This window comes from Gobio gobio (assembly GCF_949357685.1).
Source record: "Gobio gobio genome assembly, chromosome: 19".
Classification (NCBI taxonomy): Eukaryota; Metazoa; Chordata; class Actinopteri; order Cypriniformes; family Gobionidae; genus Gobio; species Gobio gobio.
Window position 1 is genome coordinate 43,665,224 of NC_137112.1, and position 144,179 is coordinate 43,809,402.

Consider the following 144,179-nt stretch of genomic DNA (forward strand, 5'->3'; position numbering starts at 1 on the left):
GAAGACTGGAAAAATGTTGCCTGGTCTGATGAGTCTCGATTTCTGTTGAAACATTCAGATGGTAAAGTCAGAATTTGGCCTAAACAGAATGAGAACATGGATCCATCATGCCTTGTTACCACTGTGCAGGCTGGTGGTGGTGGTGTAATGGTGTGGGGGATGTTTTCTTGGCACACTTTAGGCCCCTTAGTGCCAATTGGGCATCGTTTAAATGCCACGGCCTACCTGAGCATTGTTTCTGACCATGTCCATCCCTTTATGACCACCATGTACCCATCCTCTGATGGCTACTTCCAGCAGGATAATGCACCATGTCACAAAGCTTGGTTCATTTCAAATTGGTTTCTTGAACATGACAATGAGTTCACTGTACTAAAATGGCCCCTACAGTCACCAGATCTCAACCCAATAGAGCATCTTTGGGATGTGGTGGAACGGGAGCTTCGTGCCCTGGATGTGCATCCCACAAATCTCCATCAACTGCAAGATGCTATCCTATCAATATGGGCCAACATTTCTAAAGAATGCTTTCAGCACCTTGTTGAATCAATACCACGTAGAATTAAGGCAGTTCTGAAGGCGAAAGGGGGTCAAACACAGTATTAGTATGGTGTTCCTAATAATCCTTTAGGTGAGTGTATATTGACACCCTGTTTTGATATATTGATACCAAACTTTGCATGTGTCATTGTTCCCTTGTTCGGACCACACCATATCAATTTCGTGACTTTGCCACCTATTGGTTGAAAGTAATGAATCATTAAATCATTATTATTGACTGTATTTATCATTTTACAGCTATTTTGCCTAAAATCACCTTAAAGGGGTGGTAAACCACGATTTCACTATTCTAACTTTAGCTAGCGTGTAATGTTGCTGCTTTAGCATAAACAACATCTGCAAAGTTACAACGTTCAAAGTTTAAAGCATAGGGAGATATTTGCTTTCAAATAAATCCATTTCTAAGAACTACAGCAAACGGCCAGTAGGCGACTACACACATTCCTCCAGGGTTGGTGACATCACCAGGCTCAATATTTACATAAACCCCTCCTCCGAGAATATTAAATAAGGGGGGGCGGGGGCGCCATTTTGTATCGCGGCGCTGTTGTGGTATAGTTAGGCTGGAGTGTTGTTGCTGCGATGCCGAGGAAACGCTGTTATATTCATCCGGATTGCAGGTCTGGGGTACTTGCTTTGTTCAGCCTTCATAGGGACAGGGGTACGTTGCAGAGCGTTTAACATACAGCATGTTATATGCATGTGTGTATGAGACAGAAGGAAACAGGCGCGTGCGGGGCTCCCGCAGCACATCTCACGGAGGGAAACTTTCACAATGTTCGCGAGTTCAACACCGGATTTGCACAACGTCAGCTGTGTGAGACAAACGCGGCCAGTGTGTGAATGCACGACGGGCGCGGGGCTTCCTCCCGCAGCACATTTCACGGAGGAAAACTTCCACAATGTTCGCAAGTTCAATACAGGATATGCACAACGGCTTGACCTGAAAGCTGGATTTACAAACAGAAGCTGTTTACGGGCCACAACCTGTAAGTCTGATTTATTTTTCATCGATGTGTTTTCCTGTAATAGGTTGTAGCAAGGTAGTAAACAGATGACAACACTGTTCTGCAAACCTGTTATCATCCTGGGTTTTCCTTTCTCTGTCTCCCTCTTGTGGTCATTCACGTACGCACTCACTCATCACGCTCATCCCTACTCATTATCTCTCACAGCTGTTTCCCTTCCCGATCTATTTCCTCACCTGTTATCTCTTTTGTCTTGATTGTCTCAGCCTCTTAAGTCCCTCTCCGTCTTGGTCTAGTTGTCGGATTATTACTTCTGCAAATGAGAGACGTTGGTTTGTTACCCGTTCTTGTCATGTCCTGTCCAGTGTTTGTGCTCATATTGTAACTGTGTGCAGAGTACCTGTGTGGCGCCTGGCTGTTTCGTCCCGTGGCCTCCTACAAGGAATCTTCACTCTGTCCTCGTGGGATCCTGAGTTGTTTCAGCCTTGTGGCAGTTTCTGTTTAGGCTCTGTTGCCTGACGTTTTGTTCAGTTTTGCTATTTGAGGACTTTTTCCTTTTGTTCCATTAAAGACTGTGAACTGCATCCTCCCTGGTTTCTTCATCCTCCTTTCACATAACAGAATAATCCGACCAAAAGGATGGACCAGACGAGTAGCAGTCCTTTTCATACGGCCGTCGAGTTCCAGGGTGCTCTGCTGGGTAAGCACGAGGAGGACCTAGCCGCCACGAGACGTGTTGTGGACTCTCTGACCGCCCAGCTTTCTGACCTGACCCAGCAGCTCCACTATTATCGCCAGGAGGCCACGAGTTCCGCTGGAGGGCGTGATCCGCCTGAACCGCGCATCAACAATCCGCCGTGCTATTTGGGTGAGCCAACACAGTGCCGATCTTTCCTCACACAATGCTAGGTTGTGTTCTCTCTCCAGCCCTTGACTTATGCCAAGGAACGGTCGAAAGTGGCTTACGTGATTTCTCTCCTTGACGGACGGGCTCGAGAGTGGGCTGCGGCTAACTGGGATGCTGAGGCAGACTGTGTCCAGAGGTTTTCTCTTTTCAAGGAGGAGATGATCCGAGTTTTTGATCACTCTGCGTCAGGGGAAGAGGTCAGTCACTGATTACTCGATTGAGTTTCGTACTCTGGCTACCACCAGCGGATGGAACGGTCCTGCTCTGCAAGCCCGTTTTCTCGAGGGTCTGTGTTCAGAGGTCAAGGACGAGGTCCTTGCCCGGGAGGTCCCGGAGAACCTTGATTCTCTGATCGAGCTGGCCCTGCGTGTGGAGAGACGGTTCGAGGTGCGACGGAGGGCCCGCAGACTGGAGTCTTCTTTGTTCTCCTCTTCCATACCGAGAGAGTCGTCACATCCTTCGCCCGCGGATCCCGAGCCGATGCAGCTTGGGGGTCTTCGTATTTCCACACGGGAACGTCAGCGCAGGATAATGAATCGCCTGTGCATGTACTGTGCTGCCGCTGATCACTTTGTCTCCAGGTGTCCGGTAAAAGCCAACGCTCGTCAGTAGGCGGAGGGTTACTGACGAGCGCCACTTCATGGGTCTCTCCTTCTAAGTCCTGCACTTCTCTTCCCATTCATCTTCGCTGGCCGGGGTCGTCAGTTTCATGTTCAGCGTTGATTGACTCTGGAGCGGAGGGGAACTTCGTTGATGAGTCATGGGCTCTAGAGCAAGGTATTCCTCTTTCTGACTTACAAGACTCCACCCCCCTGTACGCTCTTGACGGTAGCGCCCTTCCTAGGGTACAGAGGAGAACTGTTCCATTGACGCTTACTGTTTCTGGTAATCATAGAGAGACTATTTCTTTTTTTGTTTTTAGTTCTCCCTATTGCCCAGTTGTTTTAGGCCATCCTTGGCTTGTACTCCACAATCCCCAGTTTAACTGGGCGGAGGGATCTATTTTGTCTTGGAAATTGTCATGTCATGTTGATTGTTTGTCTTCTGCTGTTCCTCCTGTCTCGTCTATTTCTGTTTTTCAGGAGGAGCCAGGAGATTTGTCTGGAGTCCCGGAGGAGTATCACGATTTGCGGGAGGTATTCAGTCGTTCTCGGGCCACTTCTCTTCCTCCTCATCGCCCGTATGATTGCGGTATAGATCTTCTCCCGGGGACCACGCCTCCTCGGGGAAGACTATATTCGTTGTCTACTCCCGAACGTAAGGCTCTTGAGAGTTACCTGTCCGATTCGCTTAACGCCGGTACCATCGTTCCCTCTTCTTCTCCTGCGGGAGCTGGTTTCTTCTTCGTTAAGAAGAAAGACGGCTCTCTGCGTCCCTGTATAGACTATCGAGGTCTGAATGACATCACTGTCAAGAACCGTTACCCCTTGCCACTGATGTCATCGGCCTTCGAACTCTTGCAGGGAGCTAAGGTTTTTACTAAGCTCGATTTACGCAACGCCTATCACTTGGTGCGAATCAGGGAGGGGGACGAATGGAAGACCGCGTTTAACACGCCCCTCGGGCACTTTGAATATCGAGTCCTTCCGTTCGGGTTAGTAAACGCTCCCGCTGTCTTTCAAGCCTTAGTCAATGACGTCCTACGGGACATGCTTAACATATTCGTTTTTGTTTACTTGGACGACATTTTAATTTTTTCACCGTCACTCCAAGTACACATCCAACATGTTCGTCGTGTTCTTCAGCGGCTATTGGAGAATCGTCTTTACGTTAAGGCTGAGAAGTGTTCTTTCCACGCTCCCTCTGTTACGTTTCTGGGCTCGGTCATCTCGGCAGAAGGAGTTAGTATGGACCCGGCTAAGGTTCAGGCAGTCACTGACTGGCCCGTACCCGAGTCTCGCCTAGCGCTACAGCGTTTTCTTGGTTTTGCTCATTTTTACCGTCGTTTTATTTCTGGGTTTAGTCAGGTGGCCGCTCCTCTTACCGCTCTTACCTCTACCAAGTCACAATTTAGGTGGTCAGAGTCGGCACAGGCTGCGTTTGACGTACTAAAATCCCGATTCACCACCGCGCCGATCCTTTTGACCCCCGACTTTTCTAAACAGTTTATCGTCGAGGTCGACGCTTCCGAGGTGGGGGTCGGGGCTGTTCTGTCCCAGCGTTCCGCCGCCGACGGAGAGATACATCCCTGCGCTTTCTTTTTCCATCGGCTCTCTCCCGCTAAGCGTAATTATGACGTTGGAAACCGGGAGCTGCTCGCCATTCGTCTAGCGCTAGGCGAGTGGCGACAGTGGTTGGAGGGATCTCCCGTTCCGTTTTTGGTCTGGACCGATCACCGTAACCTCGAATATATTCGTAAGGCTAAGAGACTCAGCGCCCGTCAAGCCCGTTGGTCTCTGTTCTGTACTCGTTTCGATTTTACCATCTCGTTTCGCCCGGGTACCAAGAACGTCAAGCCGGATGCGTTATCTCGTCTCTTTGATTTATCCTCTTCCTCTGAACCAGAGGAGATTATCCCTTCGGGTAGTTGGTACGTCCATTTGGGGAATAGAGAGGCTGGTTAAGCGCTCTCTCGCTCGTGTCACTGTTCCGCGTAATGTTCCTAGGGGACTTCTTTTTGTCCCCGTATCCACGCGACGTGCTGTCCTTCAATGGGGACACACATCTAAATTGACTGCCCATCCAGGCGTTCGGGGCACCCTCTCGTTTATCCGCCAGCGCTTCTGGTGGTCCTCATTGGAGCGTGATGTACGTAGTTTTGTGTCCTCGTGCGTTACGTGCGCGCAGACTAAGGCTGGTAATTCTCCTCCAGCCGGTCTGCTTCGGCCGCTACCGGTGCCTTCACGTCCTTGGTCTCACTTGGCCCTTGACTTTATCACCGGGCTTCCCCCGTCGGCAGGTAATACCGTTATTCTCATGGTGGTAGACCGCTTCTCGAAATCAGCCCATTTTATTCCACTCGCTAAGCTTCCTTCTGCCAAAGAGACCGCCCAGATCCTGGTTGATCAGGTTTTCAGGCTACATGGTCTTCCCTCTGACATAGTGTCGGATAGGGGGCCTCAATTTTCGCCTCAATTTTGGAAAGAGTTTTGTCGTCTGATTGGGGCATCCGTTAGTCTCTCGTCCGGTTATCATCCCCAGACTAACGGTCAAGCTGAACGAACCAATCAGATCATCGCCCGCATGCTGCGCAGTTTCACTCACCAGAGTCCCGCGTCCTGGTCCCAGCATCTTTCCTGGGCCGAGTACGCCCATAATTCGCTTCCATCCTCCGTCACCGGACTGTCCCCTTTCCATTGTTGCCTCGGTTACCAGCCGCCGCTGTTTGCTTCCCAGGACTCTGAATCGAACGTTCCTTCCGTACAGTCCTTTATTAGTCGTTGTAAGCGTACCTGGAGAAGAGTGCGATCCGCCCTTTGTCGAGCTAGAAAGCGCATGACCATTGCTGCTAATAAACGCAGGATTAAAAGCCCTCGCTACGTTTGCGGTCAGAGAGTGTGGTTATCCACTACTAATTTACCTCTCCAGTCCGATTCACGCAAGTTGTCGCCCCGTTTTATCGGACCTTTTCGCATTTCTAAGGTGATTAATCCTGTCGTTGTTAAGCTTCACCTTCCGCCTAAATTACGTCGGATTCATCCTGTGTTTCACGTTTCTTGCGTTAAGCCTGCCATTCGCCCTCCCTCCCGCCCTGTTCAGGGTCCTAGTATTAAGGATATCCCCGTTTTTAGGGTTCGCCGTATTCTGGACATGCGCCGTCGGGGACGCGGTCATCAGTATCTGGTTGACTGGGAGGGATACGGTCCTGAGGAGAGAAGCTGGGTTCCCTCCCGGGACGTCCTGGATCCTTCCCTCATCTCTGATTTCCTCCGGTCTCGGCAGGTGCCCCTAGGAGCGCCGGGTGGCTGTTTCCCTTCCCGATCTATTTCCTCACCTGTTATCTCTTTTGTCTTGATTGTCTCAGCCTCTTAAGTCCCTCTCCGTCTTGGTCTAGTTGTCGGATTATTACTTCTGCAAATGAGAGACGTTGGTTTGTTACCCGTTCTTGTCATGTCCTGTCCAGTGTTTGTGCTCATATTGTAACTGTGTGCAGAGTACCTGTGTGGCGCCTGGCTGTTTCGTCCCGTGGCCTCCTACAAGGAATCTTCACTCTGTCCTCGTGGGATCCTGAGTTGTTTCAGCCTTGTGGCAGTTTCTGTTTAGGCTCTGTTGCCTGACGTTTTGTTCAGTTTTGCTATTTGAGGACTTTTTCCTTTTGTTCCATTAAAGACTGTGAACTGCATCCTCCCTGGTTTCTTCATCCTCCTTTCACATAACAAAACCAGTCTGTTAAATGCTTATTCATACTTTCCGACGTTCCGACGAACACCTATCGTTACAAACACTAACGTTAAAATCTCAACAGCGAACTTGGCATTAGTGTAAATGATTCTTTGATTAGAGCTTTTATGTATTGTTTATCTACAGGCATGCTAAACATGATTCTGTGTGTGATTTGGCTAACTTACTAGTAAAGCCAGTGTTTAGTGTTTTGGGTTAATAGTTCTTGCGACAGATATTTGGCTATAATCGTTCTAAAAATACAAAAGTAACAGTGCCATTCAGTAGCGATCACTATAGATCCGCAGTCTTTACTCTTGAGGACTGAACAGGTTCTGCTCGATCATCTTCACTAAAATGTTCTGGGTCTGATTCGGGCTCAGATTGGTGTGGTTTTATTGACGCCATCGTTTCTAATACTGACCAAAGCACAGTCTACCGGTAAAGGTAAGGGGCGTGACGTTTCCGACAAACGTACACTGCGGTTAGCGAATCACAACACACTGGGCCAGCTAACCAATCTGAGCCCATTGCGTATTTTTGAGGGACTGGCTTCATACAACCCGGAAACCATCAGACCGTTTTACAAGGAGGGACAGAGCAGTGTAGAATAAAGGTAAAATATATGAAAAATAATGATTTTTTTTTAAAACGAAGCATGAACACATGTTACAGTGCACCCCACAAACACAATCAAGCCTTCAAAACAATGTGTTTTACCACCCCTTTAATAGGTTTTTAATTGCTCATTGCTGCAGTTGATCTGACACTGCCAGCCATTTTGTCATGTCTTGTCTTCTTCTTTGCGCTTGGCCCCGATAATGGCTGCTTGCAGCTATATTTTTCTCACCTGTTTTTGTTTTTAATACATTTGCAAAGATTTCAAATAAATTCTTTCACGTTGTCTTTATGGGGTATTGTTTGTCGAATTTTGAGGAAAATAATGAATTTAATCAATTTTGGAATAAGGCTGTAACATAACAAAATGTGGGAAAAGTGAAGTGCTGTGAATACTTTCCGGATGCACTGTATATAGGCTGTATGTTTAAAGGGTTTATTTGTGCTTTTACATTAGAATTGAGTGAGAGTCAAAACCCTAAATTCTGTTGGATCATAAACAGTCTTCTGTCCTGTAACCAGACACCTGGTTCTGCCTGTGTGTTAGTTGCAGTTAACTCTAGCCCATGGTTTGCTTGTTGGGTGAGGGATATTATGGATTATTTAGAAATAGAGGGGAGGTTTCTTCATCCGCTCAATAATAGCCAATGGCATGATGTGGACAGGAGTTTAAAGGCAGTGTGTGTTTCGAGGTCTGTTTTCTGAGCAGGTCATGATGGATCGAGCAGCTCTCAGACTGATTTTCTTGGGCGTCTTTCTCATCTCAGCCAGTTCACAACAACCTGTGAAGGTGAGGATCAACACGCAGTTTAAGAAGTTTTAAGAAGATGCGTCAAAATTCGATGAATTATTTGTATTTGATATGAACATCCAGGCAAATTAGATTTACTTCATGAATATATGTTCAAAGGTTTGTGGTCAGTAAATGTAAAAAAAATAAAAAAATTTTTTTTAAAGAAATTCATGTTTTTTATCATTAAATTGATCAAATGTGACTTCTAGACATTTATAATGTTACAAAAGATTTCTATTTCAAATCAAAGCTGATGTTTTCTCATTTATTCTTCAAAAACCCTAGAAAAGTATCACGGTTCACACTAAAATAATTTAGCAACACAATTGTTTTAACACTAATTAAAAACAAAAAAAACAAAAAGTTTCTTAAGAAGAAAATCTGAATATTATAATGATTTCTGAAGGATCATGTGACACTGACGACCAGAGTAATGATGCTGAAAATTCAGCTTTGCATTACGGGAATAAATTATATTTTGAGAAAACAAAATATTTGACTTTTGGTTTGATTTAATATCCAAAAATATTTCACAAAATTGCTGATTTTAGTGTATTTTAGATCAAATAAATGCAGCCTTGGTGAGCATAAGAGACTTCATTCTGAAATGTTTAAAAATCTTACTGACTTTTTAACAGCAGTGTTTAATTTCAAATGCAGTTTGAGTAAAGAGAACCATCGATTGCTCAATAGTTTACACTGAGATGTAGTCATCAAAATGTATTTGTTTTTTAGTCCAAAGGCCTTTTCTCTACGCCATTTTGAAGCATTAAATATTTGAACAATCCCACACAACAAGGAGTAAATGTGCATCCAATATGACTGTACTGCTTGATTTCTCAACAGAAACAAAATGTGGATATATACAGCTTCTACATTAACTCCACAGTCACCAGTCGCTACGCCACAAACGTCATCACAAGCCGTGTGGCGAACACAGTGAATGAGTCTCAAGAGATCCAGTTTGAGGTCAAGATACCCAAGAATGCCTTCATCAGCAAATTCAGAATGTAGGGAAACATGAGTATTGTTATATAAGGAGAGATAAAGTGGTAAAGAAGCCATTTATAACATGTTGGTCTCAGGTCAGGTCCATCTGTTAATGCAGCTAAACAACAACAAAATATGTCTGAGATAAACATATATTAAGAGGATGTTATTGTCATTTTCTCCATAGGACCATAGAGGGGAAGACATATGATGCCGTTGTGAAGGAAAAAGAGGAAGCTCAGCAGCAGTACAGTCGAGCAGTATCTCGAGGAGAAAGTGCTGGACTGATCAAGTACTGGACTTTTTTTTTTTTTTAATTAGGTCCATAAAATGTGTTTTTATAGCAGGTTTAGTAATATGCTGTGATTTATTTCTATTTCAGATCTGTTGGAAGGACTTTAGAGGACTTTAAAACTTCAGTGACGGTGGCTGCTTTTAGTAAAGTGACTTTTGAGTTGACCTACGAAGAACTGCTAAAGCGCCGCCTTGGCAAATATGAGCTGCTCATCAATGCTCAACCGATGCAGCCGGTGGCAGACTTCAAGGTAGAAGAAACAAAGATGAAATAGATAATCAATTTAGATGGATAAAACAATTATGCTTCTTTTACTCACTTTAGATGGATGTACACATACAAGAGAAACCAGGAATTTCCTTCTTGGAGGTGAAAGGAGATTTGAGCACCGGTGATCTGGCCAATGTCATCAAAACCACCAGAGCAGACAAAGACGTAAGAGAGGTGTAAAACACTTAGCTTAGGTGTTCTCATTATGCTACTACACCAGATGACCAAACTGATCATTTCAGGCATGGGTGACCTTCTACCCCACTCGAGGTCAACAGGCCAAGTGTAAAAGCTGTGGAGAAAATGGACTGAATGGTGACCTGCTCATAACATACGATGTTGAGAGACCAAATCCTAAAGGAGAAGTCATGGTACATTTTCAATAACATGATTTACAAGAGTAAAATAAATTTGCCAAAGGATTTTGAAAGACTGGCTATGTAAAAAGACATGAATTGTATTTCCTCTCAGGTATCAAATGGCTATTTTGTCCACTACTTTGCACCCTCTGATGTTCCACGTGTTCCCAAAAATGTGGTGTTTATCATTGACCGAAGTGGTTCTATGCACGGCACAAAAATTCATCAGGTAAATGTCAATGTTTCAGCCAAAGCAACCAAAAGGATAACAAGCTATGAAATTTGTGATGGTAAAACCACTGAAGGACATTTTTTGAAGGATCTTGCAGCATTATGTATTTGTATTATTGGTAAAAGAACAGGGTTTACTGTATTGAAATCACTGGATTTGCTTATTTTAATCTACTAACAAATTCTGCCCGCATTTGGTAAATGAGTATCCAGTCGTGATAGAGAAAGAATAACCTCCAGGTGTTCTGACAGAAGTGTTTGTCTTTAGACTCGTTTGGCTCTGCTAAAGATTTTAAGTGATCTTGATGAGGATGACCACTTTGGATTGATCACCTTCGACAGGGAAGTTAACACATGGAAGCGTGAACTCCTGAAAGCTACCAAGGAAAACCTGGAGAATGCAAAATCTTTTGTGAATGAGATCAGAGATAGCGGAGGTGAGTTCCTAAAGCTAAAATGGGGAGTAAGAAAGTTGTACCTCAAAGTGACAAAACTATGTTTGTTCTTCCTTTAGCCACAGACATAAACGCTGCAGTTCTAGCAGGAGTGGACATGATCAGTCGACATCCACGAGAGGGAACCGCCTCCATCCTGATCCTGCTGACTGATGGAGATCCCACTTCAGGCACAGATTCACACTCACAAACACAAGCTAATGTTTTTTTCAAGGTTGCCAACTCTCACGTATTTAATAATAATAATTTGTAACATTTATATAGCGCTTTTCTAGGCACACAAAGCGCTTTACATATACTGTAGAAGGGGGAATCTCCTCAACCACCACCAATGTGCAGCATCCACCTGGATGATGCGACGGCAGCCATATTGCGCCAGAACGCCCACCACACACCAGCTGATTGGTGGAGATGAGACAGAGTGATGAAGTCAATCCAGTATATATGGGGATGATTAGGAGGCCATGATGGAGAGGGGCCAATGGGCAAATTTGGCCAGGATGCAAATTTGTTGTGAGACACACATTTTCAGGCTCTGTCTCACGGTCTCACTCTGCCCAACTTAATCTCATGCCAAATTGCCAAACCTGCTTTTGATATTAAACAAAGTCTAAGCTTTTAATAAAAAAAAAAAGTTTTAATACGAAATTCAAACAATAAATATCGTTTTGGCGCACTTAATGAGGCACAACAAAAGCCAGAGCCGTTTTGACATCTCGCAGCGGTGTGTGCGGTCACGCGGTTCATGGAGCTCTCAATACTTCTAGCGCTGTGTCAATACATTTGAATAGCTTTAGCGGATATACAACAGCTTCACTATACTGATATTTGCAGCAAGTTTTGGTAAACAGTACAGCATAGTGTGCATTGATTATTACATCAACCATATTTACAGGATCATTTTATTATGGAGAGTGATGGAGATGCAACATTGTTAACATTAATATTTTTCTTGTATTTAGCCCTCAGGTGTTTATTATTAATTGCTCACACTCATACTCATTGATGGTCAAATGTGACCATACACCGTAACTATTTTTCAATTAAATAAATGTTCTATATTATAGTTCAGTAATAATGATTGAATATTTTGAGGAGATGTTTTGGTCCTAATAATATTTGTGCAATAATGATTGTCAATTAATGACCACTTAAAATATTTTTCTTCTAATATTTTTATTATTTATATTACAATTAAGTAATTAAGGTAATTAAGGTTAAAATAGAGAATTCCAATTCAAAGAGTCGTTGTGGCTAGAAAAATAATAATTTCATTTGTAATGCCATTATCCACCAGGTGCCTGTACGGCTCTTTAATAAATATACATGTATCTAATCTAGATGCTCAAAAAAGTATTGCAGATCATAACTGCTTACTTATTTTTAGGTTTTGCATTTTAATAAATATTTAGATATGATCAAACACTAGATTTCTTTAAATGTGAAATTTTAAAACGTTAATAACTTACATCCTAATCTTTTTAATGATACTTACAGTATATAAGCAAACACAAGTGAAAATTAATGAATGCGAGCACATATAATTTTAAAAAAGTTCTACAAAAGTGCTACGGCAAACTTATTTTTCGTTATGTACAGTAGGCTATATATATGATTTGATACTGAATCAAGATCGAAATCGATATTTGGGGGGGCCAAAAGTGGATTATTATCATGACAGATTTGGTTCTTGTCTTTGTCAATGAGAGAAAAGAATAAGAAATAATTGCCCAATGTGTTCCATTGCTTTCTGATCACTTAAAAATGTCATAAATATGATTTTTCAAGCATGTACTGTAGGTAGACTGACTTATTTTTCCTCTCTAACAGGTGAAACTAACATAGAGAGAATAATGGCGAATGTGAAAGAGGCAATTGGGCCAAAGTTTCCCCTCTATTGTCTTGGTTTTGGATATGATGTTAACTTTGACTTCCTGACAAAGATGTCACTGGAAAATGGTGGAGTTGCTCGTAGGATTTATGAAGATTCGGACGCTGATCTACAGCTGCAGGTGAACTACAGATAATCAGCTGTGAACTCATCCTCAGTGCTTGTCTGTTCTGTGTTTGAACCCTTTATTTTGGTTTGTATTGTAGGGCTTCTATGATGAAGTCGCCGTCCCTCTCCTCACTGATATTCAACTTAAATACACAGGAGGGACAAACCTTACCAAGACCAGCTTTAACCTGTACTTCAACGGCTCTGAGATTGTGGTATCAGGACAAATCACAGACAACAGTGTGGAGAGTTTCACCACTGAAGTCATTGCAGTATCAGTAAGATCATCATGCTTTACAAATTGCATTAAATTGGTAGGAATTTTTCTGCACAGTCTCAACCGAGCTCATTATATTGGATATTAGGATCATTGATGGTCAATTATTTAAGTTTGGAATAATGGATACTTTGTTAGGTTATTGCTGAAAGTAGTAATGACAACATTTATGATGAAAATTGTTATTTCTGAGCAGAAAGGCAATAATGTGACGTATCAGGAAACTGTAATGACAAAAGACCCCAGTGACGTCCCACCTGAGAATGAAGATGTCATGCAGAGACTGTGGGCCTACCTTACAGTGAAGCAACTTCTGGAAAGACAGTAAGTTTATGAGTGATACGACATTCTGCATTTTAAGTTGGACATTGAGGACATCTTTCTGTCTCAGGGTGCTTCTTAAAGGACAAGAGAAAGAGGAGGAAATGAAAGAAGCTCTCAGACTGTCCTTGAAATACCAGTTTGTCACCTCCCTCACTTCTATGGTCGTCACGAAGCCACAGGAAGGTGAAGTGGAAGTTGCCGATAAACCCAAAGAGGGAGGAAAGGATCCCAGACCTCCAGGTGAGAACTGAGAAGTTTTAGTATCTTACAAACCTTGTAAATGAAAGAGCAAGGTCCATTTTATGCAGCAAAATAAATAAAGTGACAGTGATAGCAGCAATATTAAAAGTTATGTACAAATGTATTAATCAAGCTTTGCATCAACTGCATTTTTGCATTTTTGATAATATGTATCTGATTCTGTATCTGAACTGGAATAGATTCAGCTGTATTTATACACAAGGGGGTTCAAAAGCCATAGATCACTAGTGACATAGTTTTAATCAATTACTGTACAGTTTATATTACAAGTCATTACACAATGTATTATCTGCATTATCTTGAAAAGTCTTACCGTTAGCTACTTGTGGCCTGATGGATGGATTCACTCCCGCGTTAATGCAATTTTTAAAAGTCTTTTTTATAGAATTTTGCATTGCTGCTGTTTATCTTTCACACAACTGCAAATTATAGGCTAAGTGAATAGGTAAACACACTTCAGGAACTCACAGGTGCGAGCCGCGCGACATGCATGAGACAGCCTGACACCTAATTGCCTAACACAGCTGTCAATCAAACTCATCAAGCATTATGCAAAAACCATAGACTGTGAAAAAACACATTTTATTTATTTCAGTATTTGAGATGTTATAATAATTTTGTAATTACGTTAAAATTATTTAAACAACTGTTATTTAACAAATATTATTATATTTGTATAATAAACTGGGGGTGGGGGCCTAGTCATCATAGTGGGCGGGCCTGTGCCCGTCAGGCCTCCCCGCTGGCTACGCCCCTGATCCACATGGATGGCAGGACCCAAAGTTTCCCAGCAGAACATTGCCCAAAGCATCACACTGCCTCCGCCGGCTTGCCTTTTTCCCATAGTGCATCCTGGTGCCATGTTTTCCGCAACGCACACGCACCCGGCCATCCACGTGATGTAAAAGAAAATGTGATTCATCAGACCGGGCCACCTTCTTCCATTGCTCTGTGGTCCAGTTCTGATGCTCACATGCCCACTGTTGGTGCTTTTGGCAGTGGACAGGGTTCAGCATGGGCACCCTGACTGGTCTGCGTCTATAATAATATGTTTATTTTATATAGCGCCTTTCAAGAACCCAAGGTCGCTTCACAATGGAGTACAATTAATTACAATCAGAAAAGCAGCCTGTTCATTATAGCAAATAAAACAAGCAGGTGTACAACAAATAACTCCAACAACAACAAAGAAGTTATAGAACCAAAGAACAATTAACAGTAGCTAGTCATGTAGCATAACATGACGAGGTGTGAGATCACTTGAAGGCAGAGACGGTGAGAGAAAAAGAATTATTTACTGCATGGAGAAAAAAGATGAGTTTTAAGTTTGGATTTAAAAATCTGGAGAGTAGGTGCGTTACGGATAGTCGGGGGCAGCTTATTCCATAATTTAGGGCCAATAACACTAAAAGCCCTTCCTCCCATAGTAGAGCGTTTAAACTTGGGGATGACAAGCAGGTTTTCATTGCTGGATCTGAGGGTCCGGGCAGGAACATAAGGTTGGACTAACTCAGCAAGATATTGTGGTGCAGGGCCGTGACTGGCTTTATAGACTAAAACTAACAGTTTAAATTCGATGCGACTGGCCACAGGAAGCCAGTGAAGTTGGTTGAGGATGGGAGTGATGTGTACGGATTTTTGATTAAATGTTAGCGCTCGAGCAGCAGAGTTTTGCACCATTTGGAGGCGATGTATAGCCTTAGTTGGTAAGCCGCTGTATAAGGCATTACAGTTGTCTAATCTGGAGGTTATAAAAGTGTGAATAACAGTTTCAGCATCGTTAAAGTTGAGGGATCGACGGATATGAACAATATTTCGCAGGTGGAAAAAGCATGACTTTACTGTATGACCAATATGTGAGTCGAAAGATAACGTGGAGTCAAGCAATACTCCCAGATTTCGTACAGTTTTTGAAGGTGTAATCTGGACGCCATCAATGTCAATAAAAACATCATCACGTTGCAAATTTTGTGATTTAGGGCCAATCAACAGGCATCTATGCAGCCCCATATGTAACAAAATGAGATGCACTGTGTATAAGAGCAGTTTTTATCTTGATTTTCCAGAACGCCGTTATGATGATAATCCTGAAATGTCTCAAGAAGACAGACAGTTCATGATGTCTGTGACTGTAACAAGGTATCCACTGGAGGCAAGTTGTTGGACCCAAGTGCAGCTTTTTATTCACAAAATCCAAACATAAAACAAAGACGTTGCAAACTAAACTAACTTGACAAAGAAACAAAGACTTGCCTGACAACGGGTTACAATGACAATAACAGACAGACACATGGCAAACATGAGGGCTAAATACACACCGACTAATGACAAGACAAGTGACACCTGTGAACAGTGATTAAACAATGAACCAATGACAGGACAAGACACAAGATCACATATGAGGGCATGGGAATCACATGACAATGAAACATGACAAAACCAGGAAGTGCATGACAAGACTGTGAACATGATACTCAAACATAACAAACATGATAAACTAAAAACATAACCAAGAACAATGAACATGAACCAACACCAAAACACCCTGTGACAGATCCCCCCCTCTATGGGCAGCCCCTGACGCCCAAACAACACCAAAACATCAATAGCCTAACAACAAAGAGTCTAAACAAAAAAGTCTTGGGGGGCGGTCTTGGGGGAGGGATGGTGGGCCAGGCCCGTGCAGGGGCACCTGGGAGCGTGGGCGGACCTGGACCCTGTGTCGTGGGCGGACCTGGACCCTGTGGCGTGGGCGGACCTGGACCCTGTGGCGTGGGCGGACCTGGACCCTGTGGCGTGGGAGGACCTGGACCCTGTGGCGTGGGCGGACCTGGACCCTGTGGCGTGGGCGGACCTGGACCCTGTGGCGTGGGCGGACCTGGACCCTGTGGCGTGGGAGGACCTGGGGCCTCATTTATAAAACTTTGCGTAGGATTTGCGTCAGAAGTGGCGTGCGGATGAAACATAGGACGTGCGTACGCACAGAAATATTCGGATTTATAAAACCGTGCGCACGCACATCCTACGCAGTTTTCCCTTAATAAATCTCAATCAATTCTAAATGTAGCGCAGCTTTTGCGGCTTCATGTCACGCCCATAGTTGCCCATAAATAGTCCGTGAAGCGCCCACAAGTTAATATTCATAATTTGCGAAATCATGGCAAATACAGAGAGGAAATTAAAAAAACGTAACTTCACTCAATGTGAAGTAGAAGTTATCGTTGACGAGGTGGAAAAGAGGAGAAAAATATTGTTTGGAGGGCACAGTGTGGGCATTACTAATGCCAAAAAGGCACTTGAGGTGCAAAAGGTTGCAGATGCCGTAAATGCTGTAGCCACACAACCTCGGACCGTGGCCGAAAAAAAGAAGAAATGGTCGGACATCAAAGTCGAGGCAAAAAAGCGTCTAGCGCTCCATCGCCAGAGTGTGTCTGCCACGGGTGGGGGAGACGGGACACCGGTGCTGACCCCTCTTGATGAAAGACTGGCGGCAATTATTGGGGAATCCCTATTAATCCCTATCACTATTATCTAAGTGGAAATGGGAAATAGTTCAGTGCAAATATGATTTCTTGCAGCTTTCTGAATGGTTGAGACATACGTCATACGTTATTTTATCGAAAATAAAACAAACTAAAGGCATTTGCATGAATACCATGATTCCGTAGCTGATGAAGAAATTTTTACTATGAAAACAACTTTCCCCAGTGGACAATTAATACATCTATCTATCTATTTATTTAAATATCTCCCTAATTATCTATCTATCTTTCTATCTAATTGCATCTATATCTGCTCCGCCAGACGGACACATTGACGAGAATATCAGTTTTGTACATTATTTCGTTCTGTTTACCATATTATTTATGAGGATGAATTGCATAACATGGCAAAATTTTTGCAGAACATATTTCACTTTTTTTTTTTTTTTGCATTTCTGTTGTAATTTTCGTTTGATTTTGTTTGTTTTACACTGCAGATCGATCAAACGGGTGTTCGTGTAGGCTGTTAATTGTAAGACTTGCTTTGTGAAGTCTTCATGTTATTTATGAGAGGCAGTATAGCCATTTCTTTTACACAACGTTCTACAGTTTCACACAGTTTCACGTGTTTCTTCCATCTGCCGACGGTGTCGCCATTTCTCATTTCACCTGTTTTTGTGCGTACGCCTGGGTCAGAACTTGCGTGGAGGACCGCACATTTTCCCGTCAAGTTTGCTTTTTATAAATACCAATTATTGCGTAGAGAGCGGCGTACGCCTTCTTTTGTGCGTACGCAACGTTTATAAATGAGGCCCCTGGACCCTGGGGCGTGGGAGGACCTGGACCCTGGGGCGTGGGAGGACCTGGACCCTGTGGCGTGGGAGGACCTGGACCCTGGGGCGTGGGAGGACCTGGACCCTGGGGCGTGGGAGGACCTGGACCCTGTGGCGTGGGAGGACCTGGACCCTGTGGCGTGGGAGGACCTGGACCCTGTGGCGTGGGCGGACCTGGACCCTGTGGCGTGGGCGGACCTGGACCCTGTGGCGTGGGAGGACCTGGACCCTGTGGCGTGGGAGGACCTGGACCCTGTGGCGTGGGCGGACCTGGACCCTGTGGCGTGGGAGGACCTGGACCCTGTGGCGTGGGAGGACCTGGACCCTCAGGCGTTGGAGGACCTGGACCCTCAGGAGCCGTGGACGGCCACGGCAGTTCAACAGGCCATGGCGGCAACGGCAGTTCAACAGGCCATGGCGGCAACGGCAGTTCAACAGGCCATGGCGGCAACGGCAGTTCAGGGGCCACAGAGGCGTGGCCTTCGTGGCCTCCATGTACGCCTTGACAGGACAAGACACAAGATCACATGAGGGCATGGGAATCACATGACAATGAAACATGACAAAACCAGGAAGTGCATGACAAGACTGTGAACATGATACTCAAACATAACAAACATGATAAACTAAAAACATAACCAAGAACAATGAACATGAACCAACACCAAAACACCCTGTGACAGTGACCAAGTCTACTAAGCTTCTGGATGGTCACTACTGCATGAGATTGCCTTTGAAAGATGACAAGATCAAGATGCCGAACAACCGGGATGTAGCGGAACAGCGTCTCAAGAGCCTTCAGAAAAGACTCAAAAGGCCTAACCTCACCAACACTCTTATCGGGGTGTTGTCCAGATTCCGTGAAGAGCCAATCGCAATCATGGCTGACATTGAATCAATGTTTTATCAGGTTCATGTACCTATTGAGGATGCAGACTTCCTGAGGTTCCTCTGGTGGCCGGATGGCAACCTAGATCAAGAAGAAGAAGAGTACAGGATGCGTGTACACCTGTTTGGTGCTACCTCTTCACCGAGTTGTTCTTGTTACGCACTTCAAAGAACAGCAGAAGATGGAATCAACGACACTACTCCAGAAGCAGCTCAGACACTTTTGAAGAATTTTACGTTGATGATTGCCTTAAATCAGTGGCAAATGCATAAAGAACAGTCATTCTTGCAAGAGACGTCAGAATGCTTTGTAATCGAGGTGGGTTCCATTTGACAAAATGGACTAGTAAAAGCAGAACTGTACTTTCGTCCATTCCTGAAGAGGAAAGAGCCACTGACGTGAAAGATTTAGATCTGGACAGCAGGTTGCTTCCCATGGAAAGAGCACTGGGAATTCTGTGGTGCACAGAGAATGACACTAGGGGCCCTATTTTAACGATCTGAAACGCAAGTGTCAAAGCACGAAGCGCAAGTAACTTTGTGGGCGGGTCTCGGCGCTGTTGCTATTTTCCCGGCGGGATAAATGGCTCTTGCGCCCGGCGCAAATCTAAAATGGGTTGGTCTGAAGTAGCTTCATTATTCATAGGTGTGGTTTGGGCGTAACGTGAATAAACCAATCCGAGCGTCATCCAACATTCCCTTTAAAAGCAGGTGCGCAAGTTCCATTATGGATTGCTATTATTATGGCGTATTTACCAGGCGCACGCCAGGAGCGGTTCACAGCCGAGGAGACTGATGTGCTTGTAAGAGCAGTGAAAGACAGAGAAGTGAAGTTGTAATGTTGTACATTATGGTAAAGGTGATTTCACAGTCTTTTTTTTTTTGTCTTTCAGTTTTTTCAGTTTTTCAGTCGATTTTTTTTCCTGGTTCTTGACGGACAAACCAATTTGTCAGATGTCCTTATATACATATATGTCTTGCCACTATTGGGCAAACAGGTCTTATCCTTAATTATTACAATTAGCCTGAATCATTTGTAAGCTAGATTTATGCCTATTTTTGCACATCTTCGTGGCACACCACAATGATTTCCGTCATCTCATGTGTTAATATTTTTTTAGTGTAACAATTTATGATTTGCAAAAATAACTGTTGCATCTGTGCAGATTACATGAGCAAAGTGTATGCGCGTTGTGCACGCTATACATTATGGTCAAGCATGCGCCCTTAAAATAGCATAATGAACAACGCGCAACGCGCCACTGACTTTAGACTAGGTTTTTTCTAGTCAGTGGCGCAATTGTTTAATGGAACAGCAAAATAGCACCAGGGATTGTTTGCGCCGGGACACGCCTCCTTTTTTGCGCTGAACCGCCCAGGTAGCGCAAGTTCATTCACTAGTTTAGCGACGTGCTTCAGTGGAGGGAAAAGCGCGCTTTGCGCGGGTGCAAAATAGGAATGACACATGCGTCGGTGTACAAAGTCAATTGCGCTGGGTGCAAGATAGGGCCCTAGGGCTGCAGCTATCGATTCTTTTTGTAATCGATTAATCTAACACTTAATAAATCGATTAATCGGATAAAACATTTGTGTGTGTTTTTAAACAACCAAAACAAATAATGCATAACGAAAATGAAGAGGAAAAGCTATTTAATTTATTAATATGCACAACAGGTTTCATGCTGTAATCTAGCCCTGACATCAAAGTAAATATCTGTTTTATGTAGATTTCTACACCTGCAGCATTTACCATTAGGCTACTAACAAATAATATATAATTTCTGGGGTGAGCCTATTTGATATGGGGAGCTAAGGAGCTGTGTGTTTATGATGGGAAAGTCCAGAGTGGCACCACTGAAGCACGTTACTATTCCAAGAATGGAATTGACAGCAGCCACTTTGCAGTCAAAATGGATAGGATGCTGAGACAGGAGCTTCAAATCGATCTTGAGAAGTCCAACTTTTGGACTGATAGCACCACAGTGCTGAGATATATCGAGAACGACTCTACAAGATTCAAGATGTTTGTTGCAAACCGAGTCTCATTAATTAGAGAAGCTTCAAAACCTTCTCAGTGGAGATATGTGAGCTCTGCAGATAATCTTGCGGACCAAGCTTTGAGAGGCTTAAATGCAGACAACTTGATCAGAAGCAAAAACTGGATCAAAGGACCTAGTTTCCTGCTAAACCCACAATGTGAGTGGCCAGTTCGACCTGAACATTCAATGCCATTTGCAGATGATGACAGCGAGTTCAAAAAGGCTTCCACTGTTAACGCAATATCCACTCAGAACAGGAAGGAGGGTCTAGAGCGTCTTGTCTGTTATTATTCAAGCTGGCATCGCCTAAAGAAGGCCGTAGTACGGCTAACACATCTCAAGGAAATCCTGCTGAATTTAAGTTGCAAGAGGAAGGAGATACAGATGAGGATCAGTCACACAGAAAGAGATCCCAATATACAAAACATTTTAGTACAGAAAGAAATGGATACCTACAAAAGATGTTTGAAGGAATGAATACCTACCATGAAGGATATGGTGAATGCTGAGCTGGATCTAATTCGTTACAGCCAGAAACAGAAGTTTCAGGAAGAAATAAAGATGCTGAAACAAGGAAAGATGCATGTCAAGAAAGACAGTTGCATATACCTTGGATCCTTACCTTGAGGATGGCGTGTTAAGAGTGGGAGGTAGATTGAGCAGATCGGCGATGCCTGAAGAATCAAAGCATCCCATTATCTTGCATAAAGACCTCCGTATATGCTCGCTAATTCTTGAACATATCCACCGAGACATTGGTCACTTGGGACGAAACCATGTCCTGGCAAAGCTAAGACAGAAATACTGGCTTCCTCAAGCAATTACATGCAAAGACTGGTGTGCACAAGATGGCAGATTTGCCAGAAGATAGGCTGCTACCAGACAAACCACCGTTCACTAATACTGGGGTCGATTACTTCGGACCCTTTGAGGTAAGGAGAGGACGTTCTACGGTCAAGAGATATGGTGTGCTCTTTACCTGCCTCACCATTAGAGCCATTTATTTAGAAGTCGCACCTTCTCTAGACATGGATTCATGTGTCAATGCTATATGCCAATTAATTTGTAGAAGAGGTCATGTCTCAGTAATCCGTTCCGATAATGGAACAAACTTCACAGGGGCTGAAAGGGAGTTGCGTGAAGCATTGCAGAATTTGAATCAGACAACGATTCAAGAAGATATGCTAAAGAGGGAAATTCAGTGGATATTTAACACACCTGGAGCGTCTCACCATGGCGGAGTCTGGGAACGTCAGATTCGCACAGTGAGAAAGGTTTTGAATTCCACACTGAGACAGCAGGTATTGGACGATGATGGCCTACATACACTATTGTGTGGTGGAATCAATTATCAATGAAAGACCAATTACCAAAATGCCTGACGACCCTAATGACCTCGAAGCCTTGACCCCTAACCATCTGTTGCTGATGAGGAAACAAGTAAGTTTACCTCCAGGTGTGTTCAAGAAAGATGATGTCTACACAAGGCGTAGATGGAAACAAATCCAATACCTGGCAGATCTTTTCTGGCATCGGTGGACGCTGGAATACCTCTCCTGCAGGAACGTCAGCGATAGTCCAGGCTGAAAAGGAATTTTGAGATTGGAGACATTGTCATGATTGTGGATTCCAATGCACCTCGGAATTCCTGGATGATGGGCTGCATCATCTAGACAATGCCTGACTCTAAGGGATGTGTTCGAAGTGTGTGTGCGAAGAGCAGCGCGTTGAATCGACCCATCTCCAAAATATGTCTTCAACAGGAAGCTGTCTGACTTTAGTTTGAATGGAAGTTCAAGTTGTGACTCCAAAGATTCTTTCTCTGAAAGTTTATGGCTCTAGATAATTTTGAGTGGTAATTGATATAGTTTGTCTCCCTATACAATTAGGGGCTGGGCATATAAGAGCCATTATTTGAATAATTCAATTTAATATTAAAGGAGCTGTATGTAGGACTGTGGCCAAAACTGGTACTGCAATCACTTTCAAATTACTGTTGAGCGGTGTATCCCCTCTCCCCCTCCCCTGACTCGAGGTTGCCAGAAAGGCTGCAGGATCCAGCAGGAACGTAGGCTGTTACAAGGCAAGTGACGAGTCGTACACAGTAAGTTTTATTTTCTTTCTGTTAATTATGTTTATGCGTCAAGAGCGATGTTTTGTGAAGTAATTATGAATCGCAAAAATTTACTAATGGCGATTAGCCAAATATAATCGTATGATGAACGCTCGTATGTGACGGTACATTCCCACATGAAAAAACACTATAGTATATTATAGTAAAATTACAGCAAAGCTAAATAACATTAGCAATGGTCATACAGGTCAACTTGCAGCATGTTTTGTCCACTATATATGCGAAGAACGAATGAGGAATAATTTTTACCGAGGTAACGTTAGGCTACTGTCTCAAATACGTTTTCACATTGCAATAATAAGCGTGCTAATGTTGTTTTCCTCAGCGTCCCAGCACAATGACAGAGAAACGGGCTCTGATAATGCATTACTAATGTTAGCAATGACGACTCGCCGTTTTTATTTACCAAACAATTCCTTAACGTTACCTTTTCAATCCAGTGACCCACCTCCTCCATCTGCGCTAACCTAACGTTACTTTGCACGAACATGCATAACTTTGTTCGCCTGTCATGAATATTTGAAATGTCCATTTACATACAAGTTAGCCAAACATAGATGAACCTTACCTGTCCAGGAGAAAATTAGCAACGTTGGCATCAGTCTTCAAATTATTCTCCGTTTTCAGCCGTCTCCATCTTTCAAAGGCATCTCCTATACAAATCCTTGTTTTATTTCGGACACTGTCACGACGTTTTTCTGATTCATAACGAGGTCGTTTAGGTTTCGTAAAGTTAGACATTGTTTATCCAAAAAGTTTGTAGCTGCAGCTGTGGTAACTAGAGCAGAGCTGGCAACCCGAATGCAGAAACACTACTGACTTCGTGATTGGTAGATAGGTGGAGGGTGGCGCTTCAGGCCAAAACACAACATGTCAACATCAACATCAGTTGAGGGCTGCAACTTCACTTTTAAAATGACAATATCTTGGCCGGACAACCATTGTCAGTGATATAAGTATTTGAAATTAACATGATTTCTTAATGTCTAGTGACATATCAGGGCCATTTTATGATTAATTGAAATACATTTCTTACATACAGTTCCTTTAAAGTTAGAAATGCAACGAATAAGATATCATTTTAATGTGTTTGGATTTATGTATATTCGTTAAACACCCCCATGTTTATTCTGTAATGGTTTGCTCCATTTTATTATTGGACGGCCTTGGCACGTTTTGTTTCAGTGCCCCAGCGCTCGTTCAGAAAGAAAGAAAGAAAGAAAGACGGAGCTACACAGTTTTTTGACCGGAGTTTATTTTATTTCTGTTTATTGTACAAGAACATTTCAGTAAACCATTGAAATTTAAACGAAGACCCGAGTCAATTCTTTGCCCGAGAACAACATGGATTATTGCTACTATACTTTGTATTCTGACACCTTTCTATCAGAACCAGCATTAACTTCTTGAGCAATTTCAGCTACAGTAGCTCGTCTGTTTGATCGGACCACACAGGCCAGCCTTCGCTCCCCACGTGCATCAATGAGCCTTGACCGCCCATGACCCTGGCACCGGTTCACCACTGTTCCTTCCTTGAAGCACTTTTGATAGACACTGACCCCTGCAGACCGGGAACACCCCACAAGAGCTGCAGTTTTGGAGATGCTCCGATCCAGTCGTCCAACATCACAATTTGGTCCTTGTCAAACTCGCTCAAATCCTTACGCTTGTACATTTTTCCTGCTTCTAACACATCAACTTTGAGGACAAAATGTTCACTTGCTGCCTAATATATCCCACCCACTAACAGGTGCTGTGATGAAGAGATAATTAGTTATTCGCCTGTCATTATGTTATGCCTGATCAGTGTACATAAATATATCATTTACAATAAGATGAACACATTTAAAAAATAGATTATCATCTAAATAGATTAGATAATAGAGCATTTTATGCAGAATTTAATATACTGCATCTGCCTTATATATGTATATATATATATATATATATATATATATATATATATATATATATATATATATATATATATATATATATTTTTTTTTTTATTTTATTTTTTTTTTTATTATTTTTTATTTTTATTTTTTTTATTTAACCTTTATTTAACCAGGAAAAGTCCCATTGAGTTACAGTAACTCTTCTCCCAGGGAGTCCTGGCCAAGACTGGCGGCCAAAAGTTTCAATACATAAAAGACAGAACATAAATTACATAATACACCACAAATCTCTATACATACACTATACATACTAGAAAACAAACAAATCATTTTACTTGACGTTAGCAGATACAAACATACAATTGTAAAAGGCACCTAGTTAAAAACAACTGCACAGTTCAGTCAGAGTTGACTTTAAAAGGTTTTTAAAAGTATTGATAGATGGAAGTGACACTAGGTTTAAGGTGTTTTGGAGTTCATTCCAGACATTTGGTGCATATGATGAGAACGCTTTTTTACCAAGGGCTGTTCTTGTTGATGGAATAATTAGTAGTATTTTCTTTGACAACCTTGTCCTATAAACACTATTTTGGTAAATAAGCAAATTTGAAATATAGAATATATAGAATATATATATATATATGTGTGTGTGTGTGTGTGTGTGTGTGTGTTCCCTCTTGTTTTATATCCCAGCTCCAGGACTTAGTGTGCACCATTTGAGTACTGGTCGGTTCAGTCTCCACAGGTCCAGTCACCACGGTCGGGTCAGCCACCCGAAAAGTAAATCTGCTCCACCTGCTGTTCGTCCCAGGTTCCAAGGTATGCTGTTTTTTTTATTCTTCTTCTTCTAAAAGTTTGCAAAGCCTCCTATACTTTCTCGAGAATGTGTTTATCATTGGCTGCTTTGTTTTTGTTTTTACAAATAATTACTGCAAATATGCTTTGTTAAAAATAAAATCAAAAGTAAATAAAAGCAACACAGTGTAGAGAATGAAATGAAAATAAATGTAATAAGGCATTAGGTGCAATTCAGTAATAAAGCCTCTTAAAGGGATAGTTCACCCTAAAATGAAAATTAAATCATAATTTTCTCACCCTGGTGTTGTTCTAATGCCGTACGGTACACCCTTCTTTCTTTTTCTGACCACAAAAGGTGAGTTTGTAAAAATGTTCCACTCGTGCTTGTCCATATAATGGCAGTGTATGTGATCAGATTCAAGCTTTTAAAAAAAGACACAAAAGTATCACAGAATGATCCCATGCGACATGTGTCATATATTCCAAGTGTTCTGGGGGTATACAATAGGGTTTGGTGAAAAACAAACCAAAATTGTATAATTTAACAGAAGTCCTGACTTTGGTTGTTGGTCTTCTGTGCTCGACTGCACGTTTGTGAGACTCTATTAGCTCCACAGTTCACTTTGAAAAAATACAACATTTGTGAGAAATCAAGAACAATAAAAACACAACCATGTGTACTTTCTTCTCAAGGTTAATGTATCCATTGTGTTCATCGCAACAAGAAGTTATCACGTTCACATCCGGTCAAGAGATATTCAACTCAGTGAAGAAAGTGCACACCGCACAGATGCTTTTTGGGATATCTAGGCTTATAGGCTTAATAATAATAATAATAATAATAATAATAATTCCAGCTGAAAGAAATAGCTGTTCCCTTTCAGTCGGTCACGTTCGACGTACATCGGACGTACCGACAAATTGGGATCACTTCAGAGAGTTATCAGCTTCGAGATATAGAGAACAGGCCAATGGGCCATTGGCGTGTGAGATTTGCGTCTCGTGCTCCGCCCCACGGGTATAAACAGGAAGCGAGAGCGAATGCACGCTGTCATTCACTTCGGAGCCGAACGGCGTTGATTAAGCAAGACTGCTTTTCTAAAAGAGAGCCTATCTGCAAGAGAGATGCTCCAGAGAACGAGAAGGACGCTCTGTGTTGGCGAAAAGGCACAATCAGCGCGACCGCGTGCTCACCGCTGCATCAGCATAACAAACTGCTGTTCTCACAGCAACTGTCGGTTTGGTGAGGGCGTTTGTTTCAGTGAATGCAAACACAGGACTGCACTTACCGCCTGTGTGTTGCCGCGGTCTTCCCCTGGGTGCTTCAGCACTGTTGAAAGAGGGTTTCCTCATAAAAGAGCAACACGGGTGTGACTGCGTCTTTTTCAAGACGTCATTCCACTCGTGCGTTTCTGGATGCGGTTGTTTCCTGTCCTGACAGCCACGATCCCTCTCGCATAAACATGTTGAGACTGTGCTCGTGGGTGATCCGTGTTCTCTCAGGGGAACGGGATCACGCCGTGTGCCATCTAGCTGCCGGGTGACAGCGCGGGTTGCCACGGCAACTCAGCGCGCGTCACTCTGAGCCTCCGATGCGCGGTCGAGACTATGATACCTCAAACGGGGTTGAGTCCCTTCGCTTATACCCCGATCTAGTCTCTTTTCTGGTGCACCAGAGGGGGGGCTATTTTGGCTGATAAGCCTGGGTGACCTGAGGATTACAGTGAGGCTTCCCCGCCGCGTACACCTCTGTGGGCCCCTCACTCCTCCATCGCATCGCAAGCATGTTGAGACTGTGTTTGTGGGTGATCTATGCTCTCTCATGAGAGCATAGCCACGTCAGCGCGTTGTTCATCTTGCCTTTTTCATAAGGGCTTAAGTGTTCAGTGTGCCGTGTGCCGTCTCACAGCCATGCTCACTTTCTCACATGTCTGCTGGTAGCTTACAGATGGGATTGCTGGTCCTTAAAAGGGGACCTAACGTTTCATTTGGGGCTCTAGCAGAGGACAGATGTCAATCACTGCATCGGAGAGAGGGCTGTTATGTGTTGAAAATGAAGATGATGCTGAGATTCCCACCGTAATAGTGGGCACTCGTGCTGAATCAGATTCATACTTGACAGCCATGCTTTACCGGGTGGCTGAGGCATAGTGCAACGCATAAATCGCCTTGCCTGCCCCTTGCCTTTTCTCGGATGTGCATTGGAAGGCTTTGGCATTGTGGAACTTTTGGTGTCAAAATATGGAACACAAATAGGGCCATAATCTGTATAAAGTTTTCCTCTCTCTCACTACCCTCATCGGTGGGGTGGCAGTGCCACTGGCAGGCCACCTCCGCCCTGCTTAGTGCACAAGGGTAGTTCTGAGCCGAGGTTGAGCTGCGCACAGCGCTGGCCCTTGGCTAGACGATGTCCACCCTGGTCCAGAAACACCATTGACCCGGATTCGGTCTGGAACTGTTCTTCCCCGGAGGAGGGCCGGGTGGAAAACCATTAGTAATTCTGTTCCGCCATTGGTGTTAAAAACAGCCAGTGGTACCCAAATTAAATAAAAAAAATAAAAAAAGAGCAGTTCCAATACCTCTGGGTCTCAGGAGTTCAGGAATGGCAGCGTGACGCTACAAAGCCTCGCCGCTTTCATTCTCATTCCCCTCTTCTCAGCGGTGCGTGGACAACAGTGCGCAACGCTATGCCTCGCCACTCTTGTTCCCCGCTGAGGAAGGAGGTGAGGCAGACCGTGCGCAACGCCACAAAGCCTTGCCACGCTCAGCCCCTCCTTCATTTGGAGAGCGCGCTTGGCGGTGGTCGATGCTCCCATGCCTCGCCACCCTCAGACGCCTCTCCCTTCGCCAGCAGGGAGCGCCGGCTGTGGGTTCGCACTCAAGCGGCCTCCCCACACTCGCACGCCCCCTCCGCGGACGCAGGTAAGTGTTGCACAGCACACTCAGATCCCACTTCGGGCCGCTCCCATGCCGTCCGAGTCGGATCCCTGCATTTCGCGTTGCTGCCCCGCTGTGGGTACGTCTGTGGTTAATCCCCTTGCTCGTGTCTGGGAGCCTGGCTAGCGCTTCCCAGCCCGTCTCGGTGCCGTACCATCAGGCTCGGCTATGCGATTCAGTTCGCCCGGCGTCCCCCTAAGTTCGGGGGCGTTCACTTCACGACAGTAGAGAAGGAGAGCGCCCCCGTGCTAATGGCGGACATCGCAGTCCTACTGGCGAAGGACGCGATAGAGCCGGTCCCTCCAGCCGATATGAGGTCTGGGTTCTACAGCCCGTACTTCATTGTACCCAAGAAAGGCGCGGGTTACGGCCGATCTTAGACCTGCGATTCCTGAACCGGTCCCTTCACAGGCTGCCGTTCAGAATGCTAATGCAGAAGCACATCTTCAGGTGCGTCCGTCCCCAAGATTGGTTTGCAGCGATCGACCTGAAGGACGTGTACTTTCATGTCTCGATTCCCCCTCGACACCGGCCCTTTCTGCGCTTCGCGTTCGAGGGACGGGCATATCAGTGCCCTTCAGCCTGTCCCTGTCGCCCGCGTCTTTACGAAGGTTACGGAGGCGGCCATTGCTCCCATGAGAGAGCATGGTGTTCGCATTCTCAACTACCTCGACGACTGGCTGATCCTTGCCCAGTCGTGAGAGCAGTTGTGCGAACACAGGGACAAGGTGCTCAGTCACCTCAGCCAGTTGGGACTTCGGGTCAACTGGGAGAAGAGCAAACTCTGTCCCACACAGAGGATCTCTTTTCTCGGTATGGAGATAGACTCGGTCAACATGACAGCGCGCCTCACCGAGGAGTGCGTCCAGTCAGTGTTGAACTGCCTGAATTCGTTCAGAGGCAGGAAAGCGGCACCACTGAAACACTTTCAGAGGCTCCTGGGGCATATGGCATCCGCAGCCGCAGTAACGCTGTTGGAATTGCTCCATATGAGACCGCTTCAACGCTGGCTGCACGACCGAGTCCTGAGATGGGCGTGGCGCAGCGGTTCCCTCCTCGTCCAAGTGAGTCCGAGGTGCCGCCAAACCTTCAGCCCGTGGTCGGACCCTTCGTTTCTACGGGCGGGAATTCCCCTAGAACAAGTGTCCAGGCATTCTGTTGTCTCCACGGATGCCTCATCCACCGGCTGGGGTGCCATGTACAACAGGCTTGCAGTTTCAGGTCTGTGGACGGGGCCTCAACTTCAATGGCATATCAATTGCCTCGAGTTGTTAGCAGTTCGTCTTGCACTCAGCCACTTCAAAGTTCCGCTCTGAGGCAAGCACGTTCTGGTCCGTACGGACAACACTGCGGCCGTTGCGTATGTCAACAAACAGGGTGGTCTACGCTCCCGTCGCATGTCACTACTCGCCCGCCATCTCCTCTTATGGAGTCAGAAGCATCTGAGGTCGCTTCGTGCCATTCACATTCCGGGCCTGCTCAATCGTGCAGCCGACGAGCTCTCACGACAGCCAGTGCTCCCGGGAGAGTGGAGACTCCATCCCCAGGTGGTCCAGCTGATATGGAGTCGCTTCGGGTCCGCACAGGTAGACCTGTTTGCCGCCCCGGGCACTACCCATTGCCAGTGGTTTTACTTCCTGACCGAGGGGACCTTCGGCTCGGATGCTCTGGCACACAGCTGGCCCCGGGACCTACGCAAATATGCGTCCCCCCAGTGAGCCTTCTTGCACAGACACTGTGCAAGGTCAGAGAGGACGAGGAGCAAGTCCTGTTGGTCAGTCTATATTGGCCCAACCGGACATTCCCGGAACTAGTGCTCCTCGCGACAGCACCTCCTTGGCCCATTCCTCTGAGGAAGGACCTCCTGACTCAGAGACGGGGCACCCTATGGCACCCACGTCCGGACCTCTGGAATCTCCATGTCTGGTCCCTGACAGGACGCGGAGGTTCTAGGTGACTTACCGTAAGCGGTAGTTGACACCATCACTTCCGCTAGAGCCCCCTCTACAAGGTGCCTCTATGCATTGAAGTGGAACCTGTTCCTCGATTGGTGCTCTTCTCGCCGAGAAGACCCCCGAAGATGTTCGATCAGGTCTGTGCTTTCCTTTCTACAAGATGGGTTGGTGCGAAGGCTGTCTCCCTCCACCCTTAAAGTCTATGTTGCCGCTATCGCCGCTAATCATGAGCTAGTAGATGGAAAATCTCTAGGTGAGCACGATCTGATCGTCAGGTTCCTGAGGGGTGCGAGGAGACTAAATCCGCCTCGCCCTCCCTCTACACCCTCTTGGGACTTAACTCTGGTGCTAACTGCACTACAGAGAGCGCCCTTTGAGCCTTTGCAGTCAGCTGAGTTGAAAATCTTGTCGTTAAAGACAATACTCCTGACTGCGTTGGCCTCCATCAAGAGGGTAGGGGACCTGCAGGCATTTTCGGTCGACGAATCGTGCCTGGAATTCGGGCCTGGTAACTCTCATGTGATCATGAGACCCCGGCCTGGATATGTGCCCAAGGTTCCCACTACTCCCTTCCGGGACCAGGTGGTGAGCCTGCAAGCGCTGCCTTCGGAGGAGGTAGACCCAGCCCTAGCTTTTCTCTGTCCAGTCCGTGCTCTCCGGACTTACATGGACAGAAACGCAAAGCTTCAGGACCTCAGAGCAGCTCTTCGTCTGTTATGGAGGACAGCAGAAGGGAAAGGCTGTCTCCAAGCATAGGATGGCCCACTGGATAGTGGATGCCATCGTCTTGGCTTATGAGTCCCAAGACGTGCCCTGCCCGCTTGGGTTAAGAGCCCACTCCACTTGGGGTGTTGCTTCTTCCTGGGCGCTGGCTCGTGGCGCCTCGCTGACAGATATCTGTAGAGCTGCGGGCTGGGCGACACCTAACACATTCGCTAGATTCTATAGCCTCCGTGTAGAGCCGGTATCTTCCTGTGTGCTCACTTCCCATAGTCAGTAACACCGAAGTGCCCGTTCTAGTGTCGGCTTGCTGCGCCATTCCCTCCCTCATGGTACGGATACGTGCGCTTATCTGCTCCAGTCGAGTTCCCCAGAACGGCGAACCCTGTCGAGTCCTCCGCAACCCGCGGCAGTCGGACGTGGCGGAGCGTTTGACGCCAGGTCTAACACTCGTATGCATTGGTGGAATTTGTGTTAGGCTGGGTTCCATATGTTGTGACCCCCATGGCGGTCCCATATGTGTATTCTTCCACAGTACGGCTCCCTACGGCGAGCCCGTGTCTTCCATTGGCAGAGAACTCTCTGCCGTCTCAGTAAGGTGTTGTTCCCCCGCCTCTGGGACTTCCGTATGTTGTGCTGCCCACGGCCAGCCCATACGTGTATTCTCCATATGGTAACTCCCTCCAGGCATGATGTGGCTTCCGCAGCGGCCTTCACAGGCACGCTTTCCCAGCGTTATCCAATACAGTCAGCTGAGTGGGTCTTGCGGAACAGCAGCTTTGACTCTCCCTGCATGAATTTCCCCGCCCGTATCAGATCGGGGTCTGAGGGGCTCATCGCTGGGCGCTGGAAGTGGTAGTAACTGTGGCGTTTTCCAAAGGGATCCCAATTCGTCGGTACGTCCGATGTACGTCGAACGTAACCGACTGAAAGGGAACGTCTCGGTTGCGTATGGTAACCCTCGTTCCCTGAAGGAGGGAACGGAGACGTACGTCCCGTCGCCACAGTTGCTGTACCATCACTGCAGGGCCGAGTCACTAAGTTCGGCTCGTCAGTGAAAAACAGCGTGCATTCGCTCTCGCTTTTACTGTTTATACCCGCGGCGCGGGGCGGAGCGCGAGATGCAAATCTCGCACGCCAATGGCCCAATGGCCTGTTCTCTATATCTCGAAGCTGATAGGGGCTCCCTGAAGTGATCCCAAATCGTCGGTATGTCCGACGTATGTCTCCGTTCCCTCCTTCAGGGAACGAGGGTTACCATACGTAACCGAGACGTTCTTTGACTTTTAGTGACAAAGACTCCTATACTAGCTTCCTCGAGAACACGTTTATAATTGGTTCGTTTTTTTGTTATTATTGAATATTTGCTTTATTAAAATCAAAATCAAATGTAAATTCTGATTTTTTTTAAAAGTATAGAGAATTAAATGAAGATAAATGAAATAAGGCATTAGGTGTGATTCAGAAACGAAGCTTCTTAACATGTATAGATACATTTTAGTCATGGAAAGAAAATTATTTGATTGTAGCACATGTTTTGTGAAAAGAATTATAATGAAAGATTTTTTTGAGAAATATTACAAAATAATTTGGTACAATTTACTGATTCATTGAATTATTTCTCTAAAGGTTTTAAGATGCACTGGTACATTTTTTATTATTATTTATTGATTTCATTGAGTGCTGTTCCTTCGGCATGTTACTTCGGTTAGTAACATTGATCAACTTACTTGGTATTTAATACACCCCCCCCCCCCCCCTTTTTTTAGACTCTGACTCTGACTCTGATGATTACATCGCTTCTGGTATGTATTCAAATGGTGAAGCTTTGATTCTTCCTTGTGTAAAATACATCTAATCAGTTGCACCTTCTATTAGATTATTTCTTTATGTTAACTGAAAAGCCCATAGCTCCACCGTACTGGAGTAATACTGTTCTCCCTACTATGTCAGGTACATAAAGATCTCTCAAACATACTTATAATTGTATATATTTATTATGATACAGCATTTGGTTATGTTTTTCTCAGTTCCAACCGTTAGTAGCAATCGGTTCCTGCTGCCCGCTGCTGGTCAGTCTAAGCCACTTTGTTTTGACGTTCCTGTTCTTCACAAACTCAAACTGCTACAGGATTCTGCTTCAGGTAACTATTACACACTTACTCTACGTGCACATCCTTTTGAAAGTCATCTTTTTTGTTGAATGTTTTGTAGACTGTGTGGCTTTCTGTGTGTCTTAGAGTTCTCTATGAATGGAGAATTCACGACTAGACGAAAAGGATTCAGGAAAATTGCTTTTCATTTCAAAACAAACCATCACCTGACAATAAACACAAAGTCTATCAAATTCCAAGATGGCCAGAATCATGTTGAGTTTTTGTGGGACCAGGCACCATCTCAACACAATACAGAGGGGTATAAACTACTCAAACTATACGTGTTTTACTACATGTGTGTGTTAAAGTGAATTAGAATTAATTCATCAGTTTCTCTGTTTCAACAGTGTGTCTCTGATTCTACGGAGTAATGAAGTGGATGTTACCATGGGAAATATAAGCGTTGTTATTCTTCTTCACAAGAAAAATGGTGAAGCGTTTCTGTGGCCTGCTGTTCGCCAACAGCCAAAAGATGTCAGTTTGATGGGCATTTTAGGTAAGAGTGCTCACGGAAAAAACATTTTAACATGTCAAACACTTTACACAATTGACCCAGATAACAGGGAGCGTTCTCAGAACTTTAACTAATGTTTTGGCAAGGTTCTCTCAAAGTTATGAACAAATGTTTTTTCAGTAACATTAAAAGAGTGTTTGTTTAAAGTTATCTGGTCTTTTGAAATGTTCTCAAAACATTAGCACAAAATTTTTATTTGTATGTGTAGTTCAGTCATGAAACTCTAGATGGTGCCGCTTTACATGCAATCTGCAAGCAATCACATCATTACCACATGGCTCAAGCTGATTGGCCTCTGCTGATCCTGCAGCCAATGAGATTGCTTGCTCAACATTTAAATAGTCTGGTTCGTTGTTTGCAGTTAATCAGAATTACCTCCTACCTCCCCCAGCTCCACCTGCCTAGATCTGCTACAGGACTTATGTATGTCTATTCATGCAGCAGCAGAATATCTTACATGCTCACGGCAGTGTGTCTGTGTATCTATTAGCAATAGGAAGTCCATACTTGCTCTGCAGAAGCAATAATCAAAAGCAGAAGCAGCAGTGTAGCAGATCTAGTCTGCCAAGAACAAATACATCAACATTATCATATTCAATAACATGCTAAAACTATTCAAAGAGTTGTCATGATTGAAATATCGTTCATGGAATGTTTTGTTTTGTTTTCTCTGAAAAAGTTTATTTGGACATTCCTCTAGTGTTTTTACTGCTCGATTCAGAATGTTTGGAGAATTCAAAAGTAACGTTCACATAATGTAAGGATGTCGCCCTTGGCTGGACTTGAACCCGGGTCTCTGGTGTTCTAAGTGTGGTGTGTTCTCCACTGAGCTAACTCCCAGACAATGGAACCCAAGAGCAGAAGAGTAAAGAGTCAAGAGACTTGAGTCTTCCAAAAAATAAAAATAGTCTTTACTTGAGAAACCAAAGCACAAAGTACAAATGAACTAGGAGAGCAGAGCTTCCATAAAACAGAGAAACAAAAATAGACACAAGGGTCAAAAAATGTACAATAAAGGCACAAAACTTATCTTGAGATCTGGAGACAGGAGAACATAGGTTCAAGACTGAACATAATGGCAAGGAACAAGCACACTTATAAAGGGCAAGACACAGGTGAAGGGAATCAGGGCTAATGAGGAGAGTTCTGAGTAACCATTAAACACACTGGCACCATCTGCAGGAGTGGAGAGCACTGAGCATGGGGTTAAAGTGCCATCTGGAGACCTGGAGGGAGCATAACATGGACGCTTAAGGAGGGCACCCCCTGCAGGCTAGGAGTGGAACGGCATCCTAGAGATTGGATCATTACAGGAGCCCCTTCCCTAGGAACGGCACCTGACGTTCTTCTAACGTTTCCCTTTGGCTTGGCGAAACTCTGAGATGAGAGTCGGGTCTAAAATATCTCGAGCAGGAATCCAGGACCGCTCCTCTGGGCCAAAGCCCTCCCAATCCACCAGATATTGAACTTTCCCACGAACCATGCGAGAATCCATCAGCCTGCGGACCGTATAAGCTGGCTGGCCATCAATGATGCGAGGTGCTGGGGCGGGTTTCTTAGCTGGAGACAGAGTAGAACAAACAACGGGTTTTAAACGGGAAACATGAAAAGTGGGATGAATCTTCATGGACCTGGGCAGAAGAAGTCGATAGGAAACTGGGTTAATCTTCTTAAGGATTTTGAAAGGGCCAATGTATCGTGGGGCTAGCTTGCGGGACTCCACCCGCAATGGAAGGTCTCTGGTTGAGAGCCATACCCTTTGTCCCAGGCGAAGCGAGGGTCCTACCCTTCGGTGTCGGTTTGCCTGCCTCCGCTGTTGTCGGGCAGTCCTCAATAAGGCAACGCGTGCTCTTTGCCAGGAACGCCGGCACCGGCGGAAAAGCTGTGTGGCAGCTGGAACATCATCCTCTGGCTCCTGTCCGGGAAATAGAGGGGGAGGGAAACCATACTGACACTCAAAAGGGGACATACCTAGTGAGGAATGGTAAAGGGTATTATGTGCAAATTCAGCCCATATTAAATGGGAGCTCCATGTGGATTGGTTGTCTGCAACCAGGCACCTCAGTGTCTTTTCAATTTCTTGATTTACCCTCTCAGTTTGGCCATTTGACTGGGGGTGGAAGCCAGAGGACAGGCTGATGGAAGATCCGATGAGTCGGCCAAACGCCTTCCAGAACCGGGAAGTAAACTGCGGTCCCCGATCAGAAACCATATCCTGGGGAAAGCCGTGGATTCTGAACACATGCTTCATCAATAGTTCCGCAGTTTGGCTAGCTGTGGGGAGCTTGGACAAAGGTAGGAGGTGACAAGTCTTAGAAAATCTGTCTACCACTACAAGGATTACCGTGTTTCCTTGAGACTGTGGCAAGCCTGTAATGAAGTCCAAGGAAATGTGGGACCATGGGCGTCTTGGAATGGGCAGAGGGCATTATCTAAAATTTGGCAGTCAGATCCCCAGGTCCTAACGACCCCTTGGGACCAGTCAATGTGTGGGTTGTGTAAAGTCAGCCAAGGGAAGCCGAGGATTAGAGGAAGTTTAGGAGAATGAATCAGGAAGAACTGTATCCATTCCTGATGTTGGCCCACCTGTAGCTGGAGAGGTGGAGTACATTGATTAACTTCTCCTGAACCCAGAGGACTGCCATCCACTGCTGTGATGTTAAGGGGTTTCTGGAGAGTCGCTGGCTGGATAGTGAGTCTCTTAGCCATCTCATAGTCCATAAAACTCCCAGCAGCCCCAGAGTCAACAAAGGCACATACTTGGTGATGTTGGTTACCATGGGTGACAGTAGCTTGGATTGTCAGACCTGAGGTTGCTGAGCAGGGGAATGTTTCTATTCTCGCCCTGGCCCCCCTCCTCCTGGGCGAGAGTTGGCTTTTCCCGACAACTCAGGACAGGCAAAGCGAAAGTGACCTGGCTTGCCACAGTAGAGACAGCATTTCTCCCTTATCCGTCGGTTGCGCTCGGTTTGGGAAATTCTGGTTCCGCCCAGCTGCATGGGCTCCTCGGGGGCACTAGGAGATGAAGGCAGCTTAACAGCGCTGGCTGACTCGAAAAATCTAGTCTCCTGTTGTCGCTCCTGCTGGCGTTCCCTGAGCCGATGATCTACCCGGATAGCCACGTCAATGAGGGACTCGAGGTCAGGCGCAGTGTCTCGGAAGGCTAACTCATCCTTGATATCAGGAGACAAAGCATGGTGAAAGGTAGCCCTCAAGGCCCGTTGATCCCACCCACTCTCTGTGGCAAGAGTGCGAAACTCTATAGCGAACTCTGCTGCACTTCGAGTACCTTGAGAGAGGTGTAGCAGGCGGTGATCAACATCCCCCCTGCTGGCTGGATGGTGAAAAACTCTTTTCATCTCAGAAATGAATGTATGGCAGTTAGTTGTTACTGGAGAACTCTGGTCCCACAAAGCAGAGGCCCAGTCCAAAGCTTTACCCGTTAGGAGTGTAATAATGTAGGCCACCTTACTATTCTCTGTAGGAAAGCTGCTGGGTTGAAGCTGGAAGGCCAGGGTACACTGGGTAATAAACCCTCTGCATCTCTCGGGACTGCCATCGAACCTCTCTGGTGCTGGTAACTTGGGCTCTGATGGGAGTGGGAACATGGATCTGTCTGGAGGACCAGGGGGTGACTGAAGTTCTTGGGATGAAGCGGCTTGAGACTGGAGACTCAAAATCTGGAGAATCTCTGACAGCGCCTGGTCATGTCGCTGTATGGTTGTTGCTTGATCTGAGAGGGCTGCCAAAATACGGTCCACATTAGAGGGTGGTGAAGGTCCTTCTGCTGGGCTCCCTTCCATGGTTCAGTCTTGCTGTAAGGATGTCGCCCTTGGCTGGACTTGAACCCGGGTCTCTGGTGTTCTAAGTGTGGTGTGTTCTCCACTGAGCTAACTCCCAGACAATGGAACCCAAGAGCAGAAGAGTAAAGAGTCAAGAGACTTGAGTCTTCCAAAAAATAAAAATAGTCTTTACTTGAGAAACCAAAGCACAAAGTACAAATGAACTAGGAGAGCAGAGCTTCCATAAAACAGAGAAACAAAAATAGACACAAGGGTCAAAAAATGTACAATAAAGGCACAAAACTTATCTTGAGATCTGGAGACAGGAGAACATAGGTTCAAGACTGAACATAATGGCAAGGAACAAGCACACTTATAAAGGGCAAGACACAGGTGAAGGGAATCAGGGCTAATGAGGAGAGTTCTGAGTAACCATTAAACACACTGGCACCATCTGCAGGAGTGGAGAGCACTGAGCATGGGGTTAAAGTGCCATCTGGAGACCTGGAGGGAGCATAACATGGACGCTTAAGGAGGGCACCCCCTGCAGGCTAGGAGTGGAACGGCATCCTAGAGATTGGATCATTACACATAATGTTTGAAGAAAGATCAAATGGAATGTTCCCCTAACATTCACATAACTGAGAAAAAAAGAGAACATTCAGAAATAATGATTTATTTAACGGGAATGTTAGGAAAACTATCTTAGAACATATTTTTGTTTTGTTAGCTGGGTGAGCAATTAATGGTACATTTTGATTTGTAACTTTTGTTAAACCAACACGGGATAAAATCTCAATAACTCTGGATTATATTGAAGGAAAAGCTGAGGCTTCATATGAGGAGGTTCAAGGATCACAAACACCAACTCTAAAGATAATGGACCAGGAAGTGAAGGCGAGTGTGTAAGTGATCAAAAGATATACACACAGCTGATTTTTCCCTTTATTATATATCTGTTTTAATCTATGAATGTATCTTTAGGGAGGATGTCACAGACTACACACTTCCTTCAACTCCAGTTATCAGATGTTGGCTTGTCCCGTTCCAGGCTGTGATGCAGAAAGACATTTCTGATTTCACTGTCACTAAACTGTAGAGATCTACCTATCTATCTATCTATCTATCTATCTATCTATCTATCTATCTATCTATCTATCTATCTATCTATCTATCTATCTATCTATCTATCTATCTATCTATCTATCTATCTATCTATCTATCTATCTATCTATCTATCTATCTATCTATTAAATAGCAATCAAAATTGTATGCATAGCAACCCTTTGATTGATGCCTTTCTAATTATTATTTCTAAGTATGTATTTTTTGAGGTCATGTCTGATGATAAAATAAAAACAGCAACAGAATTCTACAGAATGTAATGCATTTTCAAGTTAGATAATATATTTTCTAAAAAGCAATTTCGAGGGATTCAAGAGTCTCTGATGTAGCAAATTAGCTGAAGGGAAATATAAATAAATATAGCTGCAAGCAGCAATACCGGTGCCAAGCGCAAAGAAGAAGACAAGCATGCCAAAATATGCTGGCAATGTCAGATCAACTGGAGCAATGATCAATTAAAGACCTATTAAGGTGATTTTAGGCAAAATAGCTGTAAAATGATAAATACAGTCAATAATAATGATTTAATGATTTATCACTTTCAACCAATAGGTGGCACGGTTACGAAATTGATGTGGTGTGGTCAAAATAAGGGAACAATGACACATGCAAAGATTGGTGTCAATATATCAAAGCAGGGTGTCAATATAGTGTCAATATGTCATTGCAGAGATATAGCCACAAGAGGCCATTTCATTATAAGTATGGACCACATGGCGGTGTTGTTTTGAAACCTTTTAAGTAGCTTAAAGGCATGGTGCTGATGGCACATACCAAGTTTCGTAATAAAACACCAATTCATTTGTAAAGCATAGCCTTTTATATCATAATACTGCATTGTAGTTAATGGTAATTTCATGTTTTGTTATATTATAGCGCCACGAAGTGGCACAATCTTACAATTTTTTTTATGTGTCCTCGGAGTGAGCCCATACATGTCTGTGTCAATTTTGGTGAAAATATCTTGTTTAGTTTTGGAGTTATAGACATTTATATGAAAAAACACATGAAAAATGACTGACACCTGATTTTGATTGGATTGTACACCCCCTTACTATCAATATTTTGACATTTGGGCATTGGCGTACAGCTATCGACCTATGTTTTCGAACTTCTGACGCTGGTTTCGTCTCGATCGGACTAGCGGTTTCGAAGATATCAGCTAATGTTTTTAAAGCGCTAAATTACAACGCTGCACAAACCATCGAACCACCGAAACCTAGCAAGTCTGGTATCGTTGGACTCGGCAAGGATTCAGGAGACAAAAAAAGTTACTCCCATGAAAATAAGTTAAGTTCACCCAAAGTTATAAGCATTTGAAAAAAAAAATTATCCACTAGGTGGCGCTGTTTCGAAACTTCTTGGGCTCATTCAGGGCATCGTGTTGATGACCAAAACCGAGTTTCGTAACAATCCGTTCATGTGTTCATAAAATACAGCATTTTAGCACATAATTCAAAATGGCCGACAGCCAAAATGGCCGATATGGTAAAATTTAATATCAGACGACTCGGCATGACGTCCTGAATCTAACAAGACCACTTTTATGATTTTTGGACAAACGGTTCAAAAGTTATAAGCAAAAACAGCCATTTTTTGTATCTCCCGACCAGTAGGTGGCGCTGCGCCGAAACGCTGCATGTTGCCTCAAGTCATGCTTGTGATGACATGTACTAAGTTTGGTTTGAATACGATAAAGCGTTGCGGAGATATTGCCTTATGTGTGTTTTTGCAAGCAATACGTAAAATTTGTTTGCGTGTTTATCGAAAACGATTTGATGAATCAACTTGATTTGCAAGATTTTTTGTCAACATGGTCTAAAGATGATCTGGTTTAATTTTTGTACAAATCGGATGAATCGTCTAGGACGAGTTTGCAAAAGTAGGTTTTTCGGAAAATTAAAAATGGCGGGAAAATTATTATGACGGAAAATGACGTCGTAGAGTGCAATCGAATCGTCTTGGGCCAAGGAATCAGAGGAAAAAAAGTTTAGTCCAAGAATTTTGTTTCTAGCCCTTATGGTTCAAAAGTTATTAGCATAAACATGAGTCAAATTTTGGACTGATGGTGGAGCTAGAGGGATTGAGTTAGAGACTCCAAATTTGCTATGGTGACTTTTCAGACTGTCCTCTAATAGTGTGCCAAATTTCACAACTTTTTACCATACGGTTCTATGGGCTGCCATAGACTTTGTGGCGGAAGAAGATGAATAATAATAATAATAGGAACGGGAACGGTTTCAATAGGTGCCTTCGCACCTTCGGTGCTTGGCCCCTAATTAATCATAACTCGTTATAATTAATTATAAATATTTGGATCAGTTCATAAAATTAACATGGTGTAGCAGAATTAATACCACAATCAATTAACCTGTTCGTCCAACGAACGCTCAGTATTAATGATTTATTAATTCTAAGAAATGTTAATTTCCGAGGTAAGAGAAATATCATTCTTACTGTACTACTTAGAGCATGTAGCCAAAATCTACATCTCCAGTAGATGAGCATGAACCACAAACAAGACATGAACAAGACTTTATTAAACACTTAAACTAATATAACACACACAAACACACACACATGTTTGTTTTTGTGAAATGTGAGGACATTCCATAGGCGTAATGTTTTTTATACCGTACAAACCGTATTTTCTATCCCCTTACACTGCCCCTGCCCCTAAACCTAACCCTCACAGGAGACTGTGCAGTTCACTTTCTGTGAAAAAAAACTTGTTCTGTGTGATTTATAAGCATTTTGAAAAGTGAGGACATGGGGAACGTCCTCATATTTCACCCTCTTTTTGTAATACCTATGTCATACCCATGTCATTATACACATTTGTGTCCTGATATTTCACAAAAACATGCCCACACATACACACACACACACACACACACACACACACACACACACACACACACACACACACACACACACACACACACACACACACACACACACACACACACACACACACACACACACACACACACACATAGAGTTTACAAGGGGAAAGAGAGTTGAAGCAGAATACAGGAAAGCAAGAAGTTATGTTTGAAATTCAGCAGATCAACAGCCTTGAGCAAACCATCAGTTTCTTAAATCGAACACACCCTTCTTTAAATGGGGTACTTAATGTATCAAATGATGAGACTAAGGGCCCTATTTTAACTATCTGACCACATAGTCTGAAGCATTTTGCGAGTTTCACGACAGAAAAAAACAGTCAACGCTCCAGGCTCCAAAAGGGTTGTACCTAGTCTCTTACTGAGTCATGGGTGTGTTTTGGGTGTAGTGTGCAATAAACCAATCAGTCTCATCTCTCATTCCTTTTAAAAGCCAGGATTCGCTATTTATAATGTCTCGCCCATTTGAATAAAACTGTCCTGATGTCATTTGTGGAGGTTCAGCCAGAGAGCAGACTTGAACCTGACTATACATCTCTGGAGAGATCTGAAAATGGCTGTGCACCGACACTCCCCATCCAACCTGATGGAGCTTGAGAGGTCATGCAAAGAAGAATTGGAGAAACTGCCCAAAAATAGTTGTGCCAAGCTTGTAGCATCATACTCAAAAAGACTTGAGGCTGTAATTGGTGCCAGAGGTGCTTCAGCAAAGTATTGAGCAAAGGCTGTGAATACTTATGTACATGTGATTTTTTTTTTCTCCTGTTTTAGTTTTTAATACATTTGCAAAGATTTCAAATAAATTATTTCACGTTGTCTTTATGGGGTATTGTTTGTAGAATTTTGAGGAAAATAATTAATTTAATCCATTTTGGAATAAGGCTGTAACATAACAAAATGTTCTCTTGGGCGTCTTTCTCATCTCAGCCAGTTCACAACAACCTGTGAAGGTGAGGATCAACACGCAGTTTAAGAAGTTTTTAGAAGATGTGACAAAATTCTAAAAACAGATGAATTATTTGTATTTGAGATGAACATCCAGGCAAATTAGATTTACTTCATGAATATATGTTCAAAAGTTTGTGGTCAGTAAATGTAAAAAAAAAGTAAATTTTTAAAGAAATTCATGTTTTTAATCATTAAATTGATCAAATGTGACTTCTAGAAATGTATAATGTTACAAAAGATTTCTATTTCAAATCAAAGTTAATGTTTTCTAATTTATTCTTCAAAAACCCTAGAAAAGTATCACAGTTTACACAAAAATAATTTAGCAACACAATTGTTTTAACACTAATTAAAAACAAATGTTTCTTAAGAAGAAAATCAGAAAATTATAATGATTTCTGAAGGATCGTGTGACACTGAAGACCAGAGTAATGATGCTGAAAATCAGCTTTGCATCACGGGAATAAATTATATTTTGAAATGTAATATGAAAGAAAACAAAATATTTTACTTTTGGTTTGATTTAATATGCCTAAATATGTCACAAAATTACTGATTTTAGTGTATTTTAAATCACATAAATGAAGCCTTGGTGAGCCTAAGAGACTTCATTCTGAAATGTTTAAAAATCTTACTGACTTTTGAACAGCAGTGTTTAATTTCAAATGCAGTTTGAGTAAAGAGAACCATCGATTGCTCAATAGTTTACACTGAGATGTAGTCATCAAAATGTATTTGTTTTTTAGTCCAAAGGCCTTTTCTCTACGCCATTTTGAAGCAGTAAATATTTGAACAATCCCACACAACAAGGAGTAAATGTGCATCCAATATGACTGTACTGTTTGATGTCTCAACAGAAACAATATGTGGATATATACAGCTTCCACATTAACTCCACGGTCACCAGTCGCTACGCCACAACCGTCATCACAAGCCGTGTGGCGAACACAGTGAATGAGTCTCAAGAGATCCAGTTTGAGGTCAAGATACCCAAGAATGCCTTCATCAGCAAATTCAGAATGTAGGGAAACATGAGTATTGTTATATAAGGAGAGATAAAGTGGTAAAGAAGCCATTTATAACATGTTGGTCTCAGGTCAGGTCCATCTGTTAATGCAGCTAAACAACAACAAAATATGTCTGAGATAAACATATATTAAGAGTTGTTATTGTTGTTAATAACATAAATTATGTTATTGTCATTTTCTCCATAGGACCATAGAGGGGAAGACATATGATGGTGTTGTGAAGGAAAAAGAGGAAGCTCAGCAGCAGTACAGTCGAGCAGTATCTCGAGGAGAAAGTGCTGGACTGATCAAGTACTGATCAATTTTTTTTTATTTATTTTTAACCTGTTTTTTCCATAAAATGTGTTTTTATAGCAGGTTTAGTAATATGCTGGGATTCATTTCTATTTCAGATCTGTTGGAAGGACTTTAGAGGACTTTAAAACTTCAGTGACAGTGGCTGCTTTTAGTAAAGTGACTTTTGAGTTGACCTACGAAGAACTGCTAAAGCGCCGCCTTGGCAAATATGAGCTGCTCATCAATGCTCAACCGATGCAGCCGGTGGCAGACTTCAAGGTAGAAGAAGAACCGAAGAGGGAAATAGATAATCAATTAAATGAATAGAAAGTTCACATTTCTTCTCTCATTAGATGGATGTACATATACAAGAGAAACCAGGAATTTCCTTCTTGGAGGTGAAAGGAGATTTGAGCACCGGTGATCTGGCCAATGCCATCAAAACCACCAGAGCAGACAAAGACGTAAGAGAGGTGCAAAACACTTTGCTTAGGTGTTCTCATTATGCTACTACACTTCAAACAAAGTTACCAGATGACCAAACTGATCATTTCAGGCATGGGTGACCTTCTACCCCACTCGAGATCAACAGACCAAGTGTAAAAGCTGTGGAGAAAATGGACTGAATGGTGACCTGCTCATAACATACGATGTTGAGAGACCAAATCCTAAAGGAGAAGTCATGGTACATTTTCAATAACATGATTTACAAGAGTAAAATAAATTTGCCAAAGCATTTTGAAAGACTGGCTATGTAAAAAGACATGAATTGTATTTTCTCTCAGGTATCAAATGGCTATTTTGTCCACTACTTTGCACCCTCTGATGTTCCACGTATTCCCAAAAACGTGGTGTTTATCATTGACCGAAGTGGTTCTATGAGCGGCAGAAAAATACATCAGGTAAATGTCAACGTTTCAGCCAAATCAACCGAAAGGATAACAAGCTATGAAATTAGTGATGGTAAAACCACTGAAGGACATTTTTTGAAGGATCTCTCAGCATTGTGTATTTGTTTTATTCTTAAAAGAACAGGGTTTACTGTATTGAAATCACTGGATCATTTGCTTACTTTAATCTACTAAAAAATTCTGCCCGCATCTGGTAAATGAGGCTCCAGTCGTGATAGAGAAAGAATAACCTCCAGGTGTTCTGACAGAAGTGTTTGTCTTTAGACTCGTTTGGCTCTGCTAAAGATTTTAAGTGATCTTGATGAGGATGACCACTTTGGATTGATCACCTTCGACAGGGAAGTTAACACATGGAAGCGTGAACTCCTGAAAGCTACCAAGGAAAACCTGGAGAATGCAAAATCTTTTGTGAATGAGATCAGAGATAGAGGAGGTGAGTTCCTAAAGCTAAAATGGAGAGTAAGAAAGTTGTACCTCAAAGTGACACAACTATGTTTGTTCTTCCTTTAGCCACAGACATAAACGCTGCAGTTCTAGCAGGAGTGGACATGATCAATCGACATCCACGAGAGGGAACCGCCTCCATCCTGATCCTGCTGACTGATGGAGATCCCACTTCAGGCACAGATTCACACTCACAAACACAAGCTAATGGTGTTTTATCGTAGCACTAGTTCACTCAGTCGAATTAGAAGATCTGTTAATAAAAGGTTTTAGACATAATTAAAATGCCTGTAGGACCAGTGGATTATTATCATGACCGATTTAGTTCTTGTCTTTGTCAATGAGAGAAAAGAATAAGAAGTAATTGCCCAATGTGTCCATTGCTTTCTGATCACTCAGAAATGTCATAAATATGATTTTCAAGCATGTACTGTAGGTAGACTGACTTATATTTGTCCTCTCTAACAGGTGAAACTAACATAGAGAGAATAATGGCCAATGTGAAAGAGGCAATTGGGCCAAAGTTTCCCCTCTATTGTCTTGGTTTTGGATATGATGTTAACTTTGACTTCCTGACAAAGATGTCACTGGAAAATGGTGGAGTTGCTCGCAGGATTTATGAAGATTCAGACGCTGATCTACAGCTGCAGGTGAACTACAGAGAATCAGCTGTGAACTCATCCTCAGTGCTTGTCTGTTCTGTGTTTGAACCCTTTATTTTGGTTTGTATTGTAGGGCTTCTATGAGGAAGTCGCCGTCCCTCTCCTCACTGATATTCAACTTAAATACACAGGAGGGACAAACCTTACCAAGACCAGCTTTAACCTGTACTTCAACGGCTCTGAGATTGTGGTATCAGGACAAATCACAGACAACAGTGTGGAGAGTTTCACCACTGAAGTCATTTCAGTATCAGTAAGATCATCATGCTTTACAAATTGTATCAAATTGGTAGGGATTTTTCTAGACAGTCTCAACCGAGCTCATTATATTGGATATTAGAATCATTGATGGTCAGTTGTTTAAGTTTGGAATAATGGTTACTTTGTTTTCAAAGAAGGTCATTGCTGAAAGTGTTAATGGCAACATTTCTGATGAAAATTATGTTATTTCTGAGCAGAAAGGCAATAATGTGACGTATCAGGAAACTGTAATGACAAAAGACCCCAGTGACGTCCCATCTGAGAATGAAGATTTCATGCAGAGACTGTGGGCCTACCTTACAGTGAAGCAACTTCTGGAAAGACAGTAAGTTTATGAGTGATATGACATTCTGCATTTTAAGTTGGACATTGAGGACATCTTTCTGTCTCAGGGTGCTTCTTAAAGGACAAGAGAAAGAGGATGAAATGAAAGAAGCTCTCAAACTGTCCCTAAAATACCAGTTTGTCACCTCCCTCACTTCTATGGTCGTCACGAAGCCACAGGAAGGTGAAGTGGAAGTTGCAGACAAACCCAAAGAGGGAGGAGAGGATCCCAGACCTCCAGGTGAGAACTGAGAGGTTTTAGTATCTTACAAACCTTGTAAATGAAAGAGCAAGGTCCATTTTATGCAGCAAAATAAATAAAGTGACAGTGATAGCAGCAATATTAAAAGTTATTTACAAATGTATTAATCAAGCTTTGCATCAACTGCATTTTTGCATTCCAATATGTATCTGAACTGGAATAGATTCAGCTGTATTTATACACAAGGGGGTTCAAAAGCCATAGATCACTTGTGACATAGTTTTATTCAATTACTGAACAGTTTATATTACAAGTCATTGCAAAATGTATTATCTGCATAAAATGAGTAAAAACTTTCGACATGAACATGTGTACATGAAGTATGTCTCCTTTTGTCAAAAATTAGTGTAGAATCTTAAACATTTCTTCTTCATTTTTATCATAACGTTGCTTTGTTTTAGAATGTTCACCTTAAACTTTGTTTCCAGTTTTATATAAAAGAAAATCACAGATTTTCACAACTATGGTCTTGGACTTACTGCCCACTGTATACTGTGAATAACACTTTTCTCTGTCTTTTTAATCAGTAATGAATTTCCGTCTTTCATCTTCGAATTCATTTGCATGTATAAAACAGTTAACCCTTTAAGACCTAAGGGTATTTTTACAATTAATTTTCCGCCTGGTGTTATTTACTAAAAAAGCTTGTAAAACATCAACCCTGTTGTGCACAGACAATTGACATACCTCTTTTTTTTCAAGACAAGTTGCTCTGTCAGTATATTTGTGTTGCATTGATGTCACCTGAATGTAAAATAAGTTATGGGACCATAAAGACAAATGAAAACATAAAACGGAAATTGAATCACTCAAATATTTATTGAAAACACACACAAATAAATAAAAGCTAAGCATATTTCCTCTGGAAAACAGTTTGTTCAAGTCTTTAGAGTCCTGGAACCCAGGAATAAACATGATAACTTATACAGAACCAAAACTATTTACATTTTTCCAAAAAAAGTCCAGGCGCTTTTGGCCTCTTTGGATTTTGGATATTTACTGGTGCCAAGCCTCAAAACAGTTCCTATCAGGAACTTCTCCTCAAACTTTCTCCTCAAACTTTTTCCTCAAACTTTCTCCACAAAACTACTAAAAACTGCAGCGCGTCTCTCTCTCTCTATCCTCAACACTAGTCGTGCGTCTCTCTCTCTTCACAATAAAAGAGCTGTGGTTCATGCGTAATGACGCACACCAACGTGGATGACGGATCAGCCTGTCATTGGTCAAACCCTCATCCAAAATGGCAGCTAGCATCGCGCTAGCGGCAAAAATGACGGAAAATTTATAAATTATGGACATCAAGTGGATATATCTTGGATGTAAGCGTTTTGATTTATTGCTGAACAACTCCAAAAAGATGCACACGTTCCAGGCTGGATAGAAAACCTTCTGTAAAGGCTACAAAGACACCAAAGACACCCCCGTGATGGCTAGCTCGTTAGCTTTCTGCTGGAAAAAACGGTAAGAAAATCGATAAAAGTTTCATGAAATAATATAGATATTTATCGGAGGTGCCGTGTGACGTCGTGGGCGATGCCGTCGGGCTCTGAGGGTTAATTTACTCAAACTATATTAAAAAAAAGAAAGAAAGTAAAGTGGGTACTAAGTCTTGTACATCAGTTGTCTATTGGATTTTGAGATGAAACGCATCTCTTTTCCATCTACTCAAAATTTCTTCATGTATATCTCACCAGAGAGAAGTCTGTCGCTTTCACAGGACGATTCAGTTATAATATTTTTAATAAAAATTACGAGGTCAAAAAATAAAAGAAACATATACACTCTTTAGGCATAACATTAGGATCACCTTCCTAATATTGTGTTGGTCCCCTTTTTGTGGCCAAAAAAGCCCTGACCCGTCGAGGCATGGACTCCATTAGACCCTTGAAGGTGTGCTGTGGTATTAGGCACCAAGATGTTAGCAGCAGATCCTTTAAAAACTGTAAATTGTAAGGTGGGGCCTCCATGGATCTTGTTTGTTCAGCACATTCCTGGACCATTTTTGCTGTGTGGCAAGGCTCATTATCTGCTGAAAGAGCCACAGCCACCAGAGAATACCGTTTCCATGAAAGGCTGTATATGGTCTGCAACAATGCTTAGGTAGGTGGAACGTGTCAAAGTAACATCCACATGGATGGCAGGACCCAAGGTTTCCCAGCACAACATTGCCCAAAGCATCACACTGCCTTCGCCGGCTTGCCTTCTTCCCATAGTGCATCCTGGTGCCATGTGTTCCAAGGCGCACACGCACCCGGCCATTGACATGATGTACAAGAAAACATGATTCATCAGAGCGGGCCACCTTCTTCCATTGCTCTGTGGTCCAGTTCTGATGCTCACATGCCCAATATTGGTGCTTTTGGCTTTGGACAGGGCTCAGCATGGGCACCCTGACTGGTCTGCGGCTATACAGCCCCATACGCAACAAACTGTGATGCACTGTGTATTCTGACACATTTCTATCAGAACCAGCATTAACTTCTTGAGCAATTTGAGCTCCAGTAGCTCGTCTGTTTGATCGGACCACACGGGCCAGCCTTCGCTCCCCACGTGCAACAATGAGCCTTGGCCGCCCATGACCCTGTGGCCGGTTCACCACTGTTCCTTCCTTGGAGCACTTTTGATAGACACTGACCACTGCAGACCGGGAACACCCCACAAGAGCTGCAGTTTTGGAGATGCTCTGACCCAGTCGTCTAGCATCACAATTTGGTCCTTGTCAAACTCACTCAAATCCTTACGCTTGCCCATTTTTCCTGCTTCTAACACATCAACTTTGAGGACAAAATGTTCACTTGCTGCCTAATATATCCCACCCACTAACAGGTGCTGTGATGAAGAGATAATCAGTTATTCACTTCACCTGTCATAATGTTATGCCTGATCAGTGTTCATAAATATATAATCTACAATAAGATTAACATTTTGTAAATAGATACAGTGAATTTTAATGCAGAATTCAATAGGCTATACTGCATCTGCCTTTATATATATATATATATATATATATATATATATATATATATATATATATATATATATATATATATATATATATATATATATATATATATATATATATATATATATATATATATATATATATGTTCCCTCTTGTTTTATATCCCAGTTCCAGGTAATTTGAGTCCCGGTCAGGTTGGTCAGGTCAGTCATGCCCGTCGGGTCAGTCAGCCCAGTCGGTTCGGTAAGCCCCCCCGTTGGAGCTTGCTGAAAAGTCTACCTGATCCACCTGCTGCTCATCCCGGGTTCCATGGTATGCTTTTTGTCTTCTTCTTCTAAAAGTTGGCAAAGCCTCCTATACTTTCTCGAGAAAGTGTTTATCATTGGCTGCTTTGTTTTTGTTTTTACAAATAATTACTGCAAATATGCTTTGTTAAAAGCAAAGGTGTTGTTCTAATGCCGTACGGTACGCCCTTCTTTCTTTTTCTGACCACAAAAGGTGAGTTTGTAAAAATGTCCCACTTGCGCTCGCCCATATAATGGCAGTGTATAGTGATCAGATTCAAGCTTTTAAAAAAAGACACAAAAGTATCACAGAACGATTCCATGTGACATGTGTCGTATATTCCAAGTGTTCTGGGGGTATACAATAGGGTTTGGTGAAAAACAAACCAAAATTGTATTATTTAACAGAAGTCCTTACTTTGGTCGTTGGTCTTCTGTGCTCGACTGCACGTTTGTGAGACTCTATTAGCTCCACAGTTCACTTCGAAAAAGTACAACATTTGTGAGAAATCAAGAACAATAAAAACACAACCATGTGTACTTTCTTCTCAAGGTTAATGTATCCATTGTGTTCATCGCAACAAGAAGTTATCACGTTCACATCCGGTCCAGAGATATTCAACTCAGTGAAGAAAGTGCACACTGCAATTCAATTACTGATTCATTAAATTATTTCTCTATTTAATGGTTTTAAGATGCATTGGTACATTTTGTATTAGTATTTATTGATTTCATTGACTGCCCCCCCCCCCCCCCCCACCCCTCTTTTTTTTAGATTCAGGAGGCATGCTGCTCCTTGGTTCTTGTATGTATGAATAAGCTGTAGCTTTGATTCTGCTTTGTGTCGAGTACATCTAATCTGATCAGTTGCACCTCTCTTAGCTTTTCCCATCCTACAAATGAATCCTGTTCTCCCTACTACTATATCAGGTACATAAAGATCTCTCAAACATTCTTATTGTGTATATATTATATATGAATTATGATACAGCATTTGGTTATGTTTTCTCTCAGTTCCAATCGTTAGTAGCAATCGGTTCCTGCTGCCCGCTGCTGGTCAGTCTAAGCCACTTTGTTTTGACGTTCCTGTTCTTCACAAACTCAAACTGCTACAGGATTCTGCTTCAGGTAACTATTACACACTTACTCTACGTGCACATCCTTTTGAAAGTCATCTTTTTTATTGAATGTTTTGTAGACTGTGTGGCTTTCTGTGTGTCTTAGAGTTCTCTATGAATGGAGAATTCACGACTAAACGAAAAGGATTCAGGATAATTGCTTTTCATTTCAAAACAAACCATCACCTGACAATAAACACAAAGTCTATCAAATTCCAAGATGGCCAGAATCTTGTTGAGTTTTTGTGGGACAAGGCACCAACTCAACACAATACAGAGGGGTATAAACTACTCAAACTATACATTTTTTACAACATGTGTGTGTTATAGTGAATTAGAATTAATTCATCAGTTTCTCTGTTTCAACAGTGTGTCTCTGATTCTACGGAGTAATGAAGTGGACGTTACCATGGGAAACATACGCGTTGTTATTCTTCTTCACAAGAAAAATGGTGAAGCGTTTCTGTGGCCTGCTGTTCGCCAACAGCCAAAAGATGTCAGTTTGATGGGCATTTTAGGTAAGAGTGCTCACGGATAAAACATTTTAACATGTCAAACACTTTACACAATTGACCCAGATAACAGGGAGCGTTCTCAGAACTTTAACTAATGTTTTGGCAAGGTTCTCTCTAAGTTATGAACAAACGTTCTTCCAGTAACATTAATAGAATGTTTGTTTAAAGTTATCTGGTCTTTAGAAATGTTCTCAAAACATTAGCACAATTTTATTTGTATGTGTAGTTCAGTCATGAAACTCTAACTCTGCTTTACATGCAATCTGCAAGCAATCACATCATTACCACATGGCTCAAGCTGATTGGCCTCTGCTGATTTTTTTTTTCTGAAAAAGTTTAGTTGGACATTCCTCTATTGTTTTTGCTGCTCGATTCAGAATGTTCGGAGAATTCAAAAGTAACGTTCACATAATGTTTGAAGAAAGATCAAATGGAATGTTCCCCTAACATTCACATAACTGATAGAAAAAAGAGAACATTCAGAAATAATGATTTATTTAACGGGAATGTTAGAAATCTTAGAACATATTTTTGTTTTGTTAGCTGGGTGAGCAATTAATGGTAAATTTTGATTTTTAAATTGCCTTGTTAAACCAACACGGGATAAAATCTCAATAACTGTGGATTATATTGAAGGAAAAGCTGAGGCTTCATATGAGGAGGTTCAAGGATCACAAACACCAACTCTAAAGATAATGGACCAGGAAGTGAAGGCGAGCTTGTAAGTGATCAAAAGATATACACACAGCTGATTTTTCCCTTTATTATATATCTGTTTTAATCTATGAATGTATCTGTAGGGAGGATGTCACAGACTACACACTTCCTTCAACTCCAATTATCAGATGTTGGCTTGTCCCGTTCCAATCTGTGATGCAGAAAGACATTTCTGATTTCACTGTCACTAAACTATAGAGATCTATCTATCTATCTATCTATCTATCTATCTATCTATCTATCTATCTATCTATCTATCTATCTATCTATCTATCTATCTATCTATCTATCTATCTATCTATCTATCTATCTATCTATCTATCTATCTATCTATCTATCTATCTATCTATCTATCTATCTATCTATCTATCTATCTATCTATCTATCTATCTATCTATCTATCTATCTATCTATCTATCTATCTATCTATCTATCTATCTATCTATCAGCAATCAAATTGTATGCATAGCAACCCTTTGATTGATGCCTTTCTAAGTATTGATTGGGATTATTTCTAAGTATGTATTTTTTGAGGTCATATCTGATAATAAAATAAAAACAGCAACAAAATTCGACAGAATGTAAATTATTTTCAAGTTAGATAATATATTTTCTAAAAAGCAATTTCGAAGGGTTCAAGAATCTCTGATGTAGCAAATTAGCTCAAGGGAAATATGAATAATTAATCATAACTCGTTATAATTAATTATAAATATTTGGATCAGCTCATAAAATTAACATGGTGTAGCAGAATTAATACCACAATCAATTAACCTGTTCGTCCAACGAACGCTCAGTAGGCCTATTAATGATTTATTAATTCTAAGAAATGTTCATTTCCGAGGAAAGAGAAATAACATTCTTACTGTACTATTTAGAGCATGTAGCCAAAATCTGCATCTCCAGTATATGAGCATGAACCACAAACAAGACATGAACAAGACTTTATTAACTAGACTAAACACCTAAACTAATATAACACACACACACCCAGAGGTGGGTAGGGTAGCAAAAATCTGTACTCAAGTAAAAGTATAAGTACTTACGGAAATATTTACTCAAGTAAAAGTAAAAGTAACAATCGTAATATTTACTTGAGTAAGAGTAAAAAAGTATTCAATGAGAAAACTAATCAAGCAGTTAGTTACTAGTTACTTTCGAGCTGATTGATAAGAAGCGAAAACCCTGAATTTCAGACTACTTGGAGAGCATTCACACACCTCTCGGGAACACAATAAGGTTGTATTAGTTAACATTAGTTAATGCATTGGTTAACATGAACTAACCATGAACAACACCTCTGTTCAGCATTAGTTAATCTTTGTTAATGTTAGTTAATAAAAATCCAGATGTTCATGGTTTGTTCATGTTAGTTCACAATGCATTAACTAATGTTAACAATATTTGAATAATGCATTAGTAAATGTTGAAATTAACATTAACAAAGATAAATAAATGCTTTATAAGTGCAGTTCATTATTAGTTCATGTTAACTAATGTAAGCTAATGAACCAAATACATATATACATATATAATGTGTGTGTGTGTGTGATTAATGGTTAAACATACTTTGTTCTTATATTTTATATGTATATATTCTTTAAGTAGGAATAAAATGCAATACCGTTTTTATTTGTATGTATTTTCTACATTCAGACAGGCATCTGTCCGGATTTGTATAAATGCAAGACGTCACATTAGGCTATTCAATTTGTTTTGTTTTGTGGAAAAAAAGGATGTGTAAATGTGCAGATGTGAATGTTTGTTCATGGACGTGTGTTGTTTGGAGGATTCAAACAATTTGTCATTGCTTGCACAAGAGCGCATATGAGGAAAACACCCTGACAGTGTGTGAAACAGTATTATAATAAGGGAAAAGTGCCCAAAGTTACCAAATTGCCATTAATAGTGTTCAAATATAGGCATCATTTTGACACTTACCGCTACATGTTCTTTTCAGGGTGGAATTCTTGAATGCTGAGATGTCAGTTCGTTTTGGTGCACACAGCATGCATCGCATTTTGAATCTATTCTATATCTTGGAGTGAAAACATAGACTGAACTTGAGGCCACAGGTGATCTGCCTCCCGTAGCTCACACACATCTTCCTCTGCTTCGGCCATCATCTTCCGACTAAACGCGCGCTAATTATAAGCGGGTGATGGGTAGCCACCTCTCCAACGTTTCGCAAGACTTGCGAACAAGTCATATTAACTTATTTTAAAATATATAATATAATTATTACCATTTGACAGTAGCGGAGGAACGCCACCGAATGTAACGAAGTAAAAGTACAGTTTTTTCACAAGAAATGTACTTGAGTAAGAGTAAAGTACCTGTGGCGAGCAGCGAGGCTGAGGGACCGTGAGAACAGGACGAGGCCGCGGTCATTAGTGATGATGAGCGCCAGCTGCGTGCCGTCGGCCTCGTGTCTCACGGAGGAGTGACGAAAGTGAAGGACAAGAGAGGACCAGGCCTGGGTTTTAAGTTGTGTTTTATTTATGTTTTGTTATGTGTGTGCGCGGCAGTCGTCCGTGAGGGGCTGCCGCTTTTACTTTCACTTTGTTTGTATTATTTTGATTAAAGTATGTTGAACGTTCGGCGGTTCCCGCCTCCTTCTTCCCACACGAACAAACTGCGTTACATTGGTGCCGAAGCCCGGGAGGAAGGAGGGACATGCTGTCGAAGAGCCCTCATTGCTGAGGGGGGTCGCGGTGCTGAGGAGTTCGGGCAGCGCGGAAGAGAGAAGACCACGAGTGGCTGCCTGAGGCGGTGGTGCTGGAGCGAGTGAAGATCCGGTGGGACAGAGAGCTCGCTGCCGTGCCCCTGGGTCGAGGTGGGGTGGCTGCCGTCCGAGAGGGAGCGGAGGAGTCGCCAGCGCTTGGCCTGATCCGGAGCCTGCTGCCGTCTGCCATTTTGGGGAGGAGCAGGGAGTGCGGGACTGGGACTCGCTGCCGGCTGCCCTCGACAGGAGGAGCCACCGCTGGCCGCCAGGGGGCGGAGGAGGATCGAGCCGTCCACCAAGCGTCCAGTACCATCGCATGGCACCGCGAGGAAGAGCCTCTCGGCTGGCTGAGGACCGAGCGGCAGTGTGTCCGGGAACCGGACAATTTTTTTTTTCCCTTCTTTTCTCCTCTCTCCACTCTCTCGTCTCTGTCGCTCCTCGTGCTCCCAGCTCCATTCTCTCACCTTGCTGTCCTTACCCCCAGGTGCCACGGCCGCCGTGATCGCCCCCCCCGGGGGAGGGGGGGGAGTAGAGCGCAGGTAGTACCCCCGGCCTGCGAAGGGCGTTGGGGATATGTGGCGAGCAGCGAGGCTGAGGGACCGTGAGAACAGGACGAGGCCGCGGTCATTAGTGATGATGAGCGCCAGCTGCGTGCCGCCGGCCTTGTGTCTCACGGAGGAGTGACGGGAGTATAAAGGAGGAGCGACGACAGTGAAGGACGAGAGAGGACCAGGCCTGGGTTTTAAAGGGTTAGTTCACCCAAAAATGAAAATTCTGTCATTAATTACTCACCCTCATGTCGTTGGACACCCGTAAGACCTCCGTTCATATTCGGAACACAAATGAAGATATTTTAGTTGAAAGCTGATGGCTGAGAAAGGCTTCACACAGGCCTCCATTGGCATTCAGTACATTGACACTTCCAAGATCCATGAAAGGCACTTAAAACGTCGTTACAAAGTCTATCTCACCACAGTGGCTCTACAATAATCATACAATGCGACGACAATAGTTTTTGTGCGCAAAAAAAAATCAAAATAACACCTTTATCCAACTTGTTCTCGACTTCCGTGTGTGCCTCCACGACGCATGCGCGAGAATATGACGCAGATCCGGCGTTCGGACATATGACCCAGAAGCGATTTGTTTACGAGCAGAGGAAGACGCGCGTGTCTAAGCTGTTGGATTCTACATTGATCGTGCTTTAGGTCTCGGCGTAGTGCTCAAAATGGGGCTTAAGTGTGTATTTCATCGATTCCCGAACACCGGCGCTACGTCATATTCTCGCGCATGCGTCGTGGAGGCACACACGGAAGTTGAGAACAAGTTGGATAAAGGTGTTATTTTGATTTTTTTTTGCGCACAAAAACTATTGTCGTCGCATTGTATGATTATTGTAGAGCCACTGTGGTGAGATAGACTTTGTAACGACGTTTTAAGTGCCTTTCATGGATCTTGGAAGTGTCAATGTACTGAATGCCAATGGAGGCCTGTGTGAAGCCTTTCTCAGCCATCAGCTTTCAACTAAAATATCTTCATTTGTGTTCCGAATATGAACGGAGGTCTTACGGGTGTCCAACGACATGAGGGTGAGTAATTAATGACAGAATTTTCATTTTTGGGTGAACTAACCCTTTAAGTTGTGTTTTATTTATGTTGTGTTATGTGTGTGCGCGGCAGTCGTCCGTGAGGGGCTGCCGCTTTTACTTTCACTTTGTTTGTATTATTTTGATTAAAGTATGTTGAACGTTCGCTGGTTCCCGCCTCCTTCCCACATGAACAAACTGCGTTACAGTACCCATCTTTAAATATACTCTAAAAGTACAAGTTACCCAAAAAATTTACTCAAGTAAATGTAAAGAAGTAAATGTAATTTGTTACTACCCACCTCTTCACACACACACCCACACACACACACACACATACACACACACGCATAGAGTTTACAAGGGGAAAGAGAGTTGAAGCAGAATACAGGAAAGCAAGAAGTTATGTTTGAAATTCAGCAGATCAACAGCCTTGAGCAAACCATCAGTTTCTTAAATCTAACACATTCTTCTTTAAATGGGGTACTTAATGTATCAAATGATGAGACTAAGGGCCCTATTTTAACTATCTGAGCAGCACATAGTCTGAAGCATAGTTTGCTAGTTTAACGACAGTCAACGCTAAAGGCGCATGGTCCAAAAGGGTTGTACCTAGTCTCTTACTGAGTCATGGGTGTGTTTTTGGTGTAGTGTGCAATAAACCAATCAGTCTCATCTCCCATTCCCTTTAAAAGCCAGGATTCGCTATTTATAATGTCTCGCCCATTTGAATAAAACTGTCCTGATGTCATTTGTGGAGGTTCAGCCAGAGAGCAGACTTGAACCTGACTATACATCTCTGGAGAGATCTGAAAATGGCTGTGCACCGACACTCCCCATCCAACCTGATGGAGCTTGAGAGGTCATGCAAAGAAGAATTGGAGAAACTGCCCAAAAATAGGTGTGCCAAGCTTGTAGCATCATACTCAAAAAGACTTGAGGCTGTAATTGGTGCCAGAGGTGCTTCAGCAAAGTATTGAGCAAAGGCTGTGAATACTTATGTACATGTGATTTTTTTTTAGGGGCCAAGCACCGAAGGTTCTGTGGCACCTATTGTATCCGTTCCCGTCTTTTCTTCTTCCGCCATTGAAGTCTATGGCATCCCATAGAACCGTTTGCGGGAAAGTTGTAACGATTTGACATTCTGATAGAAGACAGTCCCGACATTAAATACACCAATTTTGGTGTCTCTAACTCAATCCCTCTAGCGCCACCACCTGTCCAAAGTTGCACTCATGTTTATGCTAATAACTTTTTAACCTTAAGGGCTAGAAACGAAATTCATCGTCATTTCAGTCATTATACATTTCCCGCCATTTTCAATTTTCCCAAAAACCTACTTTTGCAAACTCGTCCTAGACAGTTCGTCCAATTTGCACGAAAATTGAAACAGATCATCTTCAGCCAGTGCCGGCAAAACATTATGGAATTCAAGTTGATTCGTCAAATTGTTTCCGATAAACTCGCAAACAAATTTTACGTAGCACTTGCGAAAACAGATGTAAAGCTGTATCTCCACAAAGCTTTATCGTATTCAGACCAAACTTGGTACATGTCAGCACAAGCACGTCCTGAGGCAACCTGCAGCGTTTCGGCGCAGCGCCACCTACTGGTCCGGAGATACGAAAAATTGCTATTTTTGCTTTTTTTTAAAAAAGTGGTCTCGTTAGATTCATCATGCTGATGACGTCTCTGATATCCAATTTTACCATATCGGCCATTTTGGCTGTCGGCCATCTTGAATTATGTGCTAAAATGCTGTATTTTATGAATGCATGAACGGATTGTTACGAAACTTGGTATGGGTCATCACCACGATACCCTGAAGTAGCCTGACAAGTTTCGAAACAGCGCCACCTAGTGGAGATTTTTTTTTTAAATGCTTAGAACTTTGGGTGTGGTTGACTTTTTTTTCACGAGACTCATCTCCTTAGACTCCTGAATCGTTGCCGAGTCCAACGATACCACACTTGCCAGGTTTCGCCATATGGTTTGTGCACCGTTGTAATTTAGCGCTTAAAACATTTTTTCTGATATCTTTGAAACCGCTAGTCCGATCGAGACGAAACCAGCGTCAGAAGTTCAGAAACATAGGTCGATAGCTACTTGACAATGTCTAAATGTCAAAATATTGATAGTAAGGGGGAGTAAAATCCAATCAATGTCAGGTGTCAGTCATTTTTCATGTGTTTTTTCATATAAATGTCTATAACTCCAAAACGAAATTAGATATTTTCACCAAAATTGACACACACATGTATGGGCTCACTCCGAGGACACAAAAATGGTAGCATTGTGGCATGGTTGTTGGTGCCAGACAGTATTTCACAATCTGCTCAGTTACTGGGATTTTCACGCACAACCATTTCTAGGGTTTACAAAGAATGGTGATGATGATTCAATGATTCAAGCTGATAGAAGAGCAACTTTGACTGAAATAACCACTTGTTACAACCGAGGTATGCAGCAAAGCATTCGTGAAGCCACAACACACACAACCTTGAGGTGGATGGGCTACAACAGATGAAGACCCCACCGGGTACCATTCATCTTCACTACAAATAGGAAAAAGAGGCTACAATTTGCACGAGCTCACCAAAATTGGACAGTTGAAGACGGTTGAAAAATGTTGCCTGGTTTGATGAGTCTCGATTTCTGTTGAGACATTCAGATGGTAGAGTCAGAATTTGGCGTAAACAGAATGAGAACATGGATCCATCATGCCTTGTTACCACTGTGCAGGCTGGTGGTGGTGGTGTAATGGTGTGGGGGATGTTTTCTTGGCACACTTTAGGCCCCTTAGTGCCAATTGGGCATCGTTTAAATGCCATGGCCTACCTGAGCATTGTTTCTGACCATGTCCATCCCTTTATGACCACCATGTACCCATCCTCTGATGGCTACTTCCAGCAGGATAATGCACCATGTCACAAAGCTTGAATCATTTCAAATTGGTTTCTTGAACATGACAATGAGTTCACTGTACTAAAATGGCCCCCACAGTCACCAGATCTCAACCCAATAGAGCATCTTTGGGATGTGGTGGAACGGGAGCTTCGTGCCCTGGATGTGCATCCCACAAATCTCCATCAACTGCAAGATGCTATCCTATCAATATGGGCCAACATTTCTAAAGAATGCTTTCAGCACCTTGTTGAATCAATGCCACGTAGAATTAAGGCAGTTCTGAAGGCGAAAGGGGGTCAAACACAGTATTAGTATGTGTTCCTAATAATCCTTTAGGTGAGTGTATATTGACACCCTGTTTTGATATATTGACACCAAACTTTGCATGTGTCATTGTTCCCTTATTCTGACCACACCATATCAATTTCGTAACTGTGCACCTATTGGTTGAAAGTGATAAATCATTAAATCATTATTATTGACTGTATTTATCATTTTACAGCTATTTTGCCTAAAATCACCTTAAAATGTCTTTAATTGCTCATTGCTGCAGTTGATCTGACACTGCCAGCCATTTTGTCATGTCTTGTCTTCTTCTTTGCGCTTGGCCCCGATAATGGCTGCTTGCAGCTATATTTTTCTCCTGTTTTTGTTTTTAATACATTTGCAAAGATTTCAAATAAATTCTTTCACGTTGTCTTTTTGGGGTATTGTTTGTAGAATTTTGAGGAAAATAATTAATTTAATCCATTTTGAAATAAGGCTGTAACATAACAAAATGTGCGAAAAATGAAGTGCTGTGAATACTTTCCGGATGCACTGTATATAGGCTGTATGTTTAAAGGGTTTATTTGTGCTTTTCCATTAGAATTGAGTGAGAGTCAAAACCCTAAATTCTGTTGGGTCATAAACAGTCTTCTGTCCTGAAACCAGACACCTGGTTCTGCCTGTGTGTTAGTTGCAGTTAACTTTAGCCCATGGTTTGCTTGTTGGGTGAGGGATATTATGGATTATTTAGAAATAGAGGGGAGGTTTCTTCATCCGCTCAATAATAGCCAATGGCATGATGTGGACAGGAGTTTAAAGGCAGTGTGTGTTTCGAGGTCTGTTTTCTGAGCAGGTCATGATGGATCGAGCAGCTCTCAGACTGATTCTCTTGGGTGTCTTTCTCATCTCAGCCAGTTCACAACAACCTGTGAAGGTGAGGATCAACACGCAGTTTAAGAAGTTTTAAGAAGATGAGACAAAATTCTAAAAACAGATGAATTATTTGTATTTGAGATGAACATCCAGGCAAATTAGATTTAATTCATGAATATATGTTCAAAAGTTTGTGGTCAGTAAATGTAAAAAAAAGAAGAAAATTTTTTAAAGAAATTAATGTTTTTAATCATTAAATTGATCAAATGTGACTTCTAGACATTTATAATGTTACAAAAGATTTCTATTTCAAATCAAAGCTAATGTTTTCTAATTTATTCTTCAAAAACCCTAGAAAAGTATCACGGTTCACACTAAAATAATTTAGCAACACAATTTTTTTAACACTAATTAAAAACAAATGTTTCTTAAGAAGAAAATCTGAATATTATAATGATTTCTGAAGGATCATTTGACACTGAAGTAATGATGCTGAAAATTCAGCTTTGCATTACGGGAATAAATTACATTTTGAGAAAACAAAATATTTGATTTTGGTTTTGATTTAATATGCAAAAATATTTCACAAAATTGCTGATTTTAGTGTATTTTAGATCAAACAAATGTAGCCTTGGTGAGCATAAGAGACTTCATTCTGAAATGTTTAAAAATCTTACTGACTTTTGAACAGCAGTGTTTCATTTCAAATGCAGTTTGAGTAAAGAGAACCATCGATTGCTCAATAGTTTACACTGAGATGTAGTCATCAAAATGTATTTGTTTTTTAGTCCAAAGGCCTTTTCCCTACGCCATTTTGAAGCAGTAAATATTTGAACAATCCCACACAGCAAGGAGTAAATGTGCATCCAATATGACTTTACTGTTTGATGTCTCAACAGAAACAAAATGTGGATATATACAGCTTCCACATTAACTCCACGGTCACCAGTCGCTACGCCACAACCGTCATCACAAGCCGTGTGGCGAACACAGTGAATGAGTCTCAAGAGATCCAGTTTGAGGTCAAGATACCCAAGAATGCCTTCATCAGCAAATTCAGAATGTAGGGAAACATGAGTATTATTATATAAGGAGAGATAAAGTGGTAAAGAAGCCATTTATAACATGTGTGTCTCAGGTCAGGTCCATCGGTTAATGCAGCTTAACAACAACAAAATATGTCTGAGATAAACATGTATTAAGAGGATGTTATTGTCATTTTCTCCATAGGACCATAGAGGGGAAGACATATGATGGTGTTGTGAAGGAAAAAGAGGAAGCTCAGCAGCAGTACAGTCGAGCAGTATCTCGAGGAGAAAGTGCTGGACTGATCAAGTACTGGACTCTTTTTTTTTTTTTATTAGGACCATAAAATGTGTTTTTACAGAAGTTTTAGTAATATGCTGGGATTTATTTATATTTCAGATCTGTTGGAAGGACTTTAGAGGACTTTAAAACTTCAGTGACGGTGGCTGCTTTTAGTAAAGTGACTTTTGAGTTGACCTACGAAGAACTGCTAAAGCGCCGCCTTGGCAAATATGAGCTGCTCATCAATGCTCAACCGATGCAGCCGGTGGCAGACTTCAAGGTAGAAGAAGAACCGAAGATGAAATAGATAATCAATTAAAATGAATAGAAAGTTCATATTTCTTCTCACTTTAGATGGATGTACACATACAAGAGAAACCAGGAATTTCCTTCTTGGAGGTGAAAGGAGATTTGAGCACCGGTGATCTGGCCAATGCCATAAAAACCACCAGAGCAGACAAAGACGTAAGAGAGGTGTAAAACACTTAGCTTAGGTGTTCTCATTATGCTACTACACTTCAAACAAAGTTACCAGATGACCAAACTGATCATTTCAGGCATGGGTGACCTTCTACCCCACTCGAGGTCAACAGGCCAAGTGTAAAAGCTGTGGAGAAAATGGACTGAATGGTGACCTGCTCATAACATACGATGTTGAGAGACCAAATCCTAAAGGAGAAGTCATGGTATATTTTCAATAACATGCTTTACAAGAGTAAAATAAATTTGCCAAAGGATTTAAAAAAAACTGGCTATGTAAAAAGACATGAATTGTATTTTCTTTCAGGTATCAAATGGCTATTTTGTCCACTACTTTGCACCCTCTGATGTTCCACGTATTCCCAAAAATGTGGTGTTTATCATTGACCGAAGTGGTTCTATGCACGGCACAAAAATACATCAGGTAAATGTCAACGTTTCAGCCAAATCAACTGAAAGCATAACAAGCTATGAAATTTGTGATGGTAAAACCACTGAAGGACATTTTTTGAAGGATCTCTCAGCATTGTGTGTTTGTATTATTGTTTAAAGAACAGGGTTTACTGTATTGAAATCACTGGATCATTTGCTTACTTTAATCTACTAACAAATTCTGCCCGCATCTGGTAAATGAGGATCCAGTCGTGATAGAGAAAGAATAACCTCCAGGTGTTCTGACAGAAGTGTTTGTCTTTAGACTCGTTTGGCTCTGCTAAAGATTTTAAGTGATCTTGATGAGGATGACCACTTTGGATTGATCACCTTCGACAGTGAAGTTAGCACATGGAAGCGTGAACTCCTGAAAGCTACCAAGGAAAACCTGGAGAATGCAAAATCTTTTGTGAATGAGATCAGAGATAGAGGAGGTGAGTTCCTAAGGCTAAAATGGAGAGTAAGAAAGTTGTACCTCAAAGTGACACAACTATGTTTGTTCTTCCTTTAGCCACAGACATAAACGCTGCAGTTCTAGCAGGAGTGGACATGATCAATCGACATCCACGAGAGGGAACCGCCTCCATCCTGATCCTGCTGACTGATGGAGATCCCACTTCAGGCACAGATTCACACTCACAAACACAAGCTAATGGTGTTTTATCGTAGCACTAGTTCACTCAGTCGAATTAGAAGATCTGTTAATAAAAGGTTTTAGACATAATTAAAATGCCTGTAGGACCAGTGGATTATTATCATGACCGATTTAGTTCTTGTCTTTTTCAATGAGAGAAAAGAATAAGAAGTAATTGACGAATGCGTCCATTGCTTTCTGATCACTCAAAAAATGTATTTGTTAAGCTAATTGTGTTTTCAGGGTTGTCACGGTCTCACTCTGCTCAACTTAACCTCACGCCAAATTGCCAAACCTGCTATTGATATTAAACAAAGTCTAAGCTTTTAATTTAAAAAAACTTTTTAAAGCGAAATTCAAACAATAAATATCGTTTTGGCGCACTTAATGAGGCACAACAAAAGCCAGAGCCGTTTTGACATCTCGCAGCGGTGTGTGCGGTCACGCGGTTCATGGAGCTCTCAATACTTCTAGCGCTGTGTCAATACATTTGAATAGCTTAAGCGGATATACAACAGCTTCACTATACTGATATTTGCAGCAAGTTTTGGTAAACAGTACAGCATAGTGTGCATTGATTATTAGATCAACCATATTTACAGGATCATTTTATTATGGAGAGTGATGGAGATGCAACATTGATAACATTAATATTTTTCTTGTATTTAGCCCTCAGGTGTTTATTATTAATTGCTCACACTCATACTCATTGATGGTCAAATGTGACCATACACCGTAACTATTTTTCAATTAAATAAATGTTCTATATTATAGTTCAATAATAATGATTGAATATTTTGAGGAGATGTTTTGGTCCTAATAATATTTGTGCAATAATGATTGTCAATTAATGACCACTTAAAATATTTTTCTTCTAATATTTTTATTATATATATTACAATTAGTGTAGTCATTAAGGTTAAAATAGAGAATTCCAATTCAAAGAGGCAAATTAGAGTCATGTGGCTAGAAAAATTATAATTTAATTTGTAATGCCATTATCCACCAGGTGCCTATATGGCTCTTTAATAAATATACATGTATCTAGTCTAGATGCTCAAAAAAGTATTGCAGACCATAACTGCTTACTTATTTTTAGGTTTTGCATTTTAATAAATATTTAGATATGATCAAACACTAGATTTCTTTAAATGTGAAATTTTACATCCTAATATTTTTAATGATACTTATATAAGCACACACAAGTGAATATTAATGAATGCGAGCACATTATTTAACCCAAGAAACGTTTAAAATAGTGCTAAAAAAGAGCTAAGGCAAACTTATTTTTCGTTATGTACAGTAGGCTATATATATGAATTGATACTGAATCAACATCAAAATCGATATTTGGGGGGGCCAAAAGTGGATAATTATCATGACATAGTTCTTGTCTTTGTCAATGAGAGAAAAGAATAAGAAATAATTGCCCAATGTGTCCCATTGCTTTCTGATCACTCAAAAATGTCATAAATATGATTTTCAAGCATGTACTGTAGGTAGACTGACTTATTTGTCCTCTGTAACAGGTGAAACTTACATAAAGAGGATAATGGCCAATGTGAAAAAGGCAATTGGGCCAAAGTTTCCCCTCTATTGTCTTGGTTTTGGATATGATGTTAACTTTGACTTCCTGACAAAGATGTCACTGGAAAATGGTGGAGATGCTCGTAGGATTTATGAAGATTCGGACGCTGATCTACAGCTGCAGGTGAACTACAGAGAATCAGCTGTGAACTCATCCTCAGTGCTTGTCTGTTCTGTGTTTGAACCCTTTATTTTGGTTTGTATTGTAGGGCTTCTATGAGGAAGTCGCCGTCCCTCTCCTCACTGATATTCAAATTAAATACACAGGAGGGACAAACCTTACCAAGACCAGCTTTAACCTGTACTTCAACGGCTCTGAGATTGTGGTATCAGGACAAATCACAGACAACAGTGTGGAGAGTTTCACCACTGAAGTCATTGCAGTATCAGTAAGATCATCATGCTTTACAAATTGTATCAAATTGGTAGGGATTTTTCTAGACAGTCTCAACCGAGCTCATTATATTGGATATTAGAATCATCGATAGTCAATTGTTTAAGAGTTTGGAATAATGGTTACTTATCAAAGAAGGTTATTGCTGAAAGTGGTAAAGACAACATTTCTGATTAAAATGATGTTATTTCTGAGCAGAAAGGCAATAATGTGACGTATCAGGAAACTGTAATGACAAAAGACCCCAGTGACGTCCCACCTGAGAATGAAGATTTCATGCAGAGACTGTGGGCCTACCTTACAGTGAAGCAACTTCTGGAAAGACAGTAAGTTTATGAGTGATATGACATTCTGCATTTTAAGTTGGACATTGAGGACATCTTTCTGTCTCAGGGTGCTTCTTAAAGGACAAGAGAAAGAGGATGAAAAGAAAGAAGCTCTCAAACTGTCCCTAAAATACCAGTTTGTCACCTCCCTCACTTCTATGGTCGTCACGAAGCCACAGGAAGGTGAAGTGGAAGTTGCCGACAAACCCAAAGAGGGAGGAGAGGAACCCAGACCTCCAGGTGAGAACTGAGAGGTTTTAGTATCTTACATACCTTGTAAATGAAAGAGCAAGGTCCATTTTATGCAGCAAAATAAATAAAGTGACAGTGATAGCAGCAATATTAAAAGTTATGTACAAATGTATTAATCAAGCTTTGCATCAACTGCATTTTTGCATTCTAATATGCATATAATATATGATTCAGCTACTGTATTTATACACAAAAGCCATAGATCACTTGTGACATAGTTTTAATCAATAACTGTTTATATTACAAGTCATTACAAAATATATTATCTGCATAAAATGAGTAAAAACTTTCGACATGAACATTTATACATGAAGTATGTCTCCTTTTGTCAAAAATGAGTGTAGAATCTTAAACATTTCTTCTTCATTTTTATCATATCGTTGCTTTGTTTTAGAATGTTCACCCTAAACTTTTTCCAGTTTTATATAAACTATGGTCTTGGACTTGCTGCCCACTGTATACTGTGAATAACACTTTTCTCTTTCTTTTTTAATTAGTAATGAGTTTCCGTCTTTCATCTTCAAATTCATTTGCATGTATAAAACAGTTAATTTACTCAAACTATTGCAGATAATTTAAAGTTGAGATGAAACGGAAGTAGCGACAGATGTTTTCTTTCGTATTGTGATGCACATCTTGTACATCGGTTGTCTATTGGATTTTGAGATGACACCTCTTTTCCATCTCCATTATCTTCATGTATATGTCACCAGAAAGAAGTCTGTCGCTTTCACCATTTTTGCTGTGTGGCAGGGCTATTTATCTGCTGAAAGACCTACAGCCACCAGAGAATAGAATACCATTTCCATGAAAGGCTGTATATGGTCTGCAACAATGCTTAGGTAGGTGGAACATGTCAAAGTAACATCCACATGGATGGCAGGACCCAAGGTTTCCCAGTGTTGCACCCTTAAAACAGACTCCGTCTTCTCTTTTGCAACTTTATTTTGCCAGTTCTGTTGGAATTATTTTTTTACACAAAGCAACACAAAATCTTCATGCATCAGTGATATTTTAGACGATCACTTCACTCGTTTCTGTTTTCTCTCCCTTCTCCGCGTGCGCCGGCCGATGACATCATCATAACTGAACTTTCACCTCTCGGTAACATATACCCGAATAATATCCAGAATATTTATCAAATGAAATTACAATGAAATTATAATACTTTCCCTTACAGAATTCTAAACATATACCCATTATGAAATTATAAAATTATAAAACAATACTTCTATACTTCTAGGTCGCAACACCAGCACAACATTGCCCAAAGCATCACACTGCCTTCGCCGGCTTGCCTTCTTCCCATAGTGTATCCTGGTGCCATGTGTTCCAAGGCGCACACGCACCCGGCCATCGACATGATGTACTAGAAAACATGATTCATCAGAGCGGGCCACCTTCTTCCATTGCTCTGTGGTCCAGTTCTGATGCTCACATGCCCAATGCTGGTGCTTTTGGCTTTGGACAGGGGTCAGCATGGGCACCCTGACTGGTCTGCGGCTATACAGCCCCATACGCAACAAACTGTGATGCACTGTGTATTCTGACACCTTTCTATCAGAACCAGCATTAACTTCTTGAGCAATTTGAGCTCCAGTAGCTCGTCTGTTTGATCGGACCACACGGGCCAGCCTTCGCTCCCCACGTGCATCAATGAGCCTTGACCGCCCATGACCCTGTGGCCGGTTCTCCACTGTTCCTTCCTTGGACCACTTTTGATAGACACTGACCACTGCAGACCGGGAACACCCCACAAGAGCTGCAGTTTTGGAGATACTCTGATCCAGTCGTCTAACATCACAATTTGGTCCTTGTCAATCTCGCTCAAATCCTTACGCTTGCCCATTTTTCCTGCTTCTAAGTAACACATCAACTTTGAGGACAAAATGTTCACTTGCTGCCTAATATATCCCACCCACTAACAGGTGCTGTGATGAAGAGATAATCAGTTATTCACTTCACCGGTCATAATGTTATGCCTGATCAGAGTACATAAATATATAATTTACAATAAGATTAACACATTTAGAAAATAGATGGGGTGAATTTTCATTTTATGCAAAATTCAATATACTGCATCTGCCTTTAAATATATATGTTCTTGTTTTATATCCCAGTTCCAGGAGTTTACCATTTGAGTCCCGGTCGGGTCGCTCAGGGCAGTCGGGTCGCTCAGGGCAGTCGGGTCGCTCAGGGCGGTTATGCCGTTCGGCTCAGTAAGCCCAGTCAGCCCCGTCGGGTCTTTATGAAAAGTCTACCTGCTCCACCTGCTCCATCTGCTGCTCATCCCAGGTTCCATGGTATGGTTTTTTTCTTCTTCTTCTAAAAATTGGCAAAGCCTCCTATACTTTCTCGAGAATGTGTTTATCATTGGCTGCTTAGTTTTAGTTTTTACAAATAATTACTGCAAATTTGCTTTATTAAAAGCAAAATCAAAAGTAAAAAAAGCAACACAGTGTAGAGAATTAAATGAAAATAAATGAAATAAGGCATTAGGTGCAATTCAGTAATAAAGCCTCTTAAAGGGATAGTTCACCCTAAAATGAAAATTAAATCATAATTTTCTCACCCTGGTGTTGTTCTAATGCCGTACGGTACGCCCTTCTTTCTTTTTCTGACCACAAAAGGTGAGTTTGTAAAAATGTTCCACTCGTGCTTGTCCATATAATGGCAGTGTATAGTGATCAGATTCAAGCTTTTAAAAAAAGACACAAAAGTATCACAGAATGATCCCATGTGACATGTGTCGTATATTCCAAGTGTTCTGGGGGTATACAATAGGGTTTGGTAAAAAACAAACCAAAATTTTATTATTTAAATGAAGTCCTGACTTTGGTTGTTGGTCTTCTGTGCTCGACTGCACGTTTGTGAGACTCTATTAGCTCCACAGTTCACTTTGAAAAAGCACAACATTTGTGAGAAATCAAGAACAATAAAAACACAACCATGTGTACTTTCTTCTCAAGGTTAATGTATCCATTGAGTTCATCGCAACAAGAAGTTATCACGTTCACATCCGGTCCAGAGATATTCAACTCAGTGAAGAAAGTGCACACCACACAGATGCTTTTTGGGATATCTAGGCTTATAGGCTTAATAATAATAATAATAATAATAATAATAATAATAATAATAATAATAATAATAATAATAATAATAATAATAATAATAATAATAATAATAATAATAATAATAATAATAATAATAAAATTCCAGCTGAAAGAAATAGCTGTTCTTTGACTTTTGGTGAAAAAGACTCCTATACTTCCTCGAGAGCACATTTATCATTGGTTAGTTTGGTTTTTTTTTTTTCTTTGTGTTATTATTGAAAATTTGCTTTATTAAAATCAAAATAAAATGTAAATCCATATTTTTTAGTAGTAGAGAATGAAATGAAAATAAATGAAATAAGGCATTTGGTGTGATTCAGAAATGAAGCCTCTTAATGTTAAGCAACATGTGGAAATACATTTTAGTCATGGAAAGAAAATTATTTGATTGTAGCAGTTTTTTTTTTTTTGAGTTTTGTGAAAATAATTATAATGAAAGATTTTTTGAGAAATATAAAAAAATAATTTGGAACAATTTACTGATTCATTTAATTATTTCTCCAATGGTTTTAAGATGCACTGGTACATTTTTTATTATTATTTATTGATTTCATTGAGTGCCGTTACTTCGGTTAGTAATATTGATCAACTGACTTGGTATTTAATACACCAACCCCCTTCCTCCTCCCTTTTTTTAGACTCACCTGATTATTACATCGATTCGTATTCTGGTATGTATTCAAATAGTGTAGCTTTGATTCTGCCTTGTGTAAAGAACATCTAATCTGATCAGTTGCACCTTCTCTTAGATTTGCTCATTGCTCAAATGCCCATTATGCATTGGCAGAGTGAGCCTCTTCTCCCTGCTATAGGTACATAAAGATCTCCCAAACATACTTAAAGAACATCTGTAAAGAACATCTAATCTGATCAGATGCACCTTCTCTTAGATTTGCCCATTGCTCAAATGCCCACTATGCATTGGGAGAGTGAGACTGTTCTCCCTACTATGTCAGGTAAATAAAGATCTCTCTTATAAAGAAACATTCTTATTATGTAAGACAATTTTATATATGAATTATGATACAGCATTTGGTTATGTTTTCGCTCAGTTCCAACCATTAGTAGCAATCGGTTCCTGCTGCCCACTGCTGGTCAGTCTAAGCCACTTTGTTTTGACGTTCCTGTTCCTCACAAACTCAAACTGCTACAGGATTCTGCTTCAGGTAACTATTACACACTTACTCTACGTGCACATCCTTTTGAAAGTTTTATTGAATGTTTTGTAGACTGTGTGGCTTTCTGTGTGTCTTAGAGTTCTCTATGAATGGAGAATTCATGACTAGACGAAAAGGATTCAAGAAAATTGCTTTTCATTTCAAAGCAAACCATCATCTGACAATAAACACAAGGTCTATCAAATTCCAAGATGGCCAGAATCTTGTTGAGTTTTTGTGGGACCAGGCATCAACTCAACACAATACAGAGGGGTATAAACTACTCAAACTATACGTGTTTTACTACATGTGTGTGTTATAGTGAATTAGATTTAATTCATCAGTTTCTCTGTTTCAACAGTGTGTCTCTGATTCTACGGAGTAATGAAGTGGACGTTACCATGGGAAATATAAGCGTTGTTATTCTTCTTCACAAGAAAAATGGTGAAGCGTTTCTGTGGCCTGCTGTTCGCCAACAGCCAAAAGATGTCAGTTTGATGGGCATTTTAGGTAAGAGTCCTCACGGAAATATTTTTTTAACATATATTAACACTTTACACAATTGACCCAGATAACAGGGAGCGTTCTCAGAACTTTATCTAATGTTTTGGCAAGGTTCTCTCAAAGTTATGAACAAATGTTCTTCCAGTAACATTAATAGAATGTTTGTTTAAAGTTATCTGGTCTTTAAAACTGTTCATAAAACATTAGCACGAAAATGTTATTTGTATGTGTAGTTCAGTCATGAAACTCTAGAAGGCGCCGCTATACATGCAGTCTGCAAGCAATCACATCATTACCACATGGCTCAAGCTGATTGGCCTCTGCTGATCCTACAACCAATGAGATTCCTTTCTCCTTTCTCTTTCTTCCTTTCTGGTTCATTGTTTGCAGTTAATCAGAGGCTGAATCCGAAATCGCCCCCTAAACCCTCAATCACTATTCCCTACTTTAGTCCACTAATACAGTTCAGTTCAGAGTGAATGAAAACGAGTGAGTGAACTCGGACAGCTGTTTTGTGTACATCGGCTGTACACTCGTTATTGCGGTGCAATGTGGGATTGAATGAGTGCCCTCAATAACGTCCACTATGGTTTCGGACACCACTACAAATGGCTGTGCCCTCAAATAGTGCCCTATTTAAGGGTATAGGGGGCGATTTCGGATTCAGCCGTTGTTACCTTCTACCTCCCCCAGCTCCACCTGCCTTGATCTGCTGTTTTCAAACTTTTTTTGTCAGCCAAACCCCTTTGACCAAAATAATTTACTTGAAGTACCCCCTGAGATTTGCATGTTTACTTCAAACACATTTATTATTTAGTAAGTCATTATTATTTCGATATTTTTATTTTAATATTTTTAGCCTATTTGTTTCATTTTTATGATTTAAATATAATTTAATTAATTGCTTGTTATCAATTTATGAACCCCCCTGCAATTCCCTTGCAAACCCACAGGGATTTATGTATGAGAGTTTTCATGATTGAAATATTGTTCATGGAATTTTTTTTTTTTTTTTTTCTGAAAAAGTTTAGTTGGACATTCCTCTAGTGTTTTTACTGCTCGATTCCGAATGTTCTGAGAATTCAAAAGTAATGTTCACATAATGTTTGAAGTAAGATCAAATGGAATGTTCCCCTAACATTCACATAACTGAGAGAAAAAAGAGAACATTCCGAAATAATGATTTATTTAACGGGAATGTTAGAAAAACCATCTTAGAACATATTTTTGTTTTGTTAGATGTGTGAGCAATTAAATGGTAAATTTTGATTTGTAACTTTTGTTAAACCAACACGGGATAAAATCTCAATAACTGTGGATTATATTGAAGGAAAAGCTGAGGCTTCATATGAGGAGGTTCAAGGATCACAAACACCAACTCTAAAGATAATGGACCAGGAAGTGAAGGCGAGTGTGTAAGTGATCAAAAGATATACACACAGCTGATTTTTCCCTTTATTATATATCTGTTTTAATCTATGAATGTATCTGTAGGGAGGATGTCACAGACTACACACTTCCTTCAACTCCGGTTATCAGATGTTGGCTTGTCCCATTCCAAGCTGTGATGCAGAAAGACATTTCTGATTTCACTGTCACTAAGCTGTAGAGTTCAATGTGGGCAAATTATAAACTAGGACAGAACATGTTTCTATGTAAAATACTTACTGATGTTTGGGTTAAGTATATGTTTTAGTCATGACACGACACCAACCTTTGCCTTTTCATGAATCCATCATAATAAAAGACAATGTGTTTTAATATGGATGTGTGTGTGTGTGTGTGTGTGTGTGTGTGTGTGTGTGTGTGTGTGTGTGTGTGTGTGTGTGTGTGTGTGTGTGTGTGTGTGTGTGTGTGTGTGTGTGTGTGTGTGTGTGTGTGTGTGTGTGTGTGTGTGTGTGTGTGTGTGTGTGTGTGTGTGTGTGTGTGTGTGTGTGTGTGTGTGTGTGTGTGTGTGTGTGTGTGTGTGTGTGTGTGTGTGTGTGTGTGTGTGTGTGTGTGTGTGTGTGTGTGTGTGTGTGTGTGTGTCTAAAATCTATGTGATTTTAACCATAATATGTATTTTTTGGGATAAGCATTTCTTCCCTTTAAACACTGTCTCAAGTCAAACAGCTCCCTCTTGTGATTACTCAGACTGTCTCGCAACTGCAAGATTAATTTACCGTCAAATATACCTTGAACTCGGTTTTATTAACCCAAACCTTATTTACTCAAGGTATGGAACAGATGCTAGAAAAAAGCGTGTCGTTCTACTTCCTCTTCTTCTTTTGTTTAATGGCGATATACATAACCTATTTGGTGGTTGTGCAATCATTTTAAAATCCTTTTTGTTTAATAAGTAATCTTTATTCACTGAGAATAAGGATTATATTGTTTGTTTGATGCTAATTAATTGACTGCAGATCCATGTGTGAGATGACAATAAAATAAATAATAAATATATTTGAATTGAATTAACATTTAAACATTACCTTGTTATAATTAGAATTACCTAGTTATTTAGAATTGATTTATAATATTGTATATTGTACAACTGTAACTAACAAATGTATTTATATGAATATAACTATATTATAGGGCTGTCAAAAGATTAATCGCGATTAATCGCATCCAAAATAAAAGTTTGTGTTTACATAATATATGTGTGTGTACTCTGTTAATTATTATTTATATATAAAAACACACACAAGCATGTTTATATTTAAGAAAAAAATAGTATTTTTTATATATAAAACATTTATATTTATATATATTATAGATTATATAAATGTATATACAGTATAAATATTTCTTAAATATATACATGAATGTGTGTGTATTTATATATAAATAATAATTAATAGAGTACACACACATATATTATTTAAACACAAACTTTTATTTTGGATGCGATTAATCTCGATTAATCTTTTGACAGCCCTACTATATTAATTATATAACACACATCTGAAAACCTCTTAAGCAAACTAATACTGGATCATGAGCTGCTCTGGAGAAGGTGCGCAAAACGGCGGCCATAAAAGCGGCATTTAAAAATTTATTTTTTTGACACGGCGTGTAAAAAACTGCCCGACCAATGAGATCGACACATTTGTTCACGTGCCTGGAGCTGCTGAAACTACAGTACAACACCACTTGGTGGCGCTCAAGCACAAAATGGTCTTGCCGAGCACACATAGGGTGCGTCTCAATCAGCCCCCTAGTTCAGTAGTGGCGCAGCACCACCTTGTGTACCGGGAGCGCCATCTACTGAATTTGCACGTTCACTTGGTGCGATATTCGTCCCGGTGTGCACAGGCCTTTAGTTGCTATGTCTACTCAGGCCCTGTCCACGAACACAGATATTTTCAAAACCGCATCTATTTCTATGCGGTTTGGCTATTTGTCCACACGCAAACACAGTATCCGGACACTGAAACCAAGCTTTTTTGAAAACTCCTGCCAGGGTGAACATTTTTAGAAACTCCGATTGCAGTGTTGTTGTGTGAAAACCTTGAAACCGGAGATTTTGGCTTGTTGCGTCAGAACCTGAACCGGCAATAACCTTTTTTTCCAGGCTTCTTATTGCCCAACATGGCTTTACGGTTAGTGTTATATTGCCATCTGTTGGTTTGGCATGCTCTTGACAGCGCTTCATAGCATGTTCTTCATGTGGACGCAATTTTTTTTTTAAACCAGAGGAGGGAAAAACTCCCTGTGTAAAAACATACCCGTGTAAGCGTGGACTAGGCCTTACATCCCCTGAAAGTTGCCTCTGTTACCTTTTGGAACCGAAAGTTGAGGTTATCCGCTTACTTACTCTTAAACATACCCGGGTATGTCACATAACCTGCTTTCTGGAATACCCCCCAGCTTTGACACACAGGGTTGAGGATCCAAACACAGTCTTTAAGGGGTAATTTGGAATCATAAGCCGCGTTTCCACCGCAGGAACTAGGAACTTTGGGGTGGTACTCTGTGTGTTTCGACCGCAGGAACCAGGGTCTAAATGAAGTTCCAGGTAAATATTTCCCCCTCCGAATGGCCCTGCTCGCGAGGTAGTACTTTTTCAAAGTTCAGGAACTTTCGGGGTGGGACTTGGGCGCTGAACATGCTGATTGGTTGAACTCACCCAGCATTTTATTTCAACAGGCATTTTTAAAAGTCTTGCGAGGTTCGTTCTGCGTTCAGTAAATATCAGTCTTGCTCTTTCTGTCCGATGGCGCACGTTCGTCTCAGCCATCGCACGGTCAATGTCCGTAATAGCTGATAATAACCTGTGTTGTCTTATTTTAAATCTAGCTTTACGAGCTGTCAGAATACGTTTTAGTATCAGTGCTCGTCTCTTTTCCGCCGTTTTGTTAATGACCTCTTTAGTAAACCAATACATAACCAGCAAAAGCAGCGCCGCTTGAATCTCCTCCATACTTGTTATTGTTGCAGACTGTGTCGCGCAAAAATGATTACTGTCCCTTGCTGACTGGGAGGAGCAGTCGCGCGCAGTCCTACATCACCGGACTAATTTGTCTAATCTTCACGGTACTTTAGATCCAGTGGAAACGCAGGCAGTAGCAGGTCTGGGGGAAAAAAGTTCCTGTAAAAAAAGTTCCTGGTACAAATTGTTCCGAGTAATTTCGATGGAAACGGGGCTATAGAAGAAAACAGGCAAGAGGTCAAAACACAGGTAAACAAACATATACCAGGGGGGTATTCCAGAAAGGAAGATCCATTTACCGTCACATATACCTTGAGCTCTCGGTTTATTAACCCAAACCTTGCTTGCTCGAGGTATGCTGGTTCCAAAAACGAGTCCGGGAGTAAGTTCAGACAACTCAGAGTATGTTCCCGGTTAACACACAAGACAGTCTTAACAGAGCGACGAATCGATGATTCACCATGGAAACAGATGCTAGGAAAAAGCTTGCCGTTCTACTTCCTCTTCTTCTTTTGTTTTATGACGATTTACATAACCTGCTTAGTGCACATCACCACCTATTTGGTGGTTATGCAATCATTTTTTCAATGTCTTCATTGTCTCGCGTAGTCAGAGCTTCAGACTGACGGCAGAATGTCTGGTCTTTTTCGTAGTTTTCATTGGTCAAGGACCGTCCAAGAGGACGTTTGAGTGACATGTGACGCAACCAATCACAGTTAGTTTTGTTCTGCATCATGGTTAGGGGCGTGAAAATGTAAACATTTACATTTTGTTGTTTGGCGGGTTTTGTTGTGAAAACCTGGCAACCCTGGTTCAGCCAACCAGGCGTGAGGTCTGAGGCTGAGATTATGAGAAATGTATTCCATTGTGAGATAGCAAGGGAGAAGGAAGGAGTGCCCTCTGTTGGTGATCATGGGCACTCCAGCTGGGAATGCAACTGCCAAATACAAGCAGAATAAATTGACTGATGTCTGTCTGTCTATGTCAAGACTGCATTCTTACCTTTTTGTTTGCAGTAGCAAATTACATATTTAATATAAATTATAGAATGTATTTTTTATTTATTTATTTGGAACTACAATAAACGCAGAAACATTTAAATCAACACAAAATGAAGGTTTATTCTGCTATATTTTTTTACTTAGACATTCATGTTAAGAAGTCCCAATGAAAAATAGCTTGAAATGGGCGTTGCATGTGCAGACATGACCAGGCAAATGGACGCATGCTTTAACACAGACTGTCCAAAGTTTATGTCATAAACCAAGTCATGGTGATTCATTAGATTAAACTAAGACGATATACTAATAAGGGTATTTATGATTTGTTTATTTATGGCAGTTACACAGACAATCTAAAGGATTGTTTGTCTTTATCTGTATGCTTTAACCTTTGCTCTTGTGCTCTAAACTTACCTGATCACGTAAACTTGAGTTTATGACTTGCTGTAACACTCGCTCCAAAGGAACTTGAAGAAAATTCAAGATTACGCAACTCTCATATTTCTCAGTATTAATTAGTTAACCCCAACATGAACATTCATCATTTGTCATCATTTACTCCCTTTTGTTGTTCCAAACCAGTTTTTTCCCCCATAACACAATATAAGATATTTTGTAAAATGTCTTTGAAAAAAGTCAATGGGCTTCAGTTGTGTTTTGAACCTGATGCATTAACTTTCATTGAATGGCCAAAAACATTCTTTAAAATATTGGCTTTTGTGTTCCAAAGATTCTGAAGTTTGGAATGGCATGGGAGTAAGTAAACTACAGAGAGAAGTTGAAGGTTTTATCTATTGACTAAACTTGACAATTCACTAAATGAGTGGCTAAACAAAGCTCCGTTTTTATAGGAGTTGCGTCACCGCTGTCAGGTCAAAGGCCATTTGACTTGCCTCTCACCGGCTGTTGACATCTCAGTTGAAGCACAGCTTGTAACTCCAGATCTTTGGAACAATACACTGGGAGCTCCGGAGATTGATACTCGGGACTTTTGAGCTCATAGACTCTGAATTTGTTACACTGGTATTCAAGTTACAAGAAGAGTCCAGCAATCCTTTGAATGCATCTGCAGGCAAGTACAACTGCGATCAGTTTCGCTTTGGATCTGCCAAGGTATAGAGGAAATATATCTGTGAAAAGACAACTAAACAATGATTTCAAGCAATATTTTGATTTCCTTGGAGAGAACTAAACCAATAGCAGTATTTCTGCTCTTTGAGTCCTGCTGCAATCATTAACCATTGATGCATTCCATGAGCGTTTTATCAAGACTACTGTACGGTACGATCAATGCTGGACGTTACTGTGTTCTCAGGCAAAACTACAAGAATGCACAAGGATGTAACCGAAAATGTTATGTTTGGACACTGGACTGAGAGATACTTTGAAAGGAGAAACATTCGCAAAATTTCCAGTTGCTTATAGTAAGACTGAAACTTTCAAGTGAGTAAAAGTATTTTTAAATTAAGTTTGAATTTAAGATCCAATTACACTCAAAATTAGATTGTTGTTCATTCTTGGACACTCCATTATGGTTAACGTGACTACTGAGTCCAACAGATCCAGTCTTGGACCGAGTGATGTTGAGCGAGTGTTGGTACCCATATTTGACAGCTTTATCCTGGTGACCGGGGTAGTCGGACACATCCTGGTTCTTATCATCATCTGTCGTACAATGCGGCAAGGACATGGAGGAAGGACGGGAGGATTCCAACAAACAAATGCGAACGGCACAGACGTTCTACTTCTGTCATTAAGTGTGGCGGACCTTCTCCTACTTTCCTGTCTTCCATATCACACAGTTGCCATTGCAACCCATCACTGGCCGTTTGGAAGCTTCATGTGCAAGACGGTCAGCTTCCTGAGTGCGATGTGTACAGCCACGAGCGCCTTTACGCTGGCCACTTTGGCCTTTGCTCGGTACATCATCGTGGTTCATCAGTCAAAAGCGTACCGATGGCGCAGAGAGGGGCGTTTAAAAGTGATAGCAGGCGTATTGTGGATACCAGCTGTCATCTTGGCGTCGCCTCAATTCGCTTGGAGGACGCTGATTCCAGGGCCGGACAACCGTGAAGCTCGTGAGGACCTGGCATGTTTTAATTTCCTTTCTGACAAGAGCCAGTTGGCATATGGAGTGTGCCACTTCCTAGTGGCTTTTGCATTTCCGCTTTTGATCATTGTAATAGCCTACGCAAAGATATACCATTTCCTCAAAATCACTAGGCGGGATCGCACAACTCAGATTGACCGTTTGGAGCACTACCATGTGCATGTCACCAAGACGTCTGCTCTGTTAGTGCTGGCATTTGCATTGTGCTGGCTGCCTTCCTATGGCTTGATGTTTGCTCAAATAGTTGAGGGCGACAATGCGGTTGGTCCTTTACCTCACTTTGGACCTTTTGCCACCTTTGCTCGCATCATGGCAACCTCTTCTACAGTGGCCAACCCCATTCTCTATGTCTTCATGTCGGAGAAATTCAGGAAGGAACTAATGGATCTGGTTCGAGGAGGCTGTGCAAACAGCTCCCCCTAAAGCATATGGGATGCCGGAATGAGCTTTCAAGAGTTACCATGATTTATTCCATAAAATATGCTGTTTACATACTTGAATGACTGTGTACTGGTGTTAAGAATTAGTGTTTTTTAAAAAAAAAATGTATTTAGTTTTTTACAAGAATTTTACATGTGTGTATATCAAACTTAATGAACAAACAACCAAATCCACAAAACAAATAAAAATAAATAAATAAATGAATAAAAATAAAAAAGGAAACAAAACAACAAAACAAAACAGGGTGTACATATTACAGGATTGCACTGGTACAATTACAGGAAAATCCGTGGATCACACAAAATCTGGTCTTCTACGCAAAATATAAACCCTCCATTTCTCCCACATATTGTCAAAATAGACTTTTTGGAGCCTTTTCTGTAAAGTAATCCTCTCCATGGTGAACATTGCATATACAATATGATGCCAGTCATCTAATGTTGGGGGATTAGGATTCAACCATTTCCTTGTGATAGCTTTCCGAGCTGCTAAACTCAACATACCAAATAGACATTTTGTCTCTTTATTCGTGTCTACTGTGTACAGAAAGCCAAATAATAGTTCGTCCCAATTAACCGTTGTTTGCATTTTGAAGATTGAGCACATCTCAGCCTGGATTGTGGTCCAGAAATTCTTTATCAAAGGGCATGACCCAAACAAGTGAAAATGGCTCACCCCCTGGACTCCACAGTTTCTCCAACAACTTGAGGTGCCCATGTAATGAGAACTTTGTGCGGGAGTAATAAAATATCTGCACAGGCTCTTCCAGCCAAAACACCTCCATGAATTAGAACTGGTAATTTTCCATTGAAATTCACAATGTTTTAATCAAATGTCATCAGCTATTAAGAGATTTGATTCCCTTTCCCATTTTTGTTTTATACAAACCATATTTTTAGTTTTAACCTCTTGGAGGCCCTTATAATTAGTATTTTTTTAAACAAATATGTAGAACATTTCCATGAATGATGCCACAATAACCAATGGACACTAAGGAACTTTGGACTACCTTTTGAGTTAGTAATCGTGTTCTGGTATTTCAATGTAACTATTTTTTAACAGAGTCTCAGAAAATGTTGAGTAACCAAAAACAACTGTCTAGGATACATTGTACATTCTTTTAATGTTTTGAGTCGGTTCATTTGCAGACTTGTCAAGGGTTTTTTCATCAAAAGATGGTGTAGTTTGACTTGATTTGAATGGAGAACTCTTAAAAATAACGTTTTTTGTTTTATTTTATTGGATGTTAAAAGTTCTTCATGGAACCACAGATGCCATGGAACCAAAATGTTCTTCACACCAAGGCTGCGTCCATACTGCGTCCATACGCTTAGGCAGTTGACTTGTTACCTTGCTACCCAATCAGGCAATGACTTTGCAGGCAGCATTGTGGGATATCAATGGCAGCGAAGGATACATCTATGCTGAATCTAACATTGGATTCGAATGTGCCTTTTTGCCTTACCTTGGAATGCATCATCTGAAGGCAGCATTTTTAAGCTTTCAGATGCAGCCTAAGAAAAAAAACCACAAAATGGTTCTTATATGCAAACAAAACCCTCTGGAACCTTTATTTTTAATAGTGTACTGTGATTAAAAACTGGATTAACCCAAGAAAAGGCTGAAGTGTATTTTAAAAAGATAAGAAAATCAAGCTAGAAAATGTACTAGACAATTATAAGCAAATGATGAATGGAAACCTGTTATTTGATTGCTTTTTATTTGTTCACATAAAATCTTTGTTCTACTCCATTTGGTCAGTTTTACAACTCCTAGGCCAGATGGGATTGAACCATTGAAACATTTACTGTGCTTAAAACAGATCATAAAAATATATTGGAAAACATTGTTTGTCAACTCTGTCAATGCTACAGCTGAGTGACGGTGAAATCAGAAATCTCGCCCTCCATTACAGCCTGGAACGGGACAAGCCAACAGTCTTGAACAGGAGTTGAATGAAGTCTGTAATCGCTGACAGTCTCCCTATAGACACAAGTTTCATTATATACATTTATAAATTAAATATATAACCATAAAAGGCAACAGTACAAATTTTAAATGACATTTATGGAAGTTTGTGTGTATTTATTAATTTAATCACTTACAAAGACGTCTTCACCTCCTTGTCCATTATCTTTAGAGTTGGTGTTTGCGATCCTTTAATCTCATCATATGAAATATTGGGTTTTCCTTAAAGATTGTCCACACACAGATATTGTTACTTGTCACCGGTGTTGGTTCAATGACAGCAATTTATCCAAAATAATCCATTCAATAACAATAAATAGTTGTTAGCTAACCAATGTACATAATAGACACATTAACATCACTGACATTCTGGTTATGTTACTTTTTTGTTTGTTTATGGCTATCACGTATCGATAAGAGGCAAGTGATGAAAAATAATGTTTAAATGTTTAGACAGTGAATTGCTCTCTTACCTAAAATGCCTGTCAAGTTGACATCTTTTGGATATTCAGAAATGGCAGGCCATAGAAACATGACCTCATCTTTCTTTTGAAGAAGAATAACAACACTAATATTTCCCATGGTGACGTTCATTTCACTTTCAAGTACAACCAGGGACACACTGTTGATACAGAGTAACCCATGAGTGAATTCTGCCTCTATTGTATCACAATAAACTATTGACAATCAGAAAACAGTTAATAATCAAAAGATTTAGTAAAACCCTCACATATCCCCTTACAAAAAATAAGTATACTTCAAGTTAATTTTATTAAGTATACTTAAGTAAAGTTGAAGTATATTTTTAAGTATACTTTATGTAGTAAGTATACTAATATCAATATACTAGTAGTATACTTGTGTACTATTGTCACAATTCGTCCTGTGTGAGTGCCCATGAGAACCACCTGAGGGCACTCCACTCCAGACTGTCACTCCATCAAGGACTACATCACCCATAATCCTTTGCCCGGACTCTTCAACACCCATTGATTACATCCACCTGCACCCCATTTCCTAGTTAGCTCACTCTATTGCTGCCTTCACGTGCTATCGGAATTATCGTAAATACGAGTTTCCTAGGTAAAAATTGCACATGAACGCCCTCTGATGTCGTGTTTACCACTGGGAAGTTCGGAAATAATTTTGATACCCCAATTCCCGAGATGGGCGTGTCATAAGCCTTAAACATGGTGGCGGGGAGAACTAGACTGCTGTGGCAGGTGTAGTTTAATTCCCCCCCCCCCCCCCCCCATTATGACATTAATGTAGTAGCCTATTTACATGTAATAATCATATGAAGCGTGTTTGGTACACAGCGAAAATAGCCTGCATTTGACTGAAATTAGGCTACAGAATCGTCAGAAGCGGACTATCTGGAATGTTTATGGTTGTCAGTGCATGGGACAAGTATTTGATGTTGGTTTTAATAAGATTTCCCCAATAAATAGGCAAGAATAACCTGGTGTCCACCATGATTCCTGTTCACTCCGACAACAAAGCACTTGAATGCAACAAGCTCGTAATCACGACTTCTAAAGTGGGAATTAGGACATTTCCGATAGCACGTGAAGGCAGCATATATAAGCCTGTTCATTCTGTCAGTCATTGCCAAGTCTTGTTTAGTGTTACTATTGCATTTCTGAGCGTTTCCCTGGTTTCATGTCTCTTGTTTTTGGATTTCTTGCCTGTCTCCCGGATTACCCGTTTGCCTGTCTCTCCTGCCTTGTTTGCCTGTTTGGACTGCTTGCCTGTGTATGACCTGTTGCCTGTTTGTTGACTACGAGTGTGGATTACCCTCTAAATAAAGCTGCATTTGGATTCTCAACCTCTGTCTCGGAGCAGTTCGTTACAACTATACTATTTCAATACTAGTAGCAGCTAAGCTTGGGCTGCATCCGAAATCGCATACTTCCCTACTATATAGTAGATGAAAAACAGTATGTAACAAAAATAGTATGTCGGAATTCACAGTACTCTTATAAAAGAGTATGCAAAAAGCGCAAAAAAAAAAAACGCAACCAAATACAGAGAAGTATTTTATAGGCTACTCGCACAACTACGAGCCAAGTACACTTGGAATACTTAATTACACTTAAGTACGTATATCTCGATCCAAAAATTTAACACAAGTATAGGCCAAAAATACTTCTGTCAGTATAAGTGTAAAAGTACATACAAATAGACTGAAATTTCTTATTTTTTTGTTTAAAAGAAGTATACTAATAGCACAATTGAGTAAACTTCTTTTTTGTAAGGGTCAGTTTTGTCTCTGACAGTGCACACAGTGAACCTCTACAGTATTTACCCCTCTGAATCACGTTGGGTCGGTGTCTGGCCCCACAAAAACCGCACATCATCCTGTCCATTTTGGTAACTGATAGAGTTTGTGCTTATTATCAAGTGATGGTTAGTTTTGTAATGAAAAGCAATTTGATGGAATCCATTTTGTTCACTCAAAGACTCTCCATTCATAAAGAACTCTAGGACGCACAGAAAATATCACTATTAGGCCTGATGGTCTGTTAAATTGATTCACATAGAACAAACAGCTCTTAAAGTCTGACCTGAAGCAGAATCCTGTAGCAGTTTGAGTTTGTGAGGAACAGGAACATCAAAACAAAGTGGCTTAGACTGACCAGTGGCGGGCAGCAGGAACCGATTGCTACGAACTTTTGGAGAGAGAATATCATGATTATATTTGTAAAATAGGTGTTTTGAAAAATATTTATGTACAGTACCTTGCACTTCAGGGAACTCAGTTGTATCCTTTTCTTCATAGTAGGAGAGAACTTAGGCCCCAAAAAAGTGTAAATGATGTAAATTCACATTATGCTGTATATTTAGTCTTTGTTTTTAAAGGTGACGTGTGTATTGGGTCGGCACAAAGAAAACAATTACACACATCACCTATACTAAAAAGCTTGCTAGAATTACATATTAAACCAATAAACATTCTCAACCAAGTATGGATGGATGCCTTTATTATTGATAAACAATAGGAAACCAAAATTATTATCATGATTTTGTACCCTACAAATATGCATATGGTCTACTTATGAGTCTGGGACTAAATGCAAGTAAAAAACAGAAAATACTGTAAATTAAAAAAAACTTACAAGAAATATGCAGATCTGAAAAGAAAGAAAATTTTCACATTTTGACTCAAAGATTTTCAATTTTTAATGCACTCCCACAATTAGTCTCCCAGAAAACTGAGAACTGTCAAATCATCATCTGATTGGTCAATACAGTATTCCAGTTGTGCTAATAATGCCTGGACAACGTCCTTTGCAATGCAATAATATGCCACTTTCAAATTAGTATTTGTGTCCTTAATAATAACCTTTTTTTAATAAAAGCAGTAAGGTCACAGCTAAAGGGGTTGTGCTGTGCATCATGCCTAACAACGCCCTTTAGCATTTTAAATACATTTTTACATACTGAAACACGCAAATAAATGCAAGCTATTTCACTTCAATAAAGAAGAAGAATATTTTAACATACCATGGTCATCAAAATGTTGGTTTGTTTTACCTATGAAATAAAGAACACTAAATAAATAAGGTAAATAAATTTAACTATAAATATAATGAGGTGAAAGCTGCACCTGGAATATAAAAACAAATTCAAAAGGCAAGACATTTTTATATTTAGGACTTTTAGAACAAATATTATGTGTCTGTCAATATACAGTTCTGGACACTTTACAAATAAAATAGTTTTACTGTTAGTCCATCATTTTTTAACTTACCCATAGGAAAAGAATCAGTCAAAGCAGAGGAGTCTGGTAATAAAAGAACAATGAGAAAGATGTCACTTTTTAATCACCATCCTGCATCCTGCTCACCATTGTGCATTTTGATGGCGTATTAAATGCTTAAATCAATGTTAATTTTTCTACACTAGCAGAGGGGACTGCAATTTTTACTGTTGTTAGTATTCTTTTTTTGTTGGATGATGACTAGGTTTCCTTACATAACTGAACTGTTTCACTAAAAAAGGAAAGATTACACAATTGTGGTCAGAATTATTGCCCTCTTTGGTAAATATGAGCAAAGAAGGCTGTGAAAATTAAATGCATTGTTTACTTTTGATCCTTCATTCAAAACATTCACAAAAACCTTTGATTGAAGAAAAACAACTGAAATCACATCATGATATAACGTTTCCTTTCAGTCGGTGACGTCCGACTAACCTAAAGGATTATTAGGAACACATACTAATACTGTGTTTGACCCCCTTTCGCCTTCAGAACTGCCTTAATTACGTGGCATTGATTCAACAAGGTGCTGAAAGCATTCTTTAGAAATGTTGGCCCATATTGATAGGATAGTATCTTGCAGTTGATGGAGATTTGTGAGATGCACATCCAGGGCACGAAGCTCCCGTTCCACCACATCCCAAAGATGCTCTATTGGGTTGAGATCTGGTGACTGTGGGGGCCATTTTAGTACAGTGAACTCATTGTCATGTTCAAGAAACCAATTTGAAATGATTCGAGCTTTGTGACATGGTGCATTATCCTGCTGGAAGTAGCCATCAGAGGATGAGTACATGGTGGTAATAAAGGGATGGACATGGTGAGAAACAATGCTCAGGTAGGCCGTGGCATTTAAACAATGCCCAATTGGCACTAAGCGGCCTAAAGTGTGCCACGAAAACATCCCCCACACAATTACACCACCACCACCAGCCTGCACAGTGGTAACAAGGCATGATGGATCCATGTTCTCATTCTGTTTAGGCCAAATTCTGACTCTACCATCTGAATGTCTCAACAGAAATCGAGACTCATCAGACCAGGCAACATTTTTCCAGTTTTCAACTGTCCAATTTTGGTGAGCTCGTGCAAATTGTAGCCTCTTTTTCCTATTTGTAGTGGAGATGAGTGGTACCCGGTGGGGTCTTCTGCTGTTGTAGCCCATCCGCCTCAAGGTTGTGCGTGTTGTGGCTTCACAAATGCTTTGCTGCATACTTCGGTTGTAACGAGTGGTTATTTCAGTCAAAGTTGCTCTTCTATCAGCTTGAATCAGTCGGCCCATTCTCCTCTGACCTCTAGCATCAACAAGGCATTTTCGCCCACAGGACTGCCGCATACTGGATGTTTTTCCCTTTTCACACCATTCTTTGTAAACCCTAGAAATGGTTGTGCGTGAAAATCCCAGTAACTGAGCAGATTGTGAAATACTCAAACCGGCCCGTCTGGCACCAACAACCATGCCACGCTCAAAATTGCTTAAATCACCTTTCTTTCCCATTCTGACATTCAGTTTGGAGTTCAGGAGATTGTCTTGACCAGGACCACACCCCTAAATGCATTGAAGCAACTGCCATGTGATTGGTTGATTAGATAATTGCATTAATGAGAAATTGAACAGGTGTTCCTAATAATCCTTTAGGTGAGTGTACGTCTCCATTCCCTCCTTCAGTGAACGAGGGTTACATACGTAACCGAGAGGCGTTTTTCTCCATGGCACGTTAGCCACAATTATTGGCACCCCTAGAAATTCGTATGAGTAAAATATCTCTGAAATATACTACCTGGACAAAAAAAAAGTTGCTGTTTGGATAGGCTAATGCTTAAGAGTCTATGATTGGATCTTGCAGTGATATATGCATAGATATATGTTTAGCAACAGTTCTACTAACCCTAATTGATGGAGTGTGGAGCTTTTCATTTCTAATAATGATCCAATCATTGTAAGTATCGGTACAGCCTATCGGTGTTACATATCTGTATTTCTGTCGTGTTGTTTGCTTTGGTCACATGTTCCTTTGTCTATGTTTCCCGCCACTTTCTCTGTCTCCTTGGTTACCCTCGTTAGTCTAGTTCTGTTCAGCTGTGTTTAGTTATCCTCATCTGTATCACCTGTGCCCCTCGTCAGTCAGTCATCTGTGTCTGTAAGTTCCTCCTTGTGCATTCATTCCTTGTCTGGTCTCCGTTATACTACCCGTTATGTTTACACGTCGTTTATGCTGTGTGGTGTTCTGTCTGATGTTGATTCTGAATAAACCTATCTCTGTGGAAGTCCCAACTCTCCTATTCACTGCTGCACCGTACTACCGTAACAATCAGTGCAGCATCTTTTATTAATATGATAAAACTAAAGACACTTCGGAGATATGAAGGATGCAATACTACTCTATGGGTACTCAAGATTAACATGAGATTGGCAGAAACTGTGTGTGTAATTCACCTAGTAGCTGGTTGGCTTGGTTCATGGCTTTTGTTGAATCCCTATGGGAGAAATGAATGGAAAAAATACGCAACTGAAAAAAGTGGCGGGCACTGTTGAACTCTATTGTCTTAGTGCATGGTGTGGAGACTAGCTTGAATGGCTGGTTGAGTCTTGGGGTCAAAAAACTGATTAATCCAGGTGTGCCTGATTATTGTTGCTGTGACTACAGAGGTCAGGCACACCTGGATTAATCAGTTTGTCCAATAATGGCAGACAGGAAACAAAGGAGCTGGCTAAAGTTCAGGAAGTAGTGCAGCTGTGCATAAAGCCAATTAACACAAAAGATGGGTTTTGTGCATGCAGGGATAAAAAAAAGTGTCCCATGGCCATGGTTAAATATACTGCTGTATCTTTAATGTTGTGGGCCTATTTTTTGCAGGAGGTCCTGGACATCTTGTTCAGATACATGGCATAATGGATTCTATCAAAAACCAACAGATAAAAACAAAATCTGCCTCAGTTTGATATTGTATAATAGGCCACGGTTGGATCTTCCATCAGGACAATGATCCAAAACAAAGGACAACAATCAACACAAAAATGGGTCACTGAGCACAAAATGAAGGTCCTGCCATGTTCATCCAAATCCCCTGACCTGAACCCTATAGAACATTGAACTGAAGAGGAGAGTGCACCAACATGGACCTGGGAATTTGAAGGATCTGGAGATATTCTGTATGGAAGAATGGTCTCTGATCTCTTTTCAGGTGTTCTCCAAACTCATCTGCTATTATAGGCGAAGACTTGCTATTATATTGGCAAATGGAGGTTGCAAAAAATACTGAATAAAAGGGGGCCAAAAAACATTTGTTTCACAATGAAAATTGATTTATCCCCCATTTCCAATTGTATTACTCCAATTAAAGGTTGGCTTTTTTATTTTTTGAATGAAAGATCTAATATAAACAACTGATTTTATTTTCAAAGCCTGCTTTGCTCATATTTATCAAGGGGGCAATAATTCTGACCTCAACTGTATATATTCAACAGACAGTTGGATTCATTGGTCAAAAGATCTGGATTGTCATAGTTAACTTCTCAGTTCTTACCAACATATGTTGGTCCAGTTCTTACCATAATATGCAAGACTGTCTTCTCTGGGTTCCTCTCCTCCCTCTTTGGGTTTGTTGGCAACTTCCACTTCACCTTCCTGTGGCTTCGTGACGACCATAGAAGTGAGGGAGGTGACAAACTGGTATTTCAGGGACAGTTTGAGAGCTTCTTTCATTTCATCCTCTTTCTCTTGTCCTTTAAGAAGCACCCTGAGACAGAAATACAGAGAGAAGACCGATAGACAGATCAGGTTTGTCATTACTTTGGCACTAAGTTTGATTCCATATTGTATGGAATAATGGAATTGCTCCTGTCTCCAGGCATATTTTGGGATACACATGGGATAATGAATCTGACACAAGCAATCTTTTGGACTCATATTATTTTTAAAAATCAAAGTTTTAACCTGATCATTAGGATCATAAAGTCAATTTTCACTGTCCTACAGTGTGACAGTTGTTTACATTATTACATAAACTTACTGTCTTTCCAGAAGTTGCATCACTGTAAGGTAGGCCCACAGTCTTTGCATGAAATCTTCATTCTCAGGTGGGACGTCACTGGGGTCTTTTGTCATTACAGTTTCCTGATATGTCACATTATTGCCTTTCTGCTCAGAAATAACATCATTTTCATCAGAAATGTTGTCATTACCACTTTCAGCAATAACCTTCTTTGAAAACAAAGTAACCATTATTCCAAACTCTTAAACAATTGACTATCGATGATTCTAATATCCAATATAATGAGCTTGGTGGAGACCGTCCAGAAAAATCCCTACCAATTTGATGCAATTTGTAAAGCATGATGATCTTACTGATACTGCAATGACTTCAGTGGTGAAACTCTCCACACTGTTGTCTGTGATTTGTCCTGATACCACAATCTCAGAGCCGTTGAAGTACAGGTTAAAGCTGGTCTTGGTAAGGTTTGTCCCTCCTGTGTATTTAAGTTGAATATCAGTGAGGAGAGGGACGGCGACTTCATCATAGAAGCCCTACAATACAAACCAAAATAAAGGGTTCAAACACAGAACAGACAAGCACTGAGGATGAGTTCACAGCTGATTCTCTGTAGTTCACCTGCAGCTGTAGATCAGCGTCCGAATCTTCATAAATCCTGCGAGCAACTCCACCATTTTCCAGTGACATCTTTGTCAGGAAGTCAAAGTTAACATCATATCCAAAACCAAGACAATAGAGTGGAAACTTTGGCCCTATTGCCTTTTTCACATTGGCCATTATCCTCTCTATGTTAGTTTCACCTGTTAGAGAGAGAGAGAGAGAGAGAGAAATATTTCATTAATAGATCCTCTAATTTGACTGAGTGAACTAGTGCTACTATAAAACACCATTAGCTTATGTTTGTGAGTGTGAATCTGTGCCTGAAGTGGGATCTCCATCAGTCAGCAGGATCAGGATGGAGGCGGTTCCCTCTCGTGGATGTCGATTGATCATGTCCACTCCTGCTAGAACTGCAGCGTTTATGTCTGTGGCTAAAGGAAGAACAAACATAGTTGTGTCCTTTTGAAGAACAACTTTCTTACTCCCCATTTTAGCGTTAGGAACTCACCTCCTCTATCGCTGATCTTCCTCACAAAAGATTTTGCATTCTCCAGGTTTTCCTTGGTAGCTTTCAGGAGTTCACGCTTCCATGTGTTAACTTCACTGTCAAATGTGATCAATCCAAAGTGGTCATCCTCATCAAGATCACTTAAAATCTTTAGCAGAGCCAAACGAGTCTAAAGACAAACACTTCTGTCAGAACACCTGGAGGATAGTCTTCACTCTAAAAAAAAAAGGTTCTATATGGCACCAAAAATGGTTCTTGGCTCGTAATCATAGGGGAACCTTTTTAAGTGCTATATACAGTGAGGAAAATAAGTATTTGAACACCCTGCTATTTTGCAAGTTCTCCCACTTAGAAATCATGGAGGGGTCTGAAATTGTCATCGTAGGTGCATGTCCACTGTGAGAGACATAATCTATAAAAAAAATCCAGAAATCACAATGTATGATTTTTTTAACTATTTATTTGTATGATACAGCTGCAAATAAGTATTTGAACACCTGAGAAAATTAATGTTAATATTTGGTACAGTAGCCTTTGTTTGCAATTACAGAGGTCAAATGTTTCCTGTAGTTCCCTTTCGTTCAGTCACTACGACGTACGTTAGTGACTAACGAATGGGGGTTTCGCCTAGAAGCCAATTACCTTTGAGCTGTTTAACAGTGCCCAATGGCGTGCCAATGCCATGGGCATGCGGAATTTGCATGCGTAACTCTGCCCCACCTCGTGGGTATATAAGGAAGTATGCTAGCAACATCGCATTATGTTTCTGCTTTGGAGCCAAGAGTATCTCTTCACTCCTTCAAGCCTGCTAACTGAGTCTTTGTCAGCCTTCGAGACGAACAGCTTTCCAGAGGCGTTGGTGTCTACGGCGCGTTCCAGTGATCGCATACTGCCTGCCTGCTGATCTGCGCAGTGGTCCGTCTGACAGCTGGTGTGTGGTCCCTGGGCGCTTTGGTCGCTTCGGGCGCTTCGGTCCCTGCGTCTCTGCGAAGCTTCCTCTCATAAAAGAGCTTACACGTGGCGCGTCCTTTTCAGGATGTCTCGCCCGTGTATTTCTGGGTGTGGCAGGTCGCTGACTTCTTCCGATGGGCACAATCTCTGCTTGGTATGCTTGGGCGTTCAGCATGCTCAAGCAGCGTTTGTGGATGAGTCATGTTCTCACTGCGGGAACATGACCATCGCGGTGCTGCGATCAAGACTCAAGGATCTTCGTAATAAAGTGAGAGTCCCCTCTACCACACCCCGATCTACCGTTCCCCCCGTGGGCGGTACTTCGGCTGGTGGTCAGAGTGATCTGAGGGTCACGGTGTGGAACAAAGCCCCGACGCTCATGCCTCGGGCCACACCCCCCTCTAGCGCTCCGCAACCCGCGTGTGTTCAGGCTGAAATCGCGGGGGCAGCTCCGGCTCCCCCGCGCATTTCGTTTGGCGCTCCGGAGGATGATGCGATGTCGGTCACCGCATCAAAAGGTGGGCTCGAGTCCTCTGAGGATGATGACTCGGCTGTGCTGCCGCCTTCAGGCGCGCCAGCATTGCCCGAGTCGGACCCAGAGCTGACAGCCATGTTGTCTCGGGCAGCCGCGAGTCTAGGGTTAGAGTGGAACCCTCCACCCTGTCCCGAACGTTCGCGGCTCGATGATTGGTTTTTGGGGACCCGCGCTGACTCACGTCAGTCCCCGCCCCCAATACCTTTCTTTCCCGAGCTGCATGAGGAGATTGCCCGGTCCTGGAAGTCCCCGTTGTCTTCCTGTGATCGGTCTGCAGTCTCCTCCGCCTTCTCCACCCTTGATGGGGCCGCGGCCAAAGGGTACACTGGGGTCCCCCCGGTTGAACATTCGGGCTATCTCTGTCCCCTCGCGTCTTTACGAAGATTGCCGAGGCAGCCCTTGCGCCCCTCCGGCAGCACGGGGTTCGCATCCTGAACTACCTCGACGACTGGCTCATAATGAGTCACTCTCGAGAGCAGGTTTGCGGACACAGAGATCTGGTTCTCCACCACTTAGCCCGTCTGGGCCTTCGGGTCAACTGGGAGAAGAGCAAACTTTGCCCCGTGCAGAGGATCTCTTTTCTCAGTATGGAGATCGACTCGGTCGCCATGTGCACGCAGCTTACGAGCGAGCACGCGCAGTCTCTGCTGACTTGCCTCCGTCAAATCGAGAGCAAGAGTGCGGTTCCACTGAAACACTTTCAGAGGCTCCTGGGGCATATGGCATCTGCAGCCGCGGTGACGCCGCTCAGATTGCTACATATGAGACCGCTTCAGCACTGGCTATGACCGCATTGGCCTCTCTTAAGAGGGTCGGGGACCTGCAGGCATTTTCGGTTGACGAAGCGTGCCTAGAATTCGGGCCGGCTAACTCTCACGTGATCCTGAGACCCCGGCCTGGATATGTGCCCAAGGTTCCTACCACTCCCTTCAGAGATCAGGTAGTGAACCTGCAAGCGCTGCCTTTGGAGGAGGCAGACCCAGCCTTGGCATTGCTCTGTCCAGTATGCGCCCTCCGCGCTTACGTAGACATGACGCAGTGTTTCAGGACCTCAGACCAGCTCTTTGTCTGTTATGGTGGAGAGCGGAAGGGAAGAGCTCTCTCGAAACAGAGGATAGTCTCACTGGATAGTGGACACCATTGTTTTGGCTTACCAGCAGCAAGGTCGACCATGTCCCCTTGGTGTGAGGGCACACTCCACCCGGAGTGTGGCCTCCTCTTGGGCTCTAGCGCATGGCGCCTCGCTAACAGACATCTGCAGAGCTGCAGGCTGGGCGACACCTAACACATTCGCCAGATTCTACAATCTCCGAGTGGAGCCAGTGTCCGACTATGTACTCACCCCCCCGAGGGGCCGGTAATGGACCAGGCTCTGGTGTCTTCGCTTGCTCGCCACTCCACTCCACGGACTGGATACGTGCGATATTCTCCTCAGGTGAGCTCCCCGAGAGCCCTGAGCTCCTCCAGCACTGTCGACGCCGACATCAGTTCAGTCTGCCCTTTCAAGCCCAGACCCTCATGTCCGGCCAGGTGCTCCGTGTGCATGGTTCCCCTCCGGCGACCCCCACACGAGTATTTCCACCGTAAGCCTCCTCAGTGAGCAGGTGTCTTTCCACCTTCGGCACCACCTTCCCATATGCAGCCCACAGCGGGTCATATGTGTACTCTCTAAGTCCTTCCCACGGGTAGGCATCATTGGCATTCCCTCACTGGGATATGCTTCCCAGTGTACCTTGGTAATCCTGTGATAAGTGGGAGTCCTACGGCCTTTAGTGGCGGGATCTCACACTTACGCAGGGCACTGGATGACAGCTGAGTGGCGCGGTTCTACTGGAACCCCCATTCGTTAGTCACTAACGTACGTCGTAGTGACTGAACGAAAGGGAACGTCTCGGTTACGTATGTAACCCTCGTTCCCTGAGGAGGAAACGGAGACGTACGTTCCTTAGCCACATCAGCTGTGCTGCTGGAACGCGGAGTTCAGATCTTGGCTCTGCAGCAGTTACATAATGCGATGTTGCTAGCATACTTCCTTATATACCCACGAGGTGGGGCGGAGTTACGCATGCAAATTCCGCATGCCCATGGCATTGGCACGCCATTGGGCGCTGTTAAACACCTCGAAGGTAATTGGCTTCTAGACGAAACCCCCATTTGTTAGTCACTAACGTACGTCTCCGTTCCCTCCTCAGGGAACGAGGGTTACATACGTAACCGAGAGGTTTTTCACCAGGTTTGCACACACTGCAGGAGGGATTTTGGCCCACTCCTCCATACAGATCTTCTCTAGATCAGTCAGGTTTCTGGCTTGTTGCTGAGAAACACAGGATTTGAGCTCCCTCCAAAGATTCTCTATTGGGTTTAGGTCTGGAGACTGGCTAGGCCACGCCAGAACCTTGATATGCTTCTTACAGAGCCACTCCTTGGTTATCCTGGCTGTGTGCTTCGGGTCATTGTCATGTTGGAAGACCCAGCCTCGACCCATCTTCAATGCTCTAACTGAGGGAAGGAGGTTGTTCCCCAAAATCTCGCAATACATGGCCCCGGTCATCCTCTCCTTAATACAGTGCAGTCGCCCTGTCCCATGTGCAGAAAAACACCCCCAAAGCATGATGCTACCACCCCCATGCTTCACAGTAGGGATGGTGTTCTTGGGATGGTACTCATCATTCTTCTTCCTCCAAACACGTTTAGTGGAATTATGACCAAAAAGTTCTATTTTAGTCTCATCTGACCACATGACTTTCTCCCATGATTCCTCTGGATCATCCAAATGGTCATTGGCAAACTTAAGACGGGCCTGGACATGTGCTGGTTTAAGCAGGGGAACCTTCCGTGCCATGCATGATTTCAAACCATGACGTCTTAGTGTATTACCAACAGTAACCTTGGAAACGGTGGTCCCAGCTCTTTTCAGGTCATTGACCAGCTCCTCCCGTGTAGTTCTGGGCTGATTTCTCACCTTTCTTAGGATCATTGAGACCCCACGAGGTGAGATCTTGCATGGAGCCCCAGTCCGAGGGAGATTGACAGTCATGTTTAGCTTCTTCCATTTTCTAATGATTGCTCCAACAGTGGACCTTTTTTCACCAAGCTGCTTGTACAATTTTGTCTCTAGTGTCTTTGGACAGCTCTTTGGTCTTGGCCATGTTAGTAGTTGGATTCTTACTGATTGTATGGGGTGGACAGGTGTCTTTATGCAGCTAATGACTTCAAACAGGTGCATCTAATTTAGGATAATAAATGGAGTGGAGGTGGACATTTTAAAGGCAGACTAACAGGTCTTTGAGGGTCAGAATTCTAGCTGATAAACAGGTGTTCAAATACTTATTTGCAGCTCTATCATACAAATAAATAGTTAAAAAATCATATATTGTGATTTCTGGATTTTTTTTTTTAGATTATGTCTCTCACAGTGGACATACACCTGCGATGCAAATTTCAGACCCCTCCATGATTTCCAAGTGGGAGAACTGGCAAAATAGCAGGGTGTTCAAATACTTATTTTCCTCACTGTAGCACCAATTTTGGTGCTTCAGTGGTTCTTCAGCTGTTCTTCAGAGGTTCTTCAGAGGTTCTTCACCAGTTCTTTGACTAAGGTGCTATATAGCACCTCTGAAGAGCCGCTGAAGAATAACTGAAGCACCAAAATTGGTGCTATATAGCACTAAAAAAGGTTCCCCTATGATTACGAGCCTTTTTTTTTTAGTGTACAGAACATGTTAAGATATGGTGCTATATAGCACCAAAATTGGTTCCTCTATGATTACGACAAAGAACCATTTTTGGTGCCATATAGAATCCATATAGAGTGTTTATTCATTACCAGTTTTGTTAAAGAAAGCAAATCCACATTGATTTCAATATAGAAATCCCTGTTCTTTTAATGTAAAAATGCACAATGCTTGCAAGATCCTTCAAAAATGTCATTCAAGTGTTTTGCCATCAAAAAAAAAAATGCTTGTTATATCCTTTTGATTAATTTGGCTGAAACGTTGACATTTACCTGATGTATTTTTCTGCCGCTCATAGAACCACTTCGGTCAATGATAAACACCACATTTTTGGGAATACGTGGAACATCAGAGGGTGCAAAGTAGTGGACAAAATAGCCATTTGATACCTGAGAGAAAATACAATTCATGTCTTTTTACAGAGCCAGTCTTTCAAAATCCTTTGGCAATTTTATTTTAATCTTGTAAAGCATGTTATTGAAAATGTACCATGACTTCTCCTTTAGGATTTGGTCTCTCAACATCGTATATTATGAGCAGGTCACCATTCAGTCCATTTTCTCCACAGCTTTTACACTTGGCCTGTTGACCTCGAGTGGGGTAGAAGGTCACCCATGCCTGTAATGATCAGTTTAGTCATCTGGTAACTTTGCTCAGTTTTGTAACACCTAAGCTAAGTGTTTTACCCCTCGTTTTAAGCTCTTACATCTTTGTCTGCTCTGGTGGTTTTGATGGCATTGGCCAGATCACCGGTGCTCAAATCTCCTTTTACCTCCAAGAAGGAAATTCCTGGTTTCTCTTGTATGTGTACATCCATCTAATGTGAGAAGAAATATTAACTTTCTATTCATTTTAATTGATTATCTATTTCATCGTTGTTTCTTCTTCTACCTTGAAGTCTGCCACCGGCTGCATCGGTTGAGCATTGATGAGCAGCTCATATTTGCCAAGGCGGCGCTTTAGCAGTTCTTCGTAGGTCAACTCAAAAGTCACTTTACTAAAAGCAGCCACCGTCACTGAAGTTTTAAAGTCCTCTAAAGTCCTTCCAACAGATCTGAAATATAAATGAATCCCAGCATATTACTAAACCTATAGACACATTTTATGGACCTAGCTTTTTCTTTTAATGTCCAGTACTTGATCAGTCCAGCACTTTCTCCTCGAGATACTGCTCGACTGTACTGCTGCTGAGCTTCCTCTTTTCCCTTCACAACACCATCATATGTCTTCCCCTCTATGGTCCTATGGAGAAAAGAAAAGACTCACACTAAACAGACTTCAAAATTAGCTGGTTAGGTTTGTCTTCATAGAATTGCTGGATTTCAAAAAAATTTAATGTTTAAAAGTATTGAATTTCCCTACATTCTGAATTTGCTGATGAAGGCATTCTTGGGTATCTTGACCTCAAACTGGATCTCTTGAGACTCATTCACTGTGTTCGCCACACGGCTTGTGATGATGGTTGTGGCGTAGCGACTGGTGACCGTGGAGTTAATGTAGAAGCTGTATATATCCACATTTTGTTTCTGTTGGGATACCAGAATGTTCTCTTAAAATATGATTATTTATAAAGTGGTATTATGGGACAATTTATTCTGAGGTCAGTCACGGCATACATAATTCCTATTATAAAACGGTTACTTCCAGTCCTTTATTCTGATTGGTCAATAGCTGTGTTTTATTCACGACTGTATAAACACGGCTATGACCGCTTCACGGTTCTGTGTATCACTACACCACTCCAATGTAGCGAGAGAGAGAGAGAGAGAGAGAGAGAGAGAGAGAGAGAGAGAGAGACAGAGAGAGAGAGAGAGAATTACCTGTATTTAGATATCATGTTCCTTCAGGTCAGTCCCATGTTCATGATAAAAAAAAATCCGTCTAAATGTCCGCTGCGTTGTCTTTTTTAACAGTTTATGGGTGCTAATATTTGTGAGTTGCCTCTTACTCTGTATTCACATTCACAACAAGTCATTTCAATATAAAAAGTCTTCGCTACTGACTAGGGCTGCAACTAACGATTATTTTAATAATCGATTAATCTGTCGATTATTTCTTCGATTAATCAATGAATCGGATAAAAACTTACATTTCCAATCCTTTATTCAAAAACAGAACAGAGAGTGCAAATTCACAATGCAAAAAATCTTTAGAAAGTGCACAGGTTGCTACAATAAATCTATAAATCTTTTTTTTTTATAAAGAAAAATACTAATCATAAAACTTAACAGGATGTTAGAACTTGTTCCCTTTCGTTCAGTCACTACGACGTACGTTAGTGACTAACAAATGGGGGTTTCGCCTAGAAGCCAATTACCTTCGAGGTGTTTAACAGCACCCAATGGCGTGCCAATGCCATGGGCATGCGGAATTTGCATGCGTAACTCCGCCCCACCTCGTGGGTATATAAGGAAGTACGCTAGCAACATCGCATTATGTTTCTGCTTTGGAGCCAAGAGTATCTCTTCACTCCTTCAAGCCCGCTAACTGAGTCTTTGTCAGCCTTCGAGACAAACAGCTTTCCAGAGGCGTTGGTGTCTACGGCGCGTTCCAGTGATCGCATACTGCCTGCCTGCTGATCTGCGTAGTGGTCCGTCTGACAGCTGGTGTGTGGTCCCTGGGCGCTTCGGCGTCTCTGCGAAGCTTCCTCTCATAAAAGAGCTTACACGTGGCACGTCCTTTTCAGGATGTCTCGCCCGTGTACTTCTGGGTGTGGCTGGTCTCTGACTTCTTCCGATGGGCACAATCTCTGCTTGGTATGCTTGGGCGTTCAGCATGCTCAAGCAGCGTTTGTGGATGAGTCATGTTCTCAATGCGGGAACATGACCATCGCGGTGCTGCGATCAAAACTCAAGGATCTTCGTAATGAAGTGAGAGTCCCCTCTACCACACCCCGATCTCTGTTCCCCCCGTGGGCGGTACTTCGGCTGGTGGTCAGGGTGATCTGAGGGTCACGGTGTGGAACAAAGCCCCGACGCTCATGCCTCGGGCCTCACCCCCCTCTAGCGCTCCCAACTCGCGAGTGTTCAGGCTGAAATCGCGCGGCCAGCTCCGGCTCCCCCGTGCATTTCGTTTGGCGCTCCGGAGGATGATGCAATGTCGGTCACCGCATCACAAGGTGGGCTCGAGTCCTCTGAGGATGATGACTCGGCTGTGCTGCCGCCTTCGGGCGTGCCAGCATTGCCCGAGTCGGACCCAGAGCTGACAGCCATGTTGTCTCGGGCAGCCGCGAGTCTAGGGTTAGATTGGAACCCTCCACCCTGTCCCGAACGCTCGCGGCTCGATGATTGGTTTTTGGGGACCCGCGCTGACTCACGTCAGTCCCCGCCCCCAAATACCTTTCTTTCCCGAGCTGCATGAGGAGATTGCCCGGTCCTGGAAGTCCCCGTTGTCTTCCCGTGATCGGTCTGCAGTCTCCTCCGCCTTCTCCACCCTTGATGGGGCCGCGGCCAAAGGGTACACTGGGGTCCCCCCGGTTGAACGTTCTGTTGCGATGCAACTGTGTCCGCAGAGCGCTTCAACGTGGCGTGGTGATCCTAAGCACCCCTCCAAAGCCTGTCGATTCACATCAACCTTGGTGGCGAAATCGCACAGAGCTGCGGGGCAGGCTGCCGCCTCTTTGCATGCCATGGCGATCCTCCAGGTCTACCAGGCCAGGATCCTCAGGGACATGCACGAGGGTGGAGTTGATCCGGGGCTCTTAGATGAGCTGCGTGCCGCCACCGACCTCGCTCTCCGGGCGACGAAGGTGACCGCACGCTCCCTGGGTCAAGTGATGTCCACAAATGTGGTCCAGGAGCGACACCTGTGGCTTAACCTGGCCGATATGCGGGACACCGAGCGGACACGTTTCCTCGATGCCCCCATATCCCAGGCTGGCCTCTTCGGCGGCGCGGTTGAAAACTTCGCCCAACAGTTTTCAACCGCCCAGAAGCAGACTGAGGCTATTAAACATATACTGGCCCGACGGCCAGCTGCTGCCTCCACCCAGCCGCCGGCACAGTTGCCTCAGCCTGCTCGCCGCCGAGGACGCCCTCCTAAGGCTCCCGCCCCTCCCGCCCGGTCCAAGCAGCAGCCATCACCCGGGCCGGGTCGCGGAGGAAGCCGTAGGAAGGCGTCCCAGTCCCCTCAGGCCGCCCCGCGATTACCTCAAACTGGATCCAACAGCGACTCGGCTGCCGCCCTGCACCTCTCGAAGATGGGCCCGGAGGACGATCCGGAGGCGTTCATCGTCCTCTTCGAGAGGTCCGCCGAGTCCCGGGGATGGCCCAAGGCGGACTGGCCGATGCGGCTCCTGCCACTACTGTCTGGGGAAGCGCAGGTAGCCGCCCCTTAAGCTGCCAGTCCAGAATCTCCTGGCTTACGACGACCTCAAGCGCGCGATTTTACAGCGGGTCGGCCGGAGCCCCAAACAGCATCGCCAGCGGTTCCGTACCCTTGCCCTGGATGAGTCCGGCCGGCCCTTCGCCTTTGCGCACCAGCTCCGGGACTCCTGCCGCAAGTGGCTGATGGCCGAAGGAAGCGACGTCGAGGACATCATCGTTCGTGTGTTACTGGAGCAGTTCGTCGCGCGGCTCCCCAGAAAGACCGCGCAGTGGGTCCAGTGCCACCGCCCGACGTCGCTGAGCAAGGCCATCCAGTTGGCGGAGGATCAAATGGTGGCGTGCCACGGGGTCGGCGAACCCCTTCCTTCTGCCTCTCTCTCTCTTTCCTATTCTCTCCCCACCCCCTCTGTCTCCAGACCTGTCCCTTTTCCCAGGACCCGTGGCGGCGCAGCACCCAGGCCGGCCCCGCGATGGAGGATGGGCGGAGCCAGTGACCAGCCGGCACCTTCCCGGCCGGCGACGAGGGGAGGGGCTACACCGCCGGATCCATACCCCTCTTCCTTCGTCCCGCGCTCTCTCCACGCCATTCTGCCGACCTACTTCCGGCCACTAGGGCAGCGGGAAGGTCTGGGCCGGCTTGTTGGCGCTGCGGGGATCCGGGCCATTTCATTGATCGCTGTCCGGTCATGGAGGTCGGGACGCTGGTCCGGGTTCCCGACGCTCCACAAGCCGCCCCTGATCAAGCTGGACTGTACCTTATACCTGTGAGTATCAAGGGGGGTACTTATCAGGCTTTGGTGGATTCCGGTTGCAACCAGACCTCTATACATCAAAGGCTGATTCAGCCTAAGGCGTTGGGTAACAGCCGTGTGGTTACGGTGAGGTGTGTGCACGGGGAAGTGGTGAACTATCCGTTAGTGCCCGTCACTATTCAATTTAGGGGACAAACGCATAGTGTTGAGGTTGCAGTTAACCCGCACCTCCGGCATCCGCTAATTCTGGGAACCAATTGGCCAGCTTTTAACAAGTTATTGGGGCATTTGTGCGCGGATGCTTCTTGGGGAAAGCGCTCGGAAGTGAAGATGGCGGTTGCTCAGTTGGGGAGGCGGAATCGGGACCTCTGGCGGCGGTTTCAGGGGAAACGAGCGAGCTGGAGACCCCGGTGCTCACAGAGCGCAATGACTTTCCCCTGGAACAGTCCCAGGATGACGCGCTTAAAAATGCGTTTAATCAGGTCCGTTCCATCGACGGCCACCTCCTCCACCCTGTTCAACCACTCTCCTTTCCCTATTTTGCGATTATAAAAGATAGGTTGTATCGGGTGACCCAAGACGCCCAGTCAAAGCAGGATACAACCCAGTTGTTAATTCCTAAAATTACTCCGCACTATTTCGGCGAAAAGTGTTGCGAGTGCGCTGTTTTCATTAATCTCCCGGGTGGGAATCCCGAAAGAGATTCTCACCGATCAAGGCACGGCGTTCATGTCACGGACAATCCGCGAACTATACGAGTTATTGGGCGTTAAATCCGTTCGCACCAGCGTCTATCACCCACAAACAGACGGTCTGGTGGAACGTTTTAATCGCACGTTGAAAACCATGATTCGGAAGTTCGTTCAAGGGTCGCCAAAAATTGGGATAAATGGCTAGAACCTCTCTTGTTTGCTGTGCGCGAGGTCCCGCAAGCCTCCACGGGGTTTTCCCCCTTCGAGCTTCTCTATGGGCGCCAGCCTCGGGGGGTGCTGGATGTCCTTAGAGAGACTTGGGAGGACGGACCATCCGCGAGTAAAAACGAAATTCAATATGTCCTGGACCTGAGAACAAAACTCCACACTTTGGGACGGCTATTAATGGAGAATTTGTTACAGGCCCAGGACAGACAAAAACAGCTATATAACAGAGGGGCTAAGTTACGTCAATTTGCACAGGGAGATAAAGTGCTTTTGTTACTCCCTGCCTCTAGCTCTAAATTGCTCGCAAAGTGGCAAGGGCCCTTCGTGGTCACACGGCGAATTGGGGACCTAAATTATGAGGTTGTGCGTTCAGTTAGGGACGGGGCACGTCAAATCTACCACCTCAACCTGTTAAAAAAATGGTCAGAGGTGGAGTCAGTGATGTTGGCGATGGTGGTGAGCGGAGAGGAGGATCTCGGGCCAGAGGCGGTTCAAAAGTCCCAATCTCTCGCTCTGGCCCCGGGGGGGATCACCTCTCGCCGTCCCAACTCACTGACGTAAAAACATTACAGGCCGAGTTTGCCGACGTGTTTTCGCCCCTACCTGGCCGCACCGACCTCATTCAACACCACGTTGAGACCGAGCCGGGTGTGGTGGTTCGCATTCGGCCCTACCGTTTACCTGAACACAAAAACAAAGTAGTTCAGACTGAATTAGACGCCATGCTAGAGATGGGGGTAATAGAAGAGTCCAGCAGCGACTGGGCCAGCCCGATAGTTTTGGTTCCAAAACCTGACGGCTCGGTCCGGTTCTGTGTGGACTACCGTAAGGTAAACGCCAATGCCAAGGATTGACGAACTGCTTGATCGGCTAGGGACCGCTCGATTTTATTCGACACTGGACTTAACTAAGGGTTATTGGCAGATCCCCTTGTCTCCAATGACCAAAGAAAAAACCGCCTTCACCACGCCGTTCGGGTTGCACCAATTTGTCACCCTTCCTTTCGGCTTGTTCGGAGCTCCCGCCACCTTCCAGCGTCTGATGGACAGAATTCTCCGGCCGCATGCTGCGTATGCCGCTGCCTATCTCGATGATATCATCATCTACAGTGCAGACTGGCAGCGGCATATGCAGCACCTGCGAGCTGTCCTGAAGTCGCTGAGAAGGGCGGGGCTCACGGCCAACCCAAAGAAGTGTGCGGTTGGGTGGGTGGAGGTAAGGTATCTGGGCTTCCACTTGGGTCATGGTCAGGTGCGTCCCCAAATTGATAAGACCGCAGCAGTTGCGACCTGTCCAAGACCTAAGACCAAAAAGGAGGTCAGACAGTTCCTGGGGCTAGCGGGATATTACAGAAGGTTTGTGCCTAATTATTCGGACCTCGCTAGCCCGCTGACTGATCTGACTAAAAAGGAGGTACCAGATACGGTTCAGTGGACAGAGCGGTGCCAGCAGGCCTCCTCCTGGTACCTCCTGCAGGCCGGATGGCTCCCCGTCCTGAGTCGGGCGGTGGGGGTATGTGGCGGAGGGGGTGTGGTTTCGCGAGGTCTGCAGCGGGAGAGAGAAGGCGGAGCCGAGCGGTGAGTAAGTAGGTCAAGTGCAGATCACAAACACCTGTGTCTCATTGCAGTAATTGGCGTGGAGAGACCGCATAAAAGCCGCTGCGGGACGAGAAAGAGGCAGAGAGAGACCAGACTGGGACTGTGTACAACGCCTGAGTGCAAAGAGCCTGAGAGAAAACGAGAAACTGGAAACGAAGCCTAAGAGGCAGTTAAAGACAAGAGTTCTGAGTGTTTGAGACAGAGACGCCACCGTGCGTGTTTTGTGTTTACAAAGTTGAGTATTAATAAAAGACACAGTCCCAGTCACGCCGACCCCGTCTTCTTCCTTCCCACACCCACACGAACCTGTTCACAGTTGCCAACTCTTTTAATAATCGATTTTTATCGATTTTATTGATTCGTTGTTGCAGCCCTAGTACTGACTGACTAAAGACAGTCACAGCTGCCGTCTAATGGCGTAATAATGTAACTTCTATTGCTGTTCACGGTCAGGAACAATTTTTTTCAGCGGAAGGAAGGGTTTTAGTGATTTTACTTCATGGAAGTAGATACATATTTTTTGGCTTTAAAATTTGTATTGAGTGGTAACCGTTTTACAAGGTAAAATAAGGTACAAAAGTAATAAGGTAATATACTACTGCCCAGCAGGCACCGGACGTCAATATGACGTCAGATTGACGTTGGACCCCAACATCGGACAGACGTTGCATTTTGGTTGAAAATGAAAATCGGGTTGACGTCAGAACACCACATCAGATTAACGTTGGGTTCTGGTGTCAACCCGATTTTCATTTTCAACCAAATTACAACGTCCGTCCAATGTTGGATGTTGACGTCAATCTGACGTTGGGTTCTGACGTCAATCTAACGTTGGGTTCTGACGTCAACCCTATTTTCATTTTCAACCAAAATGCAACGTCCATCCAACGTTGGAGGTTGACGTCAATCTGACATTGGGTTCTAAACTCAACACCCGATTGACATCAACCTCCAACGTTGGACAGACGTTGCATTACATTCATATTGAAACTGGCCATTATCTCATTTGTCATCAGCCTGTGGATATAAAAAGAAAAGGATTTAAAAGTCCAAATAATCAATAATACGTAACACATTATGAACCGGTTTTTGTCAGGTTCGTCATATCTAATGCAGATATCACACTGGTTCTACTCTGGTGCTAAATGGAAGATCATGGGCTCACCCAGATTGCCAGGTTTTTATCTTCTGGCAACACAAGTGATAACATGCAATTCCAAAATCTAAAACCTAAAAATCTCTAAACATTTACTTAGGTCTGTTGTGAATATGTACACAAAAAAGAGAACAAACAACTGATTGAGCAATTATTAGCTGGAACCAAAAGCAATGGTTTAGGATATTTCACACTATGAATTCAGTGATATCACCAGTCTGTAATCGTTGTCGTTGCTGCTTCTTCTTCTTCGCCTGTTTTAATCAAGAGATGCTGTACTCGTTTAGAAGATGTGTAATAGCGCCCCCTACCGTATAACATGGAAAGTGGAAAATATCGTAGAGATAAAAGACAGGGAAAAAAATCACTCAGGACTCTTGACGGAATAACTTTTAATAAGGGTTCATCTATATTTATATGCAGTGAAATATAATTAAATGCATATGCAGTAATATTTTACATTTGATTACTATTTGTGTACCTGAAAATAGTTTAGACCTATATTAGCCTACATCATTTATATGTTTGTTCTGCTGTATTGATTTGTGCTGTTGCTCGTAATTTGATTATTTGTTCTTATTTTATTACTGATTGTCTATAACAATGTTTAAAATATATATTAGTTGGGCTAGTAGTTTTTGGAGTCATAACCTTATTTATTAAGGTTACATGGATCAAAAACAACAAAAACAATACTGGGCTTATTTTATTTTATTTTATTTACTACTTTTTTTGTGGTGGGGCCAGTGAAAATGTTGGCAGGGCAAGTAGAAAAAAATCCTTACATAAAAAATGAGTCCTTATAAAAAATGTTTTTAAAAAACAGCGGACGCGTGAGCTCCATGTAGAACGGAAAAGGTGACAATACTAAACAGCCAAAATTAGGGAGTTTTTTTCTTAAAAACAACAAAATCCGGAGAAACAACTCAAGCAAAGCCTCCTTGGTTGTGTTGTAAATAGTTGTGTGATGAATAAATGTTGTTTTATATTTATTTACCAAATGTGCACTCTTGTCATTTCAGCTCACTGTAGAAATGCACCAATACAAACATCCGCCTACTGCGTGCCGCGTCTGACAACACCACGTATCCGTAACACGCCCGCTCTTCGACACTAGTAGTTTCGGGAGGTCTACTCCACTACAAATGTGTTAAAACCAACAAAATATCAGCGTCTAATGATGTTAGAGTTTCCTGTTTCATGTTAGAGTTTCACAACCTAAAACTAATAAAATGTCAATACGTCAATATGATGTTGGCTTGAGACGTTGGCTCAACGTTAGATTTTGGTTAGTTAATACCACAACCTAAAACCAACAAAGGATCAGAGTCTAATGATGTTAGAATCTGACGTCAATATGATGTTGGCTTGAGACGTTGGCTCGATGTTGGATTTTGGTTACTTTACAACACAACCTAAAAACAACTAAATATCAACATCAGCTGACGTTGGTATTGGACGTCAAATTAACGTTGGCATTAGACGTTGAGCTAACGCTGAATTTCGGTCACCTGACGTCGCAACCAAAATGTTACCAAAGTGTGCCTGCTGGGTGGAGACGCAATGGTCAAAGACTCATATCGTGGAACACAAAAACACATTCTCTGTTAACAGCTGTGGTGCACATTTGCACTCCTTTTTGCGTGGGATTGCTCAAACACACTGCTCGTAAATTATATGGAGAAATAGCCTTTGGACTGAAAGACAAATATGGGTTGACTACACTACCGTTTGGCTACATTTCAGTATACAATTGGGCAATAGAAAGTTTAGCTAAGTCAAATAGCTTGGAGTACAGAGTGGCATTACAAACATAATCAAAATTACACGGCTTCTGTATATCAGCACACAAACCAAACTGATTTGACTTTGCATATTAGTTGTGTACATTTTGTTTTGTTATTTGAACAAGTAGGTAGGCCAATCACATCTTACCACAAATGAAACATACAAAATCAAGCTAACAAATATATGTTTCACCTAAAGGTAGGCAACCCTTTACAGCCTAATATATAAAATAATTGTCAGAAAAATCTCATTATTTGAAATAACCAAACTGAGGAGTAAATAGAAAATAATTGTGGGGCTAAATAATACAATGATGATTGAGAGATGTACAAATAAACAATTCTCAAAAGCCTGTTGTATTTGATACATTTTAACATTATTTTTCAAATAAATTCTATGTTGATAATCAAGTAAACCAAATAAATGTTCATCTTGAAATATTAATAACAATATAAAAGTTATACTTAAATGTACACATTACACAATTTTGCTATTAAACTAAAAGTCCTTTTACTGCTAAAAAAAGTAGATTGCAGGTTTTTCTGGCAAAGTTTTGATCATGTTGAGAATTTAGAGGCCTTAGAAATGTATAGGCTTTATAAAGTTAACTTTGCCTTTATCTGATTTTGTACCCTAAAGACATATATTGCCTATGATGTTAATTGCTCACATCATAAACTGAGTGTTGACCCTCACCTTCTTCACAGATTGTTGTGAACTGGCTGAGATGAGAAAGACGCCCAAGAGAACCAGTCTGAGAGCTGCTCGATCCATCATGACCTGCTCAGAAAACAGACCTCGAAACACACACTGCCTTTAAACTCCTGTCCACATCATGCCATTGGCTATTATTGACCAGATGAAGAAACCTCCCCCTCTATTTGTAATCAGGTATGTAACGCAGGTAGGTATGTAACACATTATTTCAAACAACATCAGTTTTCCACAATATTTCTTGAAACAAAAAATGCAGAAAAAAAGAAAAAGAAGAAAAAATGGATGCTTAGACTGCAACACAATGCATTAAAGGGGTCATGAAATGAGAAATCAACTTTCCCTTGAGCTTTTGATATATAAAAGGCCATGGTAATATAAGAATATCCTGTAAGTTTCAGAGCTGAAAACTTCCTTGTTAGTCAAAAAAAAAGCTTTTATTGACACCAGGCCCACCAAACGCTCGATCTCAGAATGTACCCGGCTATGACGTCAGAGTGTGGTGAAACACCGCCTCAACAGAAAAAGAACAATGCCTGATTCTGTAGCCCCGCCAACCGACTCATGAGCTAAACCGCATCAAATGTTTAAAAAAATAAACATACCACATAAGCTTTGTTCGGATTCCAATATTATTTAATGAATATCCAGCTCACATGGGGGAAGATATTGCGCGTTTGTTCCGTCATTTAACCACGGATTCGTTTGTAAACAAGAGACTGAATTTGCAGACAGGATGAGATTACAGGAATGAATGAAGCAACACACTAATGTGAGTAAAACATGTTTTTTATATGTGATAGTATTGCATTGTTACAGATCGTATTGATTATGTGTACATGTATAACTGAACATACCTTAGCACGCTGTCAAAGGCTGAAGAATCCTTTATTAGTGGTGTTGTTGGTTCATTGTGGAGGGCTCGCAAAGCCCAACATCCCGGGGCTATGTGTTTTTCAGACGGGCAAAAAGTAAGCCCATGTGCGTTGTTCACTCTCTTGACTTGAACATGCGTGTGTGTGTGTGTGTGTGTACGGCTCGCGCTTATATTCACCGTTCGGGCGGGCCAAGTAATAAAAAAATAACATTCCAATCAATCGCGGGTGGATGAGAGACAAATCATTGTGTTTGTTTGATAAAGACATTTTGCAAGCCTTGTGGGCGATTCATTCCGGTTGAGGTTTCCCCACACGCTTTCACTGACAGGGGAGCAGAAGCTCATTAAATATGCACATCTTATCCAATCCTAGCCGTGGGCGTTTACTTCCAAGTCTTCAGTGCGGCACGGCCATTAAAACCGAGCGTTTCTTGAGAGAGCCTCATTACTTATTAATTATGATGTTTTTGAATGTAAAAACCATGTAGACGTCATAAGTTGACCTCAGACAACAGTATATATATATATATATAAATATAAAAGCCAGTTCATGACCCCTTTAAGATCTGGGGTGTGTAAACTTTTTGAATTAGATGAACAGGGTAAATTGTACTTATTTTGTCTTCTGGGAAACATGTAGTTATTCTGAAGGGGAGTACTTAATGAAAAAAATTAATCTTTAAACAAAAAAAATAACAATTTACACATCATCCTGTTCAAAAGTGTTCACCCCCTGCTCTTAATGCATTGTGTTTCATGGAAGCTTTCCCCCAATAAATATAAAAATAAACTCACAATTGTGTGTTATGAACTGAGAATAAAAAGTCGCAATTACATTTTTCATAATTGGACATAATAACTTGCAATTGCAAGTTTATATCTCACAATTCTCAGAAAAGAAGTCAGAATTTGAGATTTGACTAGATATAATTTTGCAATTTGTGAGATAAAAAGTCGCAATTACCTAAACAAATGACTTAAAGGGTTAGTTCACCCAAAAATGAAAATTCTGTTAATTACTTACCCTCATGTCGTTCGACACCCGCAAGATCTCCGTTCATCTTCGGAACAGAAATGAAGATATTTTAGTTGAAATCTGATGGCTCTGAAAGGCCTCCATTGGCACAATGCACGGTACACTCTCAAGACCCATAAAAGGTACTAAAGACGTCGTTACAAAGTCCATCTCACTACAGTGGTTCTAAAATAACTTTATGAATCGGCGATAATAGTTTTTGTGCACAAAAAAAACCCTAAATAACGACTTACATAGGGATGACGATTTCAAAACAAGGCATCATGAAGCTTCGAAGCGTTATGAATCAGCGAGTCGATTCAGCGGTTTGAATCGCCAAATTTCAGCAGTTTCATGAGTCCGAATCATCATTCGGCTCGCTGATTCATAAGGCTTCGAAGCTTCATGATGCCTTGTTTTGAAATCGTCATCACTATGTAAGTCGTTATTTAGGGTTTTTTTGCGCACAAAAACTATTATCGCTGATTCATAAAGTTATTTTAGAACCACTGTAGTGAGATGGACTTTGTAACGACGTCTTTAGTACCTTTTAAGGGTCTTGAGAGTGTAAAGTGCCATTGTGCCAATGGAGGCCTTTCAGGGCCATCAGATTTCAACTAAAATATCTTCATTTCTGTTCCGAAGATGAACGGAGGTCTTGCGGGTGTCGAACGACATGAGGGTAAGTCATTAATGACAGAATTTTCATTTTTGGGTGAACTAACCCTTTAGCATGAAACATGAAAACAGAGGTGGATCATCCATGTAATGACAGACAGTTACTAAACATGCTAAGACAGAAAGATTCAAGGATATGTACATTTCTGTATGTGGAAATTTGTATAAATGCAGTCATTTTGGGTATGCAACTTATGAGCAGAAATGCAGCTTAGGATGCTTTTGCAGACTGTCTGAGAATCACCAATTGCTGTTTAAATGAATTGCCTGTTACAGTTTACATTAATGTATAAATGAAATAAATGACTTTAACATTTAAAGTAATCACTTTGGTAATCTAAAATACTTTTCGGATGTAACTGTGATTTGATCACCACCCATTTAAAATGTAACTGTTATAAAATACAGTTACTCAAATGTTGTATTTTAAATACGTAACTAAGTAACATTTTGCTGCTCCCCAACCCTGCTTTAAGGTCCCATTAATGTGAAGTCAAAATGGACATTACCTGACATGAACTTCCTTTTTTAAAACTGCTCTTTTGAATCGTGTAATTTGAGAGGTTGTTGAGACAAAAGGTCAAAGGCTGAGCTCAGAAAGTGCCACATTATTCTCTCTATCCCAAAGGAGGAATTGTGTAACCATGTGTATGCAAAAATGATATTACCCCAAAAAGATTTTTTCATTACTTACTTACCCTCAAGTTGTTTCAACCCTTTATGGATTTCTTTCTACTGTAGACAACAAAAGAAGATATTTTAAAGAATGTTGGTAACCAGAAAGTTGACATACAGGTTTGGAACGACATGAGGGTGAGCAAATGATGGGTGATCCCTTTAAGACATGATATATGAAGTGTTTACAGTCTGTGTAGATATTCTCTATTATAGAGCACTTTCTGACAGAGGTTCTCTATTTATATAAACAATGATATTATGCAATCTATTCAATGCTATACTATTCTATTCTAGTCATAGAGATCTCTGGTAAAATTGTACCCAAAGCAGATTTATTGGCAGATGGTTAGACATAAGGCATATTATTGTGAAATATAAAGTGACAACTGATATTTATTTGCATTTTATGCCAGTTTTATATCAGTTTTCTGCTGTTATAATGATCTCAATCATTTACATTACAAGCTTTTAGAATCTCATCTTACTTTTCAGCCATATAAATAACAGCATCTGCACCAAATTGCATATTGTTGCTCAGTTTCTTAATATAATTGAGATGTTTTTTCCTTGAGTATGAGCTCCATATTCTCCTACAGTATATCATACTACAGAATATAAGCAATGAAATCCTGATGTATCAAATATAATACTCAACAAAAAAATAATAAAAGAGAACCTGTTTTAAAGATTGAATAAACAGTTCCACTGTTTTTATTTCAAATGTCAGGCTCATATGCCTGCAGGGGGCGCTTTGTGACTTCATACTGTAGTAAAGGTGAAATGCCTCCTGACTGCACAAAAATTTGAGTTTAAATGCATTTTAGTCACAGTGTAATCCATCTGTTATCATTTGTATACTCTAAATGTTAAGATGCAATGTTATGGCTTAATAATGTTGATTTCTTTGCATACAAATATATAAAAAATCTGCTTTGTTATACAACAAAATAACAAATGAATATAAATATTCACTCTATATTTACTTCTTATATGAGAGGAAATGAACTTCTTTCACACTATCATGATTTCACACAAAAACACCTAAACTGTGTCTTGTAATCTCTGTTGCATCAAATTACCTCTTTGAAAGAGACAGAAACAACATTTAATGAATGTCACGGGCTGGTCTGAAAAATTCCACCTTTTTTCTAAGGTAGAGCTAAAAGTAGGGGGAGAATGCTAACTAACTTGTTTGTTCAGCTTTTTTAGAGCTTTAAGATTTAAGCACACAGAATATACATTATTTAATAATATCCACAAAATGTTCAACAGTAAATGCAGTCGGGTGCATTAAATTAAATTAAATCATACACTCTAAAAAATGCTGGGTTAAAAATAACCCAAGTTGGGTTGAAAATGAACTAACCCAGCAATTGGGTTGTTTTAACCCAGCGATTGGGTTGTTTTAACCCAGGAATTGGGTTGTTTTAAGCAAACATTGAACCCAACCGCTGGGTTAAAACAACCGAATTGCTGGGTTAGTCCATTTTCAACCCAACTTGTGTTATTTTGAACCCAGCATTTTTTAGAGTGTAGTTTATCAAATAAAAGTAAATCATACATTTATTTTATTATTCAAAATAATGGAAGAAACTTTGCTGAAGTGATTGTTCTGAACAAGCATTGATTAGATGTTATGCAAAATATATGACTTTAGCTATAAAGTATTTGCATCAATATATGTGCACTCTAAAAAATGCTGGGTTAAAAATAACCCAAGTTGGGTTGAAAATTGACTAACCCAGCAATTGGGTTGTTTTAACCCAGTGAATGGGTTGTTTTAACCCAGCAGTTGGGTTGAATGTTTGCTTAAAACAACCCAATTGCTGGGTAAAAACAACCCAACCGCTGGGTTAGTCCATATTCAACCCAGCATTTTTTCAGAGTGTATAATTTGACTCAAATAAAAACAGCTTTAGATGTGCAAAGAGCAGAGTACTTTTATGTAGTTTTGTCTTCAGGCAGCTGAAAAATACTTCAATATTTGATTTAACAGTCCATTTCTGTTTAAGTGCAAACGTTATATCCAACATTATTGTCCAAGTAATTAGATAGACTCCATTTAAAGCTATATCATTTTTCGCCGCTAGAGGTCACTTTGACCTCTTGACGCCTTGATTTTGCAGATCTTTTTTTTACGCTGCATTCACACAGGACGTCTGCGTTAACGCTTCTCATTTACTTTGAATGGGTGATGTCATGCGTTGCCAAACTGAATTGTGGGTTCCGTCGCTTCACTAGCGTTGCAAGTGGCAGAAGTTGAACATTTCTCAACTTTTCAAGCGCCAACGTAGGCGTCATCCAATCAGATCGTCCTATGCAAATACCCTAGAGCAGACGCTAGCCAATTGCGTTCATGCAACCCCAGAGCAGACGTGTGATTGGCTGTTGTCACTATGACGTTGTGACTCAGATATCCGCTTCTTCTGCTCATGTGTATGTGGGGTAACGCAGCGCTGTTTATCATATTAGATACATTTGAGTGTGTTGAAAGTGTTTGCTCGGCGGCTACTATGAGACACTTGTTCACACTGCAGTGAGCTAGATCGATATTAGCCATGGTACTCGCTGTAAATCAAGAAAACCAGATTTTAAAAAATAAGACTAACTGTGTTGAGCTGTATAACAATGATCTTTTTTCTGTTGATGAATGTATCCAAACAGTTGCTCACCTGTCTAATAAAACACATCATATAAAGAGTCTTTTGTGCTTCCATGGTTTCTACAAAATCAAGGGTAACACGGGTATGATGTCATTGATAGGCGACGTGTCTTAACCGTGTCCTGGTTAAAATCGCTTATTTCTCTGGATTTAAACATTCTTGGATACATTTGGGAGAATAAAAGTCAACAAAATATATAATATTGTTCTAGTGGTTTTTGGATATTTTAATCCTAAAATCTTACATATTGTGCCTTAAATAGTGGCGTATGTAATCCTTTAATCCTATTATAGGATTTTAACCTAAATGTTTTCAGTTCAACACATGAAACATTTGTGACGACTTGCCCCAACCTGACAGTTCCTCTTGTATTGAGATATATATAACCCTTGTGACAACTAGCCCCAGTCTCCCGTAAAGGAATTTAGCTTCAGGGATAGGTGTTTTTGGGGTGTTGCTGCTAGTGATAACAATCATTTCTCTATAAACATTGAGCCTTATTATCCCTGAATGAAACATCTGGATGAACGCACTATATGTTGCTCCCTATTTTGGGTGTTTGCTGTCAGTTATTAACAGTGACTCTTAAACCCAGGTGCATTATTAAAACGAGTTGCCAAGATACATGAAACAGAGCTGCTAAACAAATTCACTTGGTTACAGAGAATGCGTTAGATGGAACTTTGCACCTGGACATTTCCTGGTTATAATTTTACAAAGCTGCAAAAAAAAACAAGATCATATTTCTCATCTAGTTCAGCAACCTTGTTAATTATGAGCACAAACATATTTTTACTTGTGACTTTTTCTTCAACAAAGCCAGTGTGTGTGTGTGTGTGTGTGTGTGTGTGTGTGTGTGTGTGTGTGTGTGTGTGTGTGTGTGTGTGTGTGTGTGTGTGTGTGTGTGTGTGTGTGTGTGTGTGTGTGTGTGTGTGTGTGTGTGTGTGTGTGTGTGTGTGTGTGTGTGTGTGTGTGTGTGTGTGTGTGTGTGTGTGTGTGTTGCGCGTGTGTTTTGATTCTCAGCTGGGAGGGGTGAGTCTTATGTACACTCAAAGTTCACTCACACTTTCTCATTTAATGATTGTGTGTCAGTGGAAGCAACGTCATGTGAGGTGTTATAATACATACTCCGAAGTGCTTCAAAAACACCTTATTCGAATTAAGACTTCTGGGCCGTAAGTACAGTTTTGCATTATTTTGTGTTTTGTTTGTTTGTGAGCTGATACATTTTTTTATATTTATATTTTATTACTTCAAGCAACCAATATCATGCTAGTATCAACATAGCATAACCAAAAAATGTCATGTGTTTTAATGCGATACAGTAATTATATGCCTAGTGGCATTAATAGTATACGTAAACAATCAAAAATAATTGATAAATAGTCTCAATTAAAAATACACGAGGGTCAATAATAAAATAAGGACATCAGAAATTATAAAAAATAGAAATAATTGTATATATTTATCTAGTTTAAAACTAGATTATTTTACACACTAAGAAAATGGATTTAATGTTTGATATCAAGTGATACTAAAATTCTTTCCTTGCACTTTAAAGTTTAAAGGTAAAAAATAAATGTCAATTTAAACAAAACATGCCTTTTCACAAAAAGTTGTAAAATGTAATGTCCAAATAAATGTTGCAGGATTTTTTTTTTAAAGAATTATAATGTTCTTGTCATTTTTGTTCAATGACGTTTAATCAACTGATGTTTTTGGTAGTAATAGTTCGTCATTTTAGCTATGCTCCAATAAGATTTCTTAAAGTTGAATTGTAGAAAAATGAAACCAAACATACTCCTTTTCATAAAATGTTTAGCTTGAAAGGCGTGTCTGTGCTATCTTTAAAATAAATGTCATTATTTTTTTTTATTTAACCAATGTAATAATGTTCTAAATATGACAAGTGTCCAAATATGTTTTGGGGCCAACTTTAACAACTTAAACTCTTAAAGAAATAGTTCACCTTAATGTTGTTCCAAACCTGTATGACTTTCTTCTGTTGAACACAAAGGAAGATAAAGAATGATGGTAGCCTAATCAAACAGTTGACGGTATATCCATTGATTGCCATAGTAGAAAAAAATACTATGGAAGTCAAAAGTTGCCATCAACTGTCTGGTTACCAACACTCTTTAGAAAGTCATGCAGGTTTGGAACAACATGGGGGTGAGCAAATGATGATTTTTGGGTGAACTAGCCCTTTAATTGAGTTACAATAAACTGCATTGCCCTTTAAAATGTATCGGGAATCCAGACATTCCAGCAGCAAACATGATTCGTGAACACCCACGTTATCTGGTAATCTGTCATTCACAGAGACACACCTGGGCATACTGGAAACCAGGTGACTTCTAGCGAACACACTTCTACTTATCTTTTAGAACCTGTGGCCGGTTGCCTAAGCTGCAACTGGCCCCATAAGCTCAAATCAGATGTTACAGAGCTGAAGACATTGACTTTATCACGGAATAATATGGCACTGATCGTTTGATGTCGTCTTTCAGATTACCGGGACAGTATGCCGCGTGACCGCGCGCTCTCGCGCTCCTTGCACGCCGAGACGCGAGTACTGGACGGATGATTCGGACTCTTTAACAGAACCGATCAGAACTATGGTCTTCTGGGGTCTCTTAAACCCTCATAGAGACGATATAGTGAAGGGTATATTCTGTGGGATTTTGTTCTTAACCAGTTTCGGTTGGTCGTCTGTTGGATACGAGAGCGAAACTGTTGCGCAATGAAGTTGACGTGGTGGAGATTTCAACTTCTCCTATTGGCCAGCGCCTGTGTGTGTTCACTGGAGCGACTCGCGCACAAACCAGAAAACAACGTCTTCTGTCCTCAGGTTGATTATTCATATACTGAAGTTTGCTTTTAGTAATTTCTTGTTTATTTGTATAGTCATTAAAATATTCCTTTGATGTTTTAGAGATGGATAATAATTCCAGAATTCTTTTTGAAATACAGATATGTTTGTTTTAAGGCACACATCATTATGGATATACAATTTTCCCTTAAAATTATCAAAAGAATATGTAATAAAACTGAATATGTGCATCTTCTGTTATTAAAATGTATATTGAGGTAATCAATGAATTGACATTTTGGCAAGCAAGCAAGTTATTTACCCATGTTTGTGTTTTTAGGCTCTTTCAAACTGCATTGTGAGACATACAGAACCTCTCGGAGTTCGTGATGTGGACTGTGGTCGTGGTTATGTGTGTTCTCTGGACGTCAAGCCGAAATTGTGCTGTCACGGGGAGGATTGTAAACCGTGCTTGTGGAGCAACATCCTTTTGAGTATTATTCCAGATCCTGAGGATGAGGACTGGGGCAGCGGTATTCAGACATCAGATTATGAAGATGATAACAGTGGTAACAAGTCCTAACAAGCAGCAGCATATTACAGTCTAATGTTGGTCTAATGTAGTACACAAAACTTTTACATAATCACTAACTTTTCTAATTTCAGGAGAATTTGATTCAGGATGTGTTTCAATGCCAAACAGCACATCAGAAGGTCGAAGGGTAAGCATTTTGTTCATTTAAAACAACATTTTCAATTTTTATTTTGAAAAAATAATGTGTCAGCACCATAATGATTCTATTTAATCTTTCATTAACAGAAAGAACACTTTCTCTGTGAAGAACTAGGTCAAGGTAGGCCAAGTGAACCTCAAACACCTCTTAGTCCTTCATTTGCTTATCAGATAGTTCACCCAAAAATGAAAATTCTGTCATCATTTACTCACCCTCAAGTTGTTCCAGACCTGTATGAGTTTCTTTGTTCTGCTGAACACAAAAGAAGATATTTTAAAGAATGGAGAATAACCAAGCAGAGAGAGCAACCATTGACTACCATAGTAGGGAAAACAATACTATGGTAGTCAATGGTTGCTCTATCTCAGGGGTCTCAAACTCATTTTACCTGGGGGCCGCTGGAGGTAGACTCTGGGTCAGGCTGGGCCGCATCAAGTATTCCACATAAAAAGTGGTTCAAGTATTCAAAAAAAAGTAGCACAGCTGATCCAATCTTCTCAATCTTTATTATTAACAGTTCTTCAACATGAATGTTTCTTCTGAACATGAACTAAATATAGCCTATAGAAATTAAATCATGTAATATGAAAAAATGAATGATTTTAATTTTATTTTAAATAATAGACTAATTCACAGCAAGGCTGTAACCAGGTCAAACAGAACAGTGAGCGAAATTCTAGATCTAATACTAGTTGGGAAATAATCTTTTTGGGACTATTTGTAAACAATATTTGTATTCATTTGCGTCAAATATATTATTATTCCCGATATTCTTCGCATGAGTGGATAAATATAGATCCGCAAAAATTGTTTGATTTCTCTAGTGGTCTGGTGGTAGAATTTTTGTCAACCGTGTCAAAGGTTCCGGGTTCTAATCCGCTCTCATATAGTTTTTCTTCATTAAAATCAAAGATGTTCATCAATGATTGTATAATTAGACCATGGACACGTTTGCATTTTGTTTTGTGATTTCACCGGAAAGAATAGAGTCTCTCTCCGCAATGGCATTAAGCGATAGATTGACGCGCTCGTCTGTGTGTGAAGACTGAGCAGTGTGCACGAGCCAAAAGAGAACGTAAACCCCGCCTACTTTAATTTGATTGGCCATCTCAATCATTTTGACATTGACGAGCGCTTTTAGACCACATTCGTTTCAACTGTCTGATCAGCTTTGTTCGTCTGTTCCTGTCAATCACGCAGTGTCAACCAATTATACTGCACGAGGGAGGGGCGAGCCAACTCTCTCTCTCACACACACACACACACACACACACACACACACACACACACACACATAAAGGAGGCAGCAAGCGCTGCACACGCAACGACTCAGCAAAAAGGTGCTTTTCAGAGCAACGCGCGGGCCGCACTAACACTAAACTTTAATGTCAAGTAGGGGGCCACAAAATATCATCCTGCGGGCCGCGAGTTTGAGACCCCTGTTCTATCTGCTTTGTTACAAACATTCTTCTAAATATCTTCTTTTGTGTTCAGCAGAACAAAGAAACTCATACAGGTCTGGAACAACTTGAGGGTGAATAAATGATGACAGAATTGTCATTTTTGGGTGAACTTACATGTTCTCACACCGTATATGCTTTTGTTGAAAGAAAGAGATGGATTGACCATTGTTTGCCATGTAGTGCATTAATAAAGCTCGCCTCTTTGTCTTCTCTTCATGCAGTTGCTATTACGATATGCTACATATCAGCAGAAAGGCAGCAAGAGCGCTGCAAGAGATTAGACTTCGCAATGACTTCCGCTGCAAGTCACGAACTTCTCAATGTGAGTGTATGTCACTTCTGCCATTTCACATATTGCTCTCCTCCGTGGGCTGATCTGTGCGGTTGGATTGGTTGTACACTGTGCATTTTTCAAAACGCAAAAGTATTGAAAATGCAAAAGTATGAGCAACTTGACAAAATGCAGAATTTCCAGAAAGTCCTGACTTAAACTACGGCGAAGGAAATATTTGCATAAAATTACTGACTTGATTTTAATCTCAGTGTTTATTTTTGTGTCACACAGCTAACTCTGGTGGAGTATGAAGATGTTGACTTTGGCAGAAAAATGATGATCAAAGTTGGATCATTCCCTCAGTCATCTGAAGTTGAAGTGGAAATCCCTACATTAAAAAAAGGTAGCAATTGTTTTTACTTTCTCTATATGCATCGACTACCGGTCAAAAGTTTCGAATAATCTTTTTTTTCTCACATGTTCACAAAGGCTGCATTTAATTGATCAAATACACAGAAACAACAGTAATATTGTAAATCACAGTAATAAATTAGAGTAAAATTGTGAAATATTTGTGCAATTTTAGATTTGCTATCACGGGAATAAATTACAAATACAATAGAATAATATGAAAATAAGAAAAATAACATTTCACAATATTATTTATGTATGCTATTTCTATTCACGCCAACATTTGTGTTGTTGCCCAGCATCTAAAGAATCAAACATATATATGATATTTTTTATTATGTTTATATGCATGCAAATGCAAATGCAAATGTATTATTACAGCAAGTGTATGAAAAGCAGTGACTGTCTGTCATAATATCTGACTGAATACCAATCAGTAGCATGTCAGCATGCTTTGTTCAAAAAGCATTTTTAAATAATAGTGATGTTTTATTTTTATTGGCAGTGTGTTCCTTACCGCACCTCAAAGACATAAAGCAGTGTAAAGGTATGTTTGGATTGTATTGCTTAATCTCTCTGTCATTAAAATAGCTTTCTCATTTAAGTCCATACTAAAATGTATTTCAAACAGTACTCCTAAATTGCTAATATGGGCTTTCAGGAATAATAAAATCAGTTCTACAATGCTTATTTGTAGTACCTAATCAGGGTTTGAAATGAACACCCGTCAAATGCGGGTAAAAATCAACTGTTGTGGGTAACGCTGTCAATGTCTAACTAGGCAATTTGGCGGGTCACTTATTATATTTACTCACTTTTTATATATGGGTGCGCTCATACTGTGAATGTGAATGTCCTATCTGTGACGCACCAGAATCCAGTTCTCTTTCAAGCTTGAACAACAATAACACACAGACTTATGCCAAAGTACTCGTTTCGGGTATCCTCATAAGAGCAGTCTTAAATGAGTTAAATAACATCTTAAATGAACTGAGAATTGCAAATTTCACTTCATACTTAGGTCCCAGAATCAAGACTGTGAGACAGGAAGGTGTGGTTAAGATTCTGGTAGCCAATGAGGATAAAGGATATTCTGAACCCCCGTCCCTGTGTATGAAACGTGGAAGAAAAGGCAAATGCTGGGTCAGTTAACCTTCACATTCAAATTATTTCTGTGTAAATAACGCCCGGTCTGAAGACTCATTGCGTTTACTGTGCAGACCAGTTTGTTCTTTTCTTGGTAATTTGCCATACCTTTTCTTCTCTCAGGCCTTGGCAAATAACAGCATTCCACTGGAGTCAATCACGGACTGCATGTGTTTCCAGGTACTTTTCAAAACATGCACACACTCAAAACAATGCCTGCTAAAACTAGTGTTGTAATAAAGATCACCTAAACCGAGACCAAGTCAAGACCTGCCTTGGTTTTGTATTGTCTCAAGCAGAGCCATAGAAAAAGAGAGTTGTGACACACTTTGATCTCGCCGCCACAGGTCACAGGTCACGTGATTCATAGAGCGCTCAATAGTTCCAAACAACTCCACGCTGTCAATCTGTTTGAAAGTGCAGTGTAGGATAGACAGCAGTTTCACTATATTTGCATCAATTTCTGCTAAATATTAACACAATATGGGCATCGACTTCAATTTTACAGCGTTGAGTATTGTAGCCAATCACAGGCATTTCTGTTGAAAATAATGACCAATCATATGTTTAATTTACCGGGAATGAGAATCCTCTCTGTATCGATCAAAATAAGTTTTATACAGTCTCAAAAAGCTGAATGAATTTACGTTTTACACAAATCTTCTCATTCATCTGGATATATTAGCTGTTGCAGTGCTGCTCACGTTATCTAACTGCAGTTAGAGTCTAACGATCTATTATATAACAATAAACATTAACTCTAACAAGCTTCATAAAATACCACTTCTATTAGTATTCCTGAGAGGTCAACTAATGCCATAAAATCTCAAAATAGGCAGTAATTTCATCAATTTACCAGCGAATGTGCTTGAGATACACTGAAAAGAATGGGGTTCAATGCTGGAACTATTGGTTGTTTGGAACTATTGGTCGCTCCGTGACATGCTTTACTTCCGCATCAGTTCCTATAGAAGTCTAGCCTGGATGCCAGCCGAACTTAGCTCCGCCCACAACATTTGAGGTTGGGAAGTTCGGTCTGGATTTGATCCGTTGGGGAGCAACTAAGCTCGAACCAGAGCTGTTCGGACCAATGAAATTGTCAGGGCTGGCTTTATACGATGATGGACAGATAATCAACAGTAACGCAATCATCCACGTCACACAGCGCTTGGGTTTAATTAGTTTACTAAACTGAGAACTTGTTCGTATGCATTCACCTTTACTATTTCTCTCAAAAATGGTGATTTTGTTGGTAAGTACTCCGTGTATCCCTAAATTCTTTTTACAACACCGGCATGGTAGTTTACACTCATCTTCTTCTTCTACTTCTTCCGGTGTGCGTGCAGTTGAGTTCTGTTGACAACTATGCATCGCTCCGTTGCTCTGATTGGTTGTAGGTCTATCCAATTGAGTGCAGAGGCATTTTCTTTCCTGGTTCGGTTGAAACGCCTCATAATCACAGCCCAGTGGAGCAGTATCAGACTCATATTCTGATTAGAATCTGAGTATGACGACGTCAGGCTAATGGAAGTCTATGGGAGTGTCGCAACTCTGTTTTTCAACGGCTCGGGTGTCAAGCCCTCAAAGTCTCAAGTTCTTTTCTTGGTCAAACATTGGCTTAACCGGTCTTGAAATAAAATCCTGAGTCCTCTTAGTCTGAGACTGAAACAAGTCTTGAGCACTACAACACTAGCTAAAACCCATTTGTCCATTATTTTAACATGCCCTTTGTCTGTGCATACACTTTAGGCTTGGAAAGCAGAAAAGGCAGCTCGCTCAGAATACTGTCCCTTTGAAAACAATAAAACAGGTAAAACCACAACAATATTCCTCAAATGGCCCCATGACTTTTGTTTGTGATTTACTGGATAAGGATTAAGGATGGTAATTAATAAAAATATATATTAAAAAATATATTTGTAAAATATACTGATACAACTATTATATTTATATATATATATATATATATATATATATATATATATATATATATATATATATATATATATATATATATATATATATATATATATATATATATATATATTTCTATTCTTATTTATATAAGGATTAATACAAATATATATTTTAAAACACATTTACATTTTGTAAAATATACTTTTAAAAATACATTTTAATAGTTTTTTTATACCTGATAAAATTTGTATCGCTTGGAATAACTAGAAAAATGTTATAAGATTAAAAAAAAAAATCATCAAAATATATGGTCTTTACAGGTCTAGAAATCACAATTTTAAAATCTCATTCTGTATAAACACAGAGGTGAAAAATATGTACTATTAAATGCATAAAAAATGTATACTTGAGTATGTTTTAGTACAATACAAATATACTATAATTAATTTTTAATACATTTAATAGTACGTTTTTTTTTTCAAGACAGTGGGAACCCTGGTTCTTTAAAAAAATTGTTGTGGGGGTGAATTAAAAAAAGAAGTTGTTTTGGATTTTTTTAATGCTTGTTATATCTTATTCTAAATCATTTGAAGATATATTGTGTCCTTATTGGAAGTTTGCTGAAGCCTTTTCTTACAAATAAAAGCTAGCATTATTGTCTTAGATCTGGATGTTCAATGCCATATTCATTTATTTTGTCTTCCTAAAATGTTTTTGTCTGGCAGAATTTAATGCCAATGTCCTGAGAAACATCTCAGTGTCAGTAGCCCACACCAAGACAAATGATGATGAGCCGGTGATGAGCTGGAATTTAACGGTGCCCTGCAGGATAAGTGCTGAATTGTGGCCGTGCCAGCTCGAGGCAGATGGACAATGCAGAGAAATTAAAGGATTCAGACAGCAGCACTTGAATGATTGGGAAGAAAACAGCACAACACTATGGGTAAATATATTGGAATATGTAAAGCTTTGTTTTCTGTCCTGTATAGGCCTTTGAGTAGACACTTTATTTAATTTGACATGAATGGAAATGGAATGAAGCTTGAGGGAGTAGAAATACTATAGGGAGTTCAATAAATCATGTTAATCCATGTCCGTGTTTCGATGATATTTGGTTCTGTTGAACCTGTCAGTCCATATTATTTCAACTTAGTTTTAAAATAATCGTATAGAATGGAATTTGTGGTGAAAAACTACATTACCCATGATGCTGTACAAAAAATTCCACCAGAGATTCGAGCAAAAAAGAGCTCTTGAGCTCTGCCTACTCCCAAGAAGCACCGCAAATTATCAAGTCGATCGCTCAATGCTCTGAAAATACTTAAATATTTGTGTGTGTGTGTGTGTATATATATATATATATATATTTATTATTATTATTATTTTTATTTTTATTTTTTTCGATTGTGCAATTCACACTGCTTCATGGGTTTGTTGATAAGGGAAGAAGGAAGCGGGAACCGGCCAATGTTCAAACGTACAACTTTAATCACAAAATAAACAAATAACCATATAACAGGCCTGGTCCTCTCTCGTTGTTACTCCTCCTTATATCCTTCCGGAGCTCCTCCGTGGGACTCGAGACCATGTGTGGCGCACAGGTGACGCTCTTTTACAAGTAGTGCTCATTGCAGAGCCAAATGACATCCAGCTCCACCTCTCTGGACATCATGGGTTGAGTTTGGCCTGGTCCTGCAGCGTAACATGAGAATGAACCTCATTGGTTTATGCGGAAGCTCAAACGTGCTGCGTAACATGAGAAGCTCAAGCGAACACCATTTAGCACAACTGATATGTGTGTTGACAAATGTTTAAATGTGAATAAAAGACTAGATTCAGTCTGTTCTTCATATCAAGCTACCGAGTCTCTTTAGAAAATTTGGACTAAACTGCTCAATTCATATGGATTAGTTTTACGATCACTTTATGAACTTTTTGAAGTGTTAAAGTGTCAGTTGCGTTGCTGTAAATGGAGGGACAGAAAGCTATCAGATTTCATCAAAAAGATCTTAATTTGTGTTCTGAAGATGAATGACATGAGGGTAATTAATGACAGAATTTTCATGTTTGGGTGAACTACGGTTAAGATTAGAAAGCTACGGCCACTGGGCATGCGCACATCAATATTGCGTCATTTAATGACTATATTTGCATTATTGTAAGGGTAGGTTTAGGGATGGGATAGGTGTAGACATTAATAAAATACAATCTAATAAGTAGCAATTGGATTTATTTTATCATGAGATTTTGCCTCACTTCCAGCCATTGCTGTTTCCCTTCTAGCCACAACCATGAACTCACCCTTTAGGGTGTGGTTGGAACATCTAGCGCCACCCTAAATTACATCCAGAGAGGGGAAGCTGAACTTCACACTCCACCCATGTCTCTGCAGTGAGCAGCCACTCCTCTTTAACACTCGCGCCACCAGCCTCGCTCTGTTCCCACGGCTCTCAGCCCCACCCTGTTTTCCACAATAGGATTGTAGTTCTATCCCTCACTAAAACCGTTAAACACAATCTTGTACCTTTGTATTTCTGTCCAGTTTACTGGACTACTAAAATACTATTTAGCTTCAAATTAAAGTTTGTAGTGTTGGGAATCACCTCGTAGCCGACCGTGGCTCTGTTCAGGCTTATACACTCTAAAAAATGCTGGGTTAGAAACAAGCCAAGTTGGGATGTAAATGGACAAACACAGTGATTGGGTTGTTTTAACCCAGCGATTGTTAAATGTTTGCCCAACGTGCTGGGCAGTTTTATTTAACTCAACTATTGTTTAAAAATGACTATCGCTGGCTTAAAATGAACCCAAAATAGGTTGGAAATTTAAAATCAGACACAATAATAATAACAATAATAATAAAAAAGGTGAACATTTATTAATAAGCAATTTAAACAATGTTTAATTATTATTCACTGAACTTATTAATGTTAATTTATTAATAAATGTTAATTTCCAACATACTTTGGGTTCATTTTAAGCAATCAATACAGTCATTTTTAAACAATAGTTGAGTTAATTAAATAAAACTACCCAGCTGGATGGGCAAACATTTAACCCATTCACTGGGTTAAAACAACCCAATTGCTGGGTTTGTCCATTTTCATTTGTTTTTAACTTAGCATTTTGTAGAGTTTTTAACAAAGACTTTGAAATCCCTATGGAAAAATACTTCTGGAACCAACGCTGCTGAAAAAAGAGGCGGGCACTGTTGCACTCTTTTGGAAATTTGTTGAAAAACCCGACAGTGGGATATAAAATGTCTGAGAACACATTGAAAATATAGGATTGTTTTCATTCAAATCTGGAAATCAATTTTTAGGGGGAAAAAGTACAACAAAGAAACATTATGATGTAAAAAAAAAAAAATTAACATTTGATGCAACGTTAAAGATTACACATTAAAGCAAAAGGGCGACATACCAAATACAAGACTTTCTGAAATTCATGTTAATTTCTTAAAATACATTTTTAGTAATAATTAGTAATTAACAGTTTTGTATTATCAAAATATGAAAGAATGCAAAATAGAAGCATTTTCACCAGTGATCTCGCACTTTTGAAGCGAAATGATTGACTCACAGGTACACAACAATAAAAGGTTAAATAGACCGCACCTCTGTCTTGTCTGGTTTAATTTATGTGAAATTAAATATCACATCTACTAATCAGCCAATAATTGTTTTTCCAGCTGGTTAAAAAGTGGTTTGCTATAATGATATTTGCTCTTCAGGTATCCGGGAAATTTGTGAATATCACATCTCGGAATCACCTGCAGCTCTGTGTGAAGGTGTGATGCCATCTCTTTCTCCCTTTTTGATTTCCTTAGTTTGGTGTAATTTCAGCGCAAACAGACCGTAAACATGTTAAACGTTTTTCATTGTTTGTGTGTTTGTCTGCAGCTTAAAGTGGATGGAAAGATTGTGCAGTACTGTCAACATCACTGTAAGTTTATGATAAGAAGAAACATCTATATATCCTGTTTAATTAAAGCTGCCAATCATTGTCATTCGATCATCGTGATGCTTTGTGTGTTCAATGTACTAAAACTAACATTTGCTCTACTGAACATGACAGATGTTATCCGTTTCATGGTGTATTGTTGTTTTAGGGGAACGACAGTTCTGGAGCCTTCTTGTTCTTCTACCGATGATCCTTGTTTGTCTGGCTATTTTTGGAGTGCTTCTTCTGGTGAACAAACTGAAATGTAAGTCTTTACAATCTACAGCATCTCTCTGTTTATATAGTAAGATGTGTTTCCTCTCAGCAAAGAAGAAACTACGACACAATGTATGGAATGACTTTTATTACCATTATTGTTATTATATATTTTAATTTCAGTTTTTTTTTAAAATACACAAATACATTATTTATATACACAATATATATAGTGGTGGCCAAAATTATTAGAACATGTGGCATATTTAAGAGGTTTCAGTTGTTTTTGTTGAATTGGCCATTACATTACCCATAACATTAATGAAATAGTCATGATTATGCTCCTCTATAGAATAGAGCCATAAGGAGATAAATATTAAATATTAACTTTAATATTAGTTTAAAATCAAATACATTTAAAATTAATAATAAATAATAATAAAATATTCAAGTTAAAAGTGGATAAAAACAGTACGAGTCACTTCATCTGATATTTGTTTTGCTCAGAGCAACCATCTGCATGTTTCATGAACATTATGAAATTAAATCATGTTTAGGAGGCAAAATAGGTCAATGTTTTCAGATCTGTCAGGTGTTAGTTATAGTTATATATATATACAGTGTTGGGGGTAACGCATTACAAGTAACTTGAGTTACGTAATCAGATTACTTTTTCAAGTCACTAGTAAAGTAACGCATTACTTTTTAAATTTACAACAAAATATCTGAGTTACTTTTTCACATTTATTTGACTGACAGCTCTCCTGTCCCCATGCTGAGAAAACTCGAGAGTAAGTGCAGAGGCGTTGTGTGTAAATGTGTTATTGTAGTTCTAGACTAAATGTGAGCATTTATTCATCTCACTTGCACAATAAATATTCAGTAATCCTCAAAATTAATCAAATTAGTCAAATGCAAAATCTATGCAGGAGTACTATGCAAACCACAAATATATAAATGTTAAATAAAACAAATATTTTTATGCATTTAATCTACCCTTATTGACCAATGTCTTGCTGCTGACCTTCGATGATTCAGTTAAACCATGAGCATATATCACTAGATTTTTTGTTTTTATTGGTAAAACTTTTCTCCTGCGTCCTATTCTTTCATGATCCAGAATGGCAGCAAATTTTTACCTCAGCCTGAGGCTTATTATTTCAATTTTGGTATGAAGAGGTCTTTACATTTGCACAAAAATATTACTTTTTTTTGCTATAAAAAAAAACAAAAAAAAAACAAGCCCAGCCCAGGTGAGAAAAAGTAACGCAAAAGTAACGTAACGCATTACTTTTCTTAAAAAGTAACTAAGTAACTCAATGAATTTCTTTTTAAGGGAGTAACGCAATATTGTAATGCATACTTTCTCTTCTTCTTTTGTTTAATGGCGATTTACTTAGTGCACATCGCCACCTATTTGGTGGTTATGCAATAATTTTTTCTAAATATTTGTTTATTAAGTAATCTTTATTCACTGAGAATAAGGATTATAGTGTTTGTTTGATGCTAATTAATTGAATGCAGATCCGTGTGTGAGATGACAATAAAATAAATAATAAATATATTTGAATTGAATTAACATTTAAACATTACCTTGTTATAATAGTGCTTTACAATTAATATATAATATTGTATATTATATAACTGAAACAAATTTGGTAATATTAATAACTATATTAATTATATAAAAGTAAAACACATCTGATACCTTTTAAGCAAACTAACCCTGGATCATGAGCTGCTCCGGAGCAGGTTATGTTCAGAGAGTGAGTTACCATGGTTACTTACATACCCTCAAAGTTACCTCTGTTTTTGGAACCGAAACTTGAGGTTATTAAACATACCCAGGTATGTCACATTACCTGATTTCTGGAATACACTCCAGGGAGTATAAATACACAGGGTGAATGAGGGAACAAAGCAGCCACAGGTGGAGAAAGATTAACTAATCGGACTAACCTGAATAGGCGCAGACATGACAAAACGTAATTTGACAATAGTTTGGATAGTGAGGATTGCAAAATAAAGCAAACTGTGACATATTATACCCAAAAACAGTGGACTACCAGTAAAATTGATAGGACCAAGACACTTTGACCTGAGCATGTTTTGCTTAAGTGTTTTTTCTTCAATTGCTAATTTGACCTTTTTACACCACAGACTGGACAAAATGGCATTGCTTGGTCATTGGTTGACCTAAATTGGTATTATCCAATGATGTACTTAAATTTAACAGCTGACAGCTGATTGGTTGATTGTAATCCATTACATATTTCTATCAAAGTTATCTGACATTATCAAGATGAATTTGTTCTGACACAGTTTAAAGGTCCCATGGCATGGCATTTTTCTATTATTTTATAATGTTTCCTGAGGTGAACTTATATTGTTAGTATGATTTTTACATCATAAAATGTCATAATTTAGAAATAAAAGGCATTTTTTCAATACTGCTGTTTGCCCTGTGGCTGAATGCCCTGCTTCAAGAGGCGTGTCTGCTGTGAGACTTCAGTAAAAACGCCCACTGTTGTGATTGGCTGACATCTTTGTATTTTAAATGAGCGGAGGGGGCGTGGTTTAACTTGGTCTACGAGGCACGAGCAGGCACGAGCTGCTGCCAGAGAGACGATGGACCTGAGTTCACTTCACATCAGTTCTCAGCATGTCTGAACTGTTGTAGTTACAGCATATACTTCAGGTTATTAGTCTATTTCTATTCGGAGGGACTGTCACTCGTGTCAGAAAGTTAGTAACTTTAGTAAATTATGGATCAGCGCTGACTGGAGACGCGAACCGTTTAGAACGATTCAGTCCGATTTGGTGAACTGATTCGGTTCACTAAAAAGAACAGGTTCAAAAGAAAGATCATTCGCGAACCGGACATCACTAACGTACCAGAGACGGAGCTCAGCGATCGCTAACAAAGTTATTTATAGTAACTACTGAGTTATGAGAGCGCTGTCAGTCAGCGCGAGTTTATTGTGTTTGTATCTGAGAGTTCTGAATAAACACGAGTCCCAGTCACACCGAGTCCGTCTTCATCATTATTACCAACTTTGTAACACATGCAAAGTACCATTACAGCTGTCGAGATGAACGAGTTAAAAGTAAGTGTTGATAATAGCATTATTTTAAAAATAAAATAAAAGCGTCAGTGACGCGCGTTGAGTACACAGCGCAAACAAAGACACAACAGCAGTAATCGAATGTAATCCAGTTTATTGTGGGGAAAGCTGGCTAGCCCGAATATGCTCACGCTTACCCCCCTTCTGCTTAATCTCGCGCCGCGTTTGGTGCCTCCGCTGTGGGCCAGATGCAGTACTGGGGGTCGGGGATGTTGAAGGCCACCGGCCAGTGCAGCCCGAGCTTCGGCGTGTGTGAGGCCGATGTTGAGCAGAAACGACTGTATGCACATTTTAGAACCGATAGACGCGACGAGGACGTACAAAAACACTGACTCACAAGATAGAAAACACGAAAACACCGTTCTGTCTGGAGAGAGAGAAGCCGCAGCGTGTGCACGAATAATAAATAATTAGCTACACATCAGAAATTACTGATCACAGATCAGAAGGACCTGAAAAAAGACTTCTGTTTTCATTTGTACATCCAAACACTGAGAAACTGCCAGCATTCACTCGTTCACAAGGAATGATCTCTCGAGCGTTTGCATGGGCGTGCCAGATTTTCTGGGCGGAGGAAAGGGAGGAAACCGTTCCTGCTTGGACGTCAAACCAGGAGACTTCAGGATTGGCTAGTCTGGCCTGTCATTTTCTCAAAGGCAGAGAGAGACAGCCAGAACTCGGGTTTACACCGATCAACATTTCTATCCACTTGGGGACAATATTCAGGCTGGGGGAACGCATATTAATGTTGAAAAACCTCATAAAATGAAAATTTCATGCCATGGGACCTTTAACTCTTGTCATACTCTTGAGTTCTATTGAGTCCTAAAATATAGCGAATAAACTGTGATAATGTGAGAAAATGTTGAAGGTGTCTGAATACATTTTGGTTTGACTATATGTATCTATACTTTTGCTACCAAAAATTATATTTCAATTGAAATAAATACTAATGAACGTTCTATTAATCAAAGAATGCTAAATAATGGTATATATATTAACAGATCACTATTTTGACCACTTGCACCCTGCTTTATAGATATTGCAATTGCATATTAAAAAATCCATTAGCCAAGATAAACAATATATCAGTTTATTTTATATTGTTGTGTCGACACGATTACAAAGTCAATTCTGCATTTTTCATGCTGGAGACTAATAACTACTGTGCTGTCAAAGTACAACTGATCAGACACTTTATATTATCGAGCCCGGAAGATTTAACTAAGATGTTAAATAAGACAGACTCTGGGCCCTATTTTAACGATCTGAAACGCAAGTGTCAAAGCGTGAAGCGCAAGTAACTTTGTGGGCGGGTCTCGGCGCTGTTGCTATTTTCCCGGCGGGATAAATGGCTCTTGCGCCCGGCGCAAATCTAAAATGGGTTGGTCTGAAGTAGCTTCATTATTCATAGGTGTGGTTTGGGCGTAACGTGAATAAACCAATCCGAGCGTCATCCAACATTCCCTTTAAAAGCAGGTGCGCAAGTTCCATTATGGATTGCTATTATTATGGCGTATTTACCAGGCGCACGCCAGGAGCGGTTCACAGCCGAGGAGACTGATGTTCTTGTAAGAGCAGTGAAAGACAGAGAAGTGAAGTTGTAATGTTGTACATTATGGTAAAGGTGATTTCACAGTCTTTTTTTTTTCAGTCTTTCAGTTTTTTTCAGTTTTTCAGTCGATTTTTTTTCCTGGTTCTTGACGGACAAACCAATTTGTCAGATGTCCTTATATACATATATGTCTTGCCACTATTGGGCAAACAGGTCTTATCCTTAATTATTACAATTAGCCTGAATCATTTGTAAGCTAGATTTATGCCTATTTTTTTCACATCTTCGTGGCACACCACAATGATTTCCGTCATCTCATGTGTTAATATTTTTTTAGTGTAACAATTTATGATTTGCAAAAATAACTGTTGCATCTGTGTAGATTACATGAGCAAAGTGTATGCGCGTTGTGCACGCTATACATTATGGTCAAGCATGCGCCCTTAAAATAGCATAATGAACAACGCGCAACGCGCCACTGACTTTAGACTAGGTTTTTTCTGGTCAGTGGCGCAATTGTTTAATGGAACAGCAAAATAGCACCAGGGATTGTTTGCGCCGGAACACGCCTCCTTTTTTGCGCTGAACCGCCCAGGTAGCGCAAGTGCATTCACTAGTTTAGCGACGTGCTTCTGTGGAGGGAAAAGCGCGCTTTGCGCGGGTGCAAAATAGGAATGACACATGCGTCGGTGTACAAAGTCAATTGCGCTGGGTGCAAGATAGGGCCCTCTGTGTCCGTTTTGTATTTGTCTCTCTACTCTCAACGGCTCCATTCATGTGTCTCTGTCAATGGTACATATTTTTGTGCTGATCTGTGTAGAACGCATTTATCCAATCTCAGCGTGCTCTTTGTTTGTCTCTTCTCCTCCTCCTTCATGTCTCATTTTCTGTTCTTTCATCCATCTTGGCTTTTTCTGTGTCTTACACCGTTTTAGTTTCTTTTAAATGGTTTCAAACATATTTTTGTCTTCTTGTATGTCTCTCTTACAGGGTATCTTAGCCAATGGGACAGATCATTCTCAAGGACGGATCATTCTCAAGGTGCACAAAGTGTTCTTGCATTTCTAAGAAGTCTTTTTGCGCACGTCCTGATTTTGCCGAGTTAGACACGTTCCTAGGTCAACATATTTTGTTGATCCTGGAACAACATTCCTGTCCGATTGAGTCCTAACCCTTATCCCTACCACTATAAGTTATCCCTAAAATCAGAGGGAAATGATTGGTGAATAACACTGATGTAGAAGTGTTGTAAACCTAAACATAAACTGTAAACTTGTCCCTCAAATCTGATTGGTTGAATAGAGATGTTGATCCAGGAACATGTTGTACTTGGCGAAATCAGGTTCTGCACCTTTTAGCATAGGGAAAGTTCTCCCCAATTTTTTTTGTCTTAATTTACCTCTTCTTTCTCTCTCTCTCTCTCTAGATATGAAGGGACAGGTGTTGTTGCTCCATTCCTCAGCCACCGACCCACAGTTGGTGTGTAAGCTGGGCCTGTTGCTTTCAGAGCTGGGTTTCGGAGTATTTCTCGACCTGTGGAACCAAACAGAGCTCGGTTCTCTCGGCCCGGCGGCGTGGCTCCACTCCAAGCTCGATCACATCCAGAAACACGGAGGCAAAGCCCTTCTTTTGCTTTGTCCATCAACACTACAGAGAGCCGAGGGCTACTGGAACATCGCAGTGGAAAAACAAAGCAATCCTGACATATACTCCTCAGATACGCTGGCTTCGGCACTGGCCTGCATTTTCGCTGACCGCCTGAAGGGCGGCGTTGCTCAGCGGTTCGTCCTTATGCAGTTAGACTGTCATGAACTTCTCATTAAAGAGGAGCTGCCAGTGCTGTTCAGGGGCCTACCGCTCTATAAACTGCCCTCACAGTCTCAGGGATTACTTACGGAGCTGTGTTTGGAGAGCCCAAATAACGTGTGTGGAAAGTTGAAGAAGATGTGGTGGATAAAAAGGGCACGGAGGAAGCTGGCCAATGAAGTGCAGAACATTTTTAATAGGACGAGGGGGAGGGCTGAAACCATGCTCACTCAAAGTGATTCACTCAGCCTAGACATGGAAGACACAGAGGAAAGAGTTTTTCTCAAAGATGAACAGCACTGACATGGCTTTTACATAAGCGACAAATACACAATCTGTCTCTATGGACTATGGACAGACTACATACAAGTACCAAAAGGTACCATGGATGTCCATTAAAACTGGCATTGTCATGTTTTTCTGTGTATATATGGAAAAACTGAAGCTTTTTAGACATAGTACCGTCACATCATGAAGTACTATGATATGGTATAGATATTATATTTACAATACCTGCAACCTCAGAGGATTGCTTGAGAAGGAAGTCTGCATGCACTCTTGAGGAAATGTCAAAGTACAGACAGTACAGAAAGTAAATGAAGAAATGAAATGGATAAATAAACACTGCAAATTACAAGAGATCACTAAATGCCTACATATGCTATTCATATATAGGCCTATAATCATATATTTTCATATTACCAATATTTTAATATTACAATGTTACCTCTAATTTATCCTTTTCATCTCCGCTCTAACATGGTGTTTGTAAAAAATTCACTGGATTTAAGCTAATAAATATGGGCTATATGAATTTCAGATGTAAACATGGCTGTTTTTATTGAACGTTTGTAATGGCATGCATTTGAAATGCTAGTTGTACAGTTTATCGACGCTTATTCCCCTGGTTTCACAGACAATGCTTAAACTAGTACCAGACCAAATTGCATGCTTGAGTTGTTTTAAATGAACGCAACTTGCACTGGCATATCTTTTTGTCTCAAGATGCACTCCAGTAATGTAGCCTATAATTGAACTAAAAGGCCTAATCCTGGCTTAATCTAAGTGTTCTGTCATGGGCTGACATGAGTGGAATAAAATAAATGGAAAAACTAACTAGTCTGGTCTGTTTGCTGGTTTTTAAAAGGGTTTAGGGCTTCAGCTGGTCAGACTGCCCAACAGTCGAACACCAACGTAGACAATACTAACCACAAGGCTCGAAGTGACAATTAGAGTCTATAAAAAGAAGATAAGGAAGGGGACATCATATCGTACACCATCAGACCCGCTGCTAAAAATAGGCTACATGCTGTTATTTGAGAACCGCCGTGTGTGTGACGCGCGCGACGTCCTCAGCTGCTGCTCTGGTTTTGCGCGTTCACGACAGAAGTTTAGAAACAGAAAAGCTCCCGAAAGTCAGGTATAATTAATCTACACAATAATTATTCCAATTTAACTCTTTATTGTGTATGTATTGTGTAAAACCCACATTCCGCTTTCTCTGTCGTAGGTAAAATAAAATAAAATAATCCAGAATGACCCCGAGGCAGGGTTTATATGGCGTTGTCATGTGCTGTGTGTTATTTTTCTCTGGTCAAACCATTTGGAATTCGCATATGAAGCAGTTGGTTAGTAGGCTATTAGAGAGTAAGACTAAGACTTCCTCTTAATATTCATGAGCCAACCCATCACCATTGAAGGATTGTCACGGCACCTTTTAATGAGCACGCTTGAGGCACGCTGAACCCGAAAAGAGAAAACTGGGTTAACTGGTTTTACCCCAGATAGCAATGAGTCGGCGGACCACCGGCGGTGATCCGGCGGCTGTAGAAGCGTCAGAATTGCGTAATCGCAAACACGTTTGACGGCGCACCGCCGGCGGCAGCCGCTTTTTAAAAGCGGCAGCCGGCTTCCTACCGCCTTCGTACCGCCGCCGGCCCGCAGGCAAACCGCCGTTCCGCCGCCTTTATACCAGAAGGCGGCCCGGCGGAGGCAAACGCTTTTTTCGAACGATCTGCCTCCGCTTATTGTGTAATAAATAATATATATATTTATTTATTATTCATATATTTGTAACATGCAGTTTATGATGGATAATAATTGAACAAACCAGATAAATTCCCATTTGGCATTTTTATTCCACATTTCAAAGTACATTAACTATCAATGATACAAGATAATATAAATTAAATATAACAGACAATAAATAAGCTTAAATAGGCCTATAAATAACAAAAAACATTTTTACTAAAGAACCTGCATGTTTCCAATTAAATTTTGGTTTAAAAAAAAAAAAAACAGCCTTACAAGCAAATTATAACACTTACAATATTTGTTAATAACAAATAGGTCAGCTCTGGGATGAAAAGAATTACCATTAAATATTATATCAAATAATGAGGATATTTGGTACCAAAGAATGTGCAGGATACCAAATAAATCGAGGTATAACATCACATTTAACAAGCCATTTCTAACAATAGCATAAATGGTAATAATTTAGAGTAAAGCTCTGGAGAAGAATAGAACAGTAGTAGAACAGAACATTATAACAAGCCTGACTATGGGTTCTCCGGTTTTCCCCGACCTCCAGAATGAGGCAGCGCAAATTGGCTTATCTTCAGTGATTTCTTGTGCGCCTATATAAAGGACAAACAACCTCGCCATCCCATATCTATCCAAGGAGCTGCCTTCAAGGCAGGGTCACAGGGAATAAAAAAAAAGTAATTTCCACAGTGAACAGTGTGGATTGGGTGAGTGTAGCCTGAAACTTCTGGCTTCTTTAGGGGTCTTGATGTTACTGACTGCAGGATAAAGAAAGGGTTCCAGGTGTCAGTAGTCAGCCTAGGTGTAAGAGGTCGGCTGTGGGTCCCTCTCAGCTGTGCGGCGTCTTTTTCCACCTTCACGATCAGATGCTCCTTTCAGGTAACGCATAGCGCTAACCTGGACCGCCTCATCAGTGGCATCCTGGGTTGCCGGGTTCTTCCGGATGGCTCCTGTAGAAAATACAGATCTGTCATTCCATGTGAATGTCATAAGGCCACACACATCTACTTAAATATATAACAAATTTATATATTTATATATATATTACTTTGAACAATGGTCTTCAGGAACATGTCTCTAAAACATGCTTTATCCCCTACACCCGTCCAGGTTGTATTAATGGAAAGGTGATTAGAGAAGATACTCTAAAGCATTCGCCACACGGTTGTCTTTAGGTCCCTCCCACATTTGATTGCCAAAAACCGAAGCTGAAAATACAAAAAAGTGTTACAAATTACATATCTCTGAAGCTTCTCATACATAAATATAAAAATGTGACAGGCTGTGATTCAGACTGTAGAATATGCAGTGTACAATCTTAAATTTTACTTTTTAGATTACCCTACAGCATTATAAACAAAATCAGCACACTTACTGGAGCTCTTTATCCTGCCTCAAACTGTTGTCAAGCAACGCCAAATGGGTTGTCTAGGGGGAGTAACAGACCCCCTGGCAGGGATAACTCTCCAAAAGACACATTGGCACTGAAATGTTGCAGCATAGTGTCCATTTTGTTGTCCATGCTATGCACAACATCGCCAAACTCTCCAAGACGTCGCAGCATTAGGGTCTGATCTGCACCTACAGGGGTTCACAGAATAAAAGAATAAAGCAGTCAGTCCTGGTCCCTCAACTACTAAACTATGACATTTACAACTAGGTCTACTACATGTACAGGTGGCCCCAGTGGGAATTAAACCAACAACCACAGGTGTTGTTTGCAAGTTGTACCTGATTGCCCAGTACGAGCAAACGTCGTCAACATTGTCCCAACTTGCTTCACCTGCTCATGAAGTGAGCCGCTGTCATCCGAAGCTACAAAATGAAAGGCATTTGGTAATTTTGGACCTACATCACAGTCAAAAAAGTAAAATTTAAGAAAGAGTGCATGTTCTCACCTGCTCGTGCATTGCTTTCCCTCAGGGCTTGGTTCTCATTCTGGAAATCTACATAAAAAATATTTTATTTTAATTATATATATATATATATATATATATATATATATATATATATATATATATATATATATATATAACAACAACTACAGGCACAATTTTCCATACTGTTAAAGTTTCCAACATCTGCAATTTCCTGTTTGTCCATCTCAACTCCTTTCAATATTCTTCTCCTTATAGCCCAGTAACTAGACATTGTGACTAACAATTTATTTACCTTGAAAGCCGAAACGATTGTCCAACAATAGGTCTCTTGGATGAAGATAACCGATTGTGCTCTGGTCAAGGTATCTGCAAGAAAATGTGAACAAAACCGCATTGTTAACGTTAAATACAGAATATACAGTAGCTATGCTGTGGGGGGAAAAACTGGTCAGCCAAATGTGGAACAGTAAAATGTATTCATTCAGTGTAGTGATTCAAGTAAACTGCATTGTCCTCAAACATAATAAGTACAGCAGTTCAGAGAAATAACTCATAAATGACCTTAAATGCTAGAAGAACAGTAGCAACACAGCACATGTTAGCTAACACTTGCTAAAACTGACCTAACGTTAGCAGCATGCTTGTTCGGACTAACAAAATAATTTAAATAACCTATATACATCATTCTGTTTTGTTAGAAAACACCAAAAGTTAAACTTAAGTCTTTCTAGATGTAAAGCTTTGGCTAACTTACCTACAGTAGCTAGATACATTTTAACATGTAGAACATGCTTGAACTCAGTGTGTAAAAAAGGCGAAACAGCACGTGTTAGCTAACACTGTGTATTGTGCACTATATCAGCGTGCGTGTCTGAACAAACTAATTAAAACAACCTACCGGTATAGCTATACATCAAAAATGAACATAATATTGTGTGACACAAAAAGGAAACATGTACTTACTTAAACGCTCGTAGTCGAGGATATTTTCTGATCTCCTCTCTTCAAATACTAAAACCATGTGATGAGCGGCCGCTGTTGGTAAATCTGTATGTTTTACCGGTTTGTCTTCCGTCTTTTTTAAGTATACTGCCCCTCTCGGCCGGTGGAGGTACTTCTCTGTTTTTTTTTATTTTATTTTTATTTAAATTAGTACATGTATAGACAAGTACAATACAAAAAGTACAATGAGAGAAAAATAAAAATAATAAAGCATTGTGGTACAGTTCCGAATATGTAGAACAAAGAATAACAACAAATGTAACACTGTATATAAAATAAATAATAAAAATAAGAATTCTGAGATAGAAAATACTTTATAATATTAAGGCAGTCACATGAAATTGAAAAGCTTTCAGGTTTCTGTTTTTGTAAGCTTTTTGTTTTGCGACCTCATGTTTGAGAGGGTTTCAAATATTGTAAAAATCAGCTTTATAAGAGGTAATATTAGAGGGCTTCTTTTGAGTTATTCTTGTCTTATGAATGTAGAATTTTTCCTAAATAATTAATAATATATTTTTGTTTTTCAGAAAAATATGGGTTTTGAAAACAAAGTAAAATGTCATGAAGTTAGTTCTAATTTTTTGTCATGTCTATTTTAAAGTCAGTCCAAAAAGAAATAGAAAAAAGGCCAATACAAAAATAAGTGTTATCCTAAAATGAACTTTCAAACTTTCTTAACCCTCCTATTATGCTAAAAAAAAAAAAAGTATTAGCCTACATCCATTATGGGTCAAATTGACCAACACTGTTTAAACACACTCGACATGCAAATAATCAAGTGAAAATTTAAATGTAATTTCCTAAACCTAACCTTATCATGGAATCAAGAGTCAAGAATCTGTTATAAACCCTAATGGCTTTGGAGCAAAAAAAACTAATATTTGATATAATTCACATATAGGCTATTATGATTTTATAATCGCTTCAAATGTGAGAACTAGTTAAAATGCTGTCAGTTCCACTCTATTTCCCAACAAGCCAAACATAGCCAACGTGGCTGGTCGAATTTGAGAGTAGAAATCCTTGTATTTCACAGCGGCTTGCCGCCAGCCGGCCGCGGTCCATTAGGCGGAGGCAACCGCCAGAGAAAATGAAGCCGGCGGCCCGCCGGCTAGTCGGCCGCGGCATCTCGCAAGAAATGGGAGTGACGTATTCGGCGGCAAACGTTTCATCACCGCCAGCGGGACGCACCTATAGCCGACAGCTTAGGGCCGGCGGCAAAAAGAAGCCGTGCCGATATTTTTTGCTATCTGGGACGGACAACCCAGCCATCACTCTCGAGTCTCGCATGTTTGTGAGTAACCTATTTAAAATACGAATTCCATGCTGAACTTATATTTAACGTTTGCGTTCTGCTCATTGGTTTCGTTTTAACGCATTACAAAAGCATGCTACACTAGCTAATAATTGTAATTTTCCTGATTACGATTTTTACGAATCTAAAGAAATATCAAAATTAAAAAGTTTGGTTACACTTTATTTTAAGGTGTCATTGTTACAGTGTAATTATATTTAAGTACTTAGTAATATTAATTATGGTTATGGTAGGATTAGGGTTTGGTTGAGGGTTAGTTGCATGCAATTATGCATCATTTACTGTTATTTATTACTATGGTAAGTACATGTAACAAGGACAATAAAATAAAGTGTTACCAAAACTTTGGTTACGCTTTATTTTAAGGTGATGTAGTTACATTGTACTTAAATAAGTACTAAGTAAAATTAATACTATATGTATGTACTATAGAGTTACATTTGGGATTTGGGGTTAAACTGTTATTGTTACAGTGTAATTATATATTTAAGTACTGAGCTGTATTAATTAACTGCATGTATTACTATAGGGTTATGTTGGATTTAGGGTTGTTGCATGTAATTATGCGTAATTTACTGTTATTACTGTGGTAAGTACATAATATGTAACAAGGACACTGTAAAATAAAGTGTTACCGGATTTGGTTTAGGATTTACTTGTAATAATACGTGATATACTGTTGTTATTATTATAGTAAGTTTAGTAACCTGTAACTACGTCACCATAAAATAAAGTGTTACCAAAACTTTGTACAACTTTATAGTTACACTCCAAATATGTAATATGTAGAAACTTTGGGTAAAATACAAGTCAAGCACTAATATAAATTGAATTTTATTTTTGTGTTTTGACAAATACTAATAAATAAACCAAATTAGGCTAATAGATTTAAACTAACTCAGTCTGAAAATAAACTTACATTTATTGAAATTATAACATGTCCATGTCATTTAATTTAATTTTAATAAATGCCATTTATTGCATTTATTGAATATAAAGATTAAATTATTATTGAATTTAAAGAAAATTTAGGTCTCACACTTTAGTTTAGGGTCCAATTCTCACTATTAAAGGTGCACTATGTAACATTTTTGCAGTAAAATATCCAAAAACCACTAGGCCAGTGTTATATATTTAGTTCAGTTGAGTGCTTACAATATCCCAAATGTTTCCAACTATTTGTAAATCGTGAGAAAATTGCTATTTTAACCAAGGAACCGGGACGTGTGAGGGAGTCGTCTGTCAATTGCGTCATAACTGGGTTACCCTCGTTTTTTTGCAGAAACGCTTTACTCTCACTACAGTGTGAACAGGTGTCATAGCAGCCGCCGAGTGAACGCACGGAGTAACATCATAACATAATTTTCAGGACACTCAGATGTGTCTAATATGATAAACAGAGCTGCGTTACCTCATACTCATGACCGGAAAAGAGGAAGTGGCGTCAGCGACGGTGTCATAATAAAAGTCCCGCTGCTCACGAGGCGTGTGTTGCGTTCATCTTATTAACAATCTAGCGGCCTTGCTCAGATCCCACAACACTCGATCCTGCTCTGCTTCATACTTCAGTAACGTTAACAATCGCATCCATGAACATGATTTCTGCCCGAGTCCTATCGCGATGCTTTTCCACCGGCTGTGAGGTGAAGACCACATGTCCCAAGCAGGGCTTGACTGGTAATCTGGCATACCGGGCATTTTCCCGGTAGGCCGACGCATTTTTTTTTGCCACAGACTGGTTTATCATGCAGGGACAGCAGCCCATTGGTTTGTCTTCTAAATTGACAGATCAAAGCGAGAGAGACCTCCCCTCCCCTCCTCTATATTAGGCGCTGTTTTTTTTTCTTTTTCTTTTTGAACGCATCGGAAACTGCAAAAAGCGAATATCCGCACAGTGCTGCCGCTGACAAACGTGCGCTGCGTTTCTGCTGTTCTATTAAGCGATGAACGCCACTTAGACTCTGAGTTTCGTTTTATACAGTCGTGTGATATGGGAACATTACAGGTTCTGTGGTGAATCAGCTGAAAACAGCCGCGACCATATACATACATGACGAGGTACATTGGTACCTTTTCGTATATTTTCTATTATATATTTTTACTATATTTTTTATTACAAATGCAATAGTTTATTATTATTTATTTATTTTAGAAACCAATGGTAATGAAGAGCATGGTTTTACCTGTGACTACCATGATCTTACAGTTAAATTAAACTACAGTTAAACTATAAATAAAATGTCATTAGGTTAATTAAAGGTAATTAAACAAAACGTCTCGGTTACGTATGGTAACCCTCGTTCCCTGAAGGAGGGAACGGAGACGTACGTCGGTATTACCGACGAATTGGGATCACTTTAGAGAGCCCCATCAGCTTCGAGATTTAGAGAACAGGCCAATGGGCCATTGGCGTGCAAGATTTGCATAAACAGGAAGCGAGAGCAACGCACTGACGTTTTTCACTGAGGAGCCGAACTAGTGACTCGGCCATGCAGTGATGGTAAGGAACTGTGGCGACGGGACGTACGTCTCCGTTCCCTCCTTCAGGGAACGAGGGTTACCATACGTAACCGAGACGTTCCCTTTCAGTCGGTCACTACGACGTACGTCGGTATTACCGACGAATTGGGATCCCTATGGAAAACGCCACAGTTACTACCACTTCCAGCGCCCAGCGAGAGCCCCTCAGACCCCGTTCTGATGCGGGCGGGGAGATTCACGCAGGGAGAGTCAAACTGCTGTTCCGCAAGACCCATTCAGCAGACTTATTGGATAACGCTGGGAAAGCGTGCCCGAAGGACGCTGCGGGAGCCACATCATGCGCGGAGGGAGTTACCATGTGGAGAGAACACGTATGGGCTGGCCGTGGGCAGCACAACATACAGAAGTCCCAGAGGTGGCCCCGGCCTATACAGACGGGGGACGACACCGAACTGAGACGGCAGAGGAACTCTGCCAAGGGAAAGACACAAGCTCGCCGTAGGGAGCTGTACCGTGGAGAATACACGTATGGGACCGCCGTAGGGGTCACGACATACGGACCCCAGTCCGACACAAGTTCCACCAATGCATACAAGTGCCAGACCTGGCGTCGGACGCTCCGCCACATCCGACTGCCGAGGGGTGCGGAGGACTCAACAGGGTTCGCCAATCCTGGGGAACTCGACTGGAGAAAATAAGCGCACGTATCCGTTCCATGGGGAAGGGAATGGCGCAGCAAGCCGACACTTAGAACGGGCACTTCAGTGAAGCTGACTATGGGAAGCGAGCACACGAGAAGCCACCGGTTCTACACGTAGGCTATAAAACCTAGCGAACGTGTTAGGTGTCGCCCAGCCCGCAGCTCTACAATATCTGTCAGCGAGGCGCCACGAGCCAGCGCCTAGGAAGAAGCAACACCCCTAGTGGAGTGGGATCTTAACCTGAGCGGGCGGGGCACGTCTTGGGCTTCATAAGCCAAGACGATGGCATCCACTATCCAGTGGGCCATCCTCAGCTTGGAGATAGCCTTTCCCTTCTGCTGTCCTCCGTAACAGACGAAGAGCTGCTCTGAGGTCCTAAGCTTTGCGTTCTGTCAACATAGACGCACAGGGCGCGAACTGGACAAAGCCAGGGCTGGGTCTGCCTCCTCCGAAGGCAGCGCTTGCAGGCTCACCACTTGGTCCCGGAAGGGAGTAGTGGGAACCTTGGCACATATCTAGGCCGGGGTCTCAGGGTTACCTGAGAGTCACCTGGCCCGAATCCCAGGCACGATTCGTCGACCGAAAATGCCTGCAGGTCCCCTACCCTCTTAACTGAGGCCAATGCAATCAGGAGTAATGTCTTTAGAGACAAAATCTTAAGCTCCGCTGACTGTAAAGGCTCAAAGGGCGCCCTCTGAAGTGCGGTCAGCACCAGAGTCAAGTCCCAAGAGGGTATAAAGGGAGGACATGGGCGGATTTAATCTCCTCGCCCCCCCAGGAACCTGACAATCAGATCGTGCTTGCCTAAGGACTCACCATTAACCAGGTCAAGATTGCGGCTATAGCGGCAACATACACCTTGAGGGTGGAGGGAGACAGCTTTCGCTCCAACCCGTCTTGAAGAAAAGAAAGAGAGCACAGATCTGACCGAACACTTTCGGGGGTCTTCTCGGTGAGAAGAGCACCAGTTGACGAACAGGTTCCACTTCAACGCATATAGCCGTCTCGTAGAGGGGGCTCTGGCGGAAGTGATGGTGTCAACTGCCGCTTGCGGTAGGTAACCTAGAACCTCCGCATCCCGTCCAGGGACCAGACATGGAGTTTCCAGAGGTCCGGACGCGGGTGCCACAGGGTGCCGCGTCTCTGAGTCAGGAGGTCCTTCCTCAGAGGAATGGGCCAAGGAGGTGCTGTCGTGAGGAGCACTAGTTCCGGGAACTAAGTCCTGTTGGGCCAGTACGGAGCTACCAAGAGGAGCTGCTCCTCGTCCTCCCTGACCTTGCACTGTGTCTGTGCAAGAAGGCTCACTGGGGGGGGGGGGGGGCGCATATTTGCGTAGGCCCTGGGGCCAGCTGTGTGCCAGGGCATCCGTGCCGAGGGTTCACCCGGTCAGGGAATAGTACCACTGGCAGTGGGTCGTGTCGGGGCGGCAAACAGATCGATCTGTGCGGCCCCAAGCAACTCCAAATCAGCTGGACCACCTGGGGGTGGAGTCTCCACTCCCCGGGCAGCACGGGCAACCGTGACAGGTGATTGAGCGGGCCCGGAATGTGGATGGCACGAAGGGACCTCAGATACTTCGGACTCCACAGAAGGAGATGGCGGGCGAGTTGGGACATGCGGCGGGAGCGTAGACCACCCTGTTTGATGATGTACGCAACGGCCGCAGTGCTGTCCGTCCGGATCAGAACGTGCTTGTCTTTGAGCGACCCTTTGAGGTGGCTGAGAGCAAGACGAACTGCCAGCAACTCCAGGCAATTGATATGCCATTGCAGTTAGGGCCCCGTCCACAGACCCGATACTGCAAGCCCGTTGTACGTGGCACCCCAGCCCGTGGATGAGGCATCCGTGGAGACAACAGAATGCCTGGACACTTGTTCTAGAGGCACTCCTGCCCGTAGAAATGAAGGGTCCGACCACGGGCTGAAGGTTTGGCGGCATCTCAGCGTCACTTGGACACGGAGGGACCCACTGTGCCACGCCCATCTCGGGACTCGGTCGTGTAGCCAGTGTTGAAGCGGTCTCATATGGAGCAGCCCTAGCGGCGTTACTGCGTCTGCTGCTGCCATATGCCCCAGGAGCCTCTGAAATTGTTTCAGTGGAACCGCTGTACTGCGTTTGAACGTATTCAAGCAGCTCAACACCGACTGGACGCACTCCTCGGTGAGGCGCGCTGTCATGGCGACCGAGTCGATCTCCATCCCGAGAAAAGAGATCCTCTGTACAGGACAGAGTTTGCTCTTCCCCCAGTTGACCCGAAGACCCAACCGGCTGAGGTGCCGAAGCACCATGTCCCTGTGTTCGCACAACTGCTCCCGCGACTGGGCAAGAATCAGCCAGTCGACGAGATAGTTGAGACGAACATCACGCTCTCTCATGGGAGCAATGGCCGCCTCCGCGACTTTCGTGAAGTCACGGGGCGACAGGGACAGCCTGAAGGGCAGGACTTTGTACTGACATGCCCGTCCGTCGAAAGCAAAGCGTAGAAACGGTCTGTGTCGCGGGAGAATCGAGACATGAAAGTACGCGTCCTTCAGGTCGATCGCTGCAAACCAATCCTGGGGACGGACGCACCTGAAGATGCGTTTCTGCATTAACATTCTGAACGGCATCCTGTGGAGGGAACGAAGCACGGGGGCATCCACCCACGCAATAGACGTGAAGTGAACGCCCCCGAACTTGGGCGGACGCCGGGTGAACTGAATCGCAAGCCGAGTCTGATGGTACAGATGACCCAGCGAGACGGGCTGGGGAGCACTAGCCAGGAGGACCCAGAGACCAAACAAGCGGGGTCATCGGTACCACAGACGTACCCGCAGCTGGGCAGCGAGGCGGAATGCAGGGACCCCAGGACGACATGGAAGTGGTCCGTGTAGGGGTCTGGGTCTGACACACGACCTGCATCCGCTGAGGGGGTGTGCGAGTGTGGGAAGGCCGCTTGAGTGCGTTCCCACAGCCGGCACCCCTGCTGGCGATTTGGAGAGGCACCAGAGGCTGACAAGGCTTTGTGGCGTTGCACACGGTCTGCCTCACCTCCTTCCTCAGCGGGGAACAAGAGCGGCGAGGCATAGCGTTGCGCACTGTCGTCCACACACCTCTGAGAAGAGGGGAATGAGGGT

General features: G+C 41.5%; 8 protein-coding genes across 16 annotated transcripts in view; 6 read left to right on the forward strand and 2 right to left on the reverse strand.

Moving 5' to 3' along the window:
• The first annotated feature begins 8,023 nt into the window (after nt 1–8,023).
• LOC307142847 (inter-alpha-trypsin inhibitor heavy chain H3-like) lies at nt 8,024–39,715 on the forward strand. Of its 6 annotated transcripts, XM_079843981.1 has the most exons (22): nt 8,052–8,164; nt 9,014–9,177; nt 9,345–9,449; nt 9,540–9,702; nt 9,777–9,887; nt 9,965–10,093; nt 10,194–10,310; nt 10,581–10,749; nt 10,827–10,937; nt 12,598–12,779; nt 12,865–13,044; nt 13,240–13,367; nt 13,435–13,607; nt 25,596–25,721; nt 33,082–33,117; nt 33,191–33,265; nt 33,343–33,456; nt 33,553–33,727; nt 33,816–33,964; nt 36,080–36,277; nt 38,585–38,669; nt 38,749–39,140. In XM_079843981.1, exons 1-22 carry the CDS (start codon nt 8,087–8,089, stop codon nt 38,861–38,863), a joined length of 2,883 nt encoding a protein of 960 aa, XP_079700107.1. In that variant the 5' UTR covers nt 8,052–8,086; the 3' UTR covers nt 38,864–39,140. The 6 variants fall into 6 exon arrangements, with proteins under 6 accessions (XP_079700111.1, XP_079700110.1, XP_079700107.1 ...); XM_079843984.1 differs by lacking the exon at nt 36,080–36,277 and having other exon boundaries at nt 8,040–8,164; nt 38,749–39,715; XM_079843982.1 differs by lacking the exon at nt 33,191–33,265 and having other exon boundaries at nt 38,749–39,142.
• A 1,594-nt stretch (nt 39,716–41,309) lies between these two features.
• Nucleotides 41,310–48,485, forward strand: LOC307143639 (inter-alpha-trypsin inhibitor heavy chain H3-like; the record flags this gene model as incomplete). Its single annotated transcript, XM_079845366.1, has 13 exons — nt 41,310–41,324; nt 43,601–43,764; nt 43,958–44,062; nt 44,164–44,326; nt 44,401–44,511; nt 44,604–44,732; nt 44,833–44,949; nt 45,223–45,391; nt 45,469–45,579; nt 45,871–46,052; nt 46,138–46,317; nt 46,523–46,650; nt 46,718–48,485. The coding sequence occupies 13 exons, from the start codon at nt 41,310–41,312 to the stop codon at nt 46,899–46,901; spliced, it is 1,758 nt and encodes a 585-aa protein (XP_079701492.1). The 3' UTR covers nt 46,902–48,485.
• A 12,297-nt stretch (nt 48,486–60,782) lies between these two features.
• LOC307142947 (inter-alpha-trypsin inhibitor heavy chain H3-like) lies at nt 60,783–73,692 on the forward strand. The gene is made up of 22 exons (XM_079844147.1): nt 60,783–60,926; nt 61,765–61,928; nt 62,096–62,200; nt 62,291–62,453; nt 62,528–62,638; nt 62,731–62,859; nt 62,961–63,077; nt 63,351–63,519; nt 63,597–63,707; nt 65,249–65,430; nt 65,516–65,695; nt 65,899–66,026; nt 66,094–66,266; nt 68,399–68,581; nt 70,030–70,062; nt 70,141–70,203; nt 70,282–70,347; nt 70,444–70,557; nt 70,647–70,821; nt 70,910–71,058; nt 72,383–72,467; nt 72,547–73,692. Exons 1-22 carry the CDS (start codon nt 60,849–60,851, stop codon nt 72,659–72,661), a joined length of 2,793 nt encoding a protein of 930 aa, XP_079700273.1. The 5' UTR covers nt 60,783–60,848; the 3' UTR covers nt 72,662–73,692.
• Nucleotides 73,693–77,393: 3,701 nt separating this feature from the next.
• Nucleotides 77,394–79,186, forward strand: LOC307142948 (galanin receptor type 1). Its single transcript, XM_079844148.1, has one exon. It carries the CDS (start codon nt 77,999–78,001, stop codon nt 78,998–79,000), a length of 1,002 nt encoding a protein of 333 aa, XP_079700274.1. The 5' UTR covers nt 77,394–77,998; the 3' UTR covers nt 79,001–79,186.
• A 1,522-nt stretch (nt 79,187–80,708) lies between these two features.
• Nucleotides 80,709–106,465, reverse strand: LOC307142949 (inter-alpha-trypsin inhibitor heavy chain H3-like). Of its 2 annotated transcripts, none has more exons than XM_079844149.1 (20): nt 106,309–106,414; nt 96,436–96,599; nt 96,211–96,315; nt 95,965–96,127; nt 95,780–95,890; nt 95,563–95,691; nt 95,346–95,462; nt 89,854–90,022; nt 89,666–89,776; nt 89,364–89,545; nt 89,099–89,278; nt 88,764–88,891; nt 88,303–88,490; nt 84,741–84,773; nt 83,728–83,778; nt 83,554–83,658; nt 83,295–83,469; nt 81,460–81,608; nt 81,124–81,208; nt 80,709–81,001 (listed from the first exon to the last, which is right to left on the reverse strand). In XM_079844149.1, the coding sequence occupies exons 1-20, from the start codon at nt 106,387–106,389 to the stop codon at nt 80,887–80,889; spliced, it is 2,541 nt and encodes an 846-aa protein (XP_079700275.1). In that variant the 5' UTR covers nt 106,390–106,414; the 3' UTR covers nt 80,709–80,886. The 2 variants fall into 2 exon arrangements, with proteins under 2 accessions (XP_079700275.1, XP_079700276.1); XM_079844150.1 differs by having other exon boundaries at nt 80,728–81,001; nt 83,728–83,760; nt 106,309–106,465.
• A 6,836-nt stretch (nt 106,466–113,301) lies between these two features.
• il17rc (interleukin 17 receptor C) lies at nt 113,302–132,758 on the forward strand. 2 transcript variants are annotated; one of them, XM_079844151.1, is made up of 17 exons: nt 113,302–113,412; nt 114,748–115,088; nt 115,390–115,618; nt 115,716–115,771; nt 115,870–115,903; nt 117,468–117,568; nt 117,812–117,923; nt 118,437–118,478; nt 118,953–119,074; nt 119,201–119,257; nt 120,827–120,887; nt 121,720–121,937; nt 124,728–124,784; nt 124,897–124,939; nt 125,106–125,201; nt 130,823–130,873; nt 131,259–132,758. In XM_079844151.1, exons 2-17 carry the CDS (start codon nt 114,981–114,983, stop codon nt 131,939–131,941), a joined length of 2,070 nt encoding a protein of 689 aa, XP_079700277.1. In that variant the 5' UTR covers nt 113,302–113,412; nt 114,748–114,980; the 3' UTR covers nt 131,942–132,758. The 2 variants fall into 2 exon arrangements, with proteins under 2 accessions (XP_079700277.1, XP_079700278.1); XM_079844152.1 differs by having other exon boundaries at nt 113,310–113,412; nt 114,560–115,088.
• Nucleotides 132,759–133,714: 956 nt separating this feature from the next.
• Nucleotides 133,715–144,179, reverse strand: part of LOC307142961 (uncharacterized protein) — a 91,194-nt gene continuing 80,729 nt past the window's right edge. Inside the window, exons 2-7 of the mRNA XM_079844185.1 lie at nt 136,528–137,816; nt 135,857–135,930; nt 135,583–135,622; nt 135,416–135,499; nt 135,060–135,265; nt 133,715–134,892 (exon numbers count right to left, since the gene is read on the reverse strand). Coding sequence (XP_079700311.1) covers nt 135,090–135,265; nt 135,416–135,499; nt 135,583–135,622; nt 135,857–135,930; nt 136,528–136,585 — 432 coding nt within the window. The 5' untranslated portion in view covers nt 136,586–137,816 and the 3' untranslated portion in view covers nt 133,715–134,892; nt 135,060–135,089. The remainder of the gene's footprint in view (nt 134,893–135,059; nt 135,266–135,415; nt 135,500–135,582; nt 135,623–135,856; nt 135,931–136,527; nt 137,817–144,179) is intronic.
• Nucleotides 137,650–144,179, forward strand: part of creld1a (cysteine-rich with EGF-like domains 1a) — a 25,268-nt gene continuing 18,738 nt past the window's right edge. The window contains exon 1 of one of the 2 annotated variants that reach the window (XM_079844183.1): nt 137,650–137,860. The gene's annotated coding sequence lies outside the window, so the exon portion shown is untranslated. The remainder of the gene's footprint in view (nt 137,861–144,179) is intronic. The other variant, XM_079844184.1, reaches the window with a different exon arrangement.

Bases quoted from the DNA above. Each gene is read 5' to 3' on its own strand.
- LOC307142947 (XM_079844147.1), top strand. From the start codon at position 60,849: ATGATGGATCGAGCAGCTCTCAGACTGATTCTCTTGGGTGTCTTTCTC. The intron at 60,927-61,764 runs GTGAGGATCAAC...ATGTCTCAACAG, and splicing joins GTTCACAACAACCTGTGAAG to AAACAAAATGTGGATATATA. The intron at 70,558-70,646 runs GTAACTATTACA...TGTGTGTCTTAG, and splicing joins GCTACAGGATTCTGCTTCAG to AGTTCTCTATGAATGGAGAA.
- LOC307142847 (XM_079843981.1), top strand. From the start codon at position 8,087: ATGATGGATCGAGCAGCTCTCAGACTGATTTTCTTGGGCGTCTTTCTC. The intron at 13,045-13,239 runs GTAAGATCATCA...ATTTCTGAGCAG, and splicing joins CTGAAGTCATTGCAGTATCA to AAAGGCAATAATGTGACGTA. The intron at 36,278-38,584 runs GTAGGAGGTGAC...ATTATATTGAAG, and splicing joins TGTGGGGAGCTTGGACAAAG to GAAAAGCTGAGGCTTCATAT.
- LOC307142949 (XM_079844149.1), bottom strand. From the start codon at position 106,389: ATGATGGATCGAGCAGCTCTCAGACTGGTTCTCTTGGGCGTCTTTCTC. The intron at 96,128-96,210 runs GTACTGGACATT...TTTATATTTCAG, and splicing joins GAAAGTGCTGGACTGATCAA to ATCTGTTGGAAGGACTTTAG. The intron at 83,779-84,740 runs GTAAGTTAAAAA...TTGGGGCCTAAG, and splicing joins GACTGATTCTTTTCCTATGG to TTCTCTCCTACTATGAAGAA.
- LOC307142948 (XM_079844148.1), top strand. From the start codon at position 77,999: ATGGTTAACGTGACTACTGAGTCCAACAGATCCAGTCTTGGACCGAGT.
- il17rc (XM_079844151.1), top strand. From the start codon at position 114,981: ATGAAGTTGACGTGGTGGAGATTTCAACTTCTCCTATTGGCCAGCGCC. The intron at 121,938-124,727 runs GTAAATATATTG...TTTGCTCTTCAG, and splicing joins AAAACAGCACAACACTATGG to GTATCCGGGAAATTTGTGAA. The intron at 124,940-125,105 runs GTAAGTTTATGA...TTGTTGTTTTAG, and splicing joins GCAGTACTGTCAACATCACT to GGGAACGACAGTTCTGGAGC.